Source organism: Apostichopus japonicus, chromosome 9, assembly GCF_037975245.1.
Source record: "Apostichopus japonicus isolate 1M-3 chromosome 9, ASM3797524v1, whole genome shotgun sequence".
NCBI lineage: Eukaryota > Metazoa > Echinodermata > Holothuroidea > Aspidochirotida > Stichopodidae > Apostichopus > Apostichopus japonicus.
In genome coordinates, this window is record NC_092569.1 from 9,282,499 (window position 1) to 9,426,677 (window position 144,179).

General features: G+C 36.2%; 5 protein-coding genes across 14 annotated transcripts in view; 3 read left to right on the plus strand and 2 right to left on the minus strand.

The window, feature by feature from the left end:
- The first annotated feature begins 1,568 nt into the window (after positions 1-1,568).
- Positions 1,569-27,394, plus strand: LOC139974439 (uncharacterized). The gene is made up of 6 exons (XM_071981595.1): positions 1,569-1,753; positions 3,381-3,635; positions 17,834-17,887; positions 18,390-18,488; positions 18,975-19,097; positions 21,826-27,394. The coding sequence occupies exons 2-6, from the start codon at positions 3,405-3,407 to the stop codon at positions 21,988-21,990; spliced, it is 672 nt and encodes a 223-aa protein (XP_071837696.1). The 5' UTR covers positions 1,569-1,753; positions 3,381-3,404; the 3' UTR covers positions 21,991-27,394.
- Positions 27,395-33,236: 5,842 nt separating this feature from the next.
- Positions 33,237-67,566, minus strand: LOC139974434 (NLR family CARD domain-containing protein 4-like). Its single transcript, XM_071981588.1, has 9 exons — positions 67,307-67,566; positions 65,410-65,542; positions 62,631-64,147; positions 52,059-52,267; positions 46,734-46,810; positions 45,005-45,066; positions 41,425-41,460; positions 39,682-39,746; positions 33,237-38,486 (listed from the first exon to the last, which is right to left on the minus strand). The coding sequence occupies exons 2-9, from the start codon at positions 65,429-65,431 to the stop codon at positions 38,468-38,470; spliced, it is 2,007 nt and encodes a 668-aa protein (XP_071837689.1). The 5' UTR covers positions 65,432-65,542; positions 67,307-67,566; the 3' UTR covers positions 33,237-38,467.
- A 3,615-nt stretch (positions 67,567-71,181) lies between these two features.
- On the minus strand, positions 71,182-79,572 carry LOC139974120 (uncharacterized). Its single transcript, XM_071981049.1, has 4 exons — positions 78,709-79,572; positions 76,622-76,698; positions 75,731-75,789; positions 71,182-75,398 (listed from the first exon to the last, which is right to left on the minus strand). Exons 1-4 carry the CDS (start codon positions 78,774-78,776, stop codon positions 75,252-75,254), a joined length of 351 nt encoding a protein of 116 aa, XP_071837150.1. The 5' UTR covers positions 78,777-79,572; the 3' UTR covers positions 71,182-75,251.
- A 1,353-nt stretch (positions 79,573-80,925) lies between these two features.
- On the plus strand, positions 80,926-104,966 carry LOC139974440 (uncharacterized). 9 transcript variants are annotated; one of them, XM_071981598.1, is made up of 8 exons: positions 80,926-81,753; positions 86,075-86,127; positions 87,842-88,008; positions 90,184-90,447; positions 93,776-93,829; positions 94,979-95,077; positions 95,590-95,709; positions 101,696-104,966. In XM_071981598.1, the coding sequence occupies exons 4-8, from the start codon at positions 90,208-90,210 to the stop codon at positions 101,816-101,818; spliced, it is 636 nt and encodes a 211-aa protein (XP_071837699.1). In that variant the 5' UTR covers positions 80,926-81,753; positions 86,075-86,127; positions 87,842-88,008; positions 90,184-90,207; the 3' UTR covers positions 101,819-104,966. The 9 variants fall into 9 exon arrangements, with proteins under 9 accessions (XP_071837699.1, XP_071837706.1, XP_071837700.1 ...); XM_071981600.1 differs by lacking the exon at positions 80,926-81,753 and adding an exon at positions 81,821-82,919 and having other exon boundaries at positions 87,842-87,956; XM_071981596.1 differs by lacking the exon at positions 80,926-81,753 and adding an exon at positions 81,824-82,919.
- A 22,123-nt stretch (positions 104,967-127,089) lies between these two features.
- Positions 127,090-144,179, plus strand: part of LOC139973886 (uncharacterized) — a 20,918-nt gene continuing 3,828 nt past the window's right edge. The window contains exons 1-5 of one of the 2 annotated variants that reach the window (XM_071980772.1): positions 127,090-127,226; positions 133,702-133,964; positions 137,230-137,283; positions 138,431-138,529; positions 139,042-139,161. In XM_071980772.1, the coding sequence (XP_071836873.1) occupies positions 133,725-133,964; positions 137,230-137,283; positions 138,431-138,529; positions 139,042-139,161 (513 nt within the window). In that variant the 5' untranslated portion in view covers positions 127,090-127,226; positions 133,702-133,724. Of the gene's footprint in view, positions 127,227-127,621; positions 128,391-133,701; positions 133,965-137,229; positions 137,284-138,430; positions 138,530-139,041; positions 139,162-144,179 lie in introns of those variants that run through there. The other variant, XM_071980771.1, reaches the window with a different exon arrangement.

Below are 144,179 nucleotides of genomic sequence, written 5' to 3' on the forward strand. Positions count from 1 at the left end.
GCTGCAGGGTGTCAGTGCCTTTATTGCCATGTTTATTTTTATATTTTTTGCCTTGCTTAGGGTCAAAGATCAATTGGAGGTAACACAATGTAACAGAAGACTTTACGGGAATTTCGTAAGTACCAACAGAGACAATATAGTCGAATACCTCAGCCCATGTAGTATACCATACTCTAAACTTAAATATCTTACAAATTGATAACAAAAATGCTAAAATGCTTTTTGGGTTACTCCGTGACAATATGATGGATTGTTTTGATAAGATATGTATTATTCAGTAAGGAAATTAAAATAAACACTGAGCATTTAATTTAGCACATATGTAAACGTTGTCGTATTTGCTTTTCGGTACCACTGGGGGCTATTCGGTACCACTTGCGATATATATATATATATATATATATATATATATATATATATATATATATATATATTTTCTCCCAGAAAAAAATTAACCTCATTTTACAGCGGTAAACTATGGTTCATTAGGGTAAAACTAAGGTAATATCATAGTACACATAGGGAAACTTTGACATAAAACCATGGTGAAGATGAACTATAAAGTAATAAAAACCTTGGTAAAATTGAGGTATGGTACGATGGTAAAACTGTGGTTAACCGCCACAAAATGGCCCAGTCAAATGCTGGTATGGTACCACAGTTTACCATGGAATAAGGGTGTTATTTTGCCATAGTTAGTGTAAAGTAAACTTTTCCTAGCCTACACTTCATCTTCGGTACAATAATCTTGAGGCAAGGGGTTCCGTAAATTTACCCCCCATGAACCCCCTATGGATGTCAGAGTTGTCCATAACCCCCCCCCCCCCCCAACTTTTCGTCATAATCATACGCATAACAATGCTTCGTAAAAGATCAAGTTCATAGTGTAATATTAAAAAAAAAACAGAGTTTCTACGTAGGTTCAATTTTTGTAAATCACTCAATTATATGGTATATCTGATTTTAGTTCAACAAAAAGTACTCTAGTGTGATTTTCAGAAACGTCTCACACCCTGGGATGGACTCACGCACCCCTGAGGATTCATGCACCCCAGTTAGGGAACCACTGCTCTAAGCTACATTGTTTGACGTGGGCGTTTTCCACGAACTAAATCAATGTACATCATTACATATACACGCTACACGCAGATCTAATACAAAGTCCTCCGATATGTTACATGACGCTGTGTCTTGCCGTAAGTTCATACGTTGAAAATTGACAATAATAGGGCATTTTCAATTGCGTGTATAGTATTAATGAAAAGAGCAAAATCTAATCAACCACTCCTACCAAAACTGCATATTCTCCTGTAACGAAGTCAAATTTACGGCGAAATTTCATACGTCTGATCAAATTTAAGAGGCGGGGCTAAAAGAAAACTGCTCTGAGAGCTCATTTATTCGCTTGTTGGGGACTGACTATCAGCACATTCGTTTTACTGTCTACACTCGTTGTAGTCTCACAGCATAGTTCAATTAGGGAGCTTGTCTTGCAGCTCCCTACATTGCGCAAGTATTACAGAAATCCTTGTTCTATTTATATACATTACGCTTATTGACATTTTCTTCGAACACCGCCCACCAAGAATAAACAGTACTTAGCATGTACATGTTTTGCATGATATATGTATAACGAATAACGACGTTGATAAATGTAGGCAACTTTCATCTGTTTGGTCACTGTAACTGTCATCAGCTTCGTGGTCTTCATTTGAATTGCTGTGAAATTCATAGATCGCTGTTAATTTCTAAGGTAGGGAGTCTTTTTTTCTGATTCAGTTAAGATTTCTTATAGACATGTTATTAAAACTAAGAAGGATGGGTAGTGTAAATTTGAATGTTTTCGAAAATTTCGTGCAGTTTTCACACATTCGTAAAGTACTCTTAGATGCTCATTACCACATAAGTTTAGGTAGGAATTTAAATAATCATTTAACACTTGATTGTGTAAAATTTTCATATTCAAGTTCCCCTCAAAAGCACAGTGATCCACCTGTGTAAGTTCATAACTTCATAAATTTTAGATTGTGAATGTCCAACTGTGCATGTCAAAGACAGATCCCAAGCACGAATCTAGGGATGTGGGAAGTTACCCCCCCTCCGCGTCCCCTTGTTTCAACACCACAAATTTATCAACAAATCGTTTCCATATGTATTTAGCATATTATACTGTGAAGTTTACTTCACCTGTTATGGAAAACTGACAAACATATATTGCAACTAGCGTAATGTAATGACGCAGTTAACTTACTATGAGGACATATTATTTCGTAGTGTGTACCATATAGGGTTATATGCCGCTCAGGACGTTGGGATTATTGCTATAAGTTAACACTTGATACAGTTTACCTCTGAGTATGTCTTAGTTTGTGTATCACCTATCAATGAGCACAAATCTAAGTCGCTTAGCATACTTATCAAAGTTGAGTAACTAGTCGTGCATATTAATTCCGACTGCAAGGGCTTGAACATCAAACAAAAATATGATAATAACATACTTTCAATAATTTCAATAAAATATGTATAGGTTTATATATATATATAAATATATATATATATATATATATATATATATATATATATATATATATATATATATATATATATATATATATATATATATATATAAGAACTGAATGTGTAGCAAGTGCATGGTATGACAGATATATAGTACTTCAATAAAAAATAACACACCAGAAAAATTCCACTTCACGACCGGTTTCGTCCTTTTGGGACTCATCAGGCGAAGGTAGGAATCGAACCCCGGATCTTCGTGTCACGAACCGAAGTCCGTACCACTCGACCACAGTGATTCTTCTGGTGTGTTAAAGCGTATCAATTGGCTTTGAATAACTGTCATTAAGGGCGTATTACCCAAGTGTTATGATTGTACAGAGTGCACCCCTGGCGCTTTTAAATCTGACAATTTTACACAGAATAACCACTCTTTAGGCAAGCCAAGCCGTAAATAAGAATTGAATGTGTAGCAAGTGGTATGACAGATATATAGTAATTCAATAAAGAATAACACACCAGAAAAAAAATCCACTTCACGACCGGTTTCGTCCTTTTGGGACTCATCAGGCGAAGGTAGGAATCGAACCCCGGATCTTCGTGTCACAAACCGAAGTCCGTACCACTCGACCACAGTGATTCTGGTGTGTTAACACTGGTGTGTTAAAGCGTATCAATTGGCTTTGAATAACTGTCATTAAGGGCGTATTACCCAAGTGTTATGATTGTACAGAGTGCACCCCTGGCGCTATCACATTTTGTCAGATTTAAAAGCTCACTCTTAATCATTAAAAGGTTTAAATGTTCATTATGTTTTTTTTAAGATCTAATACAGTGAACCAAGATTTCGCTTTGTTTTTGTTTAGACATAGAACGGTTGTTCTACGAACATGGCTCAAGTACCCAATCAACATGGCTTACCTTTGAACCATCAACCCGGTATTATGGTACAACAACAGATCCCTCAACATGTTGGTGATCTCAAAGGATCAGGACCTCGTCGTACAATGGGAAGCTTAATTATTGCTTGTGGCATTGCTCAAATTATCATCTCCATTTTGATAATATCTTTCGTGTCGTATGGTTTCTATTTTGGTCACTGGGGGCTCTGGAATGGTGTGGTAAGTGCACTTTTAAAATAACACCCAATTCGTGAACTCTTTTGTTCGGAGTACCGCCCATGGATTTATTTTCTATTAAGTATTTGAATTCTTGATAAATGTTAAGATTCATTATGACAGCATTCATTCCAACGAAATGAGTTGCATATGTTACACTGATATATGAACTCATTTCTACTATACAGTATACTGTAAAATGTTCGACGATGTTCAATACTACTGGAAGAAAGTATGTGGGTACTAATATAAGATGTTACATGGAAGATAAAAATTCTTCATAGTTCAATCATTTAGGTAACAGACTTATAGGATATTTACTTGACATTAATATATTATATCTTTTCACCAAAATGACTACCAACTAATGCCACTAAAATAGTGAGAAAACTATTTTTACAAATTAGTAAGGAAAGTTTCCTTTTGTTTAGGTTACTTATTTTTTTGTGGTAAATCAATTATTTTAATCTTAGTTTAGCGAACTTAGTTTAGCAATCTTAGTTTAGCGTCTATGATAAAAACGATCGGCCTACGTTTAGAAGATAGCCTAGCTACCAGGGCTTCGATGTAATATAATAAAAATAAATCAAAATATGACAAAGGCTGAAGTTATTAACGTCTACTTCTCAAATTATTTGTTTTATGTACTTTAATTTGCGAATACTGTTCAGCATTAAAATGAGATATGTTACACAATAGTAGCAAATGTGTATATCATATGTTTAGTCTCATCAAAATGGAAACAGTTGATGAAATCTGTTAAAAAAGTTAAATAAAAGTTATTGTTTAACATGAAATCGATCCTTCCCTACAACATACTTGTTGTTGACTCGATCAATATCAGCGTTTGAGTATCATGAGGCAGTGCCATCTGTTGGAAAGTTGACTAGGCTATTTCAAAAAGACTACACCATGTAGCATCTTACACTCTAATAAAAGCAATTCCGACACAAGCTCTGTGTAAATGTCATTTTACACAACTGTGATTGAAACTAGTACACGGTTGTGTAGTTCGAGCTATGTTCGTCTGATACACAACCGCATTCCAGCTTTAATTCCAATGTATACATTTATTCAGTGGTGTAAGAAGATTATACAATTAAACTTAGTGTAGTATTTCATGGGTTGCATATTTCACTTTATTTATAATTTTTTCCTGGATTTTTCACGTAAGTAAAAATGTTTTTGAAGATTTCGTAGCTTTGTATGGCAATAATCAGCCACGCGGAATTGTATCACTGACTCCGCTATATCAGTCATCAATACTTACGCTGGTAACCGTCTGCTGTTATTATTAACTACGTTTTACCTGTTTACTATGAATTTTGTCCAAGAAAAACTCAAAACTGGGGGTTGTCAGAAATATTTGAAGGGAAGTTGAAAATCTTAATTTAAATTAATTTGGTCTTGCAGACGCAACTTCGTACAAATCTCAGGCTCTCGTACGTAGTCGTACATACAATGATATAGACTATGTACTAGTCAGCCTAGGCCTAGTACAAGTACAATAATGACAAACGTTAGGCCTAACGTCACAGTTACAGGCATGCGAGTAATTGTGTCAAAAGTGAGTCTTTAAATACAGCTTAGGTAGTAGCCTAAGATTGTTAGGTCTAGGCTGGGCTTAAATCTCAATGTAAAGTCGATATTACATTAACATTATCATTCAATTTTATAGATCCATTATAGCATAAGTACTAAAGTAGCTTTAAGATTAAGTGTAACAATATTTAGGCCCACCGTAAATCATATTAATATTATTGTAATGTATAGGCCTAGGCTAGATGTTAGAGGAAGCACAGACATTTGTTAAGTTGTAACGTTATCTATGATATACTACTCATATACTACAAAGATAATGTTATGGGTGCCTGTAGAGTAAGCAGGTCTTTTCGCTCTAGTGATCATGCTCATCATGGCTATCCTATCGTGAGGCCTAAGTTACTAAAATTCGCCTCGGCGTCCTATAGCAGGAACGTATCAACTTGATCCCAAGCCAACTAGGGGCCTGGTCAAGGTTTAATTTGAAAACCTCGCACAAAAGGCCTATGGGACATTTATCAATATTAATTGGCCTAAATGTCTAGAATGGGCTAGGCAACCACAAATGCAGTGATAAGATCACATTCGTTTATAGGCTAGGTCAATCAAAATCCAAACCAACTATGTTCAGCAGTTTAGCTGTTCAGCTGTAAATATAGCCTAAAAATCACATCACTAAAATGGTTACTGTATTCAAATCATCTTTTTTCATTTATTTTAGAAAATAAGATTGACAGAGTCAATATCCTGTTGCTAAGAAAAGAAAAATGTAGGAAAAGTTCGGTAGAGTTGGACCAAGGTTTATGAGGAACTTGGAGGCCCTTAAGAATGAACAAAACGAAATGGTGATGTTTTTTTAAGTGGAGGTGCAGTAGGAAAAAGACAAATAATGCTCTCTCTGATTCCCCAAATTTTGATGAGGAAGCTGTTGTTACTGCCAGGACGGTTCGCAAAACAAGTAAACACTACAAAAAAGTATATAATTTTGTATAAGAAATAGAGTTGATGATGCCATAAAGGGGCTGTTTGTACATTTCAGAGTATTTTCTTTGCTTTGAGGAAGTGATTTAGATCTATTGCAGTTTGTAAACCAAATGGAAGTCAACAAAGCTCCCGGAAAAGTTACAGCTTCAAAAGGCACATCATTAAGCAACACTCAATATCTAATATATGTAATTGATAACAGATCCAAGAGCAACATGATGTTTTGCCTGTGTTAGGAAACATACAGCGGTTTGAGCAAGATGAAATTTTCATTGATGACGTGGACAACAACAAAGATAGTGATGATGATGCATATAATGAAGAGTGGGATCACCTCGATGAACAACATGTTAAGGAACGCTATGGAATATTTTTTTGGCAAACTTTAACCTTTCAGTGGTGTGTCTCAAAATTCAGTGTCAACTATGGTTCAAGATGTGTCGACACTGCGAGTGCGCGCTCGCAGTGCACACTAAGTCAAGGGGTGAGGGGGGGGGGGGGGTAAGTATGGCTAGGCTTTTTGTTCTATCTGGGTTGCTACCTAACCACATGGTCTTAGCTGGAAAAAGGGAAAAGGATGGTAAGTGAGAGGCCTGCTTGTGGACAAAGGAAATATGAATATTGTTAGTCTGGGAGTGAGATAGGAAAGGGAGTGTACACATGGTAGGAGTATAGAGCAGAAGGAAGTTTACTAGAAAGGATCGGTATATTAAGAAAAGGTGACGGAGATTCTTAAAATATAACTTATTGATGTCAGGATATTGGCAAAGGATTCTATAGCGAACTGAACACTGAAGTTAGAAGTAAGGAAGAAAGTTTTGGAACGGCTGGAAACAAGGAACATATTTTGGGACTGAACCTGGATACTGAATGAAACATATATCGCCCTCCTGGAACTTATATATTAAAGCAAACATATTATGTAAAAGAATAGCATAACGCAACTTAGTATTAACATCTACATGACCACAGAAGAATAAAGAGCTCAACCTTCGAGTATTATTTTTAAGTGTACTAGCGGTACCGCGCGACGCCAGTATATTTAAGTAAGTAATATGATTAACCTGGGCCCAAATTTTGAATGTACATCAGTGTGCAAAGCTTTCGGTAAGGTATTGTAAAAATGTGTAATGTGCATGTACATTACACAATGTTACAATTATTCCAACGCAGTTTAGCTCTGTGTTCATATTTCGCATATATCTTGCTCTCTCTCTGTATGGGTCTCTGTGCCAGAACAGAGATAACTGATTAAACTGGAAAATTACTCACAATGCTCGTCCAGTTTTGGCTACTTATTTCCTATTTGACAACCCGCTTACATACAGTAATTCAAGGTATGCAAATAAAGATTTATCTGGCCATATAAAGCCAGATATAACTGGATATGTAGTCAATCCAGATAAAGTTTTATCTGGCCCATATATGGATGCCATAAATTGTACCAGATAAAAGTTTATATGTGACATATAACACTTCTCATTTTATATCAAGTTATATCTATCCGGTTATTGTCACAACTGTTTGATGATCTTGTTGGGAGTCTCAAAAAAAAAAATCAATTTTGCTTAGCCAGAATGCTAATACTATCAGTAAGCCTACCATCGAATGCTTTGTGAAGTTTGGACTCACAAACCGTTTATGACATAGAGACAGGAAACTGCAGTATTTGAATTTGGTAACCTAAGGCTATGGTCGTATTGTAGACTGTAGACACTCACATATCACTGTTTGATATGTATCGACTTCTGTGGATTGGAGGTGCAAAATCCCTAGTACTATAGTCATACAAGCCTGCCATACAAGAAAATTCACTTGTTACAGAAAGGTGATGTGCAATTCTTCAAATTTAGATTGTCCTATTGGCTGTAGTTGAGCATTTTCCATGCAGAGTATATAGTAACCAGTTATGGGTTCTTATATTTGACAATGATTCAAACACTTTCATGATAGAATGACTGTGACAAATTTTACATATTTGAGGGGGAAATCTAGATCTGCATTTCTGAAAAGTGATCTCAAAGCTGGGGTTTATTTGAATAGTTTTTATCCTCATTATTGCAATAGTTATTAAAGAAATAAAACTTTGGCTGCAATAATCTTTAACAGCACCAACACCAAGGCACCAACACCAAGGCGTCATCATTGCGGTTGTTACAACATAGAAAGCCTGAACAGGTCCCCTTTACCAATTTATGCCAGTGACTTTCCAATCACCTGAGCTTTTCGACCCTTCAAGAAATGGATCTACATATGAAGCTCATATGTCTTACGTTTTGTACATACATATGATCCTTTCAATGTGATGTTCATGTAAACGCAATTCCGTGCACTGCCTTCTTCAGTTAAGATGTTCTAGTTTATTAAAGGACATATTACTGTTTTAATTCTTATTATGTAAGGAACATACCAACTGTTTTCCTTGCAGAGCCTTCAACACAGTCGAGATATTTGATTTCTGCTTTGCCGACAAGTTTAAGCTAAACATATTTTGACAAAAACTCATGATTTATATTGTATATTTATTAAAATACATATTTCTGTTTTATTTCTTGTTATATGGCGTAAGTCGCTGAATTCCACACATTTTCTTCCTCTTCATCATACGCTTTATGTTTTATTCATTGTAATAGGGAGCATTTGTTTTGATCCCCCAAAAATAAATGTATATTCCAAGAAAGTGTATATCCTTTTCTGGAAAAGTGTTTACACAACCTATGTAATTTAAGATAATTTTTTAACTTCTTAATTAAGAGTTTAGCACTCTGAAATCATTAATACTTCAGCAAACAGTGAGAAAGTCATTACGTTCCAATGCAACAAGTTCGTTTATCGGTTGTTATCACAGTTACTAGAGTTGAGTCTTAGTACTTTCCTACCTATACTCATAGGATATTACCCGATGCCTTGGCTGGTTAGCAAAGATATTGGGCTATCCCTAGCTACCGGAGAACACTAAGAAAGTTATGCTAATTATACATGAAAATGATGTAAGGAAGATTTTCATACAGGTAAAAATGGAGTATCATCAGGCTATGACATAATCCCACGGTGGGTTCTTAAGTGTTGTTCAAATGAACTGTCAAGTATTTTTACTGAATATTTACTGAAAGTATAGATCAAAGTATTGTTCCTTTCTTTTGGATACCCAAGGTTCCTAACCCCACTACTGTACATACCTACAGACCGATTGATCTAGCTAGTATTGGAGTTAATTGCATGCAAAATACATTGTTACTACTTATTAACAAAGCTATTAGCCTACATGGGGATAAGTACCAGATTGTGTATAAAAAAGGAGTATCATGTACGGATGCTATTTTAACACTTGTTAATGATATAGTCACATATTTAAATTATAAAGATACCGCCGTGTCCAAAGTTTTATTTCTCGATTTTTCAAGTGCTTTAACACTGTTTTACCTAAATATTTAATACAAGATCTTTTGCATTGTGAAATTGAACCATGGTTAACTTATTGGCTTGAAAAAAAATTCTACATGAATGGTCTAGACTAATTAGAGGTCTTTCAGATAATTCAGATATTTAAATTGTTACTCCACATGGAGGTCCGCTATCGGCGTTAACTTTTATTATGTATACTGATGAAATAAAGTCGAAATCAAATTGTTCTTTGATCAAGTATGCCGATGACACTGCCATATCCGAGCCACAGAGCAGTTAATCCATGCTTTCATAACATGTAAACTGGATTACCGCAATGCATTTTTCTGTAGACTACCAGTTAAACAAATAAAACGACTGCAAAGGCTCCAAAACATAGCAGCAAGGATTGTTACACTAACGGGAACATCTAGTCATATTACTCCAGTACTGCATTATCTTCATTGGCTGCCAGTATCTCAGCGGATTGGGTTCAAAGTCCTTCTTCTTGTGTTCAAGTGCCAGAACAACATGGCACCTCCATACCTGCAAGATCTCATCCGTCCTTATCAGCCATCAAGTGCCCTACGTTCTGCTGGTCATAGTCGTCTGGAGGTGCCGATCACCAAGACAAACAGCCATGAGAACAGAGATTTTGCGTGGCTGGGCCACGACTCTGGAATGAGCTGCCAGCTGAACTCAGAACTGTTTCTAGTCTTACGACATTCAAGTCAAAGCTGAAAACCTTCCTTTTTAGACAGCATTACTGCAATATTTAAACTGTGTATTAAATTCTTTTCATGTGCAATACTCCAACAAACTCAAACGTGCATGCTTTTTATTTTCATACTCATTTATATTGTATTTTATTCTGCACTTTTACTACATACTTTGTGTCATATATATATATTTTTTATTTGCTGTTACATAGCGTTTTAGAGCACTTTTGTGGATTTTACGCTTTACAAAAAAAAATATTATTATTATTATTATTATTATTATGATTATTATTATTATTATGCAAAATTCAAAGCTCTCATACGAAAGAGATAATAATATTTATAAATCGTTTATATATAATATAACTGGTGTGTGATCAGAAAAATCTTATTTTCAATCCCGAAAAAATCAAAAGAAATGGTTTTTGAGAACAGCCACATTAAGCATGAAGGTCTCATGAAAATAAAGTCGGAAACCCTTGTAATCGATGACTCGACGGTTGAACGTGTGTCTGGTGTTCGCAGACAGACTAACAATTACCAGTCATATTTCTAACATATTGCTAAGAGTTCACTACATTGTCTCTACATTATCATATCTTGTCCCGTTTTCAGGTTAGATGAGGAAACAAATATTTGTTACATCGATTGTGCCTCATTTAGTATACGCTGTCCCTTTTTTGGTGCCATCTCTTATTAACTCGTGATAAACAAAGAATGAGACCTTTCTTATAGTATTGTGCAAAGATTTTGAAGTCGGACTGTAAGAGCATTACTGATAAGGTTAACGATGCAGCTAAAAGTGAATTTATCACACTCAACAGGAGTATTCGTAGGCATAATAAACACCCTCTTAATAAAGAACTGAAATTTCTTTGTCCACAAACTAGATCTAGTTTACGAAATCGTGCAAAACAACCAGAATATGGGGTTCAAATTTTCAAAAATTAATTTGTACACAGTGCAACTATTTTTATTTGAAATGGTATTTGAAATGATTTGATTTAACTTTTTTATTTATATTTTCCTTATTATTCCTAGTTGACTTACATTTTGAAACTGTTGATTGTGTTACTAACCTTTTAAATGACTTTTTATTGCGTGGTATCGCTTTTCGTTTTGCTGTAATTTATGCTTCATAACTTGTTATACTCTGCTATTTATGAATTGTATTTTATGCTATTTATACTCTAATAAACATAACTGAACTGAAACTTAATTTAAAAGCTAGTTACTACGTAAAAGAGCTAATCTTTAATCTAGCTATAGACCTAGGCAAGCCATATGCTATAATTGTCATCGAACGGCCGAAGGACAGACACGGGAAGTATGTAATGGATTCCTTTTTCTTTTCCACCATGTGTTCACATTTGCTAATAGGTATCTTACAATGTTCACTTTAAACTTTAAGAATATCTGAAAAGAATAGGTCAGAGGAAAATTAAAAATATTTCAAAAAATAAATAATATTACAAAACAACAGTCACGAGAACCTTAAAGTAGAAAACGTTTTAACTTCGTGAAAACTATGTTAAGTTAAGGCAAATTATACGGGTATCTGAGCATGAATTAGGCTACGTATGTACCGCTAAACTGTTCTTAGTGTATATACATTGGTAAAAATACGCTAAAATGTGTCCCACCTTGTATTTAACTAGTTAAAAAATCATGTCGTCATATTACTTTTGCGAGACATTTGCGAAAACGGACCCTACAAATTTCAACCTCTCGGTCAAAACATGCCAATGACGAGGGAAGCCGATGGTACTACCGTCGCATATGTAAATTCCTCTACCAATCAAGACGTCGAGAACCCCGTGACAACACATTCCGGACGTTATACCTTGGGATGGTGTTTTCCCATGTCAATAGTTTTACCCCTTATTTTAACGTAATGTTACCACGATACAGGCAGGTCCAATAGTGAAATATTTCCAGGTCTACAACAAATTATATGGTGATATAGCATATCCCCTGTCTCTATAGTCTTCAATAAAATTGTCTCCTCCAGTCCACTTCTCCCAAAATATTTGTGAAACTGACACTACTATTACTAAGAAGGAAATGTGATGATGGTTTTTCAAAGTAACGGATGTGGAGAATAATAATTGTGAAGCAAAATCGATCTGTGTATGCTCATGTATAGCCTACTTACCTCACCAAAAGTTTGCCGTAAGTTGAGTTGGACACCCTTTTGTGGGGTGGCATGCTTGCATGGAACAGTTGTTTCCTGAAAAGTGCTGCAGCCTGTATATACTAACTTCCAAAATTTCTTAATTCCAGAGAGCGGCTTTCCACCTACATAGGCCCCGAAGGCCAGCGCAAAACTTCCCCAATTCAAAATGTATATTACAAAGTTTACAATCAACTAACTGCCTCTGGTATATGATGCAGATCAAGTTATAATAGGACATGCAATCAGTACGCTTCTGGTGATGGGGAGGGGTTTTGCCAAATGAATTGCTTCACATTCATGTTCCTTCTAGCCTGCTCCAACCTCTGGCAAATGACGTATGTAAAATAATAAATGCATACCAAATAATTTATTCCATGACCCTGTAAATACAAGTATCTGCCTTGCAGATCAACATCTCTCTCTTCCTGCTTTTTAACTTAGTGCTGCATACAACATAGGCCTATATTTTACTTAAAACCTGCTCCCACCTTATATTTGATGATAGACAGCCTGGTTTGTCTGTCCCGCATCCTCTGGATTGCTGAAGTTTACTAACATGGCAGAAGTCTTTCCACAAATCACTGTCATTTGATCCGTTCTTGCTCTTGTTGGTTAGGTTATGTTATGTTTGGGGTCTACTCGTGGATTACCTCACACAAAGCCGTATTTTTCATTTGAGGCCGGAGGGATGTCCAATTTAACCCTCTCCAACACGTCATAACCATTCAATAAAAGTTAGTCCCTTCGTTAAAAGTATATTTGCCAGCCTAAACCATACAATAAGTTTGGTATGTACAATACTATACAGTACACAGTGTACTTATCTCAAAGGCGTAGGAACCGGGGGGGGGCTGGGGGCGCCAGCCCCCCCAGTGAAAAATGTGGAGGGGCGGAAGTATCATTCCGCCCCCCACTTCGCAAGTCGAAAAACCCCTTTTTCATTTCCAAATGAGAAAAAAAATCTCATTTGGAGCACCAAATTGCATCTAATGCTAGGTGAAAATACAAAATTAAGTTTACAAAATGGAGTGGGTGTTGAAGTGTGCTATATTGCACCAAATTGCATCTGAGGCCACCTGGAATGCAAAAAAAATCCAAGACCCCTCCCCCAGGCCGGCCATCAGTCTTCAGCCCCCCACTCAAAAGTAACTTCCTACGCCACTGACTTATCTCACACTGGCACTGCCACATCTCTTGAATGCATCTCAAGGGGAAAACATATGGAAGTTAACATTGCTATCTAAAGATACAGAGACTCAATTATACACAACGAACTTGATCAAAGATCAATCACTGCATTTGTTTAATGCTGCACATCACTGATGCTGATGCCTCAAAGATATTGAAAAACACTTAGTCACTACTAACGACTGGCGACTAACACAGTACTTATTATTGCTGAAAGCAGTTATGGCGAAATATAATTTTCCTGCTACCCCCACTGCACCCTCCCTCCATTTTCAAGCTAGGAAATTATTGCACACATTGATCCAGCCTAACTTACATAGACTGTTAAAAACAAACTCTGACACTTCATAATTTCTGTCTTCAACAACATATTCACAAAATTCAGTAACATTTATCAAATGCCGTATCATGACCAAAAGACTGGATCTCTTTTGTGATGGTTTGATTTGAGAAGCCAAGTGTAGGCCTTGTAGCAGTTCTTATGTACTGCATCTCCTTTACAACAGTCTTGATTTTCGATGTGGATCAGCAAAGTCTGATCTTGTTTGAGAAATGCAGCATTAATTGCAGTCCACTTCAATAAGTTGCTTGTAAACACAATATCTCATGAAGGGAAGATTGGACCAATGTCATTTTTGGCGTATATGAGTACCGCATTGCGGAGAAGAATCCTATTGTTTTGTGGCAGGTCAAAGGTCATTTAGAGTCATCAGAGGCTAAATTGTGGAAAACTGTTTTATGATATAACGTATCTCCCACCGACAAGCATATTCGATAACATGTGCCTTACGCCTCATACGAATAGGAGAGTTGTTGGCAGTTAGAAATTTCCTTATGGGCCTCCGTAGCATCCGAATTCAGACGTCGTTACCAAATTGCCTATACCTATAAAGTGCCGCGGACTGCAAACGTTGGTCGTTGCATTATAAAGGTGTGCTATTGGTATGAACGATACCGATGTGAATCATAGTGATAAGGCCAACGGTATATCTTTGCCTTCTTTGTTGGAAGTTTTCCATCGTTTTACGCAGGTGTCAAGATTTAGTGCCAAATAAAACCTTCACGTTTGGAACTAGTTTTGTTGGGGAAATGACCAAGCGCCCTTTACGAAATTTAGCTGTTGCCTAGTGAGATCTTTTTCAATGACCAATCTCAATGCGAATCAATTGCGTAAATGGTTCCCTAGCTGCAAGTGCGTCATGTACCGGAAGTTTTCATGTGCGGAGATTGTTCACAAACTTCATGGAACATATAAACAAAGAACGAAAGCATCATTTAAAATTTAAAATAATAATTTATTACAGGGAATTGTTCAAGCTTACGAATTAAGTAATTGATGTAAGGTTAATATATTAATTTTCTCAACCAATTAAACAAGTGATTAAACATCGATATCCGTACGGCTTATTTATGCGCAGGCAGGAGTATAGTACTAGCCGACCCGGTATAGACTACTAGCAATAAACACTTGGTCATCCCCATCTGGGTAGTGTACAATTTGGTTCGTTAACACAAAAACGTGAAGAGAACATGTTTCGTGTCAAAAATACTAAAACTCTTAAGGTGGTCAAACAGCTCTTAAGTTTAATTCTTAAGGCATTTCCTACATGCCGTCAGTCATGTTTTGATATAAATAACAATTTAAGGAGTTTTGAGACAAGTTTGCTGTTATTGCTAATAGTTTTTTTGGCAAAGATTTCACTCAACCCAGTTGCAAGTGGAAGATAGATGCTCTATCAACCCTTACATTTTTATTGTGTAAAAGATCGCTTTGATTTAGGCAGTGTAAATGGCGATATTTTTTCGCGCACTAATCTGCAGGTAAAATACAAGATAAAAAAATTCGGAAAATGTACGAAGTCGCACTAATCGAGTAGTGATTCAAAATGGCGGTGAGGTACTGTATAGTCTTAAGACTCGCGCACACCTAGCTACTGTATAGTATATGCCTAGTACTGTAGAAGCCCTCATGTAACAGAAGCAAAGCTAGCTTCGTAGGTATTTTTGAAGATGATTTATGTTTAATTGTTTGAGACACTACAGTAGGCATAGCTGCTAATTTATGATTCTGCGACATGTTTTACTTTGTTCATCACATGCCTTTGGAGGAAAAAATAGTTTAAATTTCATACTGCACAGAAACAAGTTTCCAACGTAGCACAATGTATCTGCCTTAGTGCCTATCCTTTGTTCATAACAGGTATTGATGTTGTAGATATGTACAATTGAGACTTTAACAGCGATCACAGTGGTGAGTGAGTTTTGCGTTTTGGCGAGTAGACTTTTGGCACCGTCGCCAGATAGTGATTACTTTTAAAATATGTTTCAAGGCATGACTACCATTAAAACATGATTTATCATGGTAGAAATCATGGATACTTTCCCATACATGGTGCAGTAATTTGCCATATTAAACACAGGAATCCTGTTGGTTGTGATGTCAAATGTCAATTGAGGTCACCATAAGTCAATCTCTGAAAACCCTTTGACACAATATCTAACTATTGGAATCGTTGATACTTCTCATACTTGCTCAATATGATGCATCGATGCATCATATTGAGTACAAGACCCCTATTGTTTTTGGTGGAGGTGTTTATTGTCAGGTACAGAAGACCATACCATACGATAGTGTAAGTGTACATTACATTGTGGCAGCTATTTCTGGTTCACTTCAAGCAGAAGTCTAGTGCAAGGAAATCATCGAAACGTCAATGCATTTTGCATTCAGGTTATGACAAGGAAGCAAGTTTAGTTTTGGGAAGTGTGTGGTATTAAGTTGTACAAGCAAAGTATTCACTCCTACCTGAAAGGTTTAGAATTCAGTATTGAATAGACTTTGCATGACAAAACAGGTTCGGTTTGATAAGTACGGGCAAGCCATGTTAAAGCAGGGAAAGGGGGAAATGTCGCTCAAACTACCTATTCAAGGAACCCTTTAACTGGAAATGGCTGATGCCATGCTGTAATATTGTATATCACAGTCCAGTTAATGGATAGATGCGACAAGCATGCTAAAATATCGTATATCACAGTCCAGTTAATGTTTATAGATAGCATGAACTACAAGAAATCCATGAAAAAAACGAAATTGTAATGAAACCAGGCATATATTAACTATACTTTGAAATGACATTTTCAGAGCCACCGACAGCGGGTGCTGGAGGAAGAATGGCCTCTAATAATTGTAAAGCAATTATTTTCAAATAAACATTTTTTAACATGTAAAGTTGGTGAGTTTTGACTTTTTGTCTTGGCCTCAGACTGTCTTCCCCACCCCCTACTCCACCCCTCTCCAATAAGAAACCGGTATCGGTGCTCTAATGAGCAAAACGAGGAACGTAAAAATATCTACTTCTTAAACGTATGAAGCGATGCAGAAAATCTAACAATAATCTGATTTTATTTTTCAATGTATTAGGAATAAATCTTTAAAATAATTGGAATTTTACGGTGGCTTAATGGGGATGTAGAAAAGGGTCCCCAGAACTTTTATAGTCAAATTTAGACTTTGCATCTCAAAATGTTGACATTTGAGGACCTACCTTTTTCCTTATGTCCCTATTAAGCCACATTAGAATTGGAATACCTTTGAAAGATTAGAATTTCTTTCTTGCTGTGACCATGCATCTACTTAGGCCTAATTATCAATAGCAATCCAGATGGCCTGGAGCGGGCGATTTGTAATTTGCCAACACATTGGCACCCGTTCGTCAGCTGGCTTAGTGCACATACTGCATCCAAGAGAATGAATATAAGAGTTGTAAACACTTATGACCCAGAAAAAATGTGCACAAGTAAGGGGGACATTTGATAGTGTGTCCCCTATCTCCAAAAGTGGGGGACATGTTTCTCTGCCCCCCCCCCCCCCATTCACCCAGAATTGACACCCATGAACACGCTTACAAACAGAGATGCATACACGCACACGAACTAGTCGTCTTACCGGTAAATATAAATAGTAAGTGGCACACGTTGAGGGCTTAAATGCCCTCTAGTAAACATGATGGCCAAAACTGGAAGAATGTCTCGCAACAACTCCTGCTGCAGTCACATAATGGCGATGATGTATTTCAAGTGTCACAGTTGTTGGTAGGGCTTTGCTGCCCTGTGAGGCAGAACTGATGGTAGCCTGGGTTTGCAATTGTTAAAATCTAACAAAACTATTTTACCTTTTTTTCTTTTCCTATGATTTCCATCCTTTACAGTTCGCCATAACAGCAGGATCTTTCGGACTCGCCAGTGCACGGAAGAGAAGCATGGTAAGTGTTCACCTATGACCAAAACGTTTATAGCTTCCAGATGTGGTCATAATTTTATGAACATTTGGAATTACATGAGAGCATTACATTAATAATGTTGTGGGTATTATATTTCTACTATGACCTGTCTGTTTGGATATTGCTCCAATTAATAGTACAATATGCATGGTTGCACATTACATTGTAAAAAAGTTACATGAGAAAATGAAAATGTGTGAAGATTCAGCGATACTTTCTTTAAATATCTCTTTATTACTGATTTCATAATTGACGTCAATTGTGTGGGGCAACACGCAATGTAACCTCTACACTCACTTGCAATAGCAAGCACCTAGCAAAGTTGGTATAAAGCTTACCTCACAAAAATTTTAATAATTCCCACGTATAAATGTTTATGTTAACTAATAGTGAATATCTCGCATTCAAACATAAAGCTATAACATCATCAGTTATCAGAGCAATATAATTATTGTCTTCAGCGTATATTTTGTACTTTTCACAGGTCATCACCTTTATGGTTCTTGCCATCATTGCAACACTACTATGTGCGTTATGCTGTGGTTTTCAGGCGACTTATGCTGCATTTAATAGTCGATACTATGTAAGGACTAATAAAATACGATATATTATTCATAAAAATTAAAAACATAGGAACATCACAGTTTCTTTTAAACAAGGTTTTCATTGAGATCATTTTGCATGAGTGTATATAGTGATCCTCCACTACGGCATCGTCTCGTTTTATAAGGAAAGAGAAAGTTGTGTTCATTCTTGCATGAGAATATGTCAGATCAATATGGTCCAATAATGCCAAAGAAATAGTATTTATTTTTCATATTCCTTTAAGTTAACCTACATTATAGTGAAGCATCGTTATGAAACATCTTAAAGTTGATATGTATTATGCATTAAAGTTAAATTCAATGTTTAACCTAAAACACTGGTGACTTTGTATAGTAAAAGGTTAATTAATAACAAAAGATATCCGCCATGTGATTTATGATGAAACTGTTGATTACATTGTTACAACCGCTTTCACAAATGCATTGTAGTTCATATTTGCCTCTTCGCTTCCCAATTTTACTAGGGTGGTATGACCGTCTTGTTCATCATAATTTGCCTTTCGTATGGACTGCAATTCTTGTTTTGCATAATCGGGGCTAGTTTCACGTGTTCTGCTCTCTCAGATGGTGTAACACAACAGCGAGTGGTAAGTTGCCAACCCGACTGACAAGTGTCATGTAACCGATTTTTCTTAAACTTGCAGCTGTAAATTCATGTTTATGCCACAAATAAAAATACCAATCATGAGAGCTTGAACTAACTGAGTTACGACTGTAATCAATTATTTCTCTCCCCTTGAATGAACACCACAGGTGTACTATATCCCTGATCAGAATGTAACGTACCTAATATGCTAACCTTTTTAAGAAATAAGCTTTTGCATGTGAGATATCAGGGCCGAGGATCCTTTGCAAAGTCCGATTGGCACTGAGTACCGGCTTCCTATTGATCGTCGGACCGGAGTCATATATAGTTCAGCGTCAGTACACAAGTAGGGACGTCATTTATTTACTCCTTCCCCCTGTCAGTTGTTGTCAAGGCCGATTTTTCATGGAACATTTATCGATTGTGACGATAATGTTGTACCACGTTATGCAGAAAATGTTTAAGGCTTCTACATCTTAATTGATTGATTTATAATTATATGAAATTTTAGCAGCATCCTTTCAACAACCTATTTGTTATGGTTTGTTGTAAGAGAGCTGTTTTTGCTTGGTTCTCTAAAGTTTGCATGTGTGCTGTATTGTGCTTAAGCTTCATTTTTGTTTAGCTTGTGCGCCGGCCCAGTGACATTACAATAATTATTACGTAATAAAGTAAAAGTTCTATTTTCGACCCCTTTTTGGGCAAAAACGCATGGGCTATGATCATCCTGTCATGTAAGTATTCCAAATTAAATTATTAACAGTTGATGCTATACGTATATTTCGTTTGGTCTTTAAAACACACCATATATGTGCACACAGTGTACAACTGACGTGTTACAAAGATTCTAGATCAATCAAACATGTAATGTATTCCCACCTGCTGCCATGATGATACAGCGATACGGCTTAACAAAATACGATGATAACGTAAGGAGCTCGTGACGAGTTTCTCCGATACAATATGTAGTTTATACCTTTCATTGGCCGAGTTGGTGTGAAATTTAGTTAATCATGCCTGCCAAACACTGCTAACGGTATATTGGAGGTAATGTGAGATTGATAGCCGATTTGAACAGTCTTGTAACTGAATCTACCACTACAACAATTATGAAACTGAAATTTGTACATACTAGGAGGTATTTTGTTACAAACACTATTCTAAGCTAGACTTATCACACTTAGCATGGAAGCCAAACTAAAAACCGCGATTGTTAAACTTTGAATGAGCTATTAAGCGAATTTCAAACCTTGAACAATGTTTTTACCGTTTAAAATTTGCTGCTGTTCTTTAGCGCATTCTTCACTCCATCAGTGTGTACACACTACGAAAATAACAGTTGCTAATATGAAGATGACATCAAAACCAGAGTGCTATACAAGAAATGGACAACATGACTGCACTTTTGTTTGACAATTTTGTTGGTAAGATCTGCCAACCTCAACACCGATGAGCGTCAAGCTGGGGATTTCCCTGTGTTGTTCATGTGATGTTGCATCTCCAGTGACGATTCACGCCATACTGTTAAAGGCCAGAGGCTTGCTCTTTGTAACTTTGATGCCAGTCCTATTGTGGCATAATTTGCTAATAAAAAGCATTTTATCTAAAAAAAAAAATCCACGATACAAGATCAATTAATGCCAATGGTCAAATCGGTGACAGTATTTTACAAATGTATGTAGCAACGCTAAGGAGAAAAGAATTTACATGATTTGGGTTCTTTTTCTAGTTGCAATCACTTTCCAAAAAGTAGAGCATGTTGCAAGGGTTGTCTGATCAAACAATAAAAAATAAATTTAGCACTCACCTTGCCCCTACACACTTACATGACTTTAAAGGGTTAAAGTTCAGAGTTCGAGGATCAAATAACCGAAAAACAACATTTTTGTCATTGCATGCATATACCCACGATAACAACATGGCCCAAACTTTAAAAGACAAGACGGATATCACAGGATTTATGTCTTCAGTGTATTAATGAATACAAATTCAAAGGTCAAAAGATCAAAGACGGCGAAAGTTCAAATTAAAGCAAAAAAGCGTTTTGTAAACTACACCTTAACCCTACTTAACCAGACGGACAGCATACTGTTGGTATACCTATGCATGAGTGCAATGTGACTTATGATATCATAAGTTAATAGGTTTCATGTCAAATTTCCAAACCATGGTTGTATCAGACTGTGCACATTTGAAAAGCCAAAGATCACGTGATCAAATATCAAATTGTGTGAAAACCACTGGCTAAATTGTTATGTGCCTCGGCATGGGATTTAGTGTCCCGCGTGAATTAAGACATCCAGGGTCAAACGTCAGAGGTCAAATAACCAAAACATTACTTAATGCAGAACACGAAAAGACACATGGCCAGTAGAGGTCAAGGGATCAAAATTGGCCGTATTTATTCACGGTTTAATTCCGGTGTCTGGTTTTTAATGCTCAGCAAAATTGATGAAAATTATGACTTTGATGAACAATTATATTATATCTTGGCAATTGTGCACATGTCTAATTATATGGAAGGTTAATAAAAAAGTGTTCAATAAAAAGCTTCATGTATCTCAAACTTTGTGTGTCATAGTGATGACCTCATACTGATCATACGCCCAAATGTTTAGATGAGATCTGCAACATGATGTGCGTACATGTTGTTGTTTTCCTCGGTTTTGTAAAGGTATAAAAGTGAGTGTTTCCTAAACGATAATCTAATAATTTTACCTTTCTTACAGATTGTTTACCCACCTTACGCAATGCCGCCAGGGCAGGCTTATGGAGCAAGTCCATATACAGGCGAAGTAAATATGGCCATGCAACCAGCTCCAGTCAACGTTGGCAGTGTTAATGACTCCGGCCCTCCGGCCTACCAGTTCGCTGCAGCTGAGCCTAAAATTTAAGAACAATTGGAAAACAAACGTAATGTCCGCATTTACACAGAAAGAAACACACTAATAATTACTTCTTAAATTTCGCATTACTCTAATGACAATCCGAGCTCAAAATCAATGTATGGTTAAACCAATGTGAGTAGCTTAATGTAGAATTAATAAGTTTCCAATAAATCAGCTTTCTAAAAGTTTTAATGCTTTTCTTTAAAATTGATATTATCGGCTCATTAACAACGAAACTGCAGTATTTTAAGTAATATTATCCGTATTTCGAAATAGGGAAGGTGAGGATGAAGAGGGTTTGGGCATAAACAACTGTTATTAGTATCCCTGTTTACGTCGGATTCTTCGATGCGATTTACAAATTGGTACAGACTAACATATTGGCAATACCTATAAGACCGTTTTTATAGAATGGTTCAACATTTCTTCCAGCCGTTGTCTTTCGTAAATGCAGTTCTGTGTGTTTCATTAGTATCCATAGCAAAGAAAGGAAATATTCGAAACACAAGCAGGGAAATGACAGTGAAGAATGAACCACATTACATTTCATGCGTTCAGTACGACTGACTATACACAATAAGGCCTAAAGTGAAAATACTGAACCTTTCTTTAAGTGTGTCATCATTAAAGTCACACTTAACAATTGGGATCTTCAGCCACGCCCTAAATTAACAGAGGGCGCTGTCATATCGGTCCATTCTAGTGCCGCGAAACTTTATAATTTGCAGTCCTAAAAATCACTTATATTTTGGTGCGTTGTTTATTTGCAGACTGAACGACATTACATCGTATGTGTTCAAAACAATAAAAATAGGCAAGTAAGGTTAACTCAAGCGCTTTACAAAATCATATGAGATATGTAAACAGCATAGATCACGCGCATTATATCCCAAAGTCGTATCTTTAGCTCTGTTGGGACCAATATGACAGCGCTCTCGGTATATATATATATATATATATATATATATATATATATATATATACATATATATATATGTATGAGGCCCGTGGTTCGAATCCCGGTAGAGGCTGAAAGTTTTTTCACTGTTCTTGATTTTCCGACTCATTACGATTTTCATTTATATATATTCATTTGCCTTTGTCGTTTACCTCCATTGCATTAACATAAAGTCTGTTCAAAGTATCTCTTTCGAGATCCGGCTTTAGGAATCACAAATGATTTTCGAGTTGGATAGCATCATGTTTGATCTCTAGAGTAAGGCAAAATATGTCACCAAAAACAGAGCTAGTATTGTTCGATATAGGTGACAAACGCCTACAGTGGAATTACGATCTTCCTTACCGGTTTCGAACCTCTGGACATACAATCAGCGTCCATAGCCTAGTGGTTAGGATGTCCGCGTACAGAGCAGGAGGCCCGTGGTTCGAATCCCGGTGGAGGCTGAAAGTTTTTTCACTGTTCTTGATTTTCCGACTCATTACGATTTTCATTTATATATATATATATATATATATATATATATATATATATATATATATATATATATATCATATAATATTTTCATTAATTAACCTTCTGTTTGGACTCAGCAACTGTGTTTAGTCTCTCAATTTTTCTATTTCTTACTTGAAACTGTCGTCACAAAATCATTTGATATTTTTTAGAATGTTAAACATCGCTGCTTGTAAATAGCCAAATTGTATTTCTATACCAGTCCACGTTGATGTTTTGAAATATTGTTCAGATGATGTAACCATTATCATATAAAGATATAAATAAAGCCATGCTGTTGATTGAAGACCCCATCTCAACATTATGTCCCGCTCTCAAGATATGGTTGAGTGATTTTGACTGACCAAAACCTCCTTTTATACTCTTGGATATGGATCACAGTAGCTGTACGTGATATAAAATTTAATTGTTCTTCAAGACTTTTACCTACTAATTATAATGTTCTTGTTGCTTAAATAGCAACAAATAACTTATCCATATGATTCCCGTAAGAAGGAAATACATTCCGTGTATTGGCTATGGAAACAAACAAGACCAAAGAAAAAAGTGTTTTCACAGAGGAACGAAAGTATTAAACTTGAACATGTTAACCAAACTCCTTTTGGTTACATATTGGCGCTTCGATTGGGTTGTGTCCTTAAAAAAACAGTGAAAATGAGGTAAACCAGTATTTGACCAATGCGGTTTAAAGTTGCAACTGGTTACCCTACCTCCACTCAGTAAAAGCTCGAATATCTACCGCCATGATTCACGAACACCAGGCTCATGACTGTGTATCTATGTGTGTACATGAGAGAAAAAGAAATTCCTGTCACCTGAAGTCAAACAATATATAGAACAGCACTCATCCGTTGTCCAGATAAAGGGATAAAGTAAGGGATGTGTCATCAGTTGTAGTTAATACAATAGAAAAAAGTTCGTATGCATTTGTATTTCATTCAGACTGAGGATTCACAAGTACCCATATGTCATTTGAAAAGAATCACCATCTCTTCAGAAGAATTACATTGGTTAAGATGCTTTCTTAGGATTGTGTTAATATTATTATGTAGTCACCAAAGTGTGATATCAAAGACTATTTTCATCTACAAAGTATACTAATACAGAATATACAACAATTGTCTGTCCTCGGCTACCTTGTGTGACCAATCATGGATAGCATAAAAATAAGCTACATAATCACATAACGTAACCTTTTGAAATCCCATATACTATTCTGTGGTGGGTAACCTTTACCAGAAGCTATTAAATGGCCAATCATTTCCCACTCTCCCTTACAAATTGAGCCAGATGTCTGCAAAGCCAGATGTCTGCTCACTCAACGAGTTACCCAATGAAAGAGCCACATGTATGGTACATTACCATTATCAGATATTTTCTGTGGTTGGGTACACATACCAGAAAACCGTCAATCCCCCCTCATCAAATTGCCAGAGAAGCTCAACGAATATCCCCATAAACTGATAAATGTGCAGCATATCACCATGTAGCAAAAAGGACTTTTGCCATAAATTAACTATGCTAGAGTGTATCCCTACTAGAAGTCATAATCCGCAAAACCCCACTTTCCCCAGTTCCATCCACTGAGCTACATCAACACAGTGAATGACTGAATCTAACCTATTCAGCTTACCACCAAGTGCATTGGTGATCGTCGCAAGAAATTTTCTGCGGTTGGGTAGCCCTTTCAGACGTTCCTAATTCCTGATGGCAACTCACTGCGCTGGACCTTTACCTCCTCCCTTGTACACACATTAAATTCTGGTACATGCAGGGAAATGCTACTCAAATGACAGGTAGGGAAACTCTGCATTTCACTGATATATAGATATAGGTCTGACTGTCTAAAACGACGGTCCGTAAACCATGCATGGGTCGCGAAACATTCCTACTAGTGTCGCGGGATTTCTTCAAACGTCGGACATACTATCTACAGTTTTCAGATGTCCAAGCTAGCTTTCACCCACTCGAGCATCGGTTCTGAGGGTAGGAGTATGTTACGTTGGCATGGTTTAGTCCTTGTGTAAGCTCGTTGGCCTAAACGTGTGCTTACCGTTGTTCATACAGTAACCAGCTGTAAATATAACGTTTAACGTCACGCTGGTCTAGTTCTGTTTTATGTTGACGGGGGTGTGGACGTTTATGGGCTTCTGGCACGGGTACGCACCATAGAAAGTAAAATGACTTTTGATGATGCATGTGACTATGGTGGGAAGTCTTAGAGCATAAGTTTGATGAGTTACTCAATGCGTTGATGTAGTTCATTTAGATTGGCGAGGAGGTGGTGGGGTGGAATATATGTATCGTAGATCCATCACATCATATTTCTTTGAATGGGGATAATTTTAGGAACCCCATTACCACATACACCACAGGAATCCCGGCAGACGTCCAGTTCCTTGTAATTTGATCTATTGTAACGTAAGCTCTATACAAAGAACCTATGTGGACGTAACTACATTTATAATCTATAGTCAGAGACGTGCACATGATTTCAATATAATGTACAATGATTCGTTCAATATTTTTTTATTTCCTTACATTATTTTGGATACAGTTTGGGAAGCAAGATTTGCTCGATTCCAAGACTAAATCACTATAGACTTGAAAGGAGCTAAAAGTGTGTAGTAAAATAGAACTGTTAGCCATGAGTGAATGGTTGACATTCAATACATGTATTCAACTACAGGACACATTGATCGCATATACGCACACTAACACCCGAACTACAATTTCTCACACAAGCAAGGCCGAAACATTGTTATCGTGACGTATCAAGCATTTATTTATTCAGTTATTATTATATACTTTTTAAGACAGGTAACTGACCGATGAGGGACTGATCTGATATCTCAAACTATATGACCCTCTACTCACTTAAAAATTTATGCAGTGTATCACAAAACAATGCCTTTACAATATTCAATATTATTAAATTATTTACAAAGGAACGGTGAGAATATTTGCTTCACTGCTATAAAAAAGTATTTACATATGTATGCAGGTATATAAACATACGCTTTTAAATGACATGAAACACCAGCTCTAAATGAAAAAAAGGGATAAAAATAATTGACGTCATATATATTTCTAGACACTTAATCGCTCTCTAAACAACAAGACGTTTTGGTAACAATTTTATGTATAATCGCAACAAACATTGTATGTTGACGGTAAGGAACGCGTAATCGATTTTTCATTCGGCAAAATCTTATGAGGCAGAAAGTCATTCAGATGTATCAAAAAGAAATGTCACAAATATTGTGATCAAGCTAAATTTAAGTCTTTAACATATTTTGCCACGCCCCTTTGAGAATTAAATCTATTTCCTAATTATTCGGCATTGACGGTTCGTTGGTTGAGATAGAAATTGTTAATCTCTGCCAATGAACGATTTAACTCCTCAAAACTTCTTAAACGCTGGAAAATATAAAGTTCACCGTCGTCGCCAAACATATATTGACGAATATTTTGTTTGTAATTTAGTTACCATCTGATTTATGTTCTTTCACATATCGGCAGAATAACAATGTTGTTGCCTGAACATTTTGCCAAATCAAGCATTTCATTAGGTCATGTTAGTGTCATGTTTTGATCGGATATACTTTAATGAAATTGTGGTATGAATCCTAGTGAAAAGCAAATCCCATTGTATGTTCTTCAATATGTTTTTGCACTGTGTACAGTGCTATAGCTAAATGCATGCGTTTTCATGTGCAGTTTGGTTATTTGAAATAAAAATAGCAAACTCTAGAACTCAAAATTGTTCAATACATTCCCACATCTTTATATATTTTATACCACAGTAAAAAGCAGTTCCTTGTCCTCCTCAGCTGATATTTTTAAATATTCTTATTGTTGTTTCATGCAGAAATATATGCAAGCACATTGCAAGAACGAAATGAAATATACTGAAACTTTTATGCAATCAACCAATTTTCGCAAACGTTTTGTATATATTTTTTTTCACGCCTTTATAATGTACTTACGTACCCTAACAGTGTACATGTATGGTGCGCTAGAAACTGACATACTTCTTTGGTTATTGGACAAGTCTGTGCCGAGTTTGGTGCGTGTCAAGCTTTATGTGCCTTGGTGAAGTACTAACACGTCACGCAATAACATGCACAGTAGAGAAGATTGCTTCTTAAATATGAGCTTTCATTTTGCATATGCAACAATAGTATTTTGGAATAAAGGATATCAAATGGTATGTTAATTTGTTTACCCGACTAAACAATACAGTTAATGATGTTCTCCAAATTTCAAAGTATACCAAAGGCAATTAGATCACCAAGGACTTAATTTTATTTGAATATGTAAATTGGAGTTAAAATATAAACAAAATATATATATTATACTAAAATTTAAAGTGGACAAATAACTATGATTGCATGCATGCAGAACCCATACAGCTACTGTACAGTTACCACCTAATATAGTAAGCCATGTCTGGCATTTAAACCAAACAAGGTTAAAAGGCATTATCTTTAGTTGATGAAATAAGTAATGAGAATAATAAACAATGGCATACTCATGCAGTACACTGAGAATTAAATGTAATTGTCCACTACATTCCGAAAACAAAAGAAGTAAAGGCAATAGAGGTATGTTTAAGTTAGGCTACAGTGGTGCTTCCATCTCCATGAATGGAAAAATAACACCGCATACACACGCGCAAGCACCCACAAATGCAGGCACACCATCGGAACTCTTTCGGAAAAACGTAAATTTGTTCTTGCCTGCATGAACAAAATATTGCCATGACGATTTTTTTTATTATTGCATTTAGTAAAGGAATTATTTGTTCCGACATTTCGACGGTGTAGGTATTAACCAGTTTTACTTAATGCCCACTGATGAATTATGCGAAACAATGATTGGAGATTGATAGATGAATGAACAGTTCATAATTCGAGTTTCTTATTTTAATTGATATCGTATACTTAAATAAGGTTTGGCTCTAATTTACATTCCAAGAAACGATTTTCTTATCCCGGAAATGATGACTAATTTACTTGAATTTTGAAAAGGAATGAGTCACAGGTGTCTGTGTAGGCCTATGTTTAATTTGTTTATGGTGTCTGTGTATGCAATACAATTAATGGAACATGAGTGTGCTAAATAATACCGTCTCTACTCTCTATCAATAATATGAAGGAACATTGTCGTACATAAACCTGATCTAATTTGTCAGTTTGGGCTGTGGTATTAATTAATCACCGGAGGACGTTCAATACTTGTTTTAAGCATAAAACAATTTAGGCTGCGAGTTGGTAAGCCGCTATTATACTTTCGACCGGTATCTGCGGTAGCCTAAATATGTTTGTTTCCCATCCGATCGAAATTTTAGGGAGAGCGATTAAAATTTATCATCTATTCTTTAAAGACTTAAACCAGCTACTGCAGGCCTAATTTGCCAGTATTTGATTGTACCGTTATTGTTTTCATAAGGGGATGTGTATATATTCTCGTATTTGATTTATTGAACTTAATTACAATAATAGACAATTATAAGTTGCTTATTTTTTGAAGAAAATCATGAGCTAGTTCAAGTTAATTAGTTGTGGGTTGTGCTATAAACTGGTCTTTGGGAAGTAAATTGTTGTTCGTGTTTAACTTATTACCGTTTATTCCAGTTTATTAATATTAACACAGAATCTCATTGGAATGTGTACTCACATGAGATGACGAAAGGTCAACGGACAATACTTTGAAATCCAATATCTGTTGATCTCCAAGAAGTTTCAAGAAGTCAGGCAGGTAAAATTTCGTAGGAACTTTACCATTAGAAAGTAACTGTCGTTATGCTATATAGCTAAAAGTTTATCCCGGTATAAACCAAACTGATCCTCTCAACAAACGTAATCCTTCACAAGGAATCATCTTCTCAGCCCACGAAAAGATGTATGTCTCTGAATAATATATTGTTCCTTAATTCATGAAAGTATACAGCCTTCATCCATCTGGAATATCGAAATCATCGCGAAAGAATCACAAGGTAAAATCCTGGGATATTGATCCAACGACAATAATTTGCAAAACCATTTCCATGTAGATCGCGCCTTCTTAAGCCTTTCCACTGTCTTTTTGTTTATGTGTTTGAGGAAAACATTTCACTAAACGGTTACACTATCACCCGCAGTCCCTGTATGTTCAATTGCTTTACGTTGGATTTGATGCACGAGCAACGAGCCTATTCAAGCTAGCATTAATACAGTACTGTAAGACTAGATAGAGAACATCTGTGCCTGGAATGTTCACAAAGCCACTTGCGGTTTTCTTTTCATTCATTTCATCTTTGTATAAAGAATTGGATTTTACGTGTATTGTTATGCTAATCATACCGAACGTTACCTCGCATGTCGAGAGTGTTCCCGAATCACTTGTGTGACCCACCGCTCAATATAACAAATAAATTATGTATTCTAGTTTTATTCTGTCGGAAAACTTGGATGATCCCTCGATATCGGTCTTGTTTTTACCGGTACACTAGATTTTTCAACTGAAAATGAAAGCTTACCGGCAATAAAATTGGGTTATTGGTTATAAATCAGACCGATAATTCGGTAAATAATCAAAATTTATCATTGTCAATGAAGTTTTTTGACCGATAATGCAAGTTTATCGTTCAATATGCTGGATTAAGGGCCGATTAACCTGGACAATCGGTTGTATTCATATATGCCAAATCTCGATCGTCGTCCTGTTTTCAAATTCTGTAAATAAACACAAGTTTGTCCTTTTACTCCTCGCATAACTATAACGTTACCTCGCATGTCGAGAGTGTTCCCGAATCACTTGTGTGACCCACCGCTCAATATAACAACTAAATTATGTATTCTAGTTTTATTCTGTCGGAAAACTTGGATGATCCCTCGATACCGGTCTTGTTTTTACCGGTACACTAGATTTTTCAACTGAGAATGAAAGCTTACCGGCAATAAAATTGGGTTATTGGTTATAAATCAGATCGATAATTCGGTAAATAATCAAAATTTATCATTGTCAATGAAGGTTTTCGACCCATAATGCAAGTTTATCGTTCAATATGCTGGATTAAGGGCCGATTAACCTGGATAATCGTTTGTATTCATATATGCCAAATCTCCTGTTTTCAAATTCTGTAAATAAACATAAGTTTGTCCTTTTACTCCTCGCATAACTGTAACATTTAAACTTATGTACAGTTAGTCTGTTAATATAATCAAACCAAATCGGTTATAAAAGCTTTCACGGTAGTAAGCTGTACATTACTCTGGTACCATCTTTGTTTCTCTTGATGTTTAATATCTATATCATTTTGTTCTTTGAATATTCATTACTGTGAACTTCAACAATGAGCGAACGTCAATGCGGCCCTTCCAATCTCAAATAAACATTGATGATCTAAATATTCCTACAACCTCACTCCGGCTATCCTGACCGTACTCCACAGTCTTCATCTTATGATAACTTCTGCTAGGTGACGCAAACTTTATTGTTTTTAGAGGGCGCTCGTACGCTTTATTCACAGAGAAATGAAAACTGTGCGGCCATCAATGCTGATTTTGTTAAGGCCAGTGTAGAGAAAGGGTTTCACTTTGAATGCAATATTTTTTAAGTGTATTTATTTGGATTGAATGCTAGTCTGTAACGTTGGAATCTTTCGTTTTAGGCTATGTAGATTATTATTTGTATATTTAAAACAAATAGTTCGATTGATTTGATAAATCTGTTATTTGCTTCAGGACTACCGTAGCAAATTTGTTCGTTAAAATTGTTATGCTTAATTTAAACAAACAGTAAATTAAAGTTTGGATGTTTCTAATTTATCTTTAGTTCTTCAAAGGGTCTAATCTAGAAAAAAAAATAGCTTGGTGACAATTGGTTACAATACTTTATTAATTACTCTCATTAACCGACTAAAAACAAGATACCTGAATTTGATTAATTGCAATCTAATTGTGAATATACTCTGTAGATTTTGGTAACACACTTAGTAAGTCGTTATACGCTGCTTTATGGTTTACAAAGAGAGGAACACTTTCTTTTCATCACAGATATGTAAGGTAACGCTTCCAAGGAGTAAGTTCACGTTAGTTATGATATCATTACACGATGTAATAATATACATGCAGATAGAAGGCTTGTAAATGAAGAAGTAAACTTACACTAAATTTATGTCAGATAACACAAATGTATTTTATCCTGTTTTATTTATTATTAGTTCAAACACTTTACTTCTTATGAGCAGGTGTACGGCCAAAGCCACATGGTTAGATATGTTGATAATATTATAATAGGAGTTAACCATACATGGCTTGGCTTGGCTTGAGACAAAAACAATGTTACAAATAAACACAAACGTACAATTTAAAGCGCCGTTAAATGTTAAATTATTTTCACCCATAACCTTACCAAACATGATCAGGTTTAACATCTTTCCGGTAACAGAAGCTTTTCACACCCACGCCGTTCCTGTCTCACCCTCGAAATGGATCAAATAACTTTTTGCGTTAGAATTTCTTCTTGGTTAACAATGTCTCTCGCTAACTCCCAAAAGATGGGTACAAATATACTTCACATTCTCCAACATTGTTTTATTTATATTTATATAGTAATACATTGAACCGAATGTAACCCAGAACTACAGGTAAATAATGGAACTTAACAACACCAATACAACGAAACCCCAACCCCGCCCCCATTCCCCCTTCCCTCCACTTTAATCTTCCCGTGAATTATATGTGGTGCTACATATCTTACACACCAACAGTTGATCATGACGTCATATATGCTAATGTTCAACATTCCCAAACCCCTTCCACTTCCCAGTCAATCAATTAAATTTCACTTGTGCTAAACTTGAACCTAAGTTCGTGTTATTTATTTACGTGTTTATTATCAGTGGGTGGTCTTATTAAACACTGACATAAAATAAGATCAGCCAGTTTTCCAGTCAAATTTTCACGTTATTCAACCAAATTCTCCTTATCGTCGTGCAAATGGAGAGAGCCTTACATTTTGTCAATCTTGAACTTTGATGTGTGTTCTGTTTTATTTGTTAATTAATTTAATGATTATGATCAATACGTTGACTAATTAAACACATAAAATATTAACTATGGGAACAAACATTACCCTATCACTGAGCTTTGTATCAATCTGATACTATCGCTTGCCTAAAATGTCAGCTTGCGGTTTATCATAAACTGCGCTGTTAACGAGAAGATACATGTCTCTTGCATTGCACACCACAAAGTCGCACCATGAAGGATTAAAAAAGCCATTTATGCAGTCATAAAAATGAAACGATACAGAATCATACATTAAGTTGTGAGACACAAAATAAGCTGCTTTTGAATTATAAATAAAAACAAGTCTTTGGAGCAGCTAAACAGTTCTAAATAGATTCTAGTTTGGTTTGAATAACATCAAATGATATTTGAACTTACGTAACTGTAGGTTATAGATACAGTTTATACATATTATCTACTGGTTTCACTTAATTTATGTCGAAGGTCATCTGAGGTCAGGCGGGAACAACACATGTTTCTAGACAAGATTGGGATTAACTTGAAGAGAAAGTTTAAATTTAAGGCACTCAGAACGATAGCGACACTTTTTTCCTAATCTCAACCGCAACTTTACCAGCCTCACCTGTTTTGAGTGTTACTGTATAGCCGTAACCTTCTGTGTGACCTTGACGCAAGCCAGAAAAAGAGTAAGAAGTTGAAATTACAAGTTAGTACATAGACTACATGTTACACAGAGATTACACTGTTGACAATATTCCTCTGATTAGTTTCTTTTATTGCTTCCGTTGACATTACAACATCAATACATATTAATAATTTCATGATACGATTCTACGATATGAACTTATGATATAGGAACAGATAAATGGGATGAATCGGTTGTAACTGTATCACAATGAGAGACAAGTTTCGCCTCAAAGGGAACAAGTGTGTTTGGTTGCAAAAATTATATTGTTAAAGCATACAGAAACACGGAAAAATACCAAGGACAATTACAAAATAAAGGAATAATTATTTCCCTGGAAATATCTAATATCATAAACAGATACTGCAACGCAATGATTTCGTCCATATTTATATGTAAGTCGGTGTTGTAGCTATGTACTTATATTCGATTTTGCGGGATGGGGCTTGTGTTATATTGTAAAATTGTATGGCTTCAAATTATCCAATTAGGTTAAAGAAAATACGACAAAAACTGAATTACAATGAAAACATCATGAATATTCATTAATCAGCAACCAGCACTATTAATAAGAAGAAGCAAAGTAACAATACAAGAAGAATGAAAGATATGTATGGAGAGCCGATCATCGCATTTAAGGTTAATGTTAAATATACAGAACATTATCTTCGTTACTGTCATGTTAAAATCTCACTATAATACGTCAACGTCACGTGTTCCTATTGTCTTCGGGAATCTTCATTAGAGATCATAATAATGGAACAAAGAACTGGATTAAAAAACAATACATGTCATTGTTATTAATTAATTTCTAAGACAATGTTTTAGTATGACTTTGAGTAGCACAATCAATGGTATAACGGTAGACAGCCAGTCTTTGTTATTATGATAACAACTAAATATATTCTTCTAATATTCACTGCATTACGCTTGAGTAATATCAAAGATTGATTCATAATATAGGAATTGAAGGCACGAAAGAAAGCAACTAAATCTTGGAAGAAAGTAAAATTAATAAATGGTTGAAGTAGAATGAAATCTAACAATGACTAAATATAACAATAATAACAGCATGTATTAAATGTAGTCTTAGAATTGTTAAAAATCGAAGCAAAATATCTGAATATGAAGATATAAAGATCTGAAGTAAAATGAAACCTGTAGAATCATTTATAAGGCGGATTAAAATAACAAAGAACTTGTCCTAAAATGCATTAGAATTGAAAATAAAAGTTGGGCCCTGCCAGCCCAAAAATGGGCCTGGAATTATTGGGGTCCAAATGGCCTAAATGTACCAGCTATTAACCAACAACTGTTTACCAAGTTTGGCTACAACCCGACTTGCGATGCGGTGTTGATGCAGGGGAGAGTAAATGTGGGCTCAGATGGTCCCAAAATATTGGGACCCAAATATTAGGGGCCCAAAGAAGTTGCCCCAAAATGCATTTTAGTTGAAAATAAAATGTGTTCCCACCAGCTCAAAAATGGGTCCGGAATTTTGGAGGGCCCAATTATTAACCAGCAGCTGTATACCAAGTTCGAATACAATCCGACTACGGGTTGCGGAGTTATCAGTTGCAATGTAAAACGTTTTACGTTTGACACCATAACCTTACTAATATTCATAAGGTCAGCGCTACAAAAATTGGGCACACCTTCCTACTATAATACATCTACATAACAAGTATGGCAAATATGCATCACTCCGTTGTTGAGTTATCGCGGACTCAAGCAATTGTCACAGACGAACACTTACAGGCACACGCCATCGACCCCACATACATTCCTTTTGCATTCGATAAGGAATCAACATTTGTATGCAATAAACTAAATATTTTGCGATCAGTGTGCAACTAAGACACCACACCTGTTTGCTTCAAGTTCACTTTTGGTACTAACTGTTACAATTTCAGCTATATCGATATCTCCAAAACGCAGTGTAGGAATTGGATACACATTTCACCAAGTTGCTAAGTATGTGTTTCTCTTAATGAGGTCAAATGTAAATTTTCCTCTACAGTTTTTAAGATTATCGACGTTACAGGCTCTTTTGAGTCAAAGTATAACCAACACTTCAACAGACAGTTTTCAAAATGTAGCAAAAATTTAAAGTAGGCAAATGAAAAATAAAAATATGAAATCCATTAAAAACCCTAAAAGTAATGGGAACCTGTCTATGTAATTAATTTCTTTCATAATGTTATAAATCATGTATCGACGTCATATCCTCATACGAGGAGAGATACTTTTTAAGAAAAAGTCACCCAGGAAAGAACCTGGGCACGAAAACAAAACTACCAAACGACTGATCCGCTCACAGCCCCAGTCCCCTTGCATCGGGACTGTGACTGTGTGATCATCGTCGGGTGTGCATCACCATTCCCCTCGAAAGGGAACAGCTACTACACATGATCTTAGCCAAAAGGCTCTCCTCATACGAGGAGAGATTGAACTAATTGCGCATGATCAAAGCATTTTAAGCGTTCATATATTATTCTTCGTACGCTGATGGGATCAGTTAATACATGAAATAGAATATGCCGTAAAATTGTTGATAATAAATAAAATTATTAAAATGATGATTTTCATAAATCATAAATCAATAAAAGCAGTTATAAAGTTAAGTTTAAAATAATAATTGAAGAATGAAATGAAAAATATTGACTTATACCTAATATACTGAATATACACTAGTTATTTGAAATCATATAATATGACATAACAATGACGTCATCTTATTGTCTTCATGTTAAGAACGATAAAACATAGGAACAGAAAGAAATGAAGAAATGCTGACTAAGAACAAACATATCATAGATATTAATTAATATCACCTCTAAATTCTTGTAGTTCGCTTTTAATAAAACAATGGTATTGTAGATAACCGATTAATTACAATTAGTCTAAGCATTGACACAATTAACGTGGCTCTACTCGTGTTAGATTTAAGATATTACGTAACCCATACGTCACAGTTTAAATCCAAATGTAGTAAAATGAAGAATAAAGAAATGACATTAAAGTTAAATCACGCACTCCTAGTTACCGAGTGTATGTGGATACAGTATGTACAGATTAAAACAAAGCATTTCACACATGCCTGCTTAAAAATAGTTTAGAAATATTAACAGAATTAGGCGTTTAGTTAATGTTCTGAGTAGTAAAGTGTTAGTCGGGGTGCGGGGGGGGGGTGGAGGAGATAGGGGACTGGTATTGGGATGAGTCATAACATTACATACAATTATACCCTGCACACGAGGAGTGTATGGAGGCTGAGAGCAGGTCACCAGCAATACTTGACCAAGGACACACAAGTAGATGAACAAACGTCCTTTCTCTTCATTTACGCAAGTAACGACGACTTAGTTACATATTAGGAAACATAAAAAAAAAGAAAAAAAATACTGCACATTACCGTTTAATTCCCATTCTACAAATTAGCGTTATGTTCGTGATGCAAATAGCTACTGTAACATCTACTTGGTTACCAATGTCGTGATTTATGGTTTCGTCATCTAACCCCTCCAACACCCCACCCCTACCCCGCCCCTCCACATACACAAAGAGTAAGATAGGGATTGCTCTTATTCCCTCTCTCACATCCAAGAGATAAATAGTCTCCTAAACTGATGACGAAGTGGGTGATGGGTGACGTCATTATTAGTTTATTTTGCTCGTAGCAAATTTGACTTTTGGCCCAAAGAGCAAATGAATTAAGAGGTAGAAGAGAAATCATTTGTGGACAGTAAAGTTACTAATAAAAGGTAAGAAATGACTTGTTGGACACTTTACAATAAAATCCTAAGTAGCCTGTATGATCATGTAAGATATCGAATCATTATTTGGAGTTCTGTGTAGTATTTGGAGTTATTAACAGTTAAAAAAGTTAACCTAACCTCTTGATAGGATGGAGAAAGAATCCACTAGGCTACCTATCCCCTTCTCCGAAGAAAAAGAAAACAAAACGCAAGCATTACATTTAAGTTATGGATACCACCTGTGGTTAAACCCGCCTAATAGGTGGGTAATATATTTTAATGAATAGTGGACGCGTTGCTGATAATTACTCACTCTCTGTAACATGTACTAATCTGTTATCGTTTTGTTTTAAATTTCATCGAGTTAAATACAAGAGACACAAATAGTAAATGTGTTGGTTGTCAATTCTTCAACTTGGTTATTAGTGACGTCACCATACTATTTCAGTTGGTGGTAAAGATGAGGTCGCTGTCTCTCAATGGAAGATAGTGTGCAGTCACCACAAATTCTAACAGCATATACATCAGATTCAGAAATGGTCAAAACTAGATAACATTTAGTTCCCATCAGAAAACCCCTCTATAGTCCCCCGAACGACAGCAATGTGACTAACAAAACCTATCAATTACATATGTACACTTTAGCGCAAAAAACTAAGTAATTAAATCTATAGCATATTAAAGGATGACTTTAATCACAACATTAATGTTGTTATGTTGTAGACCACTGGCTTTCAGTCTAGGCTGCTTTACTATAACACTTTGTTTAATTTTGAGACATGTTACTTTAAACAGCTAAGTTAATCAGTAAAGGTAAATGACTATATAATATAATATAATACGGAGACAGTTATTTCAGTTCCTCAAATAGAACACAAAGCTCTACGTAGTAAACAATTTATACGGACAAAGGGTGTGAAATTCGTCGACATTTTCTCTGCTTTGAATATGAAGTAAAAATTTGTATTACCTTTGTTGATTAACATTAATATTGATGAAACAATAGCATAACATTGATATTAAGGCCTGCACTGAGAAGCCTACGTCATCCGAATATTAACTTTAAAGGGGTATTTCAGCATATTTTAAAGGTGAATATCTAACAAAACCAGAACATTTGTAGACAAAATTATTTACATGACTTTTATTCATTGACTTTAAAGTTAAGACTAACATTCTGCTGAAAGTCATCCTTTAAAACACAATTACCTTCAAATTTCACTTTTTGGTTTTATTAAGAGTTATCAGTATTATTGTAAAAACTAATCTCAATACAAGATTCATCCACACTGACTGTAAAAGTTACAGTGTTCATCAAGTTAACCTTTAATGAAGACAGAAATATTACCACGTCACAATCATACTAGACTAGTTGCATGTGTATTATACTGGAGCTCTATATGGAACTGTTTGTATTATTTGGGAGATATTAAAAGTTTACAACCTAAACTCTTATCAGATCCTTTCTCATTGAAATTACTGCCATCAATTTGAGAATAGAGTGAATGACTTCACAGTCCTGCTGATGATGGGCGATGTCAGATGATCATGCATCTAGCTCTAAGCTGTAATATAAAGATAAAATGATATTTATTAGGTCACATTGTTATCATAATAAATGGGTCAAGGAAATACTTATTCGTAGAAAAATGGAGAAGTAATACCTGCATATAACCCCTCCCAACCCCCCCCCCCCCCTCCCCGGAAAAAAAAAGCGCCACGAGCCAACAAGTCATTAAACCAGCCAGCTAAACAAAACACCGCGACACGTGATACAAGCAACCGACCGGTATGACCATGCCCTCTTTGGTCATATAATCAATGGGGCGCCCTCTCCAATGCCGTTGTTGTCCTCGTAGGTAGGTCTACACATGAATTGCATATTAACATTCTACTAAACTTACACGAAGGAATTCATCGCTTCTGTTAGTATACTGTACTCCCCTAGTTATTTGTTTTATGCAAAAGGAGATAATTTGTTACACAAGACGAATTTGGAGGAAACAAGATAATGCTTTTTAACATATTTATGTTTTAGAAGACAGTATCGTGACCCGCTGACCTTGACAGTATATTGTGACCTAGCTGACCTCGACATCCTTGTTAATCTGTATTTCATTCCTCCTTTTCCTGATCATTTAATTATTCCATGTTACGTCCCTAACTATGTCACAGATGCCAAACAGGTGACGAGCAATGACCTTGCTCAGATTTAACTCTCTTCTTTTCCAGTGTAATCTATTATTTTCTGTGTTTCGTCAATGGAGTGACGTCTCATATCACACATAGTTGTTTTTTATTACACTTTAATATGTTTACTGTCAGTTTTGGGACGGTGGGCAGTTTTTGTCTCTGTTAGTATTAAAGGAAGACTAACGATAATCACTCTTTTTGATCCGATAATACTAATAATATAATGTGGAAGGGTGGAATTATACTAACCGTTATCATAACCGTATAAGTGATAACACACATGTTAGCAGATAAATAAATGTATCTCTTTCAAGTTATGGCCTTCAGGTCTTACGCCTCAGCAGCGGAAGGTACCTTGAGTATCCAAAAGTATTGCAACAATGAACATATACTTTTGTTTCGGTTAATGGAAGGAGCTTATATCACTCGTTTTTATATATTTAATCAGGGATCAGCTTGGTGAACACACAATATTTGAAATTGAAATTGAAAGAAGCAGACACAATCCTTTTTAACAAATACAATGTTAAATAATAAGGTAGAGAGTATTCAGCTGTATTGACTTACAGTTTCATGGACCTTTCCTGGTCAAATTTCTCCAAGCTCGACTGGTACCTCTCCTCATCGAATCCCTAAACAAGAGGGAAAATATGAGTAATAAATAAGTATAAGATAACAATGCAGTATAGTTAAATGTTGTAAATATTCATCAGAATCAGCCATGTAAAAGTGTTATCTAAGAGATAATCCATTAAAAGAAGTTTATACTGACCTTGTTTTCCAGTATATGATTTTACCAATCATTGCAGGGGATTTCCCACTAGAACATCCTGTGTATTTTTTTAGTTCTGAACGTGATTACAATGTGCAACTGGAGGCTTAATCCATGAAACCTCGGTCACTAATACCACGGAATTGGAAAGAATAGTTTGTGCAGGTTGAATTTTTAATAAATCTTAATTGTATACTTGAAATTTTGAAAATATGTATCATAGATAGCAAAACTGAGGGTATATGTGAACAAAGATTGATTCATTGCCATTTTCCACTTTTATGTCTGTGTGCATAACTCAAAGGATCTAATCCTCTCCCAATCTATAAAAGTGATTTCTGTGTAAAATAGGATTACTGTACAAGAATCAGTTCACTTATCTCCCACCCCAACCTCTTCACTGCTATGCTGCACTGCGTATGTTCTCACGGTGTAGAAGCACTCTTAAAAGCCCTGGTCTGGGGCATTGTTGGGCTCGGGGACATACTGTCTATATACGAAGTCGTGAATCCCCCAAAATGTGACTATTAAATTGTTAATGTACCTCCAGAACCCCAATGCGAAAATGAATACACAATTATTCTGATTGAATGTCACAGTTCCAAAATTTTAATCACGATCATAATACACTCACATCCCCATTCCAGCAGCATCCGGGCATCTGTGGTTACCATAGCGCCAATATCGTGAAACCTGTTAGTTTGCAGGTACTAGGCCTATAGTAACAGTAAGGCTTGAGCTCGACTTCGTCTAGCTTGATTTTTATTTGACAGAAATTGGTGAAACTGAATGAAAGACCACGATTTTTGTTATTTTTAGTCAAGAGAACCGATTACTAATATTCATGTTTATATCTTACACAATATGTTTGGCCGAAGAGGATCAAACTCAAAACCATGGAAAACAGGAAATTGAAAGCCAGATTCCTTTCTTATAAGAGTTGGATAATTTCTGACACATGTGTGAGGTTTATCAACAGAAAAGTACAGCCAGCTAGCTGGCTAGTGGCAGCGCCTACCACGAACTTAACTTAGGCATTTAGCTGATGTGTATGTTGTAAGAAAATGTATGACGTGATCCCTCAGATGCACGTGATCCCTCAGACGTTAAATATTTATTTTGTGTAAAAGGCGGTGTTGAAGGCTGACATTTTTAAGGCGATATTCCAATTTTGTGTGAGTGAGTTGTTGGATTGCAAAGCTCCATGACATCTGACTAAAGGTTGTAGTACTTAAAAGTCTATCCGTTTCTTAGTTAAGCATTTCTTTGACTGTGTGTGGGGAAGGAAGATTATTTAGGGCGCATCTAATCTTGACATTGAGAACAGTGCTATTATCATTACGAGGTATAAACTTGTAACTGGCAGATCTTAATTCCCTGTTCCATACGTCAATTAAAAATATTTTCCCCTCTGATGAGAAACAAAGTCTAATACTCTTTTGACTTATTTCTTTGCGCCACATTAAACTAATACTTCCTTGTATGCTTTTAAATTACCGTTAACAATTAACAGGAAAATAAATCTATGTCTATATTACCTCTTCTCCTGGTAGATTACCACATTCGTCACAGGCCTGAAAGGAAGAATGAGGTTAAAACCATGAGATTTTGAAATTGATTTTTAGGAAAATATAATATGGCGAAGCAAAACATATATAAGTTAGAATGATATATCTTCACAAATATCACAGTAAATTATTCCTGGCAGGTAAACACACATCTGCATTGAACACACTAAAGTCAATATAGGAGACAGACTCGTCACTGTAAGAAGCACGGACTCAATAACATGAATATAAACATCAGCTTAATTGGGAGAACAATATTAGGTTTAATCCCGTCATCAAACACTGAGTGATGTCATCGAACACTGAATGACGTCATCAAACACTGAGTGACGCCATCGAACACTGAGTGACGCCATCAAACACTGAGTGACGTCATAACGGTGCATCTTTTCACCGAGATGATCAGATGGATACAATGGACGACAGAGAAGATCACGAGTAGGGAAAAGAGGGCAGTATTCAAAGCTATAGGACGCAGAACATCGATGGATCGTTGGATCGATGTAATGGCCAAAATAAAGCAAAATCTTGGTTAGCCCATATCATATGATATTGGTCCCCTCCCCCCCTTCCCAATCGTCTTCGTCTTAGATGGGATGTTTTTATTGTATTGTTGATCGTGTAGAGATATCCATGAAAGTTTTGGAAATGTAGTTGTTTGTTGAACATTTAAAATAAGAGAATAAGAGACACAAGGGAGATTAAATAGACTAGTGTAGATCTGTTAAAATTGAAAAAAATCATGAAATATAAAAACACCTGCATAGATTTTCTTTTTTTCTAAATTTACCCTGTGTTTGTATATTTTTTGTAAGTTTTTACATGCACACTTAATCAGTTTTGCGATAGTTGTCTCTCTCTGTCCAACTTAGGCTGGGAAACTTAAAACCAGGAAACGACGGTCTGTAAAGTTATGAATGACTAGAGTATGTTTATTTAACCCATACTCGCTTTGTGTCTATTATACTGGTATAGGCAGAAACCGTGTGAGCTCGTCACACCTATGTCAAGTATTAGCTATTCTCGGACTTGGCTTGGGTTGCTCATATACTCTATAGAACGCTGTTCGGACTCGAGAGTACCATACTTGTACCAAGTGGTCTCGGACTCGGCTCGGAATTAGGACGTAAGTGGACTCAACTATTGGTAAATAATGTTAAATTGCAAAAAATCAACGACATTACCAGGTACAATTTATTGTTGTTTAATGCACCCCTTTTGTACCATATATCTCGTCACAAGGGTTTCTGATGAATGCGTTGTATTGAAAGAAACATACATCCTGGAGAAATACCTCTAGGTAAGTTGTCTTTCCATCTTTGATATGTTCATTTAGATATTACACATCAAACCAGAGAAAGTATGCTAAACGATAGGCAGTTACATATATTTTTATATGACCGTTTGTCCTTAATAAGACGGTTTAAGTTTACTGAATCAGAATAATGTCATAACGTGCGACGTCTGATTACATTAATTAGACTTCATTAATGTGCACAAATATATCTAAAACATTAATGCTTGTATAAAGTTTTGTTTCATGTTAAATGAACAATAATGAACAATAACGAATATGTCTGCTTTAGGAATACATGAATATGGTTCCATATCAGATGAAAGGGTGTTGAAAGAGAGGAGTAGGGCCCTTTTATAATCAAATATGGAAAGTGGTTTTCTAGCACCAACAGAAAGTTCAACAAAACAGAAAGTTTAGGATCATGATAAAACGGTGAGGAAAACTTCGTAATATCGTCACCTGCAGGGGTTTCTAACGTATACTGTGCCCATTTCAAGAGTGTTACCGTCATAATAATGTCTCATAGCTCACTGTGAGAATCCAGAACCTTTCCACAAGTAATTATAACATGACGCATTGTCTCATTTTCTTGTAACCAAAAATGGACACAAGTCATGCTTTAAAATATTAATATTCTTGAGATAGCAATACGTGGATAAGATTGTTTAAGATAATTTATCAGCTAGCCATATACTGTAGTTAGCGCTATATATTAGTGTACAGTGCTTCGCAGCATCTACAATGTACAAAACAATTCGGACTGTCTCTAACCGCCGCCTCCCCATCTCTATTCCACCGAACCATTAATATAACCCCCTGAACTACAAGTTTGTGTGCAAGGAAATGTAATAATTATCAGTGACTTGTTATTAAAATACTTCAGTTAGAATGATAATTTCTTCTTTCATCGTATATTTATTCTTGTAAATTCCGTGACGTCACGCTACTTTCTCCAGGCTGTATTGTCTCCTTCACCTGATGTTAATTTACTCGTACCTCTAGTACGTGACGACTGCTGCAAGTTATGAACATTTCTACACAAAAATTACAGAATGAAACAAGAACCTTTACAATATGTAGCAGATCCGTCTATAAGTAAATATGTAACAAGATATTTAGATAAAGGATGACATGTGTCTGTGTGTGCGTGTGCGTTTGTTTTCTAACTGACCGAGGACTTGAATCAAAGAATTCAGGTCCTCGGTTGTGATTTCTTAACAATGACCACGTCCTCGGAAGAATTCTATTGTATGGGGTATTGTTAACATTAGGGTACGTGAATTTGAACAATGGAAAATACAAGAGGGTCCTCGGTTGGAATGTAATACAAACATGCAAGATATCTATAAAAGATAATATCTGTCTGTGTGTATTTGCGTCAGGAGGGAGAGAAAGCCAAACGTTATGCACCCATCTTTAGAAACTGTTGGTAATCTAACCATATTTGCCTACTTCTGCTAACGCTGCGAGGAACGCATACAAATTTAAGAATTCATGCGCTCCTTAAAAACATAAGTTTCTACCAAATGTCCTTAGAATATATTGTTTGCTTATTTCATCGGTGATCATCGTTATCATTGCCCTGCATTATATATATGGTAAAGTTATACTTGGAAACCTACTGAAATGATTCAATGAAAAACAAAACTAACCGCTTTAATCTCAATCACAAATTAAGCCTTTGTTTTGTATTAATTTAATAACAATTATATTTACAGGAGCAATCTTGTGATTTTAACGGTTTGACAGAAGTATCGAATTTACATGAATGTGTGTCAGTATAGAGGTAAACGTTGATAGAGCTGACTTAGATTCATGGACTCTAGGAGCAAGGAAGACTGATTTTTTCCATTTCATTTGTTTATCACTGAGTATTTTCTATTGTTTCTAAATTTCAAGGAGAAGATTTTGATTTATTTTGATAATTAGAGACACACAGAGGTTACACTGGGGGACAGAATAACACTCAGCAATAATAAGGAAATTTCAGGAGCAGAATGATCTGGATGTTGTGAATACCCTTCCCCCACCCTTGCCCCCACTTCTTCTACACTTTTACATCACATCTAATGCTGTTTTAGATCAAGGAACTTCATAAACCAAATTTTTATATAACCAACCAAATCTATAAATAAATATATATATAAATATATATATATATATATATATATATATATATATATATATATATATATATATATATATATATATATATATATATATAGCTGAAAGAAAATGTAAGTAATCTCTTACCTGCCATTGGCAGTTCTGTAGATTTATGCGGCGATGACCTACCCCCTCGTCGCTTATCCAAACTGTTTTATAAAATGAAAGAGACTAATGTAAATTACAAGTGTAGCTTAAATCTTTCTTTGTCTGGAATTAAATCATAAACATCGTATTCACCGGATTTATGTTGTCTCTCGATGATAACCTCATATCAGCTGAGTAACCAATCTAGTTGATTCCTTAATTTTGATCTTTGAGGTTTACTTTCATTAACATCTCAGTAATATACATGATCAGTTTACAACTATTATCCTCTTAGTTATATACCAATCGGGTTAAAATTGTTATCATCTCATTAATATATCTGATCAGCTGTACACTAACCCTACATGAAACATTTGAAACAATTCAAATAGGAACGAATCTTGAACTCAATTAAGAAATCATATCATGATAGTGGAGTATTCGATGCTCAGATCAAGAACAATAATCCATGAGATGATTAACTGATCAGAGAACACCCGACATCAGTGACGTCAGTTCACAGATCCTGAAAGCCACTAATTGAAATATTGATCATAGAAAAAAATAGACACATTTGGAATTATTTTGTTGCGTTGAATTATTGAGTACGAGACTAGACAATTCATCGTCATAATCACGTGATCACATTTCCGATATCATGAGAGTATGTAGGTTGTGTAAACTGTGGTTTATATGACATGTTTCCAAGCACTTTCTTAGGGATGTTTGTTTACAACTGGATTATTATCAAATTCATCGATCTTTCTATTTGTACTTTATGGAGGATACAGATATGTATACTCTAACATCGTGTTATTATGACTTGACATGCACAATTATAACATGGAGCAATTACATTTTCCAAATTTCTAAGAACTTTCAAGAACCTACATTAAAGTATATTATTGACAGAAATTTTGATGGAGACAAAAAACACTTTCATGTAACCAAAATGAATGTAAGTTATCATATCATTATAAAATATGTTTAAGAAATAGTACTATTGGTAATGTTACTGTTCAGAATATTTCGAGTACGGTACATCTAGTACCAACAGTTCCGATACATGTTTGGTGTCTGTTTTGTTTTCGTTTATTTGTTAATACACTTTGCAGCAATTTCAGAGAAACAAACACTTCGTTGCAAAACGTAGAAAAAAGTTAAGTTAAACTTCACGGCTTCATTCTGCAATTCAATTTGAAAGAATGGTTTAAGCGGGGGTGTGGATGTGTTGATAGTCTATGTGTGTTTGTCGGGGGGGGGGGGGGGTAGTTGCCAGACTCCGGAGGGGACAGCATTACTTTAAAACCTTACACAAGCATTGTCGCAGTGTAATCAAGTTGCCCAAAGTGTGTGACACCACTACTTTCTAGAAAAGAGATTTAAAGCATCAGTTGATTCGATTACTAATCACACAAACGTCTCATAGGATAGTGATCTCGAAAGAGCGAAATGAAAGGAACATGACTTATCTCTTAAATCAACCAAGTTTAGCATTATTGTAAGTGTTGTTACATTTATATTATTCAGCTCGTTGTTTAGTATCTCAAGACTCTGTTTTGAGTGTCGTCTTCATATTAACTGGGAGGCATGTGTTGCTGATTCTTTACTCTACTGTATGTGAATCAACAACAATCAACATTACAAAAGATATTCACATAGTTGGTAAAGCCTTTACATAAATGTAAGAATTTGAAATGTATCCATTATGACTTCATTGTGACAATACCTTTCACATTTCTTGACTTCAAGGATGATGGAATGGATTCAACTGGAATAGTGTCTGGCAGATCGTACCACTGAAGCCTATGAAGAGAAGTAGAGTAATCATCGTGTAACATGTAGAAGACGTAGAGGAATGTCCTCCTAGTCAGGTTTATTGTTTACCAAATCAATGAAGGTAAACAAAGTAAACAACAAATAACAATGAAATAAATCACATCGTAATGCTCATTCTGATCAGAATTAATTGAAACCACAACTCTTGTGTTTCAACGATTCCACGGTAAAATAAATTAGAAAGAATATAATATTGTAGATAATAATGATGATAGTTGGAACTGCTGTATACATTAATTGTATGTGGTTGATATTGTGAAATGTATAGTCGTCCACATTATCAGAATTGGCTAAATTGTTTGTTTAACTTTACAATAAATTTAAAGTTGTTTAAACGTGTAGAAAAACAACATTGTACACAACAAACAGAGAAATGCAGGTTCCTTGGAACAACCGCATGCCATCTTCCGCTTGGATCACGTGAATTATATCGCATGTTATTTTCGGTAAATTTATTGACTTTATAGTTCGTCTTCGTGAGTCCAGAAATCTAGAAATAACAAATCTTAAAGCTGAAATATTGTTTCTTTTTATCTTAGAATAGTTTAAGAGATGCTGCAAGTTAAATTTTTCAACCTAATGGCGTGATGACAAACCTGCATAAAACTTGAAGAATGGAAGGGAGAGGGATAGGAGGGCCGAGGACATAGTAACATTCTTTACTGGTTGCAACTGGTCATCTCGGGTTTCAGTATAAAGTTAAACACAAAATGTAACTATCACATGAAAAATGCAGATATATCAAAGTTATTTGAGTATTTGTTCAATATCAACCCTCAATAATTTTATCACATTGCACGCATTGTTATTTCGTCATTGATCCAAATCCAATTTGCAAAATTATATTTTATGTAGAATTGATAAGAGTTTTCTTAACCATTACAATTTATGAAATGTTCGTGTTCAACTATGTTCTCAATGAAGAGATGCATGTGTCCAAAATATCCTACGGCCTTCATACCAAGGAGTTGTTACAACTTCCTGTTCATACTTATTAAGGACCACACTAACGAGATCCAAGTTGATTAGCAAAAGAAATTTTTAATGGAAGGTGGAGGCACACACTGAGGATGTGATACGCAAGAAACCACTAAACTGTCAAATTATCTGAAACCTCTCAAAATGAATACTCTGTGCATTCCTTTCCACAAATACAAGTATTTGAATGTTTTCAACAAACGTTTTCTTTATACCGGTACTTTTGAACTGCATATTTTATCATTATTATGATGATTGTGACGACAAATAGCAAAGTATCAGACATGAAGGCACTTGTTACAAAACAAAAGGGCACTTTTAATTACAAAGTTGGGAACATTTGTGGTAGCATATGCTTATTTGCTATGATTTTTATGATTGCTATGAGTTTGATGAAATACATAAACGCTGTTAAAGGAGAAATTCGTTATAATATTGCCCTCCCCTTCCAACATTGCGACTCATCAAACTAAGCAGTTTTTCAGTCTGTCTCAACAAGCCCAAATGCCGTGTCCTTAATACTAAAACCAGTAGGTATTCTATGAAAAGAATTTTTGACAGCGTTGCTAATGTTGTTCACTTCAAAATCTAAGAGAAGTATAACGTGCATATAAAAACCAATTGTCTTTAAGATTCCTTACTACAGCAAGTTGAGTTTATCGAGCATAAAATGAAATTATCTGGATAAACCGGTAACAGTACATAATATCCAATTAATATGTTCAAGTCTATCTCAGTATCATCCTACTTTATACCTATACATTGTATAGCTCTATGTAAAACACCACTCCGGAAAATGGAAGAAAATATTTAGGTTATGTACTTCGTATCTACTTAGCATAATAAACGTCTATTTATCGAACGACTGCAATATTTACTTTCATGTAAATGGTTTTTATTTACGATCGTCTGTTTTTTTTGTTTGAGAGAGGCGCTTTGAATCTTTTAGTAATATTTGAAATAAAGTAAGGGCCATAGCAGACACATACCAAAAACCATATTTTTAAAATGTATCTCACAAAAATTACCTTTTTGTATTTATTAACGCGCAACATTTAAGCCTAAATTGAGATGAGCCTAGAAGGGGAGGGTATGGGAAGAGGGAGCTCAATACAAGCCTTTGTTTGATATTATCAATGTTGTAAGTAGAAATTGATAACGCCATAGTTTGGATGACGGTAAAAATCCTTCCGAAACTTGTTCTGTTTTTCATTACAAATTTGTAAGGAGTTACACATATTTGTTACAATGTCCTGTATTTCGATGCGGAGGCCATGTAAAGGAGACAACCCGACGGTGATAATATTGATAGCTCATTGCATAATGTTAATGTTGGGAACTATATTTTAGATTGCAGATTTGATTGGATGCTATTAAGCTTTCTTTATTGTTTCTACTGAGCTCACACAATATTTTATACTCAAAGTAAATATTCAATATGGTTTTTAACCATCCTATTAGTATTGTTTAGCTCTTTGTTTGACACACATAATATTGTTCTCAATACGAACTTAATCCCTAACATTTGTTTTTCCGCTCATCAGTCTAACAAATTCTATAAAATTCAACAGTGAAACACATCATGCTAACGATCTATCAGTGTTCGTTTATGCAAGGCGTTTAATACCAAGTTTCCTTCGATTGAACCATGTGGGGATGCATTCAACAACCACAGCAATTTTGCTTATTTAAAGTAAAACTTACAATTAAGAATAACCAAATGTTAAGAAGGCAGGGTATGCAATAACAAGGCGTTTGACCTAATATAGATATGATGTTTGTAGGATTTCCCCTATAATGGCCGTTTCGTAGTCACTGCTGTACACCTACTGACCTACTTAATGTATCTTTCCATGGTTATTTTGACACGTTCACTGACAATATGTGAGGGGTACAATGGGCAGGTGGCTGGTTTACCTATTTCTATTCATTGGCTTTAACTGGCCCGATTCATCTAATATTATGCCAATAAGATATTTACAGGAGTTCCAGGTGTGTCTTTCTTACTATTGACTTGTTTTAGAACATAAATTGTTTAAGTCAGCCGTCTGTAATGTAAGCGCTGTATTTATTTGTACAGATAACTATCGTAGAAGCAGAGTCGGCTAACTGTGTGAACTATATATAACGGTGATGATGTTATCGGGTAGAAACATGGAATGGATTTGATGGGCTCTTTATAAAACATACAAATGCATCTCTCTGAGGGGGAGGGCGAAGGGGAGGGCCAGTGGCGGGAATAGGTATAGGGTTGTCTAAAGGGTGGAGGCGGTTACACTTAACTTATTGAAGAGGATACTGAACATGGGAATTGGGATGGAACAGTGATAATCTAGAAAGTGAATAATCATAGACCTGTATTACAATTTATTTTTATAATCCGACCAAGCAATAATGTATTATATACATTTCATTGATACTTTTTTCCGTGGTTACAAATATTCCTGGAACGGCATTGAGAATATGATATGCTTAATAATTTTCATTTTTATGGTATTTTATTTATGGTATTATTGAATAGTCTGTTCCCTTTTTCTGTGGGATTGTCGAGTGAGACGGGATTTGGCGACTTAAATATTTTTTTTTTTCATTTTGTTTAGTAACACGTCATACACTGAGGAAGATATCAAGGAAGGAAATGGGAAACTTATATGAGGTTGGGCTAAGGAACTAATGAAGGCGAGAGGAGTAGCAATATATTCGTTGTGTAACCAATTTGACTTCTGAGTCTTGTCTGAGATAAAGAAATATACTAAAATATGAGCGGAGTTTACGCCTCTTTCTATTTAACTACAATATATTCTTAGCAGGCCTATGTAAAGGAAACAATGGACATGAAGAAACAAAGAAAACAAAGTAAATGAAAATGGAGCTTGAGATACTAAAAACAAACCACTCGGTGACAGGAACAAAGAGGGTGATGATAGGGTTAAGGTGGAAGGAGGGTAAAAATACATTGAAAAGGGAAACTGCGAAGAACAAATAGTGTAATGATGATTAGGTGAAAGGTGTTGGTAGGGTACCGATGGATTGATAAATGGGAGGTGTCGGGAATGTATTGAGTGAAACCGGTGTTCGAATGGGTTATAAGTGAGGGGTTGGGATGGAGGGGGATTCAATTACACTAAATTGTAAAGGGCAAAGCAACGCGTCATGATCAAATCAAGTATATCATAATATTTATACGAGGAATAATAAAATATTAAACAGTTTTGTGTAAAGTTATGAATTATAAAAGCTGAAGCTCACGATAACTTTTTAATCTATTATGTTTAACAGTATGATAACACGATGAGAATAAATATTAATTTAGCTTATTTGTTGTCAAATTGTATTCAAACTTTAAGAAGAAATTGATGTAGTTTTAACTGAATTAAATCTTAACGTCTGCCATTTATGAAATACATATTTGCCTTTAATGATTTTATGGTAGTTTAACATACAATCTAACTTTATAATTAACTCCATTCAATTGTTTAATTTCCCATTTTGATATCTGTTATTTATTAACTTAATTTGAGTAACTATGTTTTACATTTAGACAAATAAAACTGATTTATTGGCTGCTTGATTGGTAAACATTTCAGTTTTATAAAGTATTATCATTTGATCACAATGTCTTGGGTTTCAACAATAGATTTATAAGATTTTGCTATTTTTAATGCCATCATTTTACTTCTTTGACATTATTAACGATTTTCAATCTCTTAAATAGCTTGTACATAATTGAAAAACAAATATTTTGGAGGTCTTAGCTTAAGAAGTCACATATACTTATAAACTTCAAAAACCCTATTTTAAAATGTTCATTAAACTTATTAGAATTATTAAATTCAAACTACCTTGCGTATATATATCTTGTTTGATCCTAATAAACACTCCTGTCACATTAAAACCCATTTCCTAGTGAAGAACTTTAACATTAAACTAAACAAAGAACATTTTAAACAACCCCACCTTCTCATACCAACACCCTGATAAAATGTTACATATTAATCCTTTGTATTTTGTTTTAGCTATCATAATATGCTACAGAATTCCTTTCACGATGACCTAATTATTAAAATAAATTCAACTGAACTAATTAATTCCAATCCTTGACATTACAAAATACAGCATACGTGACATTCGCTATGTTAGTTTAACATTAATAACTTTATTAATTAAATTAAAATAATTTAATTCCCGGCCTGTTTATCTGTTATGATGATTCTAACATCTACACCGGCATACTTACTCCAGCTCCTTCAAGCTTGTACACTGCGAGGAGTAAGACAAGATGGCCGCCAACTCTTCATTAGTTAGTTCCCTGTTGTTGTCAAAGATAATCAGCTTCTGGAGAGAACTCAGGATAACGAGAGAGAGACCAGACTGAATGATAAGGTTCAGACCAGACTCATCTACTCTAGGAGAGCAGGCTCCTAGAAACACGCATGAGATAGGAAGCTAGAATGAAAGAATAGAGTTACTGATAATAGAGTAGATAGAGATAAATAGATTGGATTTGGTGAGGATTAGAATAATTATTATGATATTATAAATAATAAAATAACGAAATAAAAATAAAGGAAAGTAGAGCAATAAACTAGGACATTTAGGTTGTGTTTATTTGTACAAAGGAATACATTAATGGAACGGAAATAAGGGATTGATTTTAATGGGAGTAAAATTAAAACAGAAATAAATGGATTAGATTAGAGGAAAATAAAGTATATCACGATAAAATGATTAGTTAAAGGTTATATAGCTAATAAGATGTAATAGAATAATAATGTTAGGATACATATTTTAATTTATTAAATAGGAAACAAATCTCAAAGACGGGATGAGAAGCTTACAAAGTTCGGGTAATCAAGAATTGAGATCATTCTATCTTTTGAAGAAATATATTGAGCACATTTATTTAAGTTTGTTTTAATTTAAAACATCAGAAGGAAACTGTAATTTAAATTAAAATATTAGGCACTCATGTAGTAGAAATCATGAAAATGAAACCAATACTTCAGCTATCGTGGAGTCTGGTGGTATCAGATGATGAGCGGAATATACGTCTCAAACCACCAACATTGCTTAGAGGAATATTATACAAAGAAAGCAAATCAAAGCTGAGAGCCTCATCATGCAGAGATTTAAAAGCATACAAAAGGATTTTGTACCTAATCCTGTCCTTAACCGTCAGCCAGTGTAGAGACACAGAAGCATGGAAGAACACCGATCACGTCCGCAAGAAAACACCAAACGCGCAGCCTTATTTTGAAGGCCCTGAAGTCGCCTAAGATCCCTTCCCTTAGCACCATACGATAACGAATTGGCCTTTAAGCAATGACAGGACCAAGGCCCTCACTGCATCGTGACAAGCATCATGCGAAATGAATCTACGAATTCCGAATATGAAAATTAACTCTCTACAAACACTATTAACATGCTCAGACATGCTCATGGTGGATCAAAAATGACGCACAGGTTCCTAACAAATAATAATCTATGAATAGAAGCATCACCGAGCTTTAACTGAATAGTGGGCAGGGATCATAACATGTATGGCGAGGCAATGACCATAATTCAGTTTTGGTTTGATTTAATTGCAACGTGTTCTGTGACATGCAAATGTTTATCTCAGAAATACAGCCAGAAAGCTTACAAAGGGCACGTTCATACTCACCAGCTACTTTGGGATCAAACTCACAAAAAAAGTTGTGTGTCATGAGCTTATAGATGGAATGGGGGACATTATGAACCCCAATGGATCCTTGTGGCAAAGAATAATTTATGATATGTTTCTCAGACAAAACACCATTAATGGAAACTCACATACAACTGTCTTGGAGATAGGAACTAAACAAAGTAATAGCAGTGCCATTGTTACCAAATCAACACTCCAGCCTACTATTAGAATGGAGTGTGAGATGGTATCAAAGGCTGCAGACAGTCAAGCAAGACTTAAAGCACTGCCTTATTTCTACCAAGAGATTGTAAAATGTTACCCCTCATCTGAAAGAGGGCATTCTCCGTACTGTGGTGACTCTTATACGCACTTTGGAATATGTCATCAAGATTGTTAGCACTAACATGGTCAATAACTTGATATGAAACAGCCTTTTAAATAACTTTACCAATAAATTTGATATTCGCATCTGGCCGGTAACTCTTTAAAGCATTTTGGTTTATAGTGATTTTCTTAAGAACTGGCGTAATAATAGATTGTTTAAGAGTAGTGGGAAAAACACCAGATAAAAGAAAATTATTGACAATCCTGGTAATGATTGGTAACAATATTGGGAGATTTTGCTTAATAAGCCAAGAAGGAAGCAAATCTAAAGAACAAGTTTTAATTGACAACACACCAATTATTTTAGCAATTTCCATATTGGTAAGAGGTTTGAATCCCGACATTAATACATCAACCCGAGCCTGGTTAAACGATTCATTAGCAGCCTGCTCAACATATTGGGGACAACCAGCGCCAGGGACAATATTTGATCGAATCTTGTCAACCTTCTCAACAACGAATGCCAGAAAATGACTATCAAGTTCAGTGTCTGCACCAGGTAGGAGCCTTGAGGAATTATTTAATAAGGGGTTGTTTATGATTATCTTTTATGATGTCATCATAAAACCTGTTTATTACCAAGTCAAGAGTATTCACATACCTGTGAGTTGCACCAGCAATGTGTTGACGAAAACCAAGGGTCGAGAGAATTGATAGGAACTCTTTAGAATTAGCCTTCTTAAACGCTACTACACTTAAGGGAGGAGTAGCATGTCTACTGCGCTAAATTAAATGGTTGAGAGCCAAAGCTAAAGGGCTCAAATACGTAGAGGGAAAGACCCTATATTTAGGAGACTTCAGAGAGGCTGAAGCGGCGATAGTCAGATATACCCAACGGCTGGTTTTTGCAGAAGAGATAAACGTTTAGCAAAGATGTTCAAAGCAGAATGTTTTCAAGAAACATTCCATGATGATGGCTGATGGAATATTACGAGTAGGGGGGGGGGGGGCTGGAGCGAGCTCCTATCAGCTTCGAAGAGAAGCACCCGATAATATTGCCATCAAATCACCATGTAACACGGGTTGGTAGGTCATTCTGGCATGGAAATGACATGGGCATCAAATTGAAGTAAGTTTTGGATACTGAAAGGAGGAGCTACAATCAGAAGGGTAATAGGTAAATGTATTAGTAGTAGGTGTAGGAATTCACCTCGTGGAGAACAGAGTTGCCGTGCGAGCGTGTATCACCTAATAAGTCACCTTTCAGCTTTGTGAGAATAGACTATTTTGGGCAACTAATAGTGAAACAAGGCAGAAGCCAAGTGAAGAGGTGGGGTTGCCTATTCACGTGCCTTGCTATGCGGGCATTACACATAGAATTAGCCAAGTCTCTAGACACAGACTCGTTTCTAAAGGCATTCGGGTGGATTTCAAGTCGTAGAGGTAGGCCCGATAAAGTTTTTAGCGACAACGGGTCTAAATTTCAAAAGTGGCGTAAGGGAATTACAAATGACAATACAGGAGTTGGAGAGTAACAGCATACGTAGGTCTTTATGCTGCAAAGGTATTGAATGGCATTTCAATCCTCCCACAGCCAGCCATATGGGAGGGGCTTGGGAAAGGATAATCCGATCGGTGAGACGGATATTAAAGGTATTGTTAAAAGAACAACTAGTGAATCAGGAGGTGCTACATACCAGTGGCGGCGGAACGGGGGGGGGGGGGGGCTTGGGGGGCTCAGCCCCCAATGAAAAGTTGAGGGGGCCAATGCATGATAAGCCCCCCCCCCCAATATTTTCCAAGGCTCCGAAGCGTGATCTGCCCATTTTATTTTAATGAATTATTAAACAAGAACAAAAACACAAAATAACCGTGACAGTGATTGGTTCATAGAAATTTGTTGGCAACTGCGCAAGGTTTTGGAATTACCCATTTGTAGACATTAAGAAATGCTTTCTGTTTGTTCTTATGACATTTATTTAATTATTGCATTTAATTGCAAGTAGTAATTTACTACACTCAAAAACGTCTTTTCAAGTACACTACGAGTAGTAGATATTCTCTAATGAACCATCGAATATACAAATTACAATGTTTTACAGATTTTTACGTGCAATCTGAAAAATTGCAGGCTTGAGACCCATATTTTAGGGCTAGGTATTTGCAGCATAAACACTCGGGAAGTGCCGTTTCCGGCCATCTGGGGGTTTGAAAAATTTTCTTGTACGCTCCGCGCCAACCGATGGTGGCGCTCCGCTTAGATAGTCTCCACACATTAGCCCCCCCCCACCCCCGCCCCCAATAATTATCCCGTTCCGCCGCGCCTGCTACATACAGTAATGACTGAAGTAGAGCAAATCCTCAACTCGAGACCGTTAACGCAGATCAGCTTGGATCTTCGCGATGCCGAGCCGCTGACTCCTAACCAACCTCTGTTATTGAGAGCAAATTCGGGTGGGCCGCCAGGTAATTTCGAGAGGAGGGATGGTTACGGTCGCAAACAATGGCGTCCGAGCCAATAGATAGCAGATCAGTTTTGGAGAAGGTGGGTAAAAGAATATTTACCATTGCTGCAAAGTCAGCAGAAGTGGCACAAAGAACGAAGGAACCTTCAGTTAAATGATATAGTGCAAGTAGTAGATGACAGACTGCCGCGTGGGCAATGGTCAGCTGGCAGGGTGTTCCCAGACAGCAAAGGTAGAGTAAGACAGGTAGAGGTCCGGGTAGGTTCGTATTATTTAAAACGGCCTATCGAAAAGCTTTGTTTGTTAGAAGGCGGCAGCGAAGTTCAATAAAAGCTGAGCATAAGTGCTGGCAAGTGTGACACATCAGGCGCCTGGCCAAATGTATAAAAGTTTAACTGTGTTAGGATGTATAGTTATTGTTGTTATGTACAGTGGATGTTCATTGTTAATAAGTTAATTACAAGTGTTGTAATAGTATATATATATATATATATATATAGTGGGACCGGAAAGAAAGAAAGAAAGACCGGCAAAGTGTAGTGACCCTCAATTGTGTTACAGTTCATGTTTAATCAAGATTAGGGGCTTTGAGAAATTAATGCTGCTTTAAGTTAAAGGGGAATGATCGTCTTGTAGTCGGATCATTTGGCGCCGGAATGTTGCAGCAAAATTAATTGTTCTCTAGCGCCACCAATTGCGTATCTCATATATTGGTAGAAATCGAGTGAAGACGAAAAGAAAGTACAGTTAATCTGGTAAGAAATTAGATGAGTGCTAAATTTAATGTTTTGTGAAGTCAAACTATAAACTTAGGGCCTAGCAGGGTTTTACGATTTTGTTGGAAGAAGCGTGTACATCAGTAGTGCACTTTGTGCTAGTGCTGTAGTGATGTGTTCGTTGAACGTTCACAGTTGCAGTCGTTTTTGTACTATTTGTGTACGAGTACCAGGGGCCTGTGCAGAAATGAGACCTAGGCATATAAGATGTTTGCGATGCATCCAGGGACTTGTTTGATTGTGCGTGCAGTTAGTTGCACAGTGCAGTGAAGGATGACATGGTTAGTGAAGATACAGTTACTCTTTGTGCTTGGAAGAAGATTTTACAGTAGTTGTTGATCTATGAGTTTAGATTGTTGTGTGTTATTTTAAGACAGATTTTAATTGTTTTACTGTTATTGATTTCAGTGAACCGCTACGACAGACGTTATTGTTGACTTTGTTAGACGTGTTCTTAGACGTTGCCGTCGTCAAAGTCAAGTAGACGTCAAAATAAACATAAAGCTACACCATATTCATGCGTCATATCGTTGTTGTTTGTTTTGTGATTGACGAGTTCAGCTAATCCTCAATACACACATGAAGCCTGCGACGCTTTAAGGTGACCATACATACTGATGTTACAAGATGAGTTATGTCAACTTGACTGTTAACTGTTTAAAGTAGGTAGCTGTGGTCAGTCAACAATACTGTTGTGCCATATTTGTACTTTAATTTACTAATTTATGTCATTTTAGTTACAGTTTTGTATCTGAAGCTTCCCGGTGCTTGTCATACACCGGACCAACATCACTTTACAATCTTCTGAATCTTAGCCGTTGATTACCAATAACCCTACATCTATATTATTATCATATACTATGTTTCGTTTATTCGGTTTTAGGTTCTTTTCTGGTCACATTTCACCCTCATATTCCTGTCTCACTATAGATGGTTATATATCTTATTTTATGAACACCGCTGTAGTACAATGTTGGTCTTCGTAATAAATAAAAAGAATGGTGTGTGTTTGTTATAACTATGCTTCCTCAAAATGAACTTTGAATGGTGTCACAATTGTTCACAACAAGCACTTTGAGCATGCGCACTGAGTAGAATACAACATAACATAATTATAATTAAGAGCGCAGAAACGATTGAGGATTATGCAAATATGAGTGATATCCCAAGATTTGGTCTGCTGCAAATGCAGCCTGTATGTGTAATATATATATGCATTTTTGTTTTTTACATGGAGCGGTAAAGTACACTTGAGTCAATACAAAACGATAGTTCATGTTCGTTGGAGAGGGGAAGGGGTGCTAATTAGAATTATTTTCATATTTCCCTTGTAACGGCGATACAAGTGAGAATATTGATGTAAAACTCAAACAACACACCAATCATCGCGCATTAAAATTCACTTCTATCACACAATTTACAGTATTTACGTAGCCTTCAAGAGCCATATCAATCGATATTTACATAACAAACAAACAGTTTACAATATAACTGATCAGCTGATATTTGTTTTCTGTTAATACTTTGATCCTGTACAATGCTACATTCGTGTATTCTTTACTTCCATATAGCAAAAACGAAACATTGATAATGACGGGGGCTTTGTGTTACACCAAGGACCTCTCTCCGTGACAGCTCCCTGATTACAAGATTGCACCCTTTATGACGGCTGCCTAATTACACAAGGGAACCCATATTGTGACAGCTCCTTTAAATAATAGGGAGCTCTGTTTGTGACAGCTCCCCAATAAAACCAGGGAGCTCTCTAAGTAACAGTTCTCTAATTATACCAGAGAGCTCACTTTGTGACAGCTCCGCTCATAATACCAGGGAGCCCTCTCTCTCTCTGTGACAGCTGTCAATTTTAGCAGGGAGCTCTCTTTATAACAGCTCCCTAATTATACCAGGGAGCTCTCTTTGTGACAGCTCCCTAATTATACCAGGGAGCTCTCTTTGTGACAGCTTCCTAAATATACCAAAGAGCTCTCTTTATGACAGCTCCCTTCATTATACCAGAGAGCTCTTTCTGTGACAGATCTTCATTTTAACCAGGCAGCTCTCTATGTGACTGCTCCCTAACCGGAGAGCGCTCTTTTGTGGCAGCATCCTGCTTTTTTAACGGGAGATCTGTGACAAATACCAACTCTAAACCAGGGCGCTTTCTTTGTGACAGCTTCCTAATTATACCAAGGAGCTCTGTTTGTTACAGCTCTTAATTATAGTAGGGTCTCTCTCGAAGACAAAACAGACCCTGTAAGTTAATAGTGAAATGTTGACGTAATATATTCATTGTTAACTTAACATTCACTGCCTGTGAAAATAACAAGACGTTTTGTACATACAACAGTATCGTTATATTGTAAATTGACGTTCACCGTTGGTTGTATATAGAATAACAGTTGAAAAGATTATAAATTGCATGACCTCAATAATGAATAAGTTGTCTTTAATGGTGAATAATATTTAACCTTTGCGTGAATGCAGAATTACACGTTATTACCTTTCTTTATCAATTAACAAACATCGGGACACTGTCCAATTTGTATGTTGATAGTAAAGGTGCTGCCAAAATTATGTGGGTTATATTCTCGTTGGGTGGTTTCGTTGCTTAAATATGCGCAAAATGTGTCTAATTAATCTTGAAGGTTGGTAGATTAACTTCTTTTGGTATAAAATAACTTGTATTACTGGTTGATAACTGTTGTTGTTTGTAAATGAAACATCAAAGTGTTAACTCTCGAGTATACAAAGTCGGTATATATAGTTGACTTAGTATTTACTGCTTATAAAAGAAATCGTATAATAATTAGGTGTAACATGTTGAAGGACGTCGGTATTCATTTGCAAGAAATGGGTTTCCCACTGATGAATTTATTACAATATATGCTAAAAAAGACGAATGTAACCTGATAACAATAAGAATTGTTTACAGGAGAGAGGTTATTAGTAAATGGAATTAATTCTAACTTCGTGATGTCATAGTTTTAATGTATTCTTTAATGAACGGCGCACCGTTTATCACGAAATTGTGTTAAATTGTGCGTTAGCGCAAGCGTCCTGGGGGCCGGTATTCTACTGTAAATACATATTTAAGAGGCCATGACACGAAAAATCCAACTAATCAAGAGTAACTTCTTCTGAATCTATGAGAAAATATATGTTCCAAACTATCCTCGTCACCTTGAAATCCTAAAGGACTAATTAGAAATTAACGTTTTAATATTCGCATCCGAAAATAGATATCTGAAAATGCAATTTCAAAACAAGACAATTAATGATGACGTCATGTTTGGAACACAAGTACCAAGCCCAGGCACGTACAAGATGCGCAACGTTCTTACTGTCACACAGACACACACATTTACACTGAGAGAACAACCACTGTATTACGCTATTTCGCTAGAAATTTCAAGTTTGTTTTACAACATGTTGTAAAATATCCGAGAGAAATGCCGGCCCGTTGTGTTGTTGGGGCTGCACAAATGTCATAACCCATGCAATTAGCCTTCATCGATGGCCGAAGGACGAAAAAAGCACGGCGATTATGACCAAGTTAGTGCACAACACCAGCGCCGATTCACTGGGCCTAGCCAGTATACAGCTCCGTATGTAGCGAACACTCACGGAAGCATAGTACGATGCCACCTTTTTTTTATGAAATAAAACAAATGGACTTTAACGGGTCGACATAAACGAATCGTTCTTCTGTCAAGTATTCCACATTAAAAACTCCGAAGATCAGATTGGAGAACAGGAAACCTCCAATGGGCAAGTGGCGATCCTTGTACATGTATATGAATACATAGCCAACACACTGTACATATGGGGTGTAGGTCACCGTAACACAACGCACAATACGGTTTAGGGAGTTCCGCGAATTCCAACAACACATTTTGCAAAATGGACTGGATTTTGTTTTTAAATGCTTCGTTAATAATTCTTACTACGTTGTATGTTCCTTGCATGAGTTCCGAACGGGTTTGTTCTTCGATATGTTGTGGAGCTTCAATTTCGGCTCGTTTAACAGGCTCGAACTGATACGGTTCTAACACCTCAGGTCCACCCTCAACATTCGGTTCAATATTGGCATGATCATCGCCTTCACTCTCTGCTTCGAATATGAGAAAGGGCACTTTAATTATAGCCCAATTTCCCTGCCTGGTGAAAAACCACTATCACTTTGAACTTCGGTTGCCGCATTTGGTTCTAAATCTGACATTCCGCGGGAAATTTCGATCTGATTTCGCACCGACTTGTTATCGATTGTTTTGTGTTTTTATGTACACTTGTCGTACCGTAAGTATAATATGTGTTCGGAGGAATCAGCGAGAGCAGAATCGTGTTCATAACATGATGTCACATGACGTCATGAGTTTAGGAATATTTTCAGCCGAACGAACTTTTCAAGACCGAAGAGGGTAAATTAAATCTCAATTTTCGAAGAGAAAAATGAAATTTTTAACTGGCAAATTGGTTGATATATGACCTTGTGAGCATGCTTAGATGGATCCCAAAAAGACAGGACGTTGACATTTTCGTGTCATAGCCACTTTAATAACAGTGGGTTTATACTATAAACCTCTCGCAGCCCGCAACATCTCCCAACACCAGGCAACTCTCTCGGTGTAGCTCTTTGCATGGCTCGAGGCTACACAGACACTACATTAGTATGGTTCGATGACCATACACTACACTCCCTGTATGGATTGTTACTACATTAGTATGGTTCAATGACCATACACTGTACTCCTTGCACTGACTCCCAGAAAGGGTTGTTACTACATAAGTAAGGTTAGATGACCATACACTACACTCCCTATATGGGTTGTTACTACATTAGTATGGTTCGATGACCATACAGTGATTACAATGCTATTATGAACCTCAGTTCCGCTTCCATAAGTCGATTTTCAAAATGATTTCATCCATGATTTCGTCGTCCTTGGAATCATAGCTTTTTGTAACTACCCTCAAGGTTAATGAGTCTTTAATTTATCCCTAATTATAAAAATAGCAAAGAGTCCCCCTCAAACCCCCCCCCCCCCCCTGAATAATTCTACAGAGTGTTACGAGCAGGCTATTCTGTTCATATTTGTTTAGGGAAAGGCTGTGTGTCTGCAAGTTTCGGTTTTAAAGATATATAAAAAATTGTTAAGACTCTTTAAATTAAAGGAAAGAAACTTCCTCATTATTTTGTTTTGAATGTGTTATAAATTCAAAACTTTGTCTGCGTTGGACTGATATGATGTGTTCCTTTGTTTTTAACCCAATGATCTGTCATTCAACTAAGTGACAACGCCCTGCTGGTTATATGAAGTCTATGGTCTTGTTGTTAATGTTATGTTTGTATTTCTTTTAACTGTACTATACATTATATATTCAGCACACATTTCCACCATGATTCCTCCACATGAAAAGAGCATGGAAGATGCTATCAGGAATCTTACTTTGGGCTTTCATTTGTCAGAGTGTGTTTACTCTAGTTGAATATGTGTCATGGTTACATTTGCATTCGGCTAAAATGTCTAACAACTGAATCCATGAAACGAGTAAAATATTAATTTATTATTAATACATACGTTATATCTGGCAGCAATCTCCAGTAGCTGTATGGTAGACCTCTGTAGTAGTCTAGTTTGTGATTTCGTGATATCCACTTGACTAGAACACAAATCCCTGACTGTGTCCTTGATACCATCTACCTCACCAGTTTTTTCCAGGATGCAGAGGATGGCAAACTTTTCGCCGTCTCCCTTGCTCTTCAAGTAGTCTATTATTCTCTCCCCCGCTGCTGAGCTAATCCCACAGGTGAATCGATAGAGGTACTGAAGATTAAATGGATCCACTTTATCAAGAACATTCTCCAGCTCAGATGCACCTATTGTAGCAGCTACAATTTCCACCAGTCTGAAACACGCAAACCATTCACAGAATAGTTGATGGTAGAAGCTTACGTAAGTCCTTGTCTGTATGTCTGTAGCAGAAGTCTGTTCGTTTGTCACAGCAGACACTTCTTCCTCTACCAAGATACCAACTGCAATATAATGTTGACAAAACCCTTGACCTAGTCGTGTGCAGAGTCCATCCTTACGCCATGATAACTGTTTGTTTTCACCGCAGAGACCTTCAAATGCTACTTTACTAAGTTCCTTGTATTTGACAGCATACTCAATATTATACGCCTTTGCACCTTTATCCATTGATTTGTTACTAAGATGACTATGGAAGCATTGGATCATGTAACTAAAGAACTCAGTGACTGACTTGAATTTCTGAAAATGTGTCTTTTCGTGGGTCATGTGAGAAAACATTACAAAGATGAGAGGAACTTGGCATAGGTCATCCAGGATCGGGTTTTCTTTCAAAGCGCGCTTAATTTTAGCAATGCTTTCTTCGTCTTCCCCAATGAAAGCCTTGCGAATGTACTGGTCGCGTGCTTTTTCGTCAAAGCCAACTAACCTCACATATTTTGTGTTTGCTTTGTCATAGTCCTTCGGAATATATCTTGTTGTCAGGGTAACATCAATATTCCCAAACAGATTCCTCGTAATGATACGTCCTACGTCACTTTCGGTGGCTCCGTCCCTATCAGGAAACTCATCATACCCATCCAGGAGTACCTTAACAGAAGAACAACTTTCAATGATATCTTTAATATCAGTAGATTTGATACGAGGATCTTTTGGTCCTACTAAGAACAGCTTAATTGCTTGATAGATAGATATCTTGCTGTTCAGCTGCCTCAACCGGAGAAGAATTAGAATCTCTACATCTTCAAAAGCATTTACACCATTGCACCAATCATAGGCGAGCTGTAGGGTCACTGTTGACTTACCATACCCGGCTTCTGCTCTTATGATGCGCCGTTTGGCTATCATTCGAGGGTCTGTGAAGATATCTTTGTACGAGTCCACACGTACCCATGATCCTTCTTCCACCTCTGTCTCTCCTTCGACAACATAGATCTCTGTACCGCCCTCAACAAATACCTTGTCTACACAATATAGTCTGTCCTTGATGTACGGTATGGGCTGGATTGCGTCATATTGTAGTTTATACCTTTTCTTCAGAGACCTGATGAGAATTTCCTTTTTGTCTGAAAAGAGAACAAAAGTTGATTTGTAAACATTAGTTTTTGATCAATAAAATTGGGGCGTGTCAGTGCCTATATATTTATTAAGGAACTGTAAAAAATTATGGCGGGCAATCTGTTTGATGTCACTGTGAACGACAAAATTATACCAGTTAAATTGGAGCAATATTCATATTTATACATGGGGATTCTAAGTCTATTTATATTGGTATGTGCGGAGGGCAGTTCAAAACAAGGTTCAATAACCACAAAAAGTCGTTCAACTTGAAGAATTATCACGGAGAAAGTGAGCTTTCAAAACATGTTTGGTCTCTAAAAGAAAGTAATAGAGCCTTCCAAATCTCCTGCTCCATTTTCAGGAGATCAAACACATTGATCAACAGCTCAGGTTCTTGTAATTTATGCCAGGCCGAGAAACTAGCAATAATAGATCATTCTAGCCCTAATCTCTTGAACAAAAGATTAGAAATCCTCGCAAGCTGCAGACACCAACCAAAACACCCCCAAAATAAAGTCAACACTAAGATGAAAGAGAGACAGCTTTTTAGTACACCTCCTGACGATTGCTAGTAAGCATGAAACTCTGAGTAGAGGTTTGGTTGCAAAAATCAAAATTTAAATTTATATATATATATATATATATATATATATATATATATACATATACATATAAATATATATACATACATATATATATATATATATATATATATATAAAATATATATATATATATATATTTATATATATATATATATATATATATATATATATATATATATATATATTTATATATATATATATATATATCACCTTACACGCGTTCATATCTACATATTACAATTCTAATCCGTTAGGTCGAAGTAATAAGGTAGATGTCGATTTCAACTGGTATAATTCACTTCGAATTCAGTAAATGTTGATTTGTATTGGCCCTTTGTGAATTAAGTTATAATAACATAAATATTTCAATTACTTTGCTCTTTTCGGTGCAATTGATTACCTCTAAACAAAGTGATTTTATACAGTGTGTAAAATTATATGTAAAGTGTCTATAATATACCACCACGTTACAGAAGTCACTTATTCAGTTTAATAAGAGCAGTTTAATAAAATATAAATTAAATTAAAAAAAAAATATTGATGAACTCACGATCTACACTGAAAGAGTCATTAGAAGGCTGAGGCTTAAATCCTTAATGTTTATTTTAAACATTAGGCTTCTTATGCTAAGTTACTAATCCAAAACTATGTAATTTCAACAAACCTTGCACTGTAAGGCGCTCCATCGATAATGACGTCACAACAACTTTCGTGACTGGTTGGCGGGATCAACTTGGATCTTCACTTTTCCTTTCCTTTGAGTGGTATTATCCATGATTATCTTTCAAAGCGATGATCTGATGAATATAGATATAGTATGCATGGATAAACCTAACTTAACAAATTAGTTATCATAAATCAATGTATAATTTTATAAGTCAACAGAACCAGTCACTTTACCAACAGGTCTCTGGCTCAACAAAGATTACATCAAAGTGAATCTCTCCTTATCACTTAGTTACTGTTATCGTTTACACAAAACATCGACCTTTGAAGTAATCTAATATTAACTCGCCCTGAAAACAATTCAACTTTCTGTTTTTTTATCAATATTCACGATATCCTATGTAACCTACAGGTCGTCAGTTTAGATGGCGGGCTTCACAATTATTGCGAGGCTCTCTCTTAATTGTAGATACAGCGGTTATTCATTTGCATGTTAAAGAAGCTGTTTGAGTTAATTTGTATTATTATATCGATGCTAATCGATAGTGACATCAGATACAAATTTAGTTTGACTATATGTCAAGGATCATTCTTAAAAGTGAGGTAAAACTGCTTTTCTTCTTTAAACATTTTCAAATTTGGTTTTTAATGTGTAAAATACGACAATAGAAAGCGTGCACGTGATGAAATGTTAACATTGAGGATCAAATCAAATTTCTTTATTATTCCCTCAGTAACCTTTATTTGATGAAGTTAAAGAGAAAGATGACCCACTGTTATAAATACACATACTTGTGTATATTATTAGCCTACCAGGTTAAAATTGTGGGCCAATGTTAAACTGCTACTTTAAGGGGCACGACTGAGACTCGGGCAGAGAAAAAGAATAGTAACGGTTCCTTTATAAGCTATATTATTTTGAATCTCACACGATCTATATTTTTCTAATAACTTCAGTAAAATAAAATTTACCATGCATCGTTCTGATCACCCTGATAAAGCGAAAATATTAGTCACGTGATTGCAATCATACAAAACAAAAAATCATAAAAATCAGTTAAATTATTAATCTTAATCTGCTTATTCTATTGTTTCCATATTTTTCCTAATTATATTAAGAATACTGTAATGTTTCACAGTGGTTTTACTGACAAGAACCATATTCCCACCGGTTCAGCCTATTTTAACGTATTCAATGTTTTCTTTACTTCCCACATTTAGGCTCAACTTCTCACTAGATTTAACTTACTAAAACTGATCCAATGGTCCATATTCTTCCCACATGATTTACTCCATGTTCTATACGGATAGAAAGTAAGACAAATGCCACTCTCTCATGCATATGATTGCAAGCTGAAAATAAGCCTTTACCTTGAGGAATCCTTTAAATGATTTCTACCCGATTCACTCATTTAAGTTGGACTTAGACCTAAAGGCGCAATGCCTGCTATAAAGGTATTATATTCTAAATGTCTGTTTCGACAGGACTCACTGTTAGTATATTTATGATCTGGTCTGACAGCAATTAAGTGAAAGGATAGCACATGTTCCGACTGGAAGAGATATGCTCAAGCTGCATGACTGAACTATTAAATAACCAAGATTTACATAATAATAGTTTGACAACATGAGCTTAAAATGATTCCCTTCAAATTAATGAAATATTAAAATCAACATTGAAATATGATCATACAGACATGGATTATAATTCTTATACATTGAAATTGCCTTCAAGACGCCATGTTTATATAGCAATATGTTGTCATAACTTTAACATAGCCTGTGTTATTTATTACGTGTTTAGTATATCAGTCACAGCCTGTGTTATTGATGACGTGCTTAGTATATCAGTACATACATAGCTTCACACCATTAATGTCTCCTGTGTTACTTACCAGTACGACCATCGCTTTCAAGGTTCATCATCCAGAGTATAATTTAAGTCTAGAATCCTTTAATCCTTAAACAATAGATGAAAATCACGAAAAAAAGAACATACGGAAACAGGAATCAAGAACATCCAATTGACAAGATGGCGTCGTGTAGGTCATGTGACGTTCTAACATACGATCACGGGCGTTAAATAGATATCGGTACGAATCAGTCTATAGTTGTAACTGGTTCCAATATTCATGTTTCATAGTTAACATAATCAAATACTTTATTTGATAAAACAATTCATATCTGATATTTATGCCTTGTTGTGTTTATTCTGTCTTATCAGCCGTTCAAAGGTTCCTGCTGTACGTACATGCATTGCTCTAAGTTACGCCCATTAATAAGAAACCATTGTAAGTTTCCGATGTATTTTGTCATATGTGCGTAATAAGCCTGTAAAGTACGAAAAGTGTGTGGATGAAACTACAAGCGGTGATGGCCAACTCTGAATATGTCTTGACAAGAAATCTACAGATTCGTTTACGAAAATGAAAACAACGTAATTTCACTGTTTATTTAACAAATATAAAATAGGAAAAGAAATTATACACAATTTGGCAAAAGAGAGTGTCTATATAATGAGCGGAATTCTAACAAGTAAGATTAGGATTGAAAGGGTCGGTGATTAGAGTCCCGTTCTAGAAACAAATAATATTTTCCTCTGTTCAAATTGATCGTCACGGTCAGTTCTCCGTTGTTGATTAACTTCAGTAAGACAGGATTTCAATGAACGGAAGAACTCTGTTGTAGTTAAAGATATCAACAATGCCTCTTATATGTGAAAGGTAGATTTTTCAAATTATTGAATCATGTTAGAATACTGAGAAAACCATTTCTTTTTATTTAAAGAACTTTATATGCCTCAGTTAGTCAACAATATGGTGCAGTGGCGCAAGGGCGTGCACAGGATATCAAAGATGTGTGCATGGGGGAGGTGGGAGGGGGGGGGAGACTGGGTATCAATAACTCCCTATTGGTTAAGGTATTGGAGTCTGAACTTTTGTGATAGGTCCAGAGGCGGATGAAGGACTTTATAGAGTAGGGGCCTGAGCTGGATTATTGAAACCAGCTGCTATATGAGATGAGAGTCTGGAGATCCTGCCCGTAAAGATAAAATATAAATTTAGATATAAAATTGTGCACTGTGCATATTTAGACTATAAAGTAGGTCCATATAAGTAACAATAATCGCAATGTTTACTAATAATTGATAACAAAATAGTAAGGGTGATAATATTGACGTATCAAGGGTCCAATCCTCACCAGGATGATTGCAACAATCCACCGACTGAACCATTTCCCAACGACTGACGATCCAAGATGGGACCATGACCCATATGCACTCCCCCACACTCTTGCGCCCGACTGACGATCCGAGGTGGGGCCATGGTCCACATGCTCGCCCACCTCCTTGCGCACTCCACTGTAGGATGTTTTATAATCTTGGACATAATCTTAGCGATATTTTGATATATGTCCCACTGCATTCGATGTCTGCCACCCACCCCCCCCCCCCACTCCACCTTCTGGATTGAAACCTTTTCCGAGAGCCCCTATATAAGGACACAATGAAAAGAAAAAGTTCACGTGGTTACCCAATAAACGTTCCACAATAGGCAGTTTTTGATCGTTAGTTTTTATTAGAAACGATGAAAACAGAAGTAAATTCCGTTATCATTTAATTTATCCACGTGTTCTCATCGGATCAGTCAGATTTTCTCTAAACTATCGATCCTTAATGATACTCATAAAAAATAAAGTTTATTAGCATTAAATTTTTTGGGTTTTTCACTCTTTCTTGCTAACCCGTTTCGCCCTCGAAAATGCTTTTGGGGACATCTCCCTGCCTACACCCCTTCCTCCCCCCCCCCTCTAGCTACTCCATTGCTTGTAGTGAGTTTAAAGCACGAAAACACCTGTCAGAGGAAGGAATTAAATAACTCCAGAATGCATCTAAGCCCTGCTGGGACATGATCTGAGTCATTTTCACTTTTCAGATATTTAATGTTTTCTGATATTCATTTCTTATAAAACACGTAATATTTCAGAGAGGAATTCAGTCTCATTGGGGAGGCAGGAGCGTATCATTTTCAGTTATTCTTGCTTTATTGTATAATGCTCTGCTTTACCAAGGGTACAAGGGGGACCCTTGGGTACGCCCATGTCTGATTGGGTGTATCAAGTCACAGATAATCCGATCAAGTTGACAATCCCGAGTATCAAGTGGCTTAGAATGTGCTCGATAATGTGTCAAAGAGGGAATGTTTAGAATGGAATAGTTGAATGTAATTATAAATAATATATATAAATGACCATTATGAGTTTTATAGCAAATTTATAGACAATAACACCGTTATGATAATTAACAATGACTGACATGTGTATGATACAGCTTTTAAATGTTCAGTTCTTCATGTCTTGGTTAGGTTAACCCTAACCCTTACTTACTTTAAGTGGTTAATATGTTTGTGGATATAAACATACTCTACTCTAATACTCTTTCTATTGAGTTAAGGTGATTGTTTGATATTTTATTATGTACATGTTTATATTATCAGATACGTAATCTACTTTGCTAGTCTCTGATTGGCTATCCGTTTCTGTTAATTAGTTAGATTACAGAGCAAATCTCTGTTGCACATTGACCTTACTGAAGATTGTGTACACTGTATAGTGACATTAACAAGTATCATTGTGAACTTTGTTCTGCCATATACTTCCCCTGCAGCCCTTCTGTACAACCATGTAGTTATATTGAACAAATTCAGAGCACTAATATGAATCTTGCAGTGATGTGTCTGTGTCTGGTGTGGATGGTGAAGGGGGGGGGGGGATATTAACGATATCATTTTATAAAACTTAAAGTATGCCGCAAAAGTGCCCCTCTTTGTAATACGAAATGATCTTTTCTAATAAAAAATGACCCCTTATAAATTTGTAACTTTGTAAAAATGCCCTTATTTTAAATTATGATGTACCATTTTGTTGAGTAAATTAATACAATTACAATTGGAATATTATCTTTTGTTAACACAGAACATTCAATACTGGATTTTGTGGTACGGAATGCACACAAAATAGTTTTGCCAGAAAGTTCATATGTAACTTGGTGTTCTTTAACCCCACTGCCCATTGAAGTTTGCCCCCCCCCCCCTTTCCACCACACTCACACTCCTTAGGAATTAAAAGTCTTCCGCCGTCCCTTGTAGAACGAGAACATGGACAGGCGAAAACCATCCCAACTAGGCAGAGATTGTTCAGTTTTTATAGAAAAGAAAAAAAAACTGCATTGAATCTAGTTTAATCATTGAAATAAATGTCGATAATGAACAATGTTTATCAGATTAATCAATATTTATCAGATTATCCAATACTCTCACAACCAAGTTTGGTGTTTGATCCGATTAGTTTCAATTGTCACTCTTTCTTCTGAATGAGATGGTCGAGCGCCTTCGAAAGCAAAACTTATTTGTCCGCGCTCTGGTGGTCACTTACACCGAAGATGTCATACGCCCTCAATTAAGTTGACAGCAGCACGTGCACGATTACGTTGGTTATGGTAAATTGATGGTTATTGTTAGAATAATGATGATTTTTCCTCAACAACAGCAGTTTAAGAGCTAGTTCGTGTATATATGACACCATCAGATTATATTTAACAACAACAGAAGTTTTAATGCTCGTAACCGCACTCATTTATTATTCTCGGCGGAAGAAAAATTCAACAACAACAACAACAACAACAGCAACACAAAGCAAAGATTTATGGAGCCACGGAAGTATTTCCGAAAGAGCATCCGCGAAGAGACAGATCTAGGGAAAATGTCCCGATAAATTAAAGATTTACAGCAGATCTAGAAACTTGGAAGCATTTCGGATTAGTCACAACGTACTTCCAACTTTAAATTATTATTTTATGTATCATATTCTTCTTTTTATTCCACTTCTATTCGTCCATAATTTGTTGTTCATGCTGTGATACACATTGGCTGTGTCGTTGCATAACAATTTCTTGTAAATTCGTTTAAGTTTGGTTTAAGCGTAGTGTACAAACTACCCATTGTCACCTATCTTCAATTGAGTCGTTAGTAAATAACGTAGAGAGGGAAATATTATATTTTACAAGAGAATGGGTGTAATGAATACGGATATCGATATAAGTCTAATATATTTGTAGTTAACACACACATTATATTTGTTTTGGACAAAGTAAGTTATTTCTAATACTTCAAAAACGTTGCTGCTACGCAGAAAGATTTCGAGCGTAGAAGCGCCATAAGAAATCTCTGGTAATAAAGTATGAGTGTTATTGCTAGTTTCAATATGTTACAATAAATCACTGTATGAAATACATAGGGTAGTAAGTAATATGATATCAGTAATGATGAGTAACAATGACTCATGATATACAGTTTACAATGGGACTATAGAATTAAATATTTACATGATATTGAAAATAAAATTACAATTGATCAAGCTAGACACACTTCTAGATTTGTACAGCAGATCAGTCAATTTCCAGTCTCAAAAACTATTTGCTCTTTTCTCTTTTATTCTTCAAAGGATTTTAATGAACGGAATCATGTCAATAGTTTAAAGTCAATAAATGTTTTCAAAAGTACTCAAAGTTTGTCAAGACAGTAAAAATAATGGACTAAATAGACAATATAATGTGTCAAATAGGGGATTGATGTTAGTGTAGCAGAGCAATACATATTGGACATGGGTCACCATTATTCGACTTCTCTAACATGTTTAGAGCCAATAGTGATCGCTTTTATGGTAATTTCAAGTATAATGTGTGAAGGATAGCTTTAAAGTATATATCAATTTGTCTTGTATCGTGTGTTGTCCGTCAATCGGCCCGGGTGAATTCAGGATTTGAAAACGTCTCCCTATCAAAGTAACATTTTAGACGTGACATGTGGTATTCAGAGGCATAAATATTTGAATATAAATGAGGTCTATAATTTTTTCAACGCGGAAGATTTCGTTAATAACTACTTGCAACCCCCTCCTCCCTTCCCTTCCCCTTTTACCATAAAGTAAACGTACCGAGGGTGACTTGTTTGATAAATGTCTCATGTAAATATTATCAACGACCATATCAAATCTGTTGGTCGCTGATTGGTTCATATTTTTCATCTGACTAATTTATAACCTACTCACCATATCTTCTTCTCTCATATTAAGCAAAACAGATATATTTACACAATTTCAACAACAAGTTTTGTGAACTTTGTGCTGTCATTTACTCACCAGGGTATTGGATCAGACTTCATTTTGCTAATATGACCCTCATACGGAGGGTGGTTTTATTGACAATTTGATAACGTAAGATTAATATTCATTTAATATTTACATAATCATCAAAAACCCTTGACATAGTATGTCCAATTGAGGGCGCTTTGTAAAGATAGTTTATGGTTCATGATAGTATTTGTCGGATCGTGGAATTGTATTAGAAGAGAGAAAACAAAATATAATTACTTCTAGTAAAATACTAAATGAGTAGAAGAGCTACCAGCATTGTAAATCGACCAAACACAGAAAAGTATACAACTCAATAGACCTAACACAGTAAATTATATACCTTAACTCAGTGGACCTAACGCAGTAAAGTATATAACTCAAGCGACCTAACACAGTAAAGAATATAACTCAAGCGTTCCATCCGAATAAATTTGATTTCACAATACCTTTAACAGTACGAATGGTAAATGTAGTTCACAGTCCTATTATGGATAAACAATAACTTGTAAGTACTGGTAAGAAAAACCTAAGGTGCGGGAAAGGACAACATGCCAATATATACATTACTTGCGAAAGATCCCGTGATGTGCATTATTTTTGTTTCTGCAGGCGATGCAGATGATGAAAAAGCGTAATTTTATTCGTTGATCGGAATCTTCCGACTCGATTATGTGAAATTGAAGAAAATATTTAATTAGTAACAATTGTGAGTTCTTACTTCACGATAGTTGATATGAGAGAAATAGAAAGATATTCATATATCAGAAATAAACAAAAACAGTACGAAGCATGCACTCGTGCACCTTCATCAGACGAATCAGGTGTTTGAAAACATCTTCGTTTTCTATTATTCATCAATTCGGTGACTCATTAAGCACTAAAGACATGTATAATTATGTTATGTTTGTATAGGGAACAATTAATTAGCTGCAACAATAATTATTTTTAATTGGAAATGAAACTTTGTTGACTTGAGTTGAAATCTTATTTTACAATCCAGTGAAATGCTCTTGAAATTCCAGCTTTAGCTTGGACTGAACAGACCACCTTAAATTAAAGTCTTATTCTATTTTTATTGTAAAATACCTCAAACATGATATATGAGATAACTTATATATTACATGAACCCCTATAGCAGGGATTGGATGGGTGTGTACCCAAGCAGAGTCTATTACTATACAAACAAAGTGAAGCAGTGACGTAAAAAGCATGTTCATATAGAAGGAGAGGGAAATGGAAGTGGTTAATGGTTAATTTGAAATGATTATTTTCTCTTAATTTACAAGTCAGTTTTTTTTTAATTAGTTAGCTAACATCTTGTGTGTTGTTTCCTTGTAAATGTACGTTATTCAGGAGTCATACGAGGTGTTCTTTAGAAGAAAAAAAAGGTTCATAGTGAAATACAAATATTTGAATTTTCTTCCAAATAACTAAAATAGTATAACGTAAAATAAATTGCCTTTAAAGACAAAACAATATTAACCGTAGTTTTACATCCGATATATCAGAGGCGTTATAGTTTGGTGGTCTTCATTGCCAAAAAAAAGTCTTGATATGAATTGTTTTTTAACAAGAAAAATAGCATAATATAAAATTAAATACTAGAAATATCTTGAAAGTATGCAAGTCAATAACAATAAATCGAAATACATGAAATCGACTAAGAGCGAAACCGTTTGAATCTTTATCTGCTCGTAACTAAGTAATGCCTTAAATATTATAAATGATCCTACCCCTACCCCTACAACTCCTCATTCCCAAATATACTTGAGTTCATTCAGACATAGCAAATAAAAAGAGTGTTTGTACTTATAAATAACGACAGTAGCCTACCACATTGTAAAATAAGTTTTTAGAAATTTACTGAGAATGTGTAAGTCAATAACAATTAATTGAAACTCTTGTCATAAAATGACAAAGGTCACTTGTCTTACTTTGGTTGTAACTTATATTGTAATATTTAATGAGTGTATCATTAACCTACTCCATTAACATAACCAATTCAATCTCCACCCCACCCACGGACACACACACACACAAGGTCGATATGACACCTCTGGTCTAGTATTTCTTATTACATAGCTGATTTGCGATCTTCTTAGATGCATTCTAACATCTTACACATGAGATTAGCCTGACCACACTGTGTCAAATAAGGAAATATACAACATTTAACTATTATCCAAAGTTCATTTTAACAAACAGTCAATGCCACTAGAAGAAATGATTACTTTTATACTGTGCATTTTGTAGCAATGCATTGACATCTTTCTGACGTCATCACCTTAATTTAAGTTTGACCGTAGGGTGACGGGACGCTCTCGTAATCTCAAAACAGGACTTACATTGTTGACATTAGATGTTAGTATCACAGAAGCTGGAAACCTAGGGATAGAGAAATTGAATAAAGTATTGCACATCATATTATGAGAGTGGTAGCGTCAATTATAAACGTTGATACTGTTATTCATAGTTAAAGCAAATGGGGTCATTTACAGGATTAGTGAATAGGTAAGATATGGGGTCCGTGACAGGGTTAGTGAGTAGGTAAATGATGGGGTCGTTTACAGGATTTGTGAATAGGTAAGGAAAATGATAAAGGAGACCTGACAAAGTATCTTACTGTTTTCGGTGGATAACTGAAACCTACTAATGAATATTGAAAATACTATAAATTAATCGTAACATCAAATCAAAGCAAAGCCAAGGCACAAGGACATTAACTGAAGTCTTGTAAACTGAACTAACCACTCTAATGTATCCTTCCTCAGTGAGATCAGTGTTGCCGATTTTGTGCTGGAAAAAATTAAACAAATATCAAACAATATTAAGACACCCTGGTGTAAAGTTACTCATATCTTCATGCGAGTACACTTAAACACTAACTAATGTTTTCATTTACATTGGTGAGTTGATGTCAACCTAAAGAATTGTTTAAAATCTAGAAAATCAACGCAAAATGATTCGGAAAAAAATCCATAAGGGAAATTTTGACAGAAAGAAATTTGACATAGTAGGAATAATGATGTACTGTTCTTTTATAAAATGATAAAAAGAATTGTTGAATTATAAGTATATATAGTAAGGTACGTTAATGGTATTGTGTTATTATGTAAACTGATCCATACCTGCCAAGTACCAGAGTTGAGATTCAAACGATACCAAACTTCTGAGGGATACCATAAAACTGAAAAGAGATGGAAATCTCGTTTATTAAATTTAATAGAATAACCTATTTTCTAAGGACCATCCTAAACTTTAGTCGTAAAATAACAGGTGACGCTATAACAAGTATCTGACGTCATGCAAAGCACAATGACGCCACACCTACCTGTCATGATTTAAGGTGGCATACTCCTATTAGAGTCTATATCAATCCGCTCGATTGTTCTCCTTCAGGAAAAGTGCCAAAAAGCAGCAGGAGAACATCTTTTGTAACCTGTTATCAATCATAATCTAGTTTTTCGTGGCTTGCATGATAAAGAGCATGAATGGAAGAACATGTGGTGAAAACATTGGGTCAATTGAGGCAAGTTTAGACCCCTTTAGGTCTCCCAGGAGCAGCGTAGGAAATTTGTTTACCACTGAGTGAAGAGGTTTGTTTACAAGTGACGAAAACTTCCAGCTCGGATAGCAAAAAAATCTACATGGTCATGATACGGAAAATTGATAGTGCCACAGACCTAGAGACCACATTACTTTTGTGATATAGTGTGTAAGTCAATGGGGCTCTTAATGGGCATATGCTACCTTAATAAACTTTAATCACTACATATCACAACCATTGGTATATATACACTAATCAATTGTTTTACGTATTTCATTCCGTGTAGATTTCTTAAGGTGTGTTAAATAATTAGAGGGATGCTAGTCATTGTTAATGCAAAGATTATATAACAAATGAAAAATTACACGTTTGTTACCAGTGTCAATGTGACAAGTATTTTAACACTAAGTCTGTTGTTATTATAAAATGTATATTCAGATAAAGTACTATTTTTCATTATTTCATCAATTACCTTCAACATTAGTTTCATTTAGTGACGTCAATGTTGCACGACGATGAAATCCGACGGGTAACAACGAATATTTAAATCTGTGGAGATAAAAACAATGAAAATAGAACAACGATTTAACTTTAAATATCATGCGATTTAAATTGTTGTTTTAAACTTGGGGATAACCAACAATTGCTGCCATTGAATCCAGGGTCTTCAGTACAGATTTGTAGCAGGGTCTCTGTATGTACGAACATTTACAAGATGATACATCAGCCTGACCATGGGCGTAGGAACCCAATTTGAAAGAGGGGGGGGGGGTTGTAACGATTTACATGAAAATGTAATCAATATGGTAGGGCGTACTGGTGAAGCCCCCTCACCTTTGAACTTTGAATCGTTACAGGGAATGTCACTCGTGATATATTTCATGACATCGTCTTGGACAGAGAAGGAAAGCATGGAGTGCGAACTGTGTCAAAACTCCACAACATTAATGTGAGATTAAAACAAGGCAAGCTTAGAACGTTGGTCTAATTAACCAAGGCTGAAATTTGTACGGAAGTAATGATTCTCACCAAAAAATATCATTGCAGTTTATTTTTTTTTTGCAGTGCTTGAAACAATATAAGCATATACTGTCTGTCTTGTTTTTGTTTTTTTTAGAGGGGGGGCTACAGTCCCCCCTCCCGGCTCCTTCGCCTATGATCCTGGCGGTAACTTACCCCTCAAAAGGAGTATGATATCCTTGTAGATGACTGGGGTATGACCTACCGGAAGTGATGTCATCACTACCAAAACTTACGAGAGGAGACGCATATGGGGAAGGAATAGAGATTATTTATACAAATGCCCCTAATTCAATAATTTCCTGGTTTTAAATGTTAATAAAACAAAGGAAATGGTAATAGATTTCCGTAAGTGTGGGGCTATCCCGAGTCCTGTCCGTATTAAAGCCCATGATGTTGAGCGTGTGGATCACTCTACATACCTAGGGGTTGTACTTGATAATTCCTTGTCCTGGCATAGCCATGTGGATGCCACACTGAAGAAACTTAACTCTAGAATGCACTGTCTGCGCAAAATGAAAACTTTTCAAATTGATGAATGTATTCTGACCATGTTTTATACTTCCACCATTTGTGGGGTATGGAAATACAATTTGATTTCTTGGGGCGGGAATGCGAGAAAGGAAGATCAGAACCGTATAGACTCTTTAATCCGTCAGGCGGGCCGCATAATTGGCAACAGCCAACCCTCTTACTCATCATGTTATACCCATCTACTCCAACAGAAATTAGACAAGATTTTAAAGGATGCCGACCACCCACTGCATAGACAATTTCAGAATGCAGTGATTCCTCGGAGCGGGAGGATGAGGCTGCCGACAGCCAAAACCAATCGTCACCTCTTCTCATTCGTCCCACAGTGCATCAGAATCCATAATCAAAATCACAATCGCTAGTGTTCTTGCCCTCTGGTTACACCTTCACTGTTTTTATCATACTTAGTCTTGCCATTATTGTCTTATTGTTTTATGTGAGTCATTTTCCATGTGCTGTATTTTAATGTTATATCCATCTTATTCTGTACATCGAGCATTTAATTACCCGAAATGGGTTTAATAAAGTGAATCTTATCTTATCTTATCTTAACTAATGTAATCAGCAATTTTGGCATAACTACATCAGTGAATCGTAATCTGTCATTGCACATTCTTGTGAAACCTTTTCGTCATATCAACACCCAGGAGTGTCCTTCTTGAACAAAATTATTTTTGGATATAAAGTTATCTACTGGTGGACGTGCCTGCGGTGTTGTCCTGTCCTTTTACTCTTACTACTCACTTCCACATGTGCTTTTATTAATGACATTATTAACATGTGCTTTTATTAATGACTCTACGTCATTTCTTTATCTACTACAACATGTTACACCGGTCTACATACATTTATCTACGGCATTTCTTTATCTACTTCACCATGTTACACTGGTCTCCTAAGTCTTTATTTAGCCTCAAGAAAAACACTCCAAGAGAGTTCCCTTCGACAGACCGCGACAGACACAATGTACTTGTTATAAATAAGATCTTCAAGATGCATATTTACCTGATTGTTTTCAGTTTTTCACACTTTACTTTAAAGCTGAAGATTCCATCCAACTCAATTTCTGTCATTTCGTGTCCGTTTTGCTCAAACCAAAGTTGCTCAACGTTCTTTAGTATTGGAATACGAAGTTGAGATTTAAGAACAATGTTACTGGTTAAAACATCTACTGACTGGAAAGACTCAAAGAGATATAAACTTGAAACTGGTATCTGTAATGAAAGAATAAGTTGAAGGATTATTAATAGTATTTCATTGTTTTATATGAATAATCATCAATCAGCTGTTAAGTTTACTGAATATTCATATATAATATGTCGCACAATATTCGCAGTTTTTCATTGTTCAAGTTCCTTTTATAATTGTCGAGCACGTTACATCATCCGATCTTACTAGCGTTTTCGAAATTATGATTCGTTCTGTGAAATAACTTGACCAGAATTGATAGGTTTGAGTTGTTCAATTGCACATAATAATGATTGTGTCTATTAAAGTAGTATCATGTCACCTCTATATGAACATTTAATGTAGTGTTCATTCTTCTGGTTATATATGAACGGTGTATTTCATCATCATCACTATTAGTGATCCTTATGTATTACGTACCATATTGTCAACCCATTCAGATATATTATATAATGTGATGTTTAATAATTATTGCATATGTTATGATTAGTGATTCACTTACTTTTAATAGTGTTTAGGGCTAGTTTTAAGAGTTGTTGGAAATACAGTTCTAGTATCCTATATGATATTACATTGACATCAACACTCTTTTGTCAACGATCAGTTATTAGAGTAAGTAAGGTGTAAGAGAGGTTGTTATCTATGCCAATTTTTGTAGCAACAACTCCCCTAAACTTCGTCCACGAATTCGATGAGCGTCAAACTCGGAAGGGCCATTTATGTCATCAGTGGTGTGCATATGATTTCAAATGTTGCGGGGGGGGGGGGGGAACATTCTAGAATCCTTGACTGATGTAGGTAGACCTCTATGGGAGGAATCTATATTGGTGGATGGGGGATAGATGCGGATTAAAGAATTTACAGAGAAGAGGTGAGGGAAGGAGGTCCTCCCGTACCCTTGACTCCAGCGCCCGCTCAAAAATAGACGTCAAATTATAAGCATTCTGAATACTTATACAATAAATTAGGTGCATAATTGGATTTAAACTCAAGTTTTTGATTTTGCATGCGTGGTTGAATAGAAGATGTTTACCCGCAGCACTGTTCTTATTTTTTTTTTCCAGAATAAAATATAAAACAAAATTCCCCTGAATGAACTTTTTTTCCCGATTAACGATAAGGGTGGTGGGGCTATGTCCCCCAACTCCCACCCAAATATTGTACCTGTAATATTGTATATGTGGGACTGATCTTCTGCCATGCAGTTTGAGGCCAAGTGGCTTATTTTGATGAGAGAGATTCATTCTTTGCCCTGTCTCAATTGAAAAGAACATTAATTTAAGGACTGCTCAAGTAAATTAATGATACCAGGTCTGTTTTTCATCAAGGTCAATATAGTACTAATATTTAGAGAAATGATTGCCCCAAATACCGACGTTGTACCTGCGTTGCCACAACCCATCGATATATGCAGGCTCTCTGACGAAATAGAACATGATGCGTTATTTCATTAGAAAAGTAATGCAGTTAACACATATGGTACATGTTTCCTGTTTCTAGAATACCGTGTGTGGGTCACCCAATAGTTCACTAGTTCACGAACGAGTGTACTATCTGGGGGGTTTTGTAAATGTGTGACAGCCTATTGATATATTCTTAATGTAATGACAGAGAGTAAGGAAAAACAAACAAAACAAATCAAATAGATTCCGTACTTCTCTGTACGTGGTGGCAACTTTATTGGGGGTTATGTTTAAGCATGGTAAGAGGGCGGTGAGTGAATTGAGTAAAAATTGAGTAAATTACTCTAACATGGTGACTGATGAACTACATCTCTCAATAAATAACGGTAATGAGAACAAAATGGGAATATACAATATGGCTGCCGTTGAACGTAAAGCAAGGTGATTTCGTAATGAATAGAATAAAGAGAGAACGAACAGGGCTTACTTAACGAAACCGCAAGTGCTGAACAACGAACGCCAAATAGAACAAAAGTATGCTGGAGGGTACATGCCCATTAAGTAAATAATCGGTAGCCTAATGGGCACTACCTCACAATAATATTTATTCAACCATTGTATTCATTTTCAGATTGTTTTACCAACCCCACGCAATACCACCAGGACATTGTGATGTCGATAGTTCAAGAGGGCATACAGGTGCAGTAAATATGATCACTCAACAAGTACCAGCCGACCGCGTCTCTACCAATGGCGCACTGCACCAGTTCACTACTAACCACCCTGTTAATATTACCACTATAAAGAAAGGAACATATATAGTTCCGTATTTAAAAAGGAAAAACATTACTCCTCAAATGTTGCACCACACCCAAGTTATTTCTTGAACAGTGACACAGCTTCATATAGGATGAAACACTGTCATTTATAATTACTTAGATTTCTGAGTGTGAGTCTGTTCAAGAACAAATATACATACTTCTGTAAAACTTAGAAGTGCCTGCACTAAGTTTACATGAAAAGCTTATTAACAATTAAATGACGGTTATATTATCCTCGCTTCTGACTGGATAAGTGGGTTGACTATGATCAATTAGTGTTCATCATCCCTGTTTCTCGTTTCTTTCCGAGATAAGATTTACTTATATAGGCCCAGTATAGGCTAGTCTCTTTAGTGTCAACACCTTTCTGATCGTATTAAGGTAACTGGATTAACCGGACGTTACATGAATGATATGCCCTTTTTTGGAAGATGTACTTTGATGTAGATCTAACTTTTTATTTCCTTGAGCGTTCCATACAAACAGTTTTACTACTATATGTAAAAGCCATATGATCATCACGAACAAAGTCATTTCCTATTGAAAAGTCTTCCTTTTCACTTCCACAATAAACGTGTGAGTTGCCAACTTGTTAAATTGTTAGGCCTACTAAAGACATCTGTGCCTTCAAGACTGAGGTAGGTGATCTATGTATTTGTAAGGAATATTGTTTTGTTCATTCTGGTATTCAATAATATGTATTTACATATACAACCATTGGTTATGGAGTACAGGTGTTCTGTTTAGCTTTCCGGTTAATATAACTCCATTACATCAATACGAATAAAGCTAAGGGTTATCATGAGGTCGGAATATTGTTTCACCTTTATCGAACAATACTGGTCCTGTTTGGTGACGTATTTGCCTTTTTCTAGAAAACAATCATTATAATATATAACTCGAAGTCAGTTGGGAATACTGAAGTCCGATTTCGGAAAATTAATATAAACATATATAACAGTTATGATCCACACATCTGACTAAACTATATACATGCTTTATTGAAATTATAGGATATATGTTATTATTATATTTTTGTTTGATGTTGCAAAGCATTGCAGTCGGAATTAATATACACGACTATTTAATAAACTTTGATAAGTATGCTAATTTAATTATATTTGTGTCCATTGATAAGTGTTACACAAACTAAGACATACTCAGAAGGAACTGTATAAAGTGTAAAATTCAAGCAATAATCCCACCATTCTAGACAGCATATAACTCCACGCAATTATACACACTACGAAATAATATGTCCTCATAGTAAGTTAACTGCGTACTTACATTGCGCTAGTTGCAATCTATGTTCCGCCTTAGTCAGTTTTCAATAACAGGTGAAGTAAAGTTCACAGTATAATAGGCTAAATAAATATGGAAACGTTGAGGTGCCGGCAAATGTAAAGGTTTTGTACTGCAACTAATTTATTATCTTTTTTAGCCAGTTTTCAATAGCAGGTTATGTAATGCTTCACAGAGTATAATATACTAAATATCTATGGAGATAGTCTCTTTAGTGTCAATACCAGTTTGTAATAGTATTAATGTAGCTGGATTAACCGGACGTTACATGAATGATATGCCCTTTTTTGGAAGATGTACTTTGATATAGATCTAACTTTTCATTTCCTTGAGCGTTCCATACAAACAGTTTTACTGCTATATGTAAAAGCCATATGATCATCACGAACAAAGTCATTTCCTATTGAAAAGTCTTCCTTTTCACTTCCACAATAAACGTGTGAGTTATCAACTTGTGAAATTGTTAGGCCTACTAAAGAAATTTTGTGCCTTCAAGACTAAGGTAGGTGATCTAAGTATTTGTAAGGAATATTGTTTTGTTCATTTTGGTATTCAATAATATGTATTTACATATACAACCATTGGTTATGGAGTACCGGTGTTCTGTTTAGCTTTCCGGTTGATATAACTCCATTACATCAATACGAATAAAGCTAAGGGTTATCATGAGGTCGGAATATTGTTTCACCTTTATCGAACAATACTGGTCCTGTTTGGTGACGTATTTGCCTTTTTCTAGAAAACAATCATTATAATATATAACTCGAAGTCAGTTGGGAATACTGAAGTCCGATTTCGGAAAATTCATATAAACATATATAACAGTCATGATCCACACATCTCACTAAAATATATACATGCTTTATTGAAATTATAGAATATATGTTATTATTATATTTTTGTTTGATGTTGCAAAGCATTTGCAGTCGGAATTAATATACACGACTATTTAATAAACTTTGATAAGTATGCTAATTTAATTATATTTGTGTCCATTGATAAGTGTTACACAAACTAAGACATACTCAGAAGGAACTGTATAAAGTGTAAAATTAAAGCAATAATCCCACCATTCTAGACAGCATATAACTCCACGCCAGGCGCGTAGCCAGGATTTTTCATGGGGATGTTTTGCTGGAAACTGACATGGGGGAGGGGTCTAAAGGGAGGGGGTTTTCCCCTCCCTTACGGATTTTTTTTTGCATTTCTAGGTGGCCTCAGATACAAGTTGGTGCAATATAGCACACTTCAACACCCACTCCATTTTGTAAATAATTTTGCATTTTCACCTGGCTTTATAGATGCAATTTAGTGCTCCAAATGAGATTTTTTCTGCCAAAATGTTCTCAGCAATGAGGGAAGCGGGAATAGCATAAATGAGTAAAATGACGAATGTTGTTATCATTTATTGAGAATTGAAAAAGGGGTTTTCTGACTTGCGAAGCGGGGGGGGGGGGGGAGGGGCGGAATGATACTTCGGCCCCACCATATTATTCACTGGGGGCTGGCGCCCCACCCCTACCCCCGGTTCCTACGCCCTTGGCTGACAGGAACATCTCTGTGGATATTCAACAACGCTAGCCCATTTAGACATTCTTTGCGGTTTTTCTGCCTTCTTTTCTTTCATGAAAAAAGAATGGAGGGTGGTCGTTTGTCGCTTTTTGTCACTCATTTTGTCTCGCAATATTCAAGCTGTGTGATATCTAGGAAATCGGCACTAGCGGCTCATAGTACGTATGAAGCATATATGATGTTCGTGACCCTTGAGCTATATAAAGCCGGTAGCTACAACGTTATTGTGAATGGCGATGCACCTGTTACGACATCGCTATGACTCACTATGAGTTTCCTGCCCGCTGCTTGAACTTATCGCATTCTGTAGTAGAGGGCACTCAACCTGAACGGTTTGACCTATATATATATATATACACACAGTACAGAGTGCATCGGTGTAAGGAGGATTGGGAGAGACTCGAGTGAGGCCCGGAGGAGGGTGCGATAATTATCACTAGCGTAACTCTCCAAGTCACTGGTGTTTTCTGCATATATGTTTGGGGGGCACTTGGGCCATGGGGGTGTTTGAACACCCAAATCAACCCCTTGGCTACGCGCGTGGAGTCCACGCAATAATACACACTGCGAAATAATATGTCCTCATAGTAAGTTAACTGCGTAATTACATTGCCCTAGTTGCAATCTATGTTCCGCTTAGCCAGTTTTCAATAACAGGTGAAGTAAAGTTCACAGTATAATATGCAAAATAAATATGGAAACGTTGAGGTGCCGACAAATGTAAAGGTTTTGTACTGCAACTTAGTTATTATCTTTTTTAGCCAGTTTTCAATAGCAGGTTATGTAATGCTTCACAGAGTATAATATACTAAATATCTATGGAAACGTTGAGGTGCCGGTGTGGACAGTACAGAGTATCCCCCTGCACATTTAGTCCGGTGGACATTATCTGCTGAAAATTGTGTCCCCCCCCCCCCCCTCCTTCACGGCTTCACAGCAAGTATAGTCCGGCCGGACGAAATGTCCTGGCACAAAATGTCCGCAAATACTTCATAGTATATATGTCCCGCATAAAATCATGACAATTCGACATTCAAAAGGCAACTATTCATTATATCAATCATAAAAGCAGATGTATACATAGTTTGATGGTACAGGAAATTAATGAGATGTTGTACGTTGCTACAAAACAAAACAAAAAAAAACTATAAAAAAAAAGAAAAATTAACAAGGCTTCCATCTGTAAAATATGTTATCATGTTTTTGTTGTGGTTGCTGCTATTTCATCCTCCGTATATGTTGCATGTTGTATTCGGCCACTACATTGCGTTCATAGTCATCTTTACAGAGGGAGAGATCGCATAAACCTAACTTCCTCCCCAACAGAGGGCGGGTACGGGATAGGGCAGGCAACAGCCACAACAAATAATAGTTGCAGAGGTAAAAGATTACGAACTTAAAGAATTCCATACTTCATTGTAGCCTTGTTTCCTCAACACACAGCGGGTAAGATTTAGCAATTATGGTAAATGTACTTTATATGTCTACGAGACTTGCCTAGCCAACATGAAATTTCATCCGTGCATATAGTTCATTATAGGACGGGAACCGATGGAGTTACATTCTAAACGAAATCGGCAATTATGTATACAACACTCAGGCCTATACACAGAATTGTGAATGCAAGGAGGGGGTGATTTGGGATGGTAAGTTATCGATTTGTGTCCTGGAGAGTAGTCTTGTTAAGTCCGTGACACTATATGTGATGAACTCTAAAATATTTTTATTTGCTAGTAACAACCCTGAGGTAGCTGGAAGATACTTCCCTGACCTTGAAAATGTCATCACTGTCCCCACCCTCTCGTACAGGCCTGACACCTATTTCTTTACTTTCATTACCACTTTATTGTTTACGTACTTACACTTCCTCTGATTTTCACTCTACCATCGAGCCAAGGTTTTCTCTCTTGGAAAAACGATGGAAGGGCCATGCCCCCCCCCCCCCCCCCCCCCAGACCATAACCTCGTTGCGATGGCCCTGCGTTAAGCAAGTATTCATTCGTATAGACAAATGGTATTTGAACCCAGGCAATTCCAGCGATTTGATTTGATTTGATTTGATTTGATTTATTTGATTTTCCACAGGATATATACATGTGGAGGGAAGTCCTCTAAAAAGCCAATTCAGGCTTAACAAGGTAAAGGACTCCCAAGAAAGAAAGAAAGAAAGGGAAACCAAAAAACATATATACATAAATGAAAATATATAACTAGTGTCTTAATAAAGAATAATTAATAACATACAATATAAACGATGTATCAATACTGAGAAATTACTTCTTTTTTTAGTGCTTTTCTAAATGTTTCTTTAGATGGTTTAGATTTTATAGTAGTAGTTAGATCATTCCATGTCCTCATAGCACGATTCTTTAAACTTAACGTACCAAATGTTGTATTACATAAGTTGTGTGCTTGACGGGCACTTCTAGTGCGGTGACCATGTATGGCGCTGTTAATAGTAAATAAGGCATGAAAGGCTGCAGGAAGTAAGCCATTCCAAGCCTTGTAAAAGAATGTGGCTACATTCAGCCTAACAATATCGTTAAATTTGAATAAGTTGAGCAATTTGAAAAGTGATCTGGTGTGTTCACGATATTCAGAATGAGTTATGTGACGAATGACTTTCTTTTGTAGGATTTCAAGAGGGTGAAGATAAACATTATGGGTGCCAGACCAGCTTATAGAGCAATATGAAAAGTGGGGAAACACTAATGTTTGGTAAAGCATTCTAAGAATATTCTGAGGAAAATAGTGTTTCAACTTAGAAATGATACCAACATTTTTCGCCACAGTGTTTGCAATATTTGATATATGTTCACACCAAGTAAGTTTACTATCAATATAAACTCCGAGAAACTTAATACTATGTACATGCTCGATAGGCTTACCATCCATTAAAATGTCTTTTTTCTAAGAAAAAGATTTACTTTTATTGAACACAATGTAGCTGGTTTTATCAAGATTAAGTGAAAGCTTATTAGTTGCAAACCAGTCGTTAAATTGATTCAACTCCATGGATACTATGTCATGTAAAGTATTCAAATTATTGGATTCGAAAAATATACTAGTGTCATCTGCAAATAAAATAGTTTTTGCAATATTAGAGATATGACAGATGTCATTGATATATATAATGAAAAGAAGTGGTCCTAATATTGAACCTTGAGGAACACCACAGCGGATTTCAGCATAGTCAGACATGGTGTTCTTATACGAAGTATACTGTAAACGTTTTGATAAGTAGCTGTCCATCCAGTTAAGGGTTGGTCCTCTAATACCGTAGAAAGATAACTTGTTTAGCAGAATACGATGGTCAATGGTATCAAATGCTTTTGATAGATCTAAGAATATTCCGATACATGTTTTCTTCTTATCAAGGCTATCGTATAATTTATCAATGGCATCTGCTAGGGCAAGCTCAGTTGAGTGACCAGGGCGGAATCCATATTGTTCCTTGCAAAGTATGTCATTAGCATCTAGAAAATTTATTATTCTGTTGGACATGAGACGTTCGAGAATTTTGGAAAAGCATGATAGAATAGAGATTGGTCGGTAGTTCTCGTGGATATTGGATTCTCCTTTCTTAAAAATGGGTAAGACCTTAGCAATCTTCAGCTTGTCTGGGAATACCCCAGTGGTGAACGATATGTTACAGATATGAGTAAGAGGGGTGACAAAGAAAAGGTAATACCTTCTTAACAATATCTGGCTTGAAATCATCATACCCAGCTGCCTTCTTTGGCTTGAAGCAATAATTCGCAACACGTAAGAGTTCCTCCTCCCTGACAGGGTAGGTGAAAATAGAGTTTCGCGTACTATTATTGCTATACATATGGTTGTTTGATTTTGCAGTATGACTAATTTTGCTGGGAAGTGAGGGTGCAAGGTTAATGAAGAAATCGTTAAAACCGTTTGCAATGTCTTGATCGTCGCTGGCTTCGTGATCGCCGTCTCTGAAAACAGATGGGTACGATGATTTCTTACGGTCTCTCTTAAGAAACTCATTGATTACGCACCAGGTATCATTTACATTATTGTTACTATCTTTGAATTTGTTATAAAAATATAACCTTTTAGAAAATCTTATTGTGTGGTTTAACTTGTTTCGGTAAGCAACATAAATTTCTCTATTGCTATTTGTAGGAGCTTTTGAGTAAAGTCTGTAGAGATGTTTTTTTCTTTTAATAGATTTTAGTATACCCTTAGTAATCCATGGATGTTTTCTCTTGCGCCTATTTCCTTTAGTAATTAATAGATGAGGAAAACACTTATTATAAGTTAAATAAATAGTGTTAAAAAATGAGTTGTAAGCTGAATTAGCATCAACTTTAGTTAACACCTCCTCCCATGTTTCCTTCTCAATGTCGTCGATAAATTCTGACATGTTGTGTTCGTTAAAATTTCGTATATGAAAGGGTTCTTTTGTCTTGTTTGTCCTGTCAAGAACCTTTAGGAATATAGGCATATGATCACTTAAATTAGTAATGAGTAATGAGTATGTAATCAGTAAATCAGTAATGAGCGATAAAGGATCGTTGATTCTAATGATGACATATTTCGTAATGGACAAAAAGTGGTTTAAATACGAACGTATATGTAATAAGGCTTTAGGCTCTCCCCATAAAAAAAATGGCACGGTGTCTTTTCCTAATAAAAGCAATGTTTCTGAAAGGGCAGCAATACTTGTATTCTATCCACAATGTTAGCCACCACCTCCCTCCCTTATTCAAACACCTCTACTGATTCATTTATCATCAATTTACAGCCAATATGTTCAATTCCTTTGGAAACACTTTATCCCCTAAGAAAAAGCTGCAAACATCAAAGAAACAAAAAACAAGCCAAAATAAAAACAAGAACAAAACGAATAGGACAGAGTAGGTTGCAATATGCTAGATTTGTTTGTCTCATTATGTTTCTCACACTTTAAATACGTCATTCTTGTAGAGATAAGTTTGTTCATAGAAAGTAAATGAAGTGAAAATCAAAACATGAAATTGGAAGATAGTCACAAATATAATATTCTGAATCAATATCAGCCTGGACGAAGAGTAGTTAAGACCTCCAGGAAAGTACTTTTTGAAAACGTCTAGCAATTATAGTGGCCAGAACTTACGGCTATACAGACCACTTTTAAATAATTAATTTTCCCAAACAGAGAGACTTTAGCTAAACTTGAACTTTCCTTCATGTTGTGGACAACCTGTACAATTACAACAGCTGGAGAATTTACCTGTTTCCACAATCCACTAACAGGAATGCTATGGAGACTTGTTCGTGAACAGGACAATGATGCTTTGATCTCTTGGCACATCTTGCAACGTTTTACATACCATACACGTTGATAGTTTTCCACAGAATTTAGGCATATTCTTTTCTCTGGATTTTAATTCTTTTTATTCTTTTGTCTGGATTAACTTTGCCAAAATGACCACCTTCAAAGAGATTAGAAATTCATGATCAAGGAGATATCATGTTTTCTTGCAAGAAAAAACTGGGCTACAGAATTGGTAGTTTTAGCTGAAGTGCCACTGAAATTTAATTGCAATCTATATCAGTATCTGAAAATAGAAAATTCCCATTAATGTACATACTACACGGCCACTACTTTGGTCTAGATTTGTTTAGTAAGTTTTCTTCCGCAGTAAGGTTGGCCTATAGAGAATATGGCATACCTAAAATAAGTACTATCAGGCCTTCAATATACCACCAGCGTACAACCGATTATAATTTACCATAAGCAATTGCTTGAGTTTTTGCGAATGAGTTTTTTACAACTAAACACAAGTGGTAAAAGAATATCATTTGTGCACCAATCAGGCCTAGAGGCCTAGTAATATATATGTATATATATATATATATATATATATATATATATATATATATATATATATATGTATATGTACATACATATATATATATATATATATATATATATATATATCTATATATATATATATATATATATATATATATATATATATATATATATATATATACAGGCCTGTAGGTGATATGATGTGTTAATCTTTATTAATTTAATTTATATCTGCTATACCACTTGCTAGACTTCGATTTCTGTAATATCACTGAGCGTTAGCTGTATTTGATGTATTATGACAAACATTAAAAAGTTCTACAAATACAAGCAATATCTGATTCAGTGAACCAAGATTTTATGATTATCTTTCTAGACATAAAACGGTTGTTCTACAAACATGGTTCAATTACCCAACTTTCGACAAGTCTTTCCTTTGAATCATCAACCCGCTGTACAACAACAGGTCCCTCAAAATGTTGGTGACCTCAAAGGATCAGAACTTCGGCTTGCAATGGGAGGAATAATTATTCTTTGTGGCGTTGTTGAAATTATCATCGCCACTTATTTAATATGTTTGGGTGACGGTCTCTCTTGTCCCTATTATGATCGCGTGGGCTGGGGACTCTGGAATGGTGCGGTAAGTGCACTTTTAAAAATATCACCTACTTCATGTAACTCGCTTTTTTTGGTTTACCGTCCGTATTGTTAGTTTCTATTAAGAATTTTGATTCTTGATAATTGTTAAGATGCTATATAACAGCTTTCATTCCAACGAACTCAGTTGAATATGTGTCAATTATATATGAACTTATTTCTACCATACTGTTAACTGTTCGACGATATTCAATGCTACTGGAATGCTACTAGGGGCACCAATATAAAATATTTCATGGAAGATGAAACATCCTCATATCAAACTCATTTAGGTCACTTATTTTGGTAAATCAATTTATTTGAATCTTATTTTAGCGTACATTCGTTTAATTGCAAACATAGTTTCAGCCTAAATTACATCGACTGTTAAAACCAAACTCTGACCCTTAATAATTCTGTCTTCAAAACATATTCACAAAATTCAGCAACATTTATCAATTGCTTTATCACCATCAATAAGTTTGCACAAGAGTAATTCCTCTATACTTTCATTTTGCTGTTGTGTCGGTCTGTTGAAAACATGGTATGTTAACAAATGATGAGCTCTGGCAACACATGACTGCTTCTTGCATGTTGTTTATGCACTTTCTGTGACAAGGAACGGAGTGAAGGATTACCTTACGGTACTTACTGGTATAAGATGACTCATCGCCTCGAAACATTAAAACAAAATAAACTTGATGGTTGTATAATGATAAGGGAGAAAGATTCAGCTTTTGGGATGTATGTCTCACCACGTTATGCAAACAAATTATCCACTCATACCTGAAAGGTTTAGAATTAAAATATGGAGTAGACTTGACATGACTTTCAACACAGGTTTGGTTTACGGGCAGGTCATATTAAAGTAGGGAAGGGGTAAAATGTCGCTCACGGAGCCCATTCGAGAAACCCAGTGACTGATGCCATGCTCTAATATCGTATGACTAGATACAACAGCCTGTATATAAGCTGTACCATATTACTGTATATTGAGGACTATTGGTTAAGACTTACATTGCTGCATATATTTAACAAACTGACTCATGCTCACACAAGTTAGCAGCATATCATAGTTTCACACCAAAGGGACTTGGCGCTGAAATTTGTGGTACTTTTAATGCCCGGTTGTTTATAAGAAATCATCAATTTTGAGCATAGTTAGTAGAAAATACTGCATCAAGAAAATCTAGTATTGCATACCCTCGTGAATGTTTGAACAAACTGGAAACAGGCAGGTTGTGAGGTAAAACTAGAAACATACAAAAGTAGCACCTGGTTGACTCAAGATTTCCAGGAACCAGGAGATATGTTTCATGAATTTAGCTCCTAGTAAGTTCTTTATTTTCATCCTTGGTGCCAACTATGTTAACTTCAGGGAAACTTTTAATTCATAACTAGTGCAAGATATTTTAGCATAGGGAATAGCCCCGGGATCATACACTTACTCCACTGATGGCAACCATGGATTAAGGACAGTAAATTTGGGGCTAGGCTACAGTAAGGTTAGGGTTCCGTGTCCGTTGCGTTACCGTGTGTGATACCAGGCTAGGCTGTTCCTACTAGGCTAGCCTGCAAAATAAAGCATAGCCTACAGTGTATTGTTACACAGTGTAGAGTATAGCCTAACAATTAACAATCATGAGGCAGGCAACAACTTCAATAATCATCGTGTATACTGTTAGTGGCGTTCCTTTCAAGACCCACGTCCTAACTTTCATTAGCAGCAGAATCTCCCAGCACGACTGGATTGTGATGTCGTGATGTTTTTTTAAACGAACAGAGTAAGAATCGCATCTGGCTTCAAAATTATCTTAAGATGATGCTCCTGGTTTGTGGTGTAGGTTCCGTCCGAAGCAACTTGCCTCAAGTGATCCTGACACGAGTCTTGCTATAGTGATAGAAACCGAACTTATATTCATCGGTACCTATGACAGAAGAAAGCCATTCCCATTGAACCGGTGCTTTGAGAGGGTTGGTTATTAAAATAATTACTCTTTTCCGGTGGTTTTGTAGGTTTATTAAAACAACCGTTAGCCTGGCACATAAGTATTTTCCTTGCATACGCACATTGCGAGACAGTGTTGTTTACCCATCAAAGTGCGTCCATGACGTCAGCGAAAACGGGTCTTGAACATTTATGAGCCAGTCTCATGCGTTTCGACCACAAAATTGGTCGTCTTTTATCATGTGTAACGGAAAATTTCAGTAAAATTAAGCTGAATGCAAATTTTAGATTGTTTGTAAGGTGCTGTGCTGTACTAACGCAAGAATCCGTAAGATTATTCTTTTAAATAGGGCGTTATAATCGCCATTACCCTGCCTAATTTTGATCAAAGTAAACTATCAGTATAGGTTGATGCTTTTGAGTGAGCTGTTCGTTGCTGCAAGCGAGAAGCCGGAAGTAGCGTCTATGTATGTGGTATAGTTCTGTGGTTGTGACAAGTTAAAAGGTCCACAGTTTGTGTTGACTGAGGTAAACCTCAGTGTGAGCACTGTACTGATATTCGATACAAGCGTAGCCTGCTTGGTAAAGTAGGTAGCTATTAGTTATTGATTGTGGGCTTTTGAGTAACGGTACAGGTTTGGGAAAAACCTTTCTATTACTAATCATCCATGCAATCCATGGCATCTATTATTATAATGGTTTGATACGCTCTCATGACCTAGTACTAACCTAAGGATACCTTTGATGTATGATCACTCAATTGATACAACTATTGTTAAATCGGTGTTGTATATAAACAATATATATATATATATATATACTATGCGTAGGCGTATACATATTGAAGATAACAGATGTCATCAGGCAGTTTTTAGTCACCTATATAAAGGGTTCATTTATTGTCATATTTACGCGAACGTAAACCATAACACCGGCTCCAAAATCTTCTCCAATCAAAAAAAAATGATGATGAATACTGCTACAATGATCAGACCCTAGCTCAGGTCAAACATACATATATGCATACATACAAACATATATGAATACACACACGAACTAGTCGTCCCCTCTAAATATAAATATATAGTGTGGTAGATTTTGAGACGGTCGATGTCCTACCCTAACCGTAAAGCTTAAATGCCCTTAAATAAACAAGATGACCTAACTGAGAAAAAAATGTCTCGCAACAATTCCTGCTGCATTCACCTACTGGCGATAATATCTTATAAGCGTCACAGTTGTGGGTAGGGGTTTGCTGCCCTGTGGGGCAGAACTGATGGTAACCTTCGGTGTTCTTCACCTTTAATATCTACCAACAATTGTTAAAAACTAATATCACTGCTGTTTGATTTTTTTCTGTTCCTATGATTTCCATTCTTTGCAGTTCGCCATAATAACAGGATCTTTCGGACTTGCCAGTACACGAAAGAAAAGCATCGTAAGTTTTCACCTATGACCAAAACGCTAATATAGCTACCAGATGTAGTTATAATTGTATTAACATTGGGAATTACATGAGAGCGTTACATCAATGATGTTGTGGATGTTGTATTTCTACTATGACGTGTTTGTTTGGATATTGCTACAAGTTATAGTACAATATGCATGGTTGCGCATTACAATATGGAGAGGTTCATGATTTATTGAAGTTGTGTGAAGATTCAGCCATACTTTTCTAAATATCTCTTATTTACTGATTTCATTATTGACGTCAGTTGTGGGGGGAAACAAGTAATCTAACCTCTACACTCACTTGCCGTAGCAAACACCTATCAAAGTTGGTATAAAGCCTACCACCCAACCTTTTGAATGTTTCCTTTGTAACTTCTTATTTTGACTAATCGTGATGATCCCGTATCCAACAATAAAGCTAAAACACTCAGGATGTATCTAGATCAAGGCTCAACTGAACGACTGGTTCACGCTTTTGTTACCTCCTATCTGGATTACTGCAACAGTTTGTTTGTGAATTTGCCAGTTTCTCATATAGCTCCCCTTCGGAGAATTCAAAACGCTGATGCGCGCCTAGTCTAACTCACTAAAAAGTTTGATTACATCACTTCTGTACTCCATTCATTGCATTGGCTTCCCATCTCTCAGCGCATCCAGCTTAAGATCCTACTTCTCACATACAAAGTGATCAACGGGCTTGGCCCTTAATATATCACTGACCTTCTTACTCCTTTGCGTCGGTCAACTACAGCTTCGCTTCGCTCTTCCAATCATGCGCATTTGCAATTAACTTCTGGTCCACGTACTCGCACTCGTTATGGCGATCGTGCCATTTCTGTCGCTGCGCCTTCTGTTTGGAACAAACTTCCATGTCTCGTTCGTGACTCTCCCTCCCTTTGTATTTTAAGAGACAACCTAAAACATTTCTGTTTGATTCCTAGTTTCTTTGTTTTTTCCTTGGTTTCCTTTGTCTCTTTCCTACTTTGTAAAGCGATTTGAAACGCTGTATTTAGCGCTATATAAGTGTAATTTATTATTATTCAAACATCATCAGTTATCAGAGCAAAATTCAACTCGTATCTAAGATCATAGATATCATTATTGTCTTTAACATTTATTATTTTACTTTTCACAGGTGATCACTTTTAGGGTTCTTGCCATCATTGCAACACTAATATGTGGGTTATGCCTTGGTTTTCAGGCGACTATAACTGCATGTAATGGAGATGCTAACGTAAGGACCAAGGAAACATTATATATTATTCAAACAAATAGAAATCATACGAACATTTTATTTTCTTTACACGAAAGGTTGTCATTGACATCATTTTGCAATAGCTATAGTATATATTATGTATATAGTGATTCTCAACTACGCCATCGTCTCGTTTTATGAGGATAGGTAAAGTTGTGCTCATTCTTGCATTAAATGAAAATATTTCAGATCAATATGGTTCAATAATGTAAATGAAAAAGTATTTATTGTTCACATTCCTCTAACCTGAATTATGGTAAAGCATCGTCATGAAACAGCTCAAGTTTATATGAAGTGCCTTGCATGAGCCATGACGTTAAAGTCAATGCTCAAACTAAAACACTGATGTTTGTATGGTCAAAGGTTAATTAATAACAAAAGATGTTCGCCGTGTGATTTGTGATGAAACTGTTGATTACATATTACAACCGTTTTCAGGTTGATACATGCCTAGTACTTTATATTTGCCTTTTGCTTCTCAATTTTACTAGGGTATTGCTCGATTCCTCTTGTACATCATAATTTGCAGTTCGTTTGGACTGCAATTCTTGGCTTGCATAATCGGAGCTAGTGCCACGTGTTTTAGAAATGGAGTACCCCAACATCAAGTGGTAAGTTTCCAACCCAGCTGCCAAGTGACATGTAATCTATTTCTATTAAACTTGCAGCACTAAAATTCATGTTTATGCCACAAACAAAAATACCAATCATGAGGGCCGAGGATCCTTTGAAAAGTCCGATTAACACTGAGTACCGGCCTCTTATTGACGATTCGTTTCTCCGCTTATTCTATCTAGCTTTCTGCCTACTTTTTGCCTAGACCCTGACTTGCCAGTCTGTTCCTCCGAGGAGCGTTCTTTCTCTGTCGTCATTTTCCAAACCAGACAAATCCTCATCTTCGCTTGTCTTTGGTTCAATCATATATAGTAGAATCCAACAACCCCCATTAACCCTCTTCTCCACCCACCCACCCCACGTGTTTCAGCAGTGTATACACAAAGAGAGTATACACAATATACACATAATGTACGTAGCATACACTCACGTATGGAAAGCCGTTTTAACATTTAATAAGGAATTTCAGATATCTCGAAATAATTTCAGATATCTCAAAATAAATTACAGATATCTCCAATTTATTTAAGATATCTACAAATAATTGCAGATATCTTAAAATCAATTTCAGATACCTCGAAATACCAGAAAATTTTAGATATCTGTAATTGAATTCGAGATATCCCAAATTAAATTCGAGATATAAAAAAATGAATTCAAAATATCTGCAATTCTATTTCAGATATCTAAAATAGAATTACAGATATCTCGAATTCAATTTCAGATATCTGAAAATTCCCGATTAAATGTTAAAATGGCTTTCCATACGTGCCATTTTAACATTTAATCGGGAGTTTCTGCATATTATGCATTTCAGATATATGGAATTCATTTGCAGATATCTCGAATTTAATTTCAGATATCTCGAATTAGAATTGCAGATATATCGAATTCAATTACAGATATCTCGAATTCAATTTCACATATTTGAAAATTCCCGATTAAATGTTAAAATGGCTTTCCATACGTGCCATTTTAACATTTAATAGGGAATTTCTGCATATGCATTTCAGATATCTGGCTTTCAATTGCAGATATCTCGAATTTAATTTCAGATATCTCGAATTAGAATTGCAGATATCTCGAATTCAGTTCCAGATATCTGAAATAGAATTGCACATATCTCGAATTCAATTGCAGATATCTCGAATTCAATTTTAGATATCTGAAATAGAATTTCAAATATCTCGAATTCAATTACAGATATCTCGAATTCAATTTCAGATAACTCGAATTAGAATTGTAGATATCTCGAATTCAATTTCAGATATCTGAAAATTCCCGATTAAATGTTAAAATAGCTTTCCATACGTGCCATTTTAACATTTAATAGGGAGTTTCTGCATATGCATTTCAGATATCTGGCTTTCAATTGCAGATATCTCGAATTCAATTCAGATATCTCTGAAATAAAATTTCAGATATCTCGAATTAAATTTAAGATATCTCGAATTTAATTTGAGATATCTGAAATAGAATTTTAAATATCCAGAATAATAAACAATTTAAGATATCTAAAATTCCCGATTAAATGTCAAAATTGCTTTCCATACGCACGACTTGTTCTTCGGGCCGGAGTCCAATAGTGCAGAGTCAGTACACAAGTAGTGACGTCATTCATTTACTACTTTTCCCTGTCAGTAGTTGTCAAGCCGATTTTCATGCAACATTTATCGATTGTGACGAAAATGTGTACCACTTTATGCACAAATGATCCATGTTGAATACTAAAGTATATCACGTGCTCACTGAGAGCCAATCAGAATCGAGGAAATAATTTCAGTGTCAGTTCCGTTTGGGAAAACACATTTCTACATCTTTGTTGATTGATTTATAAATTTATGAAATTAAAGCAGCATCCCTTCAACAACTTTTCTGTAATGGTTTGTTGTAAGAGAGCTGTTTTTGCTTGGTTCACTAAAATGTGCATGTATGCTATATTGTGTTTTAGCTTCATTTTTATTGAGCTTGTGCGCCGGCCTGCGAATATTTTTTTTCCCAAACTGAACTGACGCTGAAATTATTTCATCATTCTGATTGGCTCTCAGCGAGCCAATGAGTTTCCGTATAGGTTTCCGTACGTATAGGTTATAACGCTATACACAACTAGTTAACAAGTCAAAAGACACAGACATATCGTCAAATGCCCTATTTGTGTACACTCACTGCATGGCTGGCACACACTCACTCGCCGTATTCATGGCCACTGCACATTCGACTAGGCCTATCATGATTCATTGACTGAATACATTTTGAATTTATGATTATAAAACTAAAAGTATCGCAACTCCAAATGTACACAAACAACTCGTACATATGCACATCGGCTACATGTATACAATTACAAATGAACTGTTTAATTGTGTTGTATGCACACAGTACAATAGGCTACATTACATGTGTTGTGTAGAGCGGAGTCAAGCGAGTAAACAAACGATCGAGGACTGCCTATAATGGGCGCAGTAGTTGGGAATAATTGCTTCATTGTGTTAAGAGCACTATATACTTTCGTTCATATATACCTACCAAAAGTTCTGGAAAGTTGCTAATGTGAATATCTTGAATTTGTTCGTGTTGATCATACTGATATCGAAAGAGTATGGAGGGATCCATGTTGAATACTAAAGTATATCACGTGCTCGCTGAGAGCCAATCAGAATCGAGGAAATAATTTCAGTGTCAGTTCAGTTGGGAAAAAAATATTCGCCGCCGGCCTAGTGGCGTTACAAGAATAATTACGTAATAAAGTAAAAGTTCTATTTTCAACCCTTTCTGGGCCAAAACGCATGAGCTATGTTCATCCTACCATGTCAGTATTCCAAATTAAATTATGAACAGTTGATGCTATACATGTCGTTTTGGTCTTTAAAAAAACATATATGTACACTCAGTATACAACTGACGTGTTACAAAGATTCTAGCAGTTTATTCATCCGCTGATCAATCAAACATGTAAAAGTAATCCCACCTTCCGCCTTGATGATGCAGCTGTACGGCTTAAAACATTCGGTGATGACGTAAGGAGCTCGTGAAGAGTTTCTCCGTGGTTCATATTTTTAATTGGCTGAGTTGGTGTTAGAATTAATAAGTAAGGCCTGTAATACACTTCTAACGGTATATTGTAGGCTAAATGAGACTCATTGCCGATTTGAACAGTCTTGTATCTGAATCAACCATTGCAACAACTGTGAAACTGGAATTTATACATATTAGGAGGCATTTTGTGTCGAAACACTACTCTAAGCTTGATTTATCACACTAAGCATGGAAGCCAAACTATCAGTCTGTAGGCCAACTTGATTGTTGAACTTTGAATGAGCTACTATGCGAATTTCAAATTTTGAACGATGTTTCTCCCGTTTAGAATTTGATGCTGTTCTTTAGAGTTTTCTTCGTTCCATCAGTATGTATACACCACATGGTAGAGAAGGAATAGTCAGTGAGGAGGTATTCATGTTGCACATTCGAATAGTGTGCGTTGCAAGTATACTCGTGTCAGCAATACTGGGTCTTGAACTCCTTCAATTAGAATGTAGCCGAACCTCACATTTTGTGGGTTTGTATGTATTTATATTTTTGCCCCATTACCGTTAACATCATAACTAAATATTCATAGACCAGATGTTACAAATCTGATGAGAGTGTAAGTATAAGGATGGAATATCAGAAGTTCATTAAGGTTGACAGTGGTATGTGTAAATCTAGCCCGCGAAGCCAATGAATTTTAACGATGAGGGTAAATGCCCGCATGTATGATGCACTACTTGATCTGTTTCGGTGGTTTTTGTGTGGGTGGTGTAAAGGTTAGAACTACGAAAATAACAGTTGCTAATATGAAAATGACATCAAAACCAGAGTACTATACAAGAAATAGACTATATAGCTGCAATTTTGTTTGACAATTTTTTTGTTAACATCTGCCAAGCTCAACACCGATGAGCGTCAAGCTGGGAATTTCCCTGTGTTGTTCATGTGATGCTACATCTGTTGTGACGATTCACGCCATACTATTAAAGACCAGAGGCCTGCTTTTATAACTTTTAAGCCAGTCCTTTTGTAACATAATTTGCATCTAAATAGCGTTGTTATCTAAAAAATCCACGATACAAGGTCAATTAATGCCAATGGTCAAATTGGTGACAGTTATGCAAAAAATATATGCAGCAACTGTTTAAGGGTAGATGAAATTTGCATGATTTGCGTTCTTTTTCTAAGTTTCCATAACTTTACAATAAAGTAGAGCATCTTGCAAGAGTTGTCTGATCAACCAAACATAAGTAAATAGTAAAGGGCACATAGCCCTTACAATTGACATTATGCATTGATCCGTGTATTGCCTTTTTGTCACATCCCTACACGTCGTGTACTGGGGATGAGATATTCCATTTTATCGACCATTCTGTGAAACATTGGTACTAAAATTGCTGCCAACCTCACACCCCTTGAGGTACTCTACTGAAACTTGGAAGATTAGTCTGACTGAATCTGGGGTATCATGGGGTGACACAAGAAATCCCAACCGTGCGCCGAATCAATTGACTGTTCCTTACTTTAGACTTAGGTCTGCACAACTTGGTATTCGTTATGTCGGCGTAAAACTTTGGAATTCCCTCCCTACTACTATTACTGGTTGTAAAACTCTGAACACCTTCAAAAAACGTCTTAAAGAGTATCTTATATCAAACTATTATTGATTTTGTATTTCCTTTCTTTGCCATCTTTGTTCTGTTTTCTCTGTATACTTAAGCTTTCATTCTATATTTTATATGTAAAGGGGGTGTCAACGTAAACAAGCTCTGCAGAGCTTCTTGTTGGCACTCCTCAATCTCTTGTTCACTTGTACATTTACCCACGTCTATTGTCATAATTGCATACTTTAATGCGAGAGATTGAAATAAAGTCTTATGAATTGAATTAAATTGAATTGAAATCAAATGGGTTTTTCACAGACTACTTCTTAATCATGCATAATGTAAAATAATAAAAGTTCAGAGGTCAAAGGTCAAAGGTCAATAAACCGACAAACAACAGGTTGGTCATTGGATGCGTATACGAAATGACAAGATTGCCCAAACCTTAAAACACAAGAAGGATATCAGGGGGTTTATGCCTATACAGTTGACTAATTAATGAAATATTTAAAGGTCAAAGATCAAAGGAGGTGGAAGGACAAATTTATGCGCAACGCGTTTCGTATAATATTCCTTAACCGTAAACACGACAGAGTCCAAGCTGTGGGTATGAAGCCTACTTCTGTGTCGGACGTAGTGTGTCACGTGACTTACGATTTCATAAGGTATAGGTCATATGTGAAATGTCAATTAACCATTTTGGCCATAACAATGGCATTCTAAGTTGCTGAAGCCCTCAAACCATGAGGTGTATCAGACTCTGCGCATTTATAACGCATTAATGACAAGGATCACGTGATCAGAGGTCATATTTTTGGGATTTATGACGTCCATGGCCAAACGTCAGATGTAAACTAACCAAAACATTAATTAATGTAAACACGAAAGGTCACTGGATGGTCAATGGCCAATGGAGGCAAATGGATCAAAACTGGCCGTATTCAGTCACAGTTTTATTCCGGTATCTGTTTTTTAATGCTTAGCAAAATTAATGGAAATTATAACTTGGAGGAAAACTTATATCATACTGTTGCTATTGTGCACATGTCAAATTATATGAAAGTTACAAACCAGGTAGGAATGATTTGCTTGAATGAATGTTTAAAGTGTATTAAAATGTAATACATAAAAGAGATCATTACAAATCTTCATGTTTCTCCAACTTTGTGTGTCATAGTAATGACCTCATACTGATCAGACACCCAAATGTTTGGATGAGATCTGTAACTCCATGATGCACCTGCTTGTTTTCTGTTGTGTTTTGTTCAATTGTTTTTTTCTGGGGTTTTTGAGGGTGTAATAGTGAGTGTTTCCTTAAAAGGATAATGTAATAATTTTACCTTTCTTACAGATTACTTACCCAAGGCAGGCTAATGTAGCAAGTCCATGTACAGGTGTAGTTAATATGGCCATGCAACCAGCTCCAGTCAACGGTGGCAGTGTTAATGACGACCCTCCATCCTACCAATTTTGAAAACAAACGTTATATGCGCCTTTACACAGAAAGACACACACTAATAATTATTTCTTAAATTTTGCATTACTCTTGTCAATGTCAATCCGAGCCTCACATTCACTGTATGGTGAACCACTGTGAGTTTTGTAATATATAATTGATAAGTTACCAATAGATTAGCTTGTTAAAAGTGTTAATCTTTTCTTATAAAATTGATATTATTAGCTTATCAACAACGAAAGTGCAGTAATTTAAGTAATATTATCCGCATTTCGAAATAGGGGAAGGGAGGGTGAAGAGGGTTTTGGGATAATCAATTGCTAATAGTATCCTTGTTTTTCGTCGTCGCACTCTGAGATGTGATTTCCAAATTGGTACATTATAACATATTTGCAATTCCTATAAGACCGTTGTAGTTTCTATTGAATGGTTCCACAGTTTATTAGGCCGTTGTCTTTCTTAAATGCAGCTCTGTATGTTATGTTTGTACTCATAGCAAAGAAAGGAAATATTCGATTCAAAAGCAGGGAAATGACAGAATTATCATTGTATAATCGGTGACGGGAGATATAACAAACCGTGTTATTAAGTTAATTGTATGACGATACCATTTACGTTAGGTTACCGTACATGAAGTCTTGTACTTTTGAGTTCTGAAAGACGTGTAACGTGTGTAGAACGTATTTCAACACGTTCTTTATTTGCAGATTGAACCGCATTACATTCCATGCGTTCAGTACAACTGACATTACACAATAAGGGCTAAAGTGAAAATACTGAACCTTTCTTTGAGTGTGTCGTCATTTAAGTTACACTTACCAATTGGGATCTTCAGCCACGCCCTAAATTAAAAGAGGGCTCTGTCATATCGGTCCATTCTAGTGCCGCGAAACTTCACAAGTTACAGTCTCTAAAAATCACTCAGAATATTTTGGTCCGTTCTTTTTTTGCAGACTGAACCACATTACAACCCATGTGTTCAGACCCAGGGAAACAGACAAGAAAGGTTAATTGAAGAGCTTTAAGTTTGTAGTGAAATGTAAACAGTATAGATCACGCGCATTATGTCCCAAAAGTCGTATCTACATCTCAGTTAGGATTTATATGACAGCACCCTCGGTAAAATCGTTGAAGATCCCCATTACGTGTGCAATAGCTATACATATGTTCACACCATTTGATCTGGTTATTACGTTTAGAAAAATTGACTGTCCAAGTTCTCTGTAGTTAGAAGTTCATCAAATTGTATCTTTTTGAAGAAATATTATTTTCTTCTGTGGTTATAAATTGGACAATTGTTTAAAAAATTTAAAGACATTTTCGGCTGAATGCCATCATCTGTTCTTCTGTTGCCAGATGCACTTACAAAATATCAGAAAATTTAAAAAAAAATCAATTCTCTGCGATACAAGATGCTATGAGGATGTGGTTTGCGCCAAACGATTCCGACAATTTTAGATATAAGGATATGTTCTGTTAACATAATGTAACCATCATCAAATAAAGATAAAAATAAATCCACGCTGTTGATTGAAGACCTTATCTCTCAACATATTGTCTTACACTCGAGATATTGTTGATTGATCTTGACTGACTGAACCCTCCTTTTATACTCTAGGAAATGGATCACAGTAGTTGTGTGTGATATAAAATATTAAATTGTCCTTCAAAGAGTTGACCTTCCTATTATAATCTTCTATTTGCTTGACAGCAACATGCAACTTATTTATATGATTCTCGTAAGAAGCACATTCCGGGTATTGGCCTTGAACACAAAGTAGACCAAAGAAAAAGGTTTTTTTTTCACAGAGGAACGATAGTATCAATCTTGAACCTGTTAACCAAACTCCACTTGCTTACATATTGGCGCTTCGATTGGGTTATATCCTTAAAAAGACAGTAAAAGTTAGGTACACCAGTATTTGACCAATACGGTTTAACATGGCAACTGGTTACACTACCTCCACACAGTAAAAGCTCGAATATATATCGCAATGATATCATGAACACCAGGCTCATGACTGTGTATCTATGTGTGTACATGAGACAAAAGAAATTCCTGTCACCTGCAGTCAAACAATATAAAGATCATTACTCATCCGTTGTCCAGATAAAGGGATTAAGTAAGGGAAATGTCATCGGCTGTAGTTAATACAATATAAAACAAGTTTGTGTGCACTTGTAGTTCATTCAGACTGAGGATTTTAACAAAGGAATCACAAGTATACCCATATGTCATTTGAAAAGAATCACCACCTCTTCAGAAGAATTTCATTGGTTAAGATGCTTTCTTAGGATTGTGTCAATATTATTGTGTAGTCACCAAAGTGTGATATCAAAGACTATTTTCATCCACAAAGTATACTAATACAGTATATGCAAAGTTTTGTCTGGAATTTGCACTTCAATATAGGTGAGCTTCAGTGGAGAGATATTTTTCAGATTTCCCTCCAGTCACTTAGAGATACTAAGATTCGATACTCTCAGTTTCGCTTTATACATTGTATTTTAGGTACTAATTATTTACTTTTTTTAATGAATAAGGAGGATAATCCACGGTGTACGTTCTGTGGTGAAAGAGATGAAACGTTAGTTCATTTATTTTGGGAGTGTAATGTTACCTTCAACTTCAATTTAAATGTTGAGCAGAAAATATTAAATAGACAATTTGTTTTCTCTAAGCAAGATATATGTTTTGATTATCGTCTTCAAGTAAAACGCCCTATGAATTTCCTTATCTTTCATATGAAGTATTATATTTATAGGAAAAAATGAACAGTGGTATTCCAAATACAAATGCATTCTTCAATAAGTTTAATTCTTACTAAAAGGTGTAGAAATATCTTCATTAGTGCGAAACTCGCTCTCCCATTTCTTACAATAACCTTTACGCAACATTTTCTAGTTGTTCTTCTCTTTTTGATGTTTAGGTTTTCGGAGTCACTATTTATTTGTCCTGATTCAATTATACCTTGATTAGCGTGGGAATGTTTATTATTTATTTCGAAATTGGTATTACTTTAATATACTTGGTTAATCGATCACTTTATTTTTCACAATTATGGTCGCTATTTAAGAAATAGCTATTGTTTATTTACGAAATGGAAAAACAAAATTGTACATTGAATTCAAAGTTTGAATAAAAGATGGCAGAAAAAAAATTGAATTTTTTTTGTCTGTCCTCAGCTACCTTGTGTGATCAATCATGGGTAGGATAAAAAATAAGCTATACACATCATCACATAGCATAACCATTTGAAAGCCCCATATACTCAAATTACACCATCTCAAAGTATTTTCAACAGTGATGGCAGACGTTATTCGACTCCTCACCCCACACACACAAACAAAACTAGATCATATCATCGGGTAACTGAACGAAACTGCAAATGTTTGCAGCACAGTCCCTGTATCATAAATACCCATTCTGTTGTGGGTAACCCGTGGCAGAAGCTACTAAATGGCCAATCACTTCTCCCTGCCACTTATAACTAAGCCAGAGATCTGCTCACTCAACGAGTTACCGGATGGAAGAGCAACGGGAATGGTTCATTACCACTATCAGACATTTTCTGTGGTGTGGTACACATACCAGAAACCCGTAAGACGTCACCCGCCACAATGCCCCCCCCCCCTTCCTCCTCCCCAAATTACCAGAGAAGCTCAACGAATAACCCCATAAACTGATAAATATGCAGCATATCACCATGTAGCATACATGACTATTGCCAGACATTTTCTATGCTAGAGTATACGCCTGCTAGGAGTCTTATTTAGCAACACCCCATTTGCCCTAGTTCCATCCACTGAGCTACATCAACACAGTGAATAACTGAATGTAACGTATTGCAAACTGTTCAGCTTACCAACAAGGAGTATTGGTGATCGTCGCCAGAAATTTGGTGTGGTTGGGTTCCCCTTTCAGACGTTCCTAATTCCTTATTGCCACTCACTGCCCTGGACCTTTCACTCCCCCATTGTATACACAAATAATTCTGGTACATGCATTGATATGCTACTCAAATGACAGGTAGGGAAACTCTGCATTTCCCAAGTATATGGATATAGGTCTGACTGTCTACGAAGACAACCCACAAACTATGCATGGGTCGCGAAACATTCCTACTATAGGTCGCGGGATTTCCCCAAACGTCGAACATTCTATTTACAGTTTTCAGAGATCAAATTTGTATAAGTCCGTGGTCCAAGGTAGCTTTCACCCATTCGCGAATCGATTCTGAGGGTAGGAGCCTGTTTGGTTGGCATGGTTTAGTCCTCGTGGAAGATCAGTGGCGTAAACGTTTGCTGACCATTGTTCATGCAGTAACCAGCTGTAAATATAGCGTTTAACGTCACGCTGGTCTAGTTCAGTTTTATGTTGAAGGGGGTGTGGACGTTTATGGGCTTCTGGCACGGGTACCCACCATAGAAAGGTAAAATGACCATTTATGATGCATGTGACTATGTTGGAAAGTCTTAGAGTAAAAGTTTGATGAGTTACTCAATGCTTTGATGTAGTTCATTTGGATTGGGGAGGGGTGGGGGCGGAATATATGTAGGTAGATCCATCACACCATTTTTCTTTGGAGGGGGATAATTTTAGGATCCCCATTACCACATACACCACAGGAATCTCGGCAGACGTCCAGTTCTTCTTAATTTGATATATTGTAAACGTGAGCCCTTTACAAAGAAACCTATAAGTGGACGTATAACTGCATTCATAGTCTATAGTCAGAGACGTACACATGATTTCAATATCATGTACAATCATTCGTTCATTCTCTGTTTAGTTGCTTACATCATTTTGGAAACAGTTTGGGAACCAAGATTTGCTCAATTCCATGACTAAATCACTATAGACTTAAAAGGAGCCAAACGTTTGTAGTAAAATAAATCTCTTAGCCATGAGTGCGTGGTTTACATTTAATGCATGTGTTACAGGACACATTAATAGCAATATACACACACTAACAACCCAAACTACAATTGCACACGCAAGCAAGGTCGAAACGTTGTTATCGTGACGTATCATGCATTAACCTGCAAACTTGATTCAGCAAAGTTTTGAACTTGAAGAACCCTTTTATCTCTATGAACGAAGTGTAGAACAGTATATTCCACAGCGGAAATTATTCACATTTACTTTGCCGATGCAGACACTGATTTATTCAGTTATCATCATATATGTTTTAAGTCAGGCAACTGACCGGTAAAGGGCTGATCCAATGTCTCAATCTATGACCCTCTACTCAGTTAAAAAAACGTTATGTAGTGTATCAAACAACAATGCCTTTACAATATTCAATATTATTATATTATTTACAAAGGAACGGTGAGATTTTTTGCTTCACTTCATTAAAAAAAAAGTAGTTAAATATGAATGCAGGTATATAAACATACGCTTTAATACGACATGAAACACCAGCTCTAAATGAAAAAGGATAACAATAATTGACTTCAAATATATTTCTAGACTACCAATCGCTCTCTTATAAAAAAAAAAAAGACGTTTGGTAACGATTTTATGTAGTATAATAGGCATATATTATTATGGAACAATTCAATATTGACCATCTCTTATCGCAACAAACATTGTATGTTAACGGTATGAACGCGTAATGGATTTTTCATTCGGCAAGATCTGATGAGGCAGAAAGTCATTCAGCGGTATCAAAACAATTGTCACATATTGTGATACAAGGCTGTATGTCATTCTTTAATATATTTTGCCACGCCCCTATGGGGATTAAATCCACTTCCTTATTATTCGGCATTGACGGTTCGTTGGTTGAGATAGAAATTGTTAATCTCTGCCAATGAACGATTTAACTCCTTAAAACTTCTTAAACGCTGGAAAATATAAAGTTCACCGTCGGCGCCAAACATTAATTGACGAATCTTATCTTATCTTAATCTTCTCCGTAACGTCTGTTACATAAGGTCAAGATGCTCTCTTTCCACCCCTGTCGATCTTCTGCAGCTCTTCTCACATCGGACCAGCTTCTCCAGCCATTCTTCTCTCTCTCTTTAGTTACTGTCCTTCTCCAAGTCGTCTTGGGTCTGCCAACCTTCCTCTTTCCTTCTGGTGCCCATTCCATTGCTACTCTTGCATGATTTCCTGTCTCCTTCCTCATAATATGACCAATCCAATTCCATCTACGTCTCCGTATCTCTACACTTATTCTGTTTATGCCTGTTTGCTGCATAATTCTGTCATTGCTAACTAGTTCTGTCCAAGGTATCTTCAGTATTCTTCGTATGCACTTGAACTGAAAAGCATCCAACTTTTGCTCCTCTCTCTTTGTCACTTTCCATGCTTCACTTCCATATAACAGCACTGATCTTACAAGCGTTTTGAATAGTGTTAGTTTTGTCTTTCTGCCTATTGCACCATTTGTCAATATTCTTCTTAGGTTTCTAAATGCACCACGTGCCTTTCCTAATCTGTTTTTAATGTCTTCTGTACCTCCTCCATCTTTACTGACTTTGGCCACCAGATATACAAACTCTTCTACGTCTTCCACTTCTGTGTTGTTGATTTTCAGTGGCTCATCTACCCTGTTATTCATTCTCATGTGCTTACATTTCTTCACATTCATATTCAAACCGATTCTTCCTGCCATCTCTTCTACTTTCTCTGGTCTTTTTCTGGATGTGGTCGTGCTTTGCCGATAACAAGGCAATATCGTCCGCAAAATCCAGATCCTCAAGCTGCGAGGTAAATCTCCATCTGATGCCTCTTCTTTCTCCTGCAAGTACTCTCTTCATCATCCAATCTATTGCTAACAAAAACAGGAACCCGCTCATGACACATCCTTGTTTCAGATGTTACGTTGAACCACTCAGTTGTTTCACCTTCATCGACGACTGCGCATTCAACGTTGTCATATAAAGCCTTCACAATTCTAATTATCTTGTCTGGTATCTGGTACTCTTTCAATATATTCCACAAGCTGTTGCGGTGTAGAGAGTCGAAAGCTTTCTCAAAATCAATAAAATGCACATACAGAGGTGAGTTCCATTCATTTGACTGCTCTAGGATGTTACGCAGTGTAAATATCTGCTCTGTTGTACTCCTGTTTGGGCGAAAATCAGCTTGTTCTTGCCTCAACACCTTGTCCACTCCGTCCTTTAATCTGTTGATGAGCACTCTTCCGAAGATCTTGCTCATAACTGGCAGCAATGTCACACCTCTCCAGTTGCTGCAATCTGTGAGGTCCCCCTTTTTGGGGATTTTAACAATTAGCCCCTTGTTCCATCTTTTTGGGGTTGACTCCTCTGACCATATTATATTAAAGAGGTCTGTTAGTCTTTCCACTGTAGCATTTACATCAGCTTTTAACAATTCAGCTGTTACTTGATCTAAACCTGGGGATTTGCCATTGCTAGTCTTAATCAATGCATCATGTACTTCCAGCCTTGTAATAACACCTAAATCGATTTCAACCTCTGCTTCAATACCCTCATCAGTTTCACGAACCCAGTTCATTGGATCGCCTCTGTTTAACACAGAGCTAAAATGATCCTTCCATCTGTCTTTTCTAGCCTGCTTGTCTTTAATAATATTGCCATATATGTCCTTAACATCAGCAGTAGTGCTCTTCCATTTACCTGTCAATTTCCGTGTTATAGCGTAAACATCTTTAAGCCTTCCATTCTCTGCTGCTCTCTGGGCATCTTGTGCCATTTTGTCTATCCACTTTCTCTTGTCACTTCTCGCACTTCTCTTTACTTCTCTGTCTTTTATTCTGTAAGTCTCTCTCCATCTCTCTTTGATCCTCTCTGATTTTGTACTATTAATCTTCGTATTAATTTCCCTCCTTTCATCTACCTAAACCCATGTCTCTGCTGAGACCCAAGGTTTACTTACTCTCTTGGTGTACCCTATTGTCATCTCAGCTGCTTCCACATATGCTTTCTCCAGCCCTTCGCACCATTCCTCTAGTGTTTCGACATCCAGGGCTTCATATCTGTTCTTGACCTCTACATTGTATTGCTCTCTCATCTGCCTGTCTTTAAGCTTTTCAATATCTAATTTAGGCTTTACCTTTGATCTATTCAAATATTTACACAGTTTCAGTCTTATTTTGCATCTGACAAGGTAGTGGTCGCTTATTGCGTCTGTACCCCTTTGTGTTCTTGTGTCTAGTACTGAGGTCCTCATACTCTTGTTCACTAACACATGGTCAATTTGGTTCTTCGCTCTTCCATTTGGCGAGACTCAAGTTTCCTTATGGATAGTTCTGTGTTTGAAGATCGTACCTGTGATAACATATCCATTCACTTGGCAGAACTCACATAGTCTCTCTCCATTGTCGTCTCTAACACCAATACCTTCCTTGCCCATTATGTCGTCCAGTCCTTCATTGTCGCATCCCACCTTTGCGTTGAAGTCACCAATGATAAATACCATGTCATGTCTGCTGCATCTGTCTACAATCTCTTGGAGCTGCCCATAAAACGTGTCTTTTTCCTCCTCAACTGCAGCTTCTGTCGGAGCATATACTTGTATGATTGTGACCTTCTTTGACGAATGTTTTGTTGTAATTTAGTTACCATCTGAGTTATGTTCTTTCACATATTGGCAGAAGAACAATGTTGTTGCCTGAACATTTTGCCAAATCAAGCATTGCATTAGGTCATTTTAGTTCATGTTTTGATCGGATATACTTTACTGAAATTGTGGTATGATTCCTAATGAACAGCAAATCTTGTTGTATGTTCTTCAATATTTATGTGCATTGTGTACAGTGCTATAGCTAAATGCATGCGTTATCATGTGCAGTTCGATTCTTTAAAAAATATCAAACTTTAGAACTGAATATTGTTCAAAACATTCATGTCCTTCATCAGCTGTTACTTGTAAATATTCTTATTGTTGTTGTTTTATTCAGAAATATATACATCCACACCAGTACATCTAAGGACAGTTTCGCTGCTTTTCGAATGTGATCCTTTCCCAAATTTTTAATTAAGTTGTTTCTAGGAGCCTGAGTAATAAATTAATTTATTAAGATTTGAAAAGTTATGCAGCTTGTACGTCCGAGCTATTTCCACAAAATGTAAGTTTTTATTATAGTTAAGTCTTAATAGAACAAAGGGTTTTTAATCATGAAATTACGGATTCGAAACCCCGTTCTAGCTTACGTTTCTTTCCTGTTGCAGCTTTATTTGTTTATATTTGCCTAAGTCAGTTTTCCATAATTGTTTTAGAAGGCTTGTAAATGTACATTGTATATCTCATTTGGAGTCATTAGATTTATAAACTTTTTCCCTGCTCGTGAACAATTTATATAATAAACATGAATTCCACGTTCTTTGTTACTATAGCCGACAAAGCTGTAGTGTCCACAGTTTGTTTTCGTCCTTTCCTTCGCTCTTGGATGCTTTGTTGTTATCGGAGTTTCACGGCTTTCACAAATGTAATCTCTTCTGATTGGGACGTTTGACTTAATGTTGAAGCTTCTCGTCAACTATGGGAGCTTAGGAGTGCTCGCATATCTTCTTTTATATATTTTATGGCCAAGAACCATAGAAACTATTATAATATCCCTTCAAATATACAATCTATCCTATCAAATATAAAACATATTTTCCCTGCGTAAATGATGGTTAGATGGAAAAAGTATGTTATAATCTTTGAAACCGGTATATAAACTGGTTGTTGTCTGTGGCCATTTATGGCGAGACACTGTGGTTTATTAAATGCCACTAAGTCTGTTGTGGGTCGGGAACTGCTGGGTCATGTTGGTGTACAATCACACATACTTTGTTTGTTTATCGTACTAGATTGGCATATATTCGTTTAGAATGTTCTTTCGAATAGGTTTTTATTTGAAAGAAAGAAATATTGCGTGATTCAGAATCCTGGTGACTTTCAGCAATACCATGAGGTCGATAATGTTATCAAAGATGCGTAGCTTTAAAATATATGTTATTATAAGGCATAAGGTATCACATTAAAATTCAACCTCCATATCTCCTATGTCTTATTTTCGTGCTGATTCAGAAGCTTTGATTTGCATTATTTCATGTATTTATAGCTATGGTGACCTATCATCTTTGTAATGAACATGACGAAACACCTTACAACTTTGAATCTAACCAGTTGTCTAACAAACAAGTAATTGATACTTCCTCTGTTGTTTATCAGTCTCATAGAGTAGTTAAAGACATACTGTGACAGTATTAGTATATGTTATGAAAGGTAATACTACCATTTTTGATGTTCCTGGAACACTCCATCGAGAGACCGTACAGGCCCTTTAAATATTTATCTGGGCCGAGGATTCAGTTTTCCCACGAGAAGTTTTAACTATCTTATTGAATCATGTTACAGGGCCTTTTTCCCAAAATAGATCCGATGTATCTGTGGAACATTCGAGAAGGCTTTTCTCACGTGGTATGGGGTAATTTCCGTAAAAATGGTTGACTTCCAAACTCCCAACCAATCAGGGCAGATCAGTGCTTTATGCACTGATTTTTATCTCGTTAGTTAATGCAGGATGGGCAGGTTATCAGCTGTCTTCTGACTATGCGCAGTGGGATTTTCGGTGGAGTGTTTTCTAAAAAGCTGCATGGTCCCGCAAGTTCGTGACTTCGAATTGCGTTATTGACAGAGTCAGATCATTGTATTTTTGTTTTCATTTTGCCGGCAAACTAATCATGTTATTTAATTAGAGAAGAGAATCGACAGAGAAGAAATTATAACGAATCACTAATCAAATCTTATCTTGTCAACTTGTTTTGTGAGAACTGTCAGTGTTTTCCTCTATCGCCCATTCGAGACGTCTCCTGAAGAAGCGTAAAATACGGCATCAAGATACCCCAGTACCTCTCTCTCGCGAGTCCCTTTACAACATTACATGCCGAAGTCGTGGGCTCGTTATAATATTACAATATTGACAGCCCTATAGTAGCCTACATCGTCAATTAAAGTAATAATCGAGACTGATGATTCTCTATGCATCTGCAGAAATTAAAATAATTCAAAATGCTAGAGCATTGGCACGAAGCAAATTGAGAAATCTATTACTGCACGTGACCTGTGCCATCTAACAATATATATCTGATGTGTCTATTGGGTAAACGCAAACTGTTAGTCAGATTTTTCCAGGCAACATCACAATCGCTAAAGGCATTGGTTGAAATGGTTACATTCCAATATTTCATCCCTCGGGCACAATACATGATAGACAAAACCCTCTTAATTGTTGCAAATATATTTGTAGTATTATTCATGGTAGATATTTGAGAGAAAGGAAATGGCCGATAATATCATGTCTTTTCAAAATATATCAATCACGCAAAACTCATATTGGAGGTAAGGAGGAGACATCAACAAAAATAATTGACGAAACTTGAGCTGAAAAAGGATTTGGCTGTTTCCGGAGTGGAGTCTTGCAACCACCGGCAGGTTGCAGCTACACCCCCACCACTGTTCCCAGCCTCCCTAGTTTCTTCATTTCCGTCATCATTGACATTGCCACATCCTCCTTTGATAAACAAATCGTCGGACGAAATGATGACGAATTCTGTGGACATAATAAAAGACTATACCATTATTAGTCGAAGGGAGGTAAACAAAACTTCAGGCTTGGACATTTATGACTATATGCCCATCCTCAAGCTTACTCAGTGTAGATAACAGCAGTTGCCAAAAGGGTGATACGCTTAATGTTAAGCAAGAAAATGATATCACAAGTAATTACCAATCATCACTGGACGCTGGAGGTACAAGATGCAGGTAACAATAAGCAAGTTGTAAAACAGACGCTGTATATGACCAAAGCTATAGCTAAACCTAGCTTTGATCAAAATGACAAAGAAACAACCAAGGATATTGAGAGTAACATTTACTCTATTCCAATTATCGTCGATCTAGCCGACAAAGCCAACATGAATCCGTCTTCAATTGCATTCGAATACCAATAATCAGATGAGGACAGAGAAATCGTAGAATACCATATTGCTTATGGAATACAAATTGGGGTTGGCTCACAACCACCTTCGATTCCGTAAGTTGTGGACGGTTCCACAATGACTTCGTTATACAGGCATATAGACCATTTGATAACACCAACTGAGATTTTGTTTCAGTTTCCATGGAAAAGCTTTGTTTGATAGAATTTCAGTTGGGCAGCTTGAAGAAGAGTAAGCAAACTGATTGTCTGGGAAACGTTGAACAGTTTTGTTATTTCGCATCAATGCATACTGGCCAAAAAGAGAATACAATAATTAATTAACTAATCACTTTGGCTCCGTGGATTACCTTTCAATATATACTTAGTTATTATGTTTGGTATTTAAATTTTTAAAGCGTTTGATGGTAGTTATTAATTATAAATAAATGGGTACCTAATGGGTGTGTAATAATGCATATATGCTTATATATATTCGAGATATTGCACATTATCATTGTCAATCCGTTTATAGGTCCGGTGGATGGAGGCTACATATATCACTTGAAAGAGTATCCTGCCGTACAGTTTACCATATTAGAAGAATTCATCTGTCTTTAGCGGACCACAAAATAATGCTGAGGTTTATGTTTTACGTTAAGGAACTTCCGTCTTTGTGGCAATTTATCTCCACTGATTGCGGCCGATTCTTGATTTTGCAGTTTTCTAATCCCTGTTATAAATTTGGTGAATCGTATTGTATTTTATTTGAAATCTGTTAATCTTTTTTTCCCCGACTGTTTAATGCAGCCGTTCTTATGAAAACTTGGAACAACAGATGAATGTGTTACAACGTCACCTGTCAAGGATTTTCTGGAAACTTCAGTACTCCGTTGGAATGTTAATATGACCTTTATTTTCAAGATGATATCAACTGCATGCATTGTGAAATGATAAATCAAACTTCAGAGAACATCGTTTCTCCATCTACAGCTTCTCCTTGGACATTTTTTTTTTATATTCAAAATCAAGTGCTAGCTAAATTATTCCAAATAATTGTCTATATTGCGTCTTTGGATATATTTCTCAACGACAACAAACCGATTTGATGCATATTTCGTCACGGGTCTGTAATTTCACTCCCGAATCTTCTGTTAAGAAAAGCGACTCTTGTTTTTTTTTCCTATTCCCTCTGTTAAGATCTGGGTTACGTTATTTTTTATGATAAACTCACAGTAGTGCCCCATGTAAATAATATCTGCCGCTCTGCTTCACAAGCTATCAGAAAAATTAACCAGTTGGTCTTCCTACTTATACCTGCTTGCTTTAGCAGATTCAAAACATCGCCGCCAGATTAGTAACGCACACATATACTACATTAAACTATTTTTTTCAACAACTTCACTTGCTTCCTGTTTCTGAGAGAATAAAGTACACATTTTTTTCTCACCTGACAAATTCTAACTCGCTGATTCAGAACTAACAGTGTTATTCTCCTAAGGCAGCCACTAATTAAAACTAACATGTACGGTTAGCGTCTTTTTCATTTTTTTTTTGGCCCCATACTCTGGAAAACTCTCCTAACCTACATTAGGAATGCCCTACTACAGACAATTGTAAAAACTCACTAAGTCTCGTGCTACCCTCATTGGATTTGTAGTTTCTTCGATCTTTTCGATATCTTTAAGTGTTTGTTCTACTATGCTTCATTTTTGTACTAATTTCGTTTCTTGTAAAGAGATTGTCGGTATTATGCGCTATACAAATTATTATTATTATTATCATTATTTTTTTATCTTAGAGTACGAAAACTCCATCTTCCACGGAAATGGAGGGTTATCTATTTATATAATAACACATTTAAAACAGAACAGCTCGAACATGAAAGTTTTCACAACGGTGGTCTCCGGTGGTGTTTATCAGTGTTTTCAACTCAAGTCAATGACTTTTAAATCGAATCAGACTCGAATCCTATTTTTTGGTACCTGTGACATGAATTACTGGCATGAATTAATGTCATAATCCATTCAGATAGATTGTCACCAAGATGTTTGAACAGCATCACTGTCATTACTGCATTCAAGGTCGTTTACTTCTAATCCTTGATATGGAAAAAACCGTTGGATGTTAGTATATAAGGGTAGCGTACCAAGTGGACCCTTGTCTAATATTGCAAACAATTAAGCAGTGAAAAATAAAGAAATTACAAATATATGATAAATTTAATTGAATTTGGCAGCAATAAATTTTCTTACCAGATGGACACAAGAAGGTTGTACGCAGAAGCATGGTTGCAGGGATGATTTGGCACAGAATCATGGCGTAAGATTTGTTTTACTTTAGTCAGTGGTTTGCTGTACTCTCAAATTGTTGCAGCAGTTCAAGGAAACAATTTTATTTGAGCTACGTTGACCATTAATAGCCTAATATAGTGTCCACGTACATTATCGAACGTAATATGAAAGTTATTACTTTAGAGTCACTCTCTTTCGCTTTCCAATTCTTCTTTTTAACACGTGACCATAGCTCAGAAAGTCCATGAAAATATAGTTAATATCAAGCACTAATACATTTGGTAAGAAGAAATAGTAATAATGTCGAAAAGTCTTGTTCGTTTTTGTAAAGCGAAACCAAGTTATTTGAATTTATCTCCAAATCAATTTTTCGAGTCATTTATCTGCCAGTAATTCATGTCACAGATACCAAAAAATAGGATTCGAGTCTGATTCGAGGGAGGGCGTTGTGGTCAAGTGGTTAAGGCAGTGGACTTGTGATCTAAGGATTACAGGTTCGAGCCCTGGCCAGATCATTGCGTTGTGTCCTTGGGCAAGGCGCTTTATCTCCATTGCCTCTCTTCACCCAGGTGTATAAATGGGGACCTGCGAGGTAACTTGTAAATATAGTTGCGTGCGCCGGTTTGTGGCTGCACCCTATGGGAAGTCCCCCGGGGGACACGTGGTTGTGGTGCACTGCGGTGCCCCAGGAGAGATTGATTGAATTGTGCACACTTTGGTGTGTGGGTGTGACAAGTTACCAATGACCACGGGTTAAGTTGTAAAGTCATGCGAGGAGGCATTAGCCTCATACAAGACTGTAAACCTTCAACTTTAACTTTAACTTTATTCTCTCAGAAACAGGAAGCAAGTGAAGTTGGTGAAAAAATAGTTTAATGTATTATATGTGTGCGTTACTAATCTGGCGGCGATGTTTTGAATGTGCTAAAGCAAGCAGGTATAAGTAGGAAGACCAACTGGTTAATTTTTCTGATAGCTTGTGAAGCAGATATTATTTACATGGGGCACTACTGTGAGTTTATCATAAAAAATAACGTAACCCAGATCTTAACAGAGGGAATAGGAAAAAAAAACAAGAGTCGCTTTTCTTAACAGAAGATTCGGGAGTGAAATTACAGACCTGTGACGAAATATGCATCAAATCGGTTTGTTGTCGTTGAGAAATATATCCAAAGACGCAATATAGACAATTATTTGGAATAATTTAGCTAGCACTTGATTTTGAATATAAAAAAAAAAACTGTCCAAGGAGAAGCTTTAGATGGAGAAACGATGTTCTCTGAAGATTGATTTATCATTTCACAATGCATGCAGTTGATATCATCTTGAAAATAAAGGTCATATTAACATTCCAAAGGAGTACTGAAGTTTCCAGAAAATCCTTGACAGGTGACGTTGTAACACATTCATCTGTTGTTCCAAGTTTTCATAAGAACGGCTGCATTAAACAGTCGGGGAAAAAAAGATTAACAGATTTCATATAAAATACAATACGATTCACCAAATTTATAACAGGGATTAGAAAACTGCAAAATCAAGAATCGGCCGCAATCAGTGGAGATAAATTGCCACAAAGACGGAAGTTCCTTAACGTAAAACATAAACCTCAGCATTATTTTGTGGTCCGCTAAAGACAGATGAATTCTTCTAATATGGTAAACTGTACGGCAGGATACTATTTCAAGTGATATATGTAGCCTCCATCCACCGGACCTATAAACGGATTGACAATGATAATGTGCAATATCTCGAATATATATAAGCATATATGCATTATTACACACCCATTAGGTACCCATTTATTTATAATTAATAACTACCATCAAACGCTTTAAAAATTTAAATACCAAACATAATAACTAAGTATATATTGAAAGGTAATCCACGGAGCCAAAGTGATTAGTTAATTAATTATTGTATTCTCTTTTTGGCCAGTATGCATTGATGCGAAATAACAAAACTGTTCAACGTTTCCCAGACAATCAGTTTGCTTACTCTTCTTCAAGCTGCCCAACTGAAATTCTATCAAACAAAGCTTTTCCATGGAAACTGAAACAAAATCTCAGTTGGTGTTATCAAATGGTCTATATGCCTGTATAACGAAGTCATTGTGGAACCGTCCACAACTTACGGAATCGAAGGTGGTTGTGAGCCAACCCCAATTTGTATTCCATAAGCAATATGGTATTCTACGATTTCTCTGTCCTCATCTGATTCTTGGTATTCGAATGCAATTGAAGACGGATTCATGTTGGCTTTGTCGGCTAGATCGACGATAATTGGAATAGAGTAAATGTTACTCTCAATATCCTTGGTTGTTTCTTTGTCATTTTGATCAAAGCTAGGTTTAGCTATAGCTTTGGTCATATACAGCGTCTGTTTTACAACTTGCTTATTGTTACCTGCATCTTGTACCTCCAGCGTCCAGTGATGATTGGTAATTACTTGTGATATCATTTTCTTGCTTAACATTAAGCGTATCACCCTTTTGGCAACTGCTGTTATCTACACTGAGTAAGCTTGAGGATGGGCATATAGTCATAAATGTCCAAGCCTGAAGTTTTGTTTACCTCCCTTCGACTAATAATGGTATAGTCTTTTATTATGTCCACAGAATTCGTCATCATTTCGTCCGACGATTTGTTTATCAAAGGAGGATGTGGCAATGTCAATGATGACGGAAATGAAGAAACTAGGGAGGCTGGGAACAGTGGTGGGGGTGTAGCTGCAACCTGCCGGTGGTTGCAAGACTCCACTCCGGAAACAGCCAAATCCTTTTTCAGCTCAAGTTTCGTCAATTATTTTTGTTGATGTCTCCTCCTTACCTCCAATATGAGTTTTGCGTGATTGATATATTTTGAAAAGACATGATATTATCGGCCATTTCCTTTCTCTCAAATATCTACCATGAATAATACTACAAATATATTTGCAACAATTAAGAGGGTTTTGTCTATCATGTATTGTGCCCGAGGGATGAAATATTGGAATGTAACCATTTCAACTAATGCCTTTAGCGATTGTGATGTTGCCTGGAAAAATCTGACTAACAGTTTGCGTTTACCCAATAGACACATCAGATATATATTGTTAGATGGCACAGGTCACGTGCAGTAATAGATTTCTCAATTTGCTCCGTGCCAATGCTCTAGCATTTTGAATTATTTTAATTTCTGCAGATGCATAGAGAATCATCAGTCTCGATTATTACTTTAATTGACGATGTAGGCTACTATAGGGCTGTCAATATTGTAATATTATAACGAGCCCACGACTTCGGCATGTAATGTTGTAAAGGGACTCGCGAGAGAGAGGTACTGGGGTATCTTGATGCCGTATTTTACGCTTCTTCAGGAGACGTCTCGAATGGGCGATAGAGGAAAACACTGACAGTTCTCACAAAACAAGTTGACAAGATAAGATTTGATTAGTGATTCGTTATAATTTCTTCTCTGTCGATTCTCTTCTCTAATTAAATAAAATGATTAGTTTGCCGGCAAAATGAAAACAAAAATACAATGATCTGACTCTGTCAATAACGCAATTCGAAGTCACGAACTTGCGGGACCATGCAGCTTTTTAGAAAACACTCCACCGAAAATCCCACTGCGCATAGTCAGAAGACAGCTGATAACCTGCCCATCCTGCATTAACTAACGAGATAAAAATCAGAGCATAAAGCACTGATCTGCCCTGATTGGTTGGGAGTTTGGAAGTCAACCATTTTTACGGAAATTACCCCATACCACGTGAGAAGAGCCTTCTCGAATGTTCCACAGATACATCGGATCTATTTTGGGAAAAAGGCCCTGTAACATGATTCAATAAGATAGTTAAAACTTCTCGTGGGAAAACTGAATCCTCGGCCCAGATAAATATTTAAAGGGCCTGTACGGTCTCTCGATGGAGTGTTCCAGGAACATCAAAAATGGTAGTATTACCATTTCATAACAATACTAATACTGTCACAGTATGTCTTTAACTACTCTATGAGACTGATAAACAACAGAGGAAGTATCAATTTGTTAGACAACTGGTTAGATTCAAAGTTGTAAGGTGTTTCGTCATGTTCATTACAAAGATGATAGGTCACCATAGCTATAAATACATGAAATAATGCAAACCAAAGCTTCTGAATCAGCACGAAAATAAGACATAGGAGATATGGAGGTTGAATTTTAATGTGATGCCTTATGCCTTATAATAACATATATTTTAAAGCTACGCATCTTTGATAACATTATCGACGTCATGGTATTGCTGAAAGTCACCAGGATTCTGAATCACGCAATATTTCTTTCTTTCAAATAAAAACCTATTTGAAAGAACATTCTAAACGAATATATGCCAATCTAGTACGATAAAGGCCAATAACATGATTTATTGTAGAAGTTTATCACCGTTCTCTAATTTTTGTGGGAGGAACAAAACAAAGTATGTGTGATTGTATACCAACATGACCCAGCAGTTCCCGACCCACAACAGACTTAGTGGCATTTAATAAACCACAGTGTCTCGCCATAAATGGCCACAGACAACAACCAGTTTATATACCGGTTTCAAAGATTATAACATATTTTTTCCCATCTTACCATCATTTACGCAGGGAAAATATGTTTTATATTTGATAGGATAGATTGTATATTTGAAGGGATATTATAATAGTTTCTATGGTTCTTGGCCATAAAATATATAAAAGAAGATATGCGAGCACCCCTAAGCTCCCATAGTAACGAGAAGCTTCAACATTAAGTCAAACGTCCCAATCAGAAGAGATTACATTTGTGAAAGCCGTGAAACTCCGATAACAACAAAGCATCCTAGAGCGAAGGAAAGGACGAAAACAAACTGTGGACACTACAGCTTTGTCGGCTATAGTAACAAAGAACGTGGAATTCATGTTTATTATATAAATTGTTCACGAGCAGGGAAAAAGTTTATAAATCTAATGACTCCAAATGAGATATACAATGTACATTTACAAGCCTACTAAAACAATTATGGAAAACTGACTTAGGCAAATATAAACAAATAAAGCTGCAACAGGAAAGAAACGTAAGCTAGAACGGGGTTTCGAATCCGTAATTTCATGATTAAAAACCCTTTGTTCTATTAAGACTTAACTATAATAAAAACTTACATTTTGTGGAAATAGCTCGGACGTACAAGCTGCATAACTTTTCAAATCTTAATAAATTAATTTATTACTCAGGCTCCTAGAAACAACTTAATTAAAAATTTGGGAAAGGATCACATTCGAAAAGCAGCGAAACTGTCCTTAGATGTACTGGTGTGGATGTATATATTTCTGAATAAAACAACAACAATAAGAATATTTACAAGTAACAGCTGATGAAGGACATGAATGTTTTGAACAATATTCAGTTCTAAAGTTTGATATTTTTTAAAGAATCGAACTGCACATGATAACGCATGCATTTAGCTATAGCACTGTACACAATGCACATAAATATTGAAGAACATACAACAAGATTTGCTGTTCATTAGGAATCATACCACAATTTCAGTAAAGTATATCCGATCAAAACATGAACTAAAATGACCTAATGCAATGCTTGATTTGGCAAAATGTTCAGGCAACAACATTGTTCTTCTGCCAATATGTGAAAGAACATAACTCAGATGGTAACTAAATTACAACAAAACATTCGTCAATTAATGTTTGGCGCCGACGGTGAACTTTATATTTTCCAGCGTTTAAGAAGTTTTAAGGAGTTAAATCGTTCATTGGCAGAGATTAACAATTTCTATCTCAACCAACGAACCGTCAATGCCGAATAATAAGGAAGTGGATTTAATCCCCATAGGGGCGTGGCAAAATATATTAAAGAATGACATACAGCCTTGTATCACAATATGTGACAATTGTTTTGATACCGCTGAATGACTTTCTGCCTCATCAGATCTTGCCGAATGAAAAATCCATTACGCGTTCATACCGTTAACATACAATGTTTGTTGCGATAAGAGATGGTCAATATTGAATTGTTCCATAATAATATATGCCTATTATACTACATAAAATCGTTACCAAACGTCTTTTTTTTTTTTTATAAGAGAGCGATTGGTAGTCTAGAAATATATTTGAAGTCAATTATTGTTATCCTTTTTCATTTAGAGCTGGTGTTTCATGTCGTATTAAAGCGTATGTTTATATACCTGCATTCATATTTAACTACTTTTTTTTTAATGAAGTGAAGCAAAAAATCTCACCGTTCCTTTGTAAATAATATAATAATATTGAATATTGTAAAGGCATTGTTGTTTGATACACTACATAACGTTTTTTTAACTGAGTAGAGGGTCATAGATTGAGACATTGGATCAGCCCTTTACCGGTCAGTTACCTGACTTAAAACATATATGATGATAACTGAATAAATCAGTGTCTGCATCGGCAAAGTAAATGTGAATAATTTCCGCTGTGGAATATACTGTTCTACACTTCGCTCATAGAGATAAAAGGGTTCTTCAAGTTCAAAACTTTGCTGAATCAAGTTTGCAGGTTAATGCATGATACGTCACGATAACAACGTTTCGACCTTGCTTGCGTGTGCAATTGTAGTTTGGGTTGTTAGTGTGTGTATATTGCTATTAATGTGTCCTGTAACACATGCATTAAATTTAAACCACGCACTCATTGCTAAGAGATTTATTTTACTTGGCTCCTTTTAAGTCTATAGTGATTTAGTCATGGAATTGAGCAAATCTTGGTTCCCAAACTGTTTCCAAAATGATGTAAGCAACTAAACAGAGAATGAACGAATGATTGTACATGGTATTGAAATCATATGTACGTCTCTGACTATAGACTATGAATGCAGTTATACGTCCACTTATAGGTTTCTTTGTAAAGGGCTCACGTTTACACTATATCAAATTAAGAAGAACTGGACGTCTGCCGAGATTCCTGTGGTGTATGTGGTAATGGGGTTCCTAAAATTATCCCCCTCCAAAGAAAAATGGTGTGATGGATCTACCTACATATATTCCCCCCCCCCACCCCTCCCCAATCCAAATGAACTACATCAAAGCATTGAGTAACTCATCAAACTTTTACTCTAAGACTTTCCAACATAGTCACATGCATCATAAATGGTCATTTTACCTTTCTATGGTGGGTACCCGTGTCAGAAGCCCATAAACGTCCACACCCCCTTCAACATAAAACTGAACTAGACCAGCGTGACGTTAAACGCTATATTTACAGCTGGTTACTGTATGAACAATGGTCAGCAAACGTTTAGGCCATTGATCTTCCACTAGGACTAAACCATGCCAACCAAACAGACTCCTACCCTCAGAATCATTTCGCGAATGGGTGAAAGCTACCTTGGACCACGGACTTATACAAATTTGATCTCTGAAAACTGTAAATAGAATGTTCGACGTTTGGGGAAATCCCGCGATCTATAGTAGGAATGTTTCGCGACCCATGCAAAGTTTGTGGGTTGTCTTCGTAGACAGTCAGACCTATATCCATATACCGGGGAAATGCAGAGTTTCCCTACCTGTCATTTGAGTAGCATATCAATGCATGTACCGGAATTATTTGTGTATACAATGGGGGAGTGAAAGTTCCAGGGCAGTGAGTGGCAATAAGGAATTAGGAACGTCTGAAAGGGGTACCCAACCACACTAAATTTCTGGCGACGATCACCAATACTCCTTGTTGGTAAGCTGAACAGTTTGCAATACGTTACATTCAGTTATTCACTGTGTTGATGTAGCTCAGTGGATGGAACTAGGGCAAATGGGGTGTTGCTAAATAAGACTCCTAGCAGGCGTATACTGTAGCATAGAAAATGTCTGGCAATAGTCATGTATGCTACATGGTGATATGCTGCATATTTATCAGTTTATGGGGTTATTCGTTGAGCTTCTCTGGTAATTTGGGGAGGGGGGGGGGGTTGTGGCGGGTGACGTCTTACGGGTTTCTGGTATGTGTACCACACCACAGAAAATGTCTGATAGTGGTAATGAACCATACCCGTGGCTCTTCCATCCGGTAACTCGTTGAGTGAGCAGATCTCTGGCTCAGTTATAAGTGGCAGGGAGAAGTGATTGGCCATTTAGTAGCTTCTGCCACGGGTTACCCACAACAGAATGGGTATTTATGATACAGGGACTGTGCTGCAAACATTTGCAGTTTCGTTCAGTTACCCGATGATATGATCTAGTTTTGTTTGTGTGTGTGTGGGGGTGAGGAGTCGACTAACGTCTGCCATCACTGTTGAAAATACTTTGAGATGGTGTAATTTGAGTATATGGGGCTTTCAAATGGTTATGCTATGTGATGATGTGTATAGCTTATTTTTTATCCTACCCATGATTGATCACACAAGGCAGCTGAGGACAGACAAAAAAAAAAATCATTTTTTTTCTGCCATCTTTTATTCAAACTTTGAATTCAATGTACAATTTTGTTTTTCCATTTTCGTAAATAAACAATAGCTATTTCTTAAATAGCGACCATAATTGTGAAAAATAAAGTGATCGATTAACCAAGTATATTAAAGTAATACCAATTTCGAAATAAATAATAAACATTCCCACGCTAATCAAGGTATAACGGAATCAGGACAAATAAACATTCACACTACTAACAAGTACAACTTTCTAAGGCACACTCTTTTACAACCCTTTTAGAAAAAAAAAAGTCATACCGAATATGAATCCTACTTTGTAACTTTTGGAGTTTAAGACAATGACCTCTGGTACAAGTACTATTGGCAAAAAAGGGAAAAAAGTTAGTGAAGGATAAATTGTCAAAACCCTGCACAATTTTGAAAACCTGAATCAAGTCACCACGTAACCTCCTTAGCTAGTATTAATTAGCATCTTTGTAATAATATTAATTACCATCTTCATAATACCTGAATATAGTATTTAACTTTCTGTATTGATTATGAGGTACATCATCAAAACAGGCACCTTCCCATACGTTACTCTCCTTAGGGTATAACTTCCCAGTTTCCAGTCCATGTCACCATGTGACTGGAATATACTCCCTTATCTAACCGTAACAGCAGTGAACTGTATGTTCTTTGTCTGAACTATAGTTCCAATGACCTAGACGTTTGGCAGTATGTAAGGAATCAGTTAAGTTCGATGGTTCAAGAGGGGTCAATATGTTCAACAGTATTATTTCTTAAACATTGGTTGATGATCGATAGGAAGGGCTCTGTTATAGTTTAAGAATGCTTTAGACAAGCACTCTAAGTATTGTAATCGGGTCTGATTTTTTGTGTCTTCAGTTTTTCTCTCTACTATAGGGTCCTTGATGGGGACTTGAGTGTCCCACTTTTTCAACTAAACTAGACTAAAGCAAAATAAAATAATACTAAGATTTGAAGCAGTGGCGCGCACATAATTTCAAAGGCAGGGCAAGGGAGGGGGCAAATTTAAAAAAAAAATGACTCTACGGAATCCTTTACAAGAGAGTATTTTAACATAAGTTAAGTATACTACATGTTAATGTCTTAATGGTTGCTGTGAGTGTACGTTGTGTAGAATGATAATAGTTGACCAGGGCAATAGTACCAAGGGGAGATTACACGTGCTAGCATAGTAGGCGTGGCTATGTTGAATTGCCTGTGAATCAAGTTAGCGATTTCCCGGTCTTTAAAGTGAGGTTGTTAGAGGTGAATAGCGTACGCTTAAAGGTTTAAAGTACCAGGCGTGTCAAAATATGTACGATTTGGGTTTAGTTGATTGATGGGGCATAACAGTGATCCTTATGTATTACATACCATATTGTCAATTCACTCAGATAAATTATATAATGTGATGTTTATAATTATTGCATATGTTATGATTTGTGATTCACTTGCTTTTAATAGTGTTTAGGGCAAGTTTTAAGAGTTGTTTGAAATACAGTTCTAGTATCCTATATGATATTACATTGACATCAACATTCTTTTGTCAACGATCATTTATTAGAGTGAGTAGGGTGTAAAAGAGGTTGTTATCTATGCAAATAATCCAATATGTCAATTTTTGTAGCAGCAACTCCCCTAAACTTCGTCGACGAATTCGATGAGCGTCAAATCGGAAGGGCCATTTATGTCATCAGTGGTGTGCATATGATTTCAAATGTTGCGGGGAGGGGGGGGGGGGGTGGGGTTGGGAAAAAATTCTAGAATCCTTGACTGATGTAGGTAGACCTCTATGGGAGAAACCTATATTGGAGAATGGGGGATAGATACGGATTAAAGAATTTACAGAGAAGAGGTGAGGGAAGGAGGTCCTCCGGTACCCTTGACACCAGCGCCCCGCTCAAAAAAATAGACGTCAAATAATAAACATTCTGAATATTTATACAATAAATTAGGTGCATAATTGGATTTAAACTCAAGTTTTTGATTTTGCAGGCGTGGTTGAATAGAAGATGTATACCCGCAGCACTGTTCTTATTTTTTTCCAGAATAAAATTAAAAAAAAATTCCCCTGAATGAACTGTTTTACCCCGATTAACGATGAGGGTGGTGGGGCTATGTCCCACAACTCCCACCCAAATGTTGTAACTGTAATATTGTATCTTTGGGACTGATCTTCTGCCATGCAGTTTGAGGCCAATTGACTTATTTTGCTTAGAGAGATTCATTCTTTGCCCTGTCGAAATTGAAAAGAACATTAATTTAAGGACTGCTCAAGTAAATTAATGATACCAGGTCACTTTATCATCAAGGGGAATATAGTACCAATAGAGAAATGCTTGCCCCAAATACCGACGTTGTACCTGCTATGCCATAACCCATCGATATATGCAGGCTGTCTTACGAAATAGAACATGATGCGTTATTTCATGAGAAGATTAATGCAGTTAACACATATGGTACATGTTTCCTGTTTCTAGAATACTGTGGGTCACCCAATAACTGGTTCACGAACTTGTGAACTATCTTGGGTTGTTTGTAAAAGTGTGATAGTGATATATTCTTATTATTTATTCAACCATTGTATTCATTTTCAGATTGTTTACCAATTCCACGCAATACCACCAGGATATTGTGATGTAGAAAGTTCAAGAGGGCTTTCAAGTGCAGTAAATATGATCACTATTATATGTAAAAGCCATATAATCATCACGAACAACGTCATTTCCTATTAACAGGTCTTCCTTTACACTTCCACAATAAACGTGTGAGTTAACAACTTGTTAAATTGTTAGGCTTACTAAAGACATTTTGTGTCTTCAAGACTGAGGTAGGTGATCTAAGTATTTGTAAGGAATATTGTTTTGTTCATTCTGGTATTCAATAATATGTATTTACATATACAACCATTGGTTATGGAGTACCGGTGTTCTGTTTAGCTTTCCGGTTGATATAACTCCATTACATCAATACGAATAAAGCTAAGGGTTATCATGAGGTCGGAATATTGTTTCACCTTTTCGAACAATACTGGTCCTGTTTGGTGACGTATTTGCCTTTTTCTAGAAAACAATCATTATAATATATAACTCGAAGTCAGTTGGGAATACTGAAGTCCGATTTCGGAAAATTCATATAAACATATATAACAGTCATGATCCACAAATCTCACTAAACTGTATACATGCTTTATTGAAATTATAGAATATATGTTATTATTATATTTGTGTTTGATGTTGCAAAGCATTGCAGTAGGAATTAATGTACACGACTATTTAATCAACTTGATAAGTATGCTAATTTAATTATATTTGTGTCCATTGATAAGTGTTACACAAACTAAGACATACTCAAAAGGAACTGTATAAAGTGTAAAATTAAAGCAATAATCCCACCATTCTAGACAGCATATAACTCCACGCAATAATACACACTGCGAAATAATATGTCCTCATAGTAAGTTAACTGCGTAATTACATTGCGCTAGTTGCAATCTATGTTCCGCCTTAGCCAGTTTTCAATAACAGGTGAAGTAAAGTTCACAGAACAATATGCTAAATGAATATGTAAACGTTAAGATGCCGGCAAATGTAAAGGTTTTGTACTGCAACTAATTTATTATCTTTTTTAGCCAGTTTTCAATAGCAGGTTATGTAATGCTTCACAGAGTATAATATACTAAATATCTATGGAGATAGTCTCTTTAGTGTCAACACCAGTTTATCATCGTATTAATGTTGCTGGATTAACCGGACGTTACATGAATGATATGCCCTTTTTTGGAAGATGTACTTCGATGTAGATCTAACTTTTCATTTCCTTGAGCGTTCCATACAAACAGTTTTACTACTATATGTAAAAGCCATATGATCATCACGAACAAAGTCATTTCCTATTGAAAGGTCTTTCTTTTCACTTCCACAATAAACGTGTGAGTTAACAACTTGTTAAATTGTTAGGCCTACTAAAGAAATTTTGTGCCTTCAAGACTAAGGTAGGTGATCTAAGTATTTGTAAGGAATATTGTTTTGTTCATTCTGGTATTCAATAATATGTATGTACATATTTAACCATTGGTTATGGAGTACCGGTGTTCTGTTTAGCTTTCCGGTTGATATAACTCCATTACATCAATACGAATAAAGCTAAGGGTTATCATGAGGTCGGAATATTGTTTCACTTTTTTCGAACAATACTGGTACTGTTTGGTGACGTATTTGCCTTTTTCTAGAAAACAATCATTATAATATATAACTCGAAGTCAGTTGGGAATACTGAAGTCCGATTTCGGAAAATTCATATAAACATATATAACAGTCATGATCCACAAATCTCACTAAACTGTATACATGCTTTATTGAAATTATAGAATATATGTTATTATTATATTTTTGTTTGATGTTGCAAAGCATTGCAGTAGGAATTAATGTACACGACTATTTAATAAACTTTGATAAGTATACTAATTTAATTATATTTGTGTCCATTGATAAGTGTTACACAAACTAAGACATACTCAGAAGGAACTGTATAAAGTGTAAAATTAAAGCAATGATCCCACCATTCTAGACAGCATTTAACTCCACGCCAGGCGCGTAGCCAGGATTTTTTTCATGGGGGTGTTTGGCTGGAGACTGACTTGAGGGAGGGGTCTAAGGGGAGGGGGTGTCCCCTCCCGTTTGGCGAAAAAATGGAATTTTAAGGCCTCTAGATGCAAAATGGTGCAATGTTTGAGCTCAAATCATGCAAAAGAATATTGATAATTATTTTGTGGAATAATTCTATTCACATCAGAAAAATGTAATCCTATATAGACTCAATTATTGATGCAAGGAAAATGCGAACCTAAAAGAGATACCTTTCTCAATATATATAATGTACAAGCAACTAGGTTCAACTTCAACTCAAAAGTTTGAACTGTAAGAAGGATAATTTGGGGAATCAGAGATAAAAAGATCAAGGGAATTGCGGACCTATAGAGTTCCCCTTCGTTTGGACTGTACAAGTATGTTGACAAGCAAACTGGGAACCCAAAGAGTTAACGGTACTCTCACATCATTGATTTTGGCATATTTGGTATCACGGTTCTCTTAGAGTCTCACTAAAAGTAAAGCTAAAATCCCATTAGTGTGATAATTTAGAGTTTGTATAAGTTGGGCGTATACTGTAACGTGAGTCGTGACGATAGAGAAATTGTTACAGACGAAAGTCCAATCTTCTCGGCTTCTTCGCCAAGTCAGTAAGAATGACATCTGCGCTGACAGCAGTGGCGTAAGAAGGTACTTTTGAGTGGGGGCTGAAGACTGATGGCCGGCCTGGGGGAGGGGTCTAAGGGGAGGGGTGTCCCCTCCTCTACGGATTTTTTTTTTTGCATTTCCAGGTGGCCTCAGATGCAAGTTGGTGCAATATAGCACACTTCAACACCCACTCCATTTTGTAAATAATTTTGTATTTTCACCTGGCTTTATAGATGCAATTTGGTGCTCCAAATGAGATTTTTTTACTGCCAAAATGTTCTCAGCAATGAGGGAAGCGGGAATAGCATAAATGAGTAAAATGACGAATGTTGTTATCATTTATTGAGAAATGAAAAAGGGGTTTTCTGACTTGCGAAGCGGGGGGGGGGGGAACGGAATGATACCTCCACCCCACCATATTTTTCACTGGGGGCTATCGCCCCCCCCCCCTCGCCCCGGTTCCTACGCCCTTAGCTGACAGGAACATCTCTGTGGATATTCAACAACGCTAGCCCATTTAGACGTTCTTGGCGGTTTTTCTGCCTTCTTTTCTTTCATGAAAAAAGAATGGAGGGTGGTCTTTTGTCGCTTTTTGTCACTCATTTTGTCTCGCAATATTCAAGCTGTGCGCTATCTAGGAAATCGGCACTAGCGGCTCATAGTACGTATGAAGCCTATATGATGTTCGTGACCTTTGAGCTATATATATCCGGTAGCTACAACGTTATTGTGCATGGCGATGCACCTGTTACGACATCGCTATGACTCACTATGAGTTTCCTGCCCGCTGCTTGAACTTATCGCATAGTAGAGGGTACTCAACCTGAACGGTTTGACCTATATATATATATATATATATATATATATATATATATATATATATATATATATATACATAAATAAATATATATATATATATATATATATATATATATATACAGTACAAAGTGCATCGTTGTAAGGAGGATTGGAAGAGACTCGAGTGAGGCCCGGAGGAGGGTGCGATAATTATCACTAGCGTATCTCTCCAAGTCACTGGTGTTTTCTGCATATATTTGTGGGGGCACTTGGGCCATGGGGGGTGTTTGAACACCCAAAACACCCCCTTGGCTACGCGCGTGGAGTCCACGCAATAATACACACTGCGAAATAATATGTCCTCATATTAAGTTAACTGCGTAATTACATTGCGCCAGTTGTAATCTATGTTCCGCCTTAGCCAGTTTTTATTAACAGGTGAAGTAAAGTTCACAGTATAATATGCTAAATAAATATGGAAACGTTGAGGTGCCGGCAAATGTAAAGGTTTTGTACTGCAACTGAGTTATTATCTTTTTTAGCCAGTGTTCAATAGCAGGTTATGTAATGCTTCACAGAGTATAATATACTAAATATCTATGGAAACGTTGAAGTGCCGGTGTGACAGTACAGAGTATCCCCCTGCACATTTAGTCCGGTCGGACATTATCTGCTGAAAGTTGTGTCCCCCCCCCCTCCTTCACAGCAAGTATAGTCCAGCCGGACGAAATGTCCTGGCACAAAATATCCGCAAATACTTCATAGTATATATGTCCCGCATAAAATCATGGCAATTCGACATTCAAGAGGCAACTATTCATTATATCAATCATAAAAGCAGATGCATACCTAGTTTGATGGTACAGGAAATTAATGAGATGTTTTGCGTTGCTACAAAACAAAACAAAAAAACTATAAAAAAAGAAAAATTAACAAGGCTTCCATCTGCTATTTCATCCTCCGTATATGTTGCATGTTGTATTCGGCCACTACATTGCGTTCATAGTCACCTTTACAGAGGGAGAGATCGCATAAACCTAACTTCCTCCCCAACAGAGGGCGGGTACAGGATAGGGCAGGCAACAACCACAACAAATAATAGTTGCAGAGGTAAAAGATTACGAACCTAAAGAATTTAAAACTTCATTGTAGCCGTGTTTCCTTAACACACAGCGGGTAAGATTTAGCAATTATGGTAAATGTACTTTATATGTCTACGAGACTTGCCTAGCCAACATGAAATTTCATCCGTGCATGTAGTTCATTATAGGACGGGAACCGATGGAGTTACATTCTAAACGAAATCGGCAATTATGTATACAACACTCAGGCCTATACACAGAATTGTGAGTGCGAAGAGGGGGGTGATTTGGGATGGTAATTTATCGATTTGTGTCCTGGAGAGTAGTCTTGTTAAGTCCGTGACACGATATGTGATGAACTCTAAAATATTTCATTTGCTAGTAACAACCCTGAGGTAGCTGGAAGATACTTCACTGACCTTGAAAATGTCATCACTGTCCCCACCCTCTCCGTACAGGCCTGACACCCATTTCTTTACTTTCATTACCACTTTATTGTTTACGTACTTACACTTCCTGTGCTTTTCACTCTACCATCGAGCCAAGGTTTTCTCTCTTGGCAAAACGATGGAAGGGTCGTGCCCCCCCAACCTCAAGACCATAACCTCGTTGCGATGGCCTTGCGTTAAGCAAATATTCATTCGTATAGACAAATGGTATTTGAACCCAGCCAATTTCAGCGATAAAGGATCGTTGATTCTAATGATGACATATTTCGTCATGGACAAAAAGTGGTTCAAATACGAACGTATATGTAATAAGGCTTTAGGCTCTACATCCCCATAAAAAATGGCACGGTGTCTTTTCCTAATGAAAGCAATGTTTCTGAAAAGGGCAGCAATACTTGTATTCTATCAACAATGTCAGCCACCACCTCCCTCCCTTATTCAAACACCTCTACTGATTCATTTATCATCAATTTACAGCCAATATGTTCAATTCGTTTGGAAACACTTTATCCCCTAAGAAAAAGCTGCAAACATCAAAGAAACAAAAAACAAGCCAAGATAACAAAAAGAACAAAACGAATAGGACAGAGTAGGTTGCAATATGCTAGATTTGTTTGTCTCATCATGTTTCTCACACTTTAAATACGTCATTCTTGTAGAGATAGGTTTGTTCAAAGAAAGTAAATGAAGTGAAAATCAAAACATGAAATTGGAAGATAGTCACAAATATCATATTGTGAATCAATATCAGCCTGGACAAAGAGTAGTTAAGACCTCCAGGAAAGTACTTTTTGAAAACGTCTAGCAATTATAGTGGCCAGAACTTACGGCTATACAGACTACTTTTAAATAATTAATTTTCCCAGACAGAGAGACTTTAACTAAACTTGAACTTTCCTTCATGTTGTGGACAACCTGTAAAATTACAACAGCTGGAGAATTTACCTGTTTCCACAATCCACTAACAGGAATGCTATGGAGACCTGTTCGTGAACAGGACAACGATGCTTTGATCTCTTGGCACATCTTGCAACGTTTTACATACCATACACGTTGATAGTTTTCCACAGAATTTAGGCATAATCTTTTCTCTAGAAATTCATGATCAAGGAGATATCATGTTTTCTTGCAAGAAAAAAATGGGCTACAGAATTGGTAGTTTTAGCTGAAGTGTCACTGAAATTTAATTTCAATCTATATCAGTATCTGAAAATAGAAAATTCCCATTAATGTACATACTACACGGCCACTACTTTGGTCTAGATTTGTTTAGTAAGTTTTCTTCCGCAGTAAGGTTGGCCTATAGAGAATATGGCATACCTAAAATAGGTACTATCAGGCCTTCAAAATACCACCAGCGTACAACCGATTATAATTTACCATAAGCCATTGCTTGAGTTTTTGCGAATGAGTTTTTTACAACTAAACACAAGTGGTAAAAGAATATCATTTGTGCACCAATCAGGCCTAGAGGCCTAGTAATATATATATATATATATATATATATATATATATATATATATATATATATATATATATATATATACAGGCCTGTAGGTGATATGATGTTAATCTTTATTAATTTAATTTATATCTGCTATACTACTTGCTAGACTTCGAATTCTATAATATCACTGGGCGTTAGCTGTATTTGATGTATTATGACAAACATTAAAAAGTTCTACAAGTACAAGCAATATCTGATTCAGTGAACCAAGATTTTATGATTATCTTTCTAGACATAAACGGTTGTTCTACAAACATGGCTCAATTACCTAACTTTCGACAAGTCTTTCCTTTGAATCATCAACCCGCTGTACAGCAACAGGTCCCTCAAAATGTTGGTGACCTCAAAGGATCAGATCTTCGGCTTGCAACGGGAACCATAATTATTCTTTGTGGCGTTCTTGAAATTATCATCGCTTCTTATTTAATATCTTTGGGTGACAGTCTCCATTGTCCATATTATGATCGCGTGGGCTGGGGACTCTGGAATGGTGCGGTAAGTGCACTTTTAAAAATATCACCTACTTCATGTAATTCGCTTTTTCGGTTTACCGTCCGTTTTGTTAGTTTCTATTAAGAATTTTGATTCTTGATAATTGTTAAGATGCTATATAACAGCTTTCATTCCAACGAACTCAGTTGAATATGTGTCACTTATATATGAGCTTATTTCTACCATACTGTTAACTGTTCGACGATATTCAATGCTACTGGAATGCTACTGGGGGCACCAATATAAAATATATCATGGAAGATGAAACATCCTCATATCAAACTCATTTAGGTCACTTTATTTGAATCTTATTTTATCGTACATTCGTTTCATTGCAAACATAGTTTCAGCCTAAATTACATCGACTGTTAAAACCAAACTCTGGCCCTTAATAATTCTGTCTTCAAAACATATTCACAAAATTTAGCAACATTTATCAATTGCTTTATCACCATCAATAAGTTTGCACAAGAGTAATTCCTCTATACTTTCATTTTGCTGCTGTGTCGGTCTGTTGTTAACATGGTATGTTAACAAATGATGAGCTCTGGCAACACATGACTGCTTCTTGCATGTTGTTTATGCACTTTCTGTGACAAGGAACGGAGTGAAGGATTACCTTACGGTACTTACTGGTATAAGATGACTCATCGCCTCGAAACATTAAAACAAAATAAACTTGATGGTTGTTTAATGATAAGGGAGAAAGATTTAGCTTTTGGAATGTATGTCTCACCACGTTATGCAAACAAAGTATCCAATCATACCTGAAAGGTTTAGAATTAAAATATGGAGTAGACTTGACATGACTTTCAACACAGGTTTGGTTTACGTGCAGGCCATATTAAAGTAGGGAGGGGGAAAATGTCGATCAAGGAGCCCATTCGAGAAACCCAGTGGCTGATGCCATGCTCTAATATCGTATGACTAGATACAACAGCCTGTATATAAGCTGTACAATATTACTGTATATTGAGGACTATTGGTTAAGACTTACATTGCTGCATATATTTAACAAACTGACTCATGCTCACACAAGTTAGCAGCATATCATAGTTTCACACCAAAGGGACTTGGCGCTGAAATTTGTGGTACTTTTAATGCCCGGTTGTTTATAAGAAATCATCAAATTTGAGCATAGTTAGTAGAAAATACTGCATCAAAAAATCTAGTATTGCAAACCCTCGTTAATGTTTGAACAAACTGGAAACAGGCAGGTTGTGAGGTAAAACTAGTAACATACAAAAGTAGCACCTGGTTGACTCAAGATTTCCAGGAACCGGGAGATATATGTTTCATGAATTTAGCTCCTAGTAAGTTCTTTATTCTCATCCTTGGTGCCAACTATGTTAACTTCAGGGAAACTTTTAATTCATAACTAGTGCAAGATATTTTAGCATAGGGAATAGCCCCAGGATCATACACTTACTTCACTGATGGCAACCATGGATTAAGGACAGCAAATTTGGGGCTAGGCTACAGTAAGGTTAGGGTTCCGTGTCCGTTGCGTTACAGTGTGTGATACCAGGCTAGGCTGTTCCTACTAGGCTAGCCTGCACAATAAAGCGTAGCCTACAGTGTATTGTTACACAGTGTAGAGTATAGCCTAACAATTAACAATCATGAGTCAGGCAACAACTTCTATGATCATCGTGTATACTGTTAGTGGCGTTCCTTTCAAGACCCACCTCCTAACTTTCATTAGCAGCAGAATCTTCCAGCACGACTGGATTGTGATGTCGTGATGTTGTTTTAAACGAACAGAGTAAGAATCGAATCTGGCTTCAAAATTATCTTAAGATGATGCCTCAAGTGATCCTGACACGAGTCTTGCTATAGTGATAGAAACCGAACTTATTTTCATCGGTACCTATGACAGGAAGCCATTCCCACTGTGCCGGTGCCTTGAGAGGGTTGGTTATTAAAATATTTACTCTTCTCCGGTGGTTTTGTAGGTTTACTAGAACAACCGTTAGCCTGGCACATAAGTATTTTCCTTGCATTCACACATTGCGAGACAGTGTTGTTTACCCATCAGAGTGCGTCCATGACGTCAGCGAAAACGGGTCTTGAACATTTATGAGCCGGTCTCATGCGTTTCGAACACAAAATTGGTCATCTTTGTTCATGTGTAACGGAAAATTTCAGTAAAATTAAGCTGAATGCAAATTTTAGATTGTTTGTAAGGTGCTGTGCTGTACTAACGCAAGAATCCGTTAGATTATTCTTTTAAATAGGGCGTTATAATCGCCACTACCCTGCCTAATTTTGATCAAAGTAAACTATCAGTGTAGGTTGATGCTTTTGAGTGAGCTGTTCGTTGCTGCAAGCGAGAAGCCGGAAGTAGCGTCTATGTATGTGGTATAGTTCTGTGGTTGTGACAAGTTAAAAAGTCCACAGTTTGTGTTGACTGAGGTAAACCTCAGTGTGAGCACTGTACTGATATTCGATACAAGCGTAGCCTGCTTGGTAAAGTAGGTAGCTATTAATTATTGATTGTGGGCTTTTGAGTAACGGTACAGGTTTGGGGAAAAACCTTTCTATTACTAATCATCCATGCAATCCATGGCATCTATTATTATAATGGTTTGATACGTTCTCATGACCTCGTACTAACCTAAGGATACCTTTGATGTATGATCACACAATTGATACAACTATTGTTAAATCGTGTTGTATATAAACAATATATATATATATATATATACTATGCGTAGGCGTATACATATTGAAGATAACTGATGTCATCAGGCAGTTTTTAGTCACCTATATAAAGGGTGCATTTATTGTCATATTTACGCGAACGTAAACCATAACACCAGCTCCAAAATCTTCTCCAATCAATAAATTCATGATAAATACTACTGCAATGATCAGACCCTAGCTTAGGTCAAACATATATATATGCATACATACAAACATATATGAATACACACACGAACTAGACGTCCCCTCTAAATATAAATATATAATGTGGTAGATGTTGAGACGGTCGATGTCCTACCCTAACTCTAAAGCTTAAATGCCCTTAAGTAAACAAGATGACCTAACTGAGAAAAAATGTCTCGCAACAATTCCTGCTGCATTCACCTACTGGCGATAATATATTATAAGCGTCACAGTTGTGGGTAGGGGTTTGCTGCCCTGTGGGGCAGAACTGATGGTAACCTTCGGTGTTCTTCACCTTTAATATCTACCAACAATTGTTAAAAACTAATATCACTGCTGTTTGATTTTTTGCTATTCCTATGATTTCCATTCTTTGCAGTTCGCCATAATAACAGGATCTTTCGGACTTGCCAGTACACGAGAGAAAAGCATCGTAAGTTTTCACCTATGACCAAAACGCTAATATAGCTACCAGATGTAGTCATAATTTTATTAACATTGGGAATTACATGACAGCGTTACATCAATGATGTTGTGGATGTTGTATTTCTACTATGACGTGTTTGTTTGGATATTGCTACAAGTTATAGTACAATATGCATGGTTGCGCATTACAATATAGAGAGGTTCATGATTTATTGAAGTTGTGTGAAGATTCAGCCATACTTTTCTAAATATCTCTTATTTACTGATTTCATTATTGACGTCAGTTGTGGGGGGGGGGGGAACAAGTAATCTAACCTCTACACTCACTTGCCGTATCAAAGTTGGTATAAAGCCTACCACCCAACCTTTTGAATGTTTCCTTTGTAACTTCTTATTTTGACTAATCGTGATTATCCCGTATCCAACAAATAAAGCTAAAACACTCAGGAGGTATCTAGATCAAGGCTCAACTGAACGACTGGTTCACGCTTTTGTTACCTCCTATCTGGATTACTGCAACAGTTTGTTTGTGAATTTGCCAGTTTCTCATATAGCTCCCCTTCGGAGAATTCAAAACGCTGATGCGCGCCTAGTCTAACTCACTAAAAAGTTTGATCACATCTCTCCTGTACTCCGTTCATTGCATTGGCTTCCCATCTCTCAGCGCATCCAGCTTAAGATCCTACTTCTCACATACAAAGTGATCAACGGGCTTGGCCCTTAATATATCACAGACCTTCTTACTCCTTTGCGTCGGTCAACTACAGCTTCGCTTCGCTCTTCCAATCATGCGCATTTGCAATTAACTCCTGGTCAACGTACTCGCACTCGTTATGGCGATCGTGCCTTTTCTGTCGCTGCGCCTTCTCTTTGAAACAAACTTCCATGTCTCGTTCGTGACTCTTCCTCCCTTTGTATTTTAAGAGACAACCTAAAACATTTCTGTTTGATTCCTAGATTCTTTATTTTTTCCTTGATTTCCTTTGTCTCTTTCCTACTTTGTAAAGCGATTTGAAACGCTGTATTTAGCGCTATATAAGTGTAATTTATTATTATTATTCAAACATCATCAGTTATCAGAGCAATATTCAACTCGTATCTAAGATTATAGATATCATTATTGTCTTTAACATACATTATTTTACTTTTCACAGGTGATCACTTTTAAGATTCTTGCCATCATTGCAACACTAATATGTGGGTTATGCCTTGGATTTCAGGCGACTATAACTGCATGTAATGGAGATGCTAACGTAAGGACCAAGGAAACATTATATATTATTCAAACAAATAGAAATCATACGAACATTTTATTTTCTTTACACGAAAGGTTGCTATTGACATCATTTTGCAATAGCTATAGTATATATTATTTATATAGTGATTCTCAACTACGCCATCGTCTCGTTTTATCAGGATAGGTAAAGTTGTGTTCATCCTTGCATTAAATGAAAATATTTCAGATCAATATGGTTCAATAATGTAAATGAAAAAGTATTTATTGTTCACATTCCTCTAACCTGAATTATGGTAAAGCATCGTCTTGAAACAGCTGAAGTTTATATGAAGTGTCTTGTATGAGCCATGACGTTAAAGTCAATGTTCAAACTAAATCACTGATGTTTGTATGGTCAAAGGTTAATTAATAACAAAGGATGTTCGCCATGTGATTTGTGATGAAACTGTTGATTACATATTACAACCGTTTTCAGGTTGATACATGCCTAGTATTTTATATTTGCCTTTTGCTTCTCAATTTTACTAGGGTATTGGTCGATTCCTCTTGTACATCATAATTTGCAGTTCGTTTGGACTGCAATTCTTGGCTTGCATAATCGCAGCTAGTGCCACGTGTTTTAGAAATGGAGTACCCCAACATCAAGTGGTAAGTTTCCAACCCAGCTGCCAAGTGACATGTAATCTATTTCAATTAAACTTGCAGTACTAAAATTCATGTTTATGCAACAAACAAAAATACCAATCATGAGGGCCGAGGATCCTTTGAAAAGTCCGATTAACACTGAGTACCGGCCTCTTGTTGACGATTCGTTTCTCCGATTATTCTATCTAGCTTTCTGCCTACTTTTTGCCTAGACCCTGACTTGCCAGTTTGTTCCTCCGAGGAGCGTTCTTTCTCTTTCGTCATTATGCAAACCAGTCAAATCCTCATCTTCGCTTGTCTCTGGTTCAATCATATATAGTCGAATCCAACAACCCCCACCAACCCTCTTCTCCACCCACCCACCCCACGTGTTTCAGCAGTGTAAACACAAAGAGAGTATACACAATATACACATAATGTACGTAGCATATACGCACGCATGGAAAGCCGTTTTAACATTTAATAAGGAATTTCAGATATCTCGAAATAATTTCAGATATCTTAAAATAAATTACAGATATCTCCAATTTATTTAAGATATCTACAAATAATTGCAGATATCTTAAAATCAATTTCAGATACCTCGAAATACCAGAAAATTTTAGATATCTGTAATTGAATTCGAGATATCCCAAATTAAATTCGAGATATCTGAAAATGAATTCAAAATATCTGCAATTCTATTTCAGATATCTAAAATAGAATTACAGATATCTCGAATTCACTTTCAGATATCTGAAAATTATCGATTAAATGTTAAAATGGCTTTCCATACGTGTCATTTTAACATTTAATCGGGAATTTATGCATATGCATTTCAGATATTTGGAATTCAATTGCAGATATCTCGAATTTAATTTCAGATATCTCGAATTAGAATTGCAGATATCTCGAATTCAATTTCAGATATCTGAAATAGAATTGCACATATCTCGAATACAGTTGCAGATATCTCGAATTCAATTTTAGATATCTGAAATAGAATTTCAGATTTATCGAATTAAATTACAGATATCTCGAATTCAATTTTAGATATCTGAAATAGAATTTCAGATTTATCGAATTCAATTACAGATATCTCGAATTCAATTTTAGATATCTGAAATAGAATTTCAGATTTATCGAATTCAATTACAGATATCTCGAATTCAATTTTAGATATCTGAACTAGAATTTCAGATTTGTCGAATTCAATTACAGATATCTCGAATTCAATTTCAGATATCTGAAAAGTACCGATTAAATTTTAAAATGGCTTTCCATACGTGCCATTTTAACATTTAATAGGGAATTTCTGCATATGCATTTCAGATATCTGACTTTCAATTGCAGATATCTCGAAATCAATTCAGATATCTCGAATTAAATTTAAGATATCTCGAATTTAATTTTAGATATCTGAAATAGAAGTTTAGATAGCTAAAATAATAAACAATTCAAGATATCTAAAATTCCCGATTAAATGTTAAAATTGCTTTCCATACGCACGACTTGTTCTTCGGGCCGGTCCAATAGTGCAGAGTCAGTACACAAGTAGTGACGTCATTCATTTACTACTTTTCCCTGTCAGTAGTTGTCAAGCCGATTTTCATGCAACATTTATCGATTGTGACGAAAATGTGTACCACTTTATGCACAAATGATCCATGTTGAATACTAAAGTATATCACGTGCTCACTGAGAGCCAATCAGAATCGAGGAAATAATTTCAGTGTCAGTTCAGTTTGGGAAAACACATGTCTACATCTTTCTTGATTGATTCATAAATTAATGAAATTTAAGCAGCATCCCTTCAACAACTTTTCTGTAATGGTTTGTTGTAAGAGAGCTGTTTTTGCTTGGTTCACTAAAATTTGCATGTATGCTATATTGTGTTTTAGCTTCAGTTTTATTGAGCTTGTGCGCCGGCCTGCGAATATTATTTTTTTCCCAAACTGAACTGACGCTGAAATTATTTCATCATTCTGATTGGCTCTCAGCGAGCCAATGAGTTTCCGTATAGGTTTCCGTACGTATAGTTTATAAGGCTATACACAACTAGTTAACAAGTCAAAAGACACAGACATATCGTCAAATGCCTTATTTGTGTACATTCACTGGCTGGCACACACTCACTCGCCGTATTCATGGCCACTGCACATTCGACTAGGCCTATCATGATTCATTGACTGAATACATTTTGAATTTATGATTATAAAACTAAAAGTATCCCCACATGTACTCCAAGTAACTCCAGATGTACACAAACAACTCGTACATATGCACATCGGCTACATGTATACAATTACAAATGCACTGTTTAATTGTGTTGTATGCACACAGTACAATAGGCTACATTACATGTGTTGTGTAGAGCGGAGTCAAGCGAGTAAACAAACGATCGAGGACTGCCTATAATGGGCGCAGTAGTTGGGAATAGTTGCTTCATTGTGTTAAGAGCACTTTATACTTTCGTTCATATATACCTACCAAAAGTTCTGGAAAGTTGCTAATGTGAATATCTTAAGTTTGTTCGTGTTGATCATACTGATATCGAAAGAGTATGGAGGGATCCATGTTGAATACTAAAGTATATCACGTGCTCGCTGAGAGCCAATCAGAATCGAGGAAATAATTTCAGCGTCAGTTCAGTTTGAGAAAACTATATTCACCGCCGGCCTAGTTGCGTTACAAGAATAATTACGTAGTAAAGTAAAAGTTCTATTTTCAACCCTTTCTGGGCCAAAACGCATGAGCTGTGTTCATCCTACCATGTCAGTATTCCAAATTAAATTATGAACAGTTGATGCTATACATGTCGTTTTGGTCTTTAAAAAACATATATGTGCACTCAGTGTACAACTGACGTGTTACAAAGATTCTAGAAGTTTATTCATCCGCTGATCAATCAAACATGTAAAAGTAATCCCACCTGCCGTCTTGATGATGCAGCTGTACGGCTTAAAACATTCGGTGATGACGTGAGGAGCTCGTGACGAGTTTCTCTGTGGTTCATATTTTTAATTGGCTGAGTGGTGTTAGAATTAATAAGTAAGGCCTGTAATACACTTCTAACGGTATATTGTAGGCTAAATGAGACTCATTGCCGATTTGAACAGTCTTGTATCTGAATCAACCACTACAACAACTTTGAAACTGGAATTTATACATATTAGGAGGCATTTTGTGTCGAAACACTATTCTAAGCTTGATTTATCACACTAAGCATGAAAGCCAAACTATCAGTCTGTAGGCCAACGTGATTGTTGAACTTTGAATGAGCTACTATGCTAATTTAAAATTTTGAACGATGTTTCTCCCGTTTAGAATTTGATGCTGTTCTTTAGAGTTTTCTTCGTTCCATCAGTATGTATACACCACATGGTAGAGAAGGAAGAGTCAGTGAGGAGGTCTTCATGTTGCATATTCGAAAAGTGTGCGTTGCAAGTATACACGTGTCAGCAATACTGGGTCTTGAACTCCTTCAATTAGAATGTAGCCGAACCTCACACCTTGTGGGTTTATATGCGTACATGCATTTATATTTTTTGCCCCATTACCGTTAACATCATAACTGAATATTCATAGACCAGATGTTACAAATCTGATGAGACTGTAAGTATAAGGATGGAATATCAGAAGTTCAATAAGGTTGACAGTGGTATGTGTAAATCTAGCCCGCGAAGCCAATGAATTTTAACGATGAGGGTAAATGCCCGCATGTATGATGCACTACTTGATCTGTTTCGATGGTTTTTGTGTGGGTGGTGTAAAGGTTAGAACTACAAAAATAACAGTTGCTAATATAAAAATGACATCAAAACCAGAGTACTATACAAGAAATAGTCTATATAGCTGCAATTTTTTTGACAATTGTGTTGTTAACATCTGCCAACCTCAACCCCGATGAGCGTCAAGCTGGGAATTTCCCTGTGTTGTTCATGTGATGCTACATCTGTTGTGACGATTCACGCCATACTCTTAAAGACCAGAGGCCTGCTTTTATAACTTTTAAGCCAGTCCTTTTGTAACATAATTTGCATCTAGATAGCGTTGTTATCTAAAAAATCCACGATACAAGGTCAATTAATGCCAATGGTCAAATTGGTGACAGTTATGCAAAAAATATATGCAGCAACTGTTTAAGGGTAGATGAAATTTGCATGATTTGCGTTCTTTTTCAAGTTTCCATAACTTTACAATGAAGTAGAGCATGTTGCAAGAGTTGTCTGATCAACCAAACATAAGTAAATAGTAAAGGGCACATAGCCCTTACAATTGACATTATGCATTGATCCGTGTATTGCCTTTTTGTCACATCCCTACACGTCGTGTACTGGGGATGAGATATTGCATTTTATCGACCATTCTGTGAAACATTGGTACTAAAATTGCTGCCAACCTTACACCCCTTGAGGTACTCTACTGAAACTTGGAAGATTAGTTTGACTGAATCTGGGGTATCATGGGGTGACACAAGAAATCAAATAGGTTTTTCACAGACTACTTCTTAATCATGCATAATGGTAAAATAATAAAAGTTCAGAGGTCAAAGGTCAAAGGACAATTAACCGACAAACAACAGGTTGGTCATTGGATGCGTATACGAAATGACAAGATAGCCCAAACCCTAAAACACAAGAAGGATATCAGGGGGTTTATGCCCATACAGTTGACTAATTAATGAAATATTTAAAGGTCAAAGATCAAAGGAGGTGGAAGGACAAATTTATGCGGAACGCGTTTCGTATAATATTCCTTAACCGTAAACACGACAGAGTTCAAGCTGTGGGTATGAAGCCTACTTCTGTGTCGGACGTAGTGTGTCACGTGACTTATGATTTCATAAGGTATAGGTCATATGTGAAATGTCAATTAACCATTTTGGCCATAACAATTGCATTCTAAGTTGCTGAAGCCCTCAAACCATGAGGTGTATCAGACTCTGCGCATTTATAACGCATTAATGACAAGGATCACATTTTCACATTTTCACACATTCACAGGTCATATTTGTGTGATTTATGACGTCCATGGCCAAA

Coding starts and splice junctions, on each gene's coding strand:
- LOC139974439 (XM_071981595.1), top strand. CDS start 3,405: ATGGCTCAAGTACCCAATCAACATGGCTTACCTTTGAACCATCAACCC. Junction 18,489..18,974: donor CATTTAATAGTCGATACTAT/GTAAGGACTAAT, acceptor CAATTTTACTAG/GGTGGTATGACCGTCTTGTT. Junction 19,098..21,825: donor GTGTAACACAACAGCGAGTG/GTAAGTTGCCAA, acceptor CCTTTCTTACAG/ATTGTTTACCCACCTTACGC.
- LOC139974434 (XM_071981588.1), bottom strand. CDS start 65,431: ATGGAGCGCCTTACAGTGCAAG. Junction 41,461..45,004: donor TACAGAACTGCCAATGGCAG/GTAAGAGATTAC, acceptor TCTTCCTTTCAG/GCCTGTGACGAATGTGGTAA. Junction 39,747..41,424: donor GTAATCTACCAGGAGAAGAG/GTAATATAGACA, acceptor CCTCTTGTTTAG/GGATTCGATGAGGAGAGGTA.
- LOC139974120 (XM_071981049.1), bottom strand. CDS start 78,776: ATGACAGAAATTGAGTTGGATGGAATCTTCAGCTTTAAAGTAAAGTGT. Junction 76,699..78,708: donor GAAAAACTGAAAACAATCAG/GTAAATATGCAT, acceptor TTATCTCCACAG/ATTTAAATATTCGTTGTTAC. Junction 75,399..75,730: donor TCAACTCTGGTACTTGGCAG/GTATGGATCAGT, acceptor AATTTTTTCCAG/CACAAAATCGGCAACACTGA.
- LOC139974440 (XM_071981598.1), top strand. CDS start 90,208: ATGGTTCAATTACCCAACTTTCGACAAGTCTTTCCTTTGAATCATCAA. Junction 93,830..94,978: donor GTACACGAAAGAAAAGCATC/GTAAGTTTTCAC, acceptor TACTTTTCACAG/GTGATCACTTTTAGGGTTCT. Junction 95,078..95,589: donor CATGTAATGGAGATGCTAAC/GTAAGGACCAAG, acceptor CAATTTTACTAG/GGTATTGCTCGATTCCTCTT.